Genomic DNA, 144,179 nt, shown 5'->3' on the forward strand with positions numbered 1-144,179 from the left:
TTGTATGAACTGTGGGGAAGCCAGTATAGTTATATAGCATACAGTCATTTTTTAGTATGTATTATTGTTTTTTAAAAAAGGAAATTTTAAAAATAAGATATTTTTTTTTAACATTTATGGTTGTTAAAATATTTATAGGATTGTTTAAGTGACTAATTGACACAAAGGGTGGGAATTTAAGGTATATAAGTGTGTTACAATGAATATTGGTTGTTCTGATGAAATCTATGTATTATGGATGAAAGCGCTCAACAACTTGTTTTACTAGTTAAAATACATAAGTGGTTTTATTTCAAGATTGGATTCTGTCACAGTTTTTTCTTCTTGGAATCAACTTGTGGTTGTAGTCGTTGGGAAAGTTTATGACAGGGTATCCATTAATGAAGTAAATAGGGCATATATAAAAATTGATTGGTCGCTATATGATTCTTTTTGTCAGGATGTTACTTATTCTAGTGAACTGGATTTTTTAACTGTGGAATTTCCATTAATTCCGACAATATTCGGTATTCCTAAAATCCATAAGGACACCAACAATCCTCCATTTAGACCCATTGTAACTGCTAGATATTCAAAGACTGAACCTTTGGCTGGTTATGTGGATGTTTATTGTAAGAAGGCATTAACTAGCAAAGCACACATTCTGAAAGATTATTGGCACTGCCTAGAATTACCTAGGGATACACCCAAAGATGATGATTATATTTTTGTTACTATTGATGTTGTCAATGTATTTACTGTTATTCCACACAAAATTGGATTGGAATTTTTCAGTGAAAGTTTGTTAAATGTGGAAGGCATACATAATGTAAAAATAAGTCTTTTAATTGAGATGATGGAAACAGTATTGAAGAACATTTTTTTGTATTTTAAAGAGGAATATTTTAAGTACAAAGTCAGGAGTAGCTATGGGGGCAAAATGCCACGTTTTATGCTTAGTATTAGCCGAATGGGAAAAGAGGTTTGGTTTCGATTCCCCTTTCAAGAATGACATTATTTTATGGGTACATTTCCTTGATGATGTTTTAATCCTGTGGCGGGGTATTGAAGAAAGAACTGCTGAATTTGTTTCTTATTTAAATAACACCACCAATTTCTTGGAATTTACATATAAAGTGGGGATCCAGGAAATAGAGTTTTTGGACATCCTGCTTTATAAACATTTGCAAACTAAAGAATTGTGCTCTAATATTTTTAGAAAGAAAAATGTTTCTAACATGTTGTTACAGTTTGATAGCTGCCACCTAGCCCACCAGAAGAGAGGGGTTATAAAAGGACAAATGGTTAGCCTATCTAGGTCGGTTAGTGATGATTATACATTTGAAATGGAGATGTCAAATTTAATTGGTTTGTTCCTTAACAGGGGATATCCATTCAGTTTATTGATTAAAATTAGAAATGAGATATGAAACAAATGAAGGGATTTATATACACCTATTTTATTAATAAATACAGGTGCCAAACAAAATCCAACCCCTGCAATGACACAAAATAAAGTATTGGCATTGCCTTTTAATCAACAGATGACAGTACTGAAGGGGGTTATTATGAACTATTGGGACTTAACTATAACAAGTGGGTTGAAAAAGAAACTTGGTAAACATTAGGCCCCAGTGGTCTAATGGATAAGGCATTGGCTTTCTAAACCAGGGGTTGTGGGTTCAAGTCCCATCTGGGGTGATATAATCTTATGCTGGAGGGATAGATTCCTGTCTCAGAGACTTCCCATATTCTGGAACAAACTACCTATCTATATCAAACAAAGCTCCTCATTAGCACTCTTCAAGAAAAATCTTGATGATTGGATGAGAGATTGGAAATTCACCCCGGGGATCACTTCTGTGACTGCTCGACAGGGGCACAGGAAAATAATTTTCTTGGGTGGCGAAAGCCAGGATACCTTTTTGGCTAGGCTTATATAGGCTCTAGGGCCAATAGCCTAGTACCTACCTATGAACCTATGAATGTCCATTAGTGGTCTACAGTAGAGGTGATAATTTAAAGGAAATATTCGAAAAGAACAAGGACCACGATATAAAGCCATATAATTTGTTAATGAGTAAATGTAACATGTGTAACTATTGTAGATACATACACGGAGGTGCATACGTGACTATTCAAGGTTACAACAGGACCATACAATGTCCTGGGCAAACTACTTGTAACACTAAAATGGTGGTATACATTGCCCTATGTGGGAGTTGTCCTGCATTTTATGTAGGGAAACCAAACAAAGGTTACATGTTAGGATGGCAGAACATTTGAGGGATCTTAAAAACAAAAAGACCACTAATGCACTTTTTTTCCACAGTGCCATGTGTGAGGGTTTTAAAAAGTTTTTATTTTTTTTTTTTAGTTCAAGATGGCTGCTGTTCTGTAAGCACTGCTTGTACCTAGCTCTCTGAAATACCCGGGATTTAAACAAACCCAGAAGATAAATCTAAGTCAAAAATGCAAAAATATCGCTAAAAATATATCTCAGATAACAGTCAGCAACTAACAGAAGAAGAAAAAGTGACAGATTCCTTTCTGAAACAACAGAATTAACTATAATTTCTGGAAAACAACTTAAGCCATGTGGTGCTAAGGCCCAGCATCTGAACACAAAAACTGGAAATAAAGTCAAACTGCAAAGATGTCAAAAGAGAAAATATGGAAACCAGCACAACTAAGACTAAATTCTCAGTTCTAGTTTCACCTGAAAAGGATGCAACTCCCAAAAGACAGAAGACAACTAAACAATAAGACAACTCTAAAACTGCAAATAAAAGTAAGTCTGATCAGCCAGCAAATTTGGAAGACATAAAAACTGCATTGCTACCTATCCAGCAAGCAATAAAGGAATTATCCTTACAAATCCAAACCTTTGGAGACTCATTTAGCCAAATAATAACCCGGATGGAAAAATCAGAATCCAAAATAACTGAAAATGAGATAAAAATAGAGTATTTAACTCAAAGAACTGATTCCCAGGACAAAGAAATACAAAGTCTACAAGAAAAACTAACAGACCTTGAAGCAAGATCTCGAAGGAATAATATTATCATCAGAGGAATACCTGAATCTGTGACTCACAATAATCTAATACCTATAATTAGACAAGTAATAAATTCCTTGCTGGATCAGTCTGAAGAAACACAAGAAATGACAATAGAAAGAGCCCATAGAGCTCTGAGGGTAATGCAATCAACACTGAATCCAAGACCTGTGTACATTAAAATACTAAACTATCAAGATGTAAACAAAATCATCCTGGCAGCTAAGAAAAAAGGCATACTTACCTGGAATAATAACAAAATCTCCTTTGCCCAGGATCTTCCCATACAGGTAAGACAAGCAAGGCAACTCCTTTCACCATACTGCAGATTTCTAATAGAGAAAAAAATCAAATTCCAGATGAAATTCCCAAATCTATTACTTTTCTATGTTAAAGAAGTCAAATATATGGTAGCTAACCCCAAAGAGGCAAAAGAGACATTTCTAGCCATTTTCAAGCAGATTCCACCTTCAGAAAATAAATAAAAGTTCAAAATATGATAAACGACCCTCGAGTAAAGAAACAAGCCGATTTGCGAGCATTGTAGATGGGAATCCATTCCAGAAAACTTCCTCTGGCTGCCTAGGCCCTTAACTTCACAAGTAAGCCAAGCCACGAGAAGAACGGGAAAAGGAGGTATAGCCTGTGTAGGAACCAAAAATCAATTGCCGTTTCTGATGCGCACATTTCAGGAAGGAACCACCTTCAGGGACTTTGGCTTGTTAAATTATTCCCCCTACGAACTCAAGGACTCCATTGTGAAGACCAACCTTACTAAAGGGACTGTTAAAAGCTTCTGAAGAGTCTTCAGTGTCAAAAACAGAAATTGACCTGCTCCTTTTTAAAGAGGTAAACCATCACCAAATATGCACAACATTCTGCAAGCAAGACCTTGAAGAATTAAGGTACTGTTACACTGAAACACTAACTAAGACTGTACACCCATCACTGTATGACTGATTGAAGAACTCAGCCTTAAATAATAAATAAGTAATAATCTACTAGAAACCAGTCTAGCTTGCAGACATATTCTAGGAAAAGGACTAATGACTTGCATAAATGCTGAAAAATGTTAAAATCAGAAACTTGCAAAGGTAACCTATAATACTTAAAAACTGAAATGTAACCTGCTAAGCAAACTGTAGATAAGGATCTGCCTGATCTAACTGAGGAATATATATGCATGCAATTTTTTTTTTAATCTCTCTCCTACCCAGGAGTACAGGTGCCAACAACACATTATATTACCCACATAATATGTGTGGAAGGCTATATAGGCACTAATGTTGATTAAATACTGAGTTTATAAAGGGGAGGAAAAGTAGCAGAACAAATGGAAAATGTAAATATGACAAGCTTGATATCTGATTAATAATACTGTGTTACACTACCTGACATAAGCTACTGAGAAATTGTTTATTAACATGCTGTTTTAAAAATACATCATTAGAAAGATGATAAGTGCCAAGTACATATATTATAATCCATACAGATAGATGCAAAAGACTAAATGGGCACCATAAATATACAAAACTCTGAATAAATAAAGGGAAGGTTAAGTAATAAATGGAAGGGAAATGTAAATATGTCAAGGTTGACAATTAAACACTAATACTATGTTATGCAACTGGATATAAACTACTGAGGAAATGTGTATGAATATGATGTCTAAAGGTACATTATTAGACAGGCTGACAACTAAACACTAAAACCATGTTATGCAACTGGATATAAACTACTGAGGAAATGTGTATGAATGTGATGTTTAAAGTTAAATTATTAGACAGGTTATAGGTGCTAAGATTGTATTTCACAACCCACATAAATTTATGTGAAATACCATACAGATACCAAAGGAGTCTGACAAACCTGACATTAATACAATACGATGTTACACAACCTGATATACACTATTGAAAAAATATTTTCAATGGACTGCTTTAAAAACAGTATTAGGAAGAACAAATGACAAGATAAAAATAATACATGCTTCACTCTAACTGCAACGCTACAAATGTATAATAGTTTTGTTGAAAGGGACTAGGGACATTATTAGCAGTGTTTTCTGGGGAATTAGTTTGTTCAGCTTAGTTCGTATTGTATATAGTCACACAGGGGGGTTAATATGTGACAAATCCACATGTAAAAAGAAAACACAACCAAAGATTAGATGTCAAAGTAATCCAGATATTGAACCTTACCTCTCCCCCTGATTATTCCTGGTCTAGGGGTATAGTGGATAGGCACAGAGAAGAGACGGGGATAGATGCTTTACACAACCATTGCACACCAACACATATGAAGACCACAAATCCAAACTAACACACAAATCATATCTAATGAATATATTTAATAACTACACAAAAAATGAGGACATTGTCAAAATATTTGAACAAATATACTCTCAGATATATGGAGAGCAAACATTACAAACATCAAAGGAAGATAGAACACTTTTCCTTCAAAAACTGAAATTCCCCAAACTAGATTTAGACTAACCAAATAAAGTAACTGAACCCATATCCATTAATGAGATAATCACAACAATCAAACACTTAAAAACACACAAGGCTCTGGGACCAGATGGTCTCACCTCAGAATTCTACAAAGCATTTACCCCCTTGATAGCTAAACTACTACATTATATTTTGAACTATATAATAAACAATAAAATAAATGATATTCACTTCAAGACCTCTAAAACCATCTTTATATTAAATGAACATGCTGACCCCAAAACCCTGACAGCTACAGACCCATCTCCCTCTTAAACCTGGATACAAAAATACTTACCTCAATACTTGCGAATAGATTGAAAAACCTGATAGAAAAAATAATTTCTTCAGAACAATCGGGATTTACACCAAATAGAAAGACTAGTGACAACACACTAACATTAGATGCACTAATTTCCTATGCAAATCGGAACAATACTAACATCTATACAATAGTAGTAGATGCTCACAAGGCATTTGATAGGGTCAACATAGAATTCTTACTCCAAACATTACCATACTTTGATATACCTAATAACTTCATACAGATAATTCAAACTCTCTACAGTAATCCCTATACATCCCTATATATTAATAAAATGTGGTCAAATAGAATTCTGATAAAAAATGGGACAAGGCAAGGAAGCCCGTTATCACCCTTTCTCTTTAACCTATACTTAGAACCTCTATACCTACACATTAAACAAAATACGTATCATAACCTCCCATCAGTACACAACTTCAAAATTTATCTCACCGCTTTTGCAGATGATCTGAACATATACTGCATCACACCAAATTCAGATATAAACAAAATAATAACTGCAATTGAACAATTCTCGACCATGTCTAACTATAAATTAAATCTAAATAAAAACAATATTTTCCCCTTAAAAACACCTAAACTCATTCCATTAATACCACTTCTGGACACAATAAAAATGAAAGAAGAAACTAAATATTTGGGAATTAGCTTTTTTCAGAATAAACAAGATTTCTACCAATATAATGTAACTCTCAAATGACAAAACATAATGTAAGACTGTAAAAGGTGGACCAACCTAAATCTGCAATTCATGGCGAAAGTATCAATAATAAAAATGAATATTTTACCTAGACTAATGTACATTTTCATGATATCACAGGTAATAATACAAAATAAACTATTTTACCAAATACACACCTTTCTGGCAAAGTTTATATGGGAACCTAAGAAAAACCAGAATTTCGTATCCAAAATGAACACTGCCTAAGAACAAAGGAGGGCTGAATCTACCGGATTTTAAAACCTATTACTCTATCATTAATACTGACAGAATACTAAGAATAGCTGAACATGATCTGAGAATGAAAAACTGGTTTCCTCCTTGGGTGACAATATACTATAGATATATTGAAGCACTAGTATCAATCCTAAAGCACTCCCATTCTTGAGTCAAAAAGAAATACAAACTTACAGCATTCTAAATCACTTAAAATACTCTATCAACATAACACAAAAACTGTTTCAATCTTTGAACCTTGGACAAACCATAACAATACTATAACCTGTCCATAAAATCCCAAACCTAAAAATAAATAAAAAATGCTAGACTTAGAATGCTTTCCACATCTAAAAGACAAAACAATCCAAGATATATTCCCATATCTTAATTGCACAATACAGGAAATTAGGACTCACTTAAATCTTTCTAAATCGTACATAATAATACTAAGATAAATCAAAGAACTTTGTTCCAGTTACCTCCAAACCACTACTATATCCAATAGTGACATAGAAACTTGCAATTTGCTTTGGAAAAATATTCTTTCAACAAGGAAAACTATTACTAATTCATATAAAATGATAAGCGAGATTAAATTCCAGAAGGAGCTTCACTTTTCCAACTACTGGAGAAAACTAAAACCCTCCATAGATGACCAACAAATAACACAAGCAATTAGCTTAACACTGAAGATCATACCACTTAAAAAAATAGCTTACACGCAGCTAATGATCAATAATAACACTTACTTCACACCTGCAATCCTCCACAAATTCAATACATCAAGGTCACCACTATGCCCACACTGCAAGGACCAGCCAGTCAACCTATTGCATGTATTTTGGAGTTGCAAATGTGTGTACAAATTATGGAGTTCTCTCAAAGTACAGTTACTTAAGATGGGCTACCAAACTTCAACATTAACATGGGAATTTGCCTTATTACACATTCTTCCAACTAACATTCCCAAAAAACAAGCAGCTACACTCTTAATAATTTTTCTACTAATGAAATTATATATAGCTCTCAAATGGCTAGATCCGTTGAATATATCTTGGGTGGGTTTTAAACAAATAGCCATAAAACATCTCTTAGCTCACAAAATAGTAATGGATAAAATAAACCAAAACATGAAGTCCAGAGAAATCTGGGAACAAACCTTTAATATAATATTAGCATAGTCAACCACATAGCAACTTAAGAATACACCTTAATGGAACCTAAAAACTCATACAGGATTTGACAGACTAATCATAGTTTGGGTATTAAGATTGTATGTATTGTTTTGTATAACAATTGAGCTAATGGTGAAAGAATCGGTGTAAATAGTGTAAATAATTGTGTTGTATGACCTACACCTTATGGTATTAACACTAATGTATAACATACTTTTATGGCCATGTTGTAAAGATCAAATTGTTTCTTTTTTGTGTCATATATAATAGTAAAAGAAAAAGAAAAATTATTGAAAAAAAAAGCTTTTATTTTTTATTGTAGATAGAGTAGTGTATAATGGGGGGGTCATTTCAAAACGTTACTGGAATTCAGGGAGACTATGTGGCAGATGAGACTTAATGCCACAGTATCCCCAGGTAGAAATGACAGTTGCTCTGTTACTAGCTTACTGAAATTAAGGTCGATGCAAGTTTGATACACTACATAAGTGATGTATTTTAACAAGTTTTTTTATTGGTTTTACATTATTTAAGCATTTTTAACCATATTTAATATATGCAGCCTGATGCTATACCTTTAAGAAGGAGATTGACACTTGTTTAATTAGCTATGCCAATCAATTAAACAATGCTATATAAGTGAACTAATGGAAATGTGAATTTGACTCTGATGATGCTTAAATGTAAGTAGGGAAAAGTACTAAGTCTTTTGTTTATTCATTTAATAAAGTGTACTTCCGTGGATGTCTGGGCATTGTAGTGACACCTCTGTTTGGAATTTGTGTTTTACTAATCACCTAGTGTGATTTTTGTTGGTACTAATATAATCCTCCTCCTCTCACCCATAGTCCAAAGGAGAAGGGCGTTGAGTATAACTACTCAGGGGATCATCATCAGAATCCAATTTATCCTCAGAAGAATCTTGTTCTCAAGACCTTTTAGAGGAGTAAAGGACCAAGGAGGAACAAGAACAAAAACCCTTTGAGGATGATCTAAGGACATTAAAACAGTAAACAATCTTGATTGAAGGCCTGGAACTCACTTTGTGATCTATAGGAGCAGAAGAAACATGTTTCATTTGTTGTTTATGTTTTAAGGAGACATGCCCACCAAAAAACAGAGAAGGTTCAGACCCAGGATGACAGTCAAGGAGAGTAGTAGGAATTTCTTCCCCAAATAAAAAACTGAGGAACTCCCCTAGGCCCCTTGGGGGAAAAAAAAAACAACTGTGGTTCCTCCAAACATGCAAGAGGGAGACCTGCAAACCTCTTTGTACATACTACCAACTGGATCCTCACTGGCCTCCAACATGGTTGCAGCAGAGAAATCCAACAACACAGCCTGGCAAGCCCCAGGGTTTGTAATGACCTCAGGAGAAATACCTGACAGAGGCTGGACAGCAGAAGATTCTGGTTGTACCTTTTTCACCCTCTTCTTCCCTAATGGCTAGCCCTCATCGTGGGAGATTCCATCCATTGCATTGTTAGCGAGAAGCTTAAGATGCTAGTTATTAAGATACAAGAAAAGTGATAATGTCTACTGTGAAGGGTTTTGTAAGAATATGCTCAACAAAATATTAAGGTTGAAAGTAATTCTGCTAGAAATATGCAACATAAATATGGTATAAAATAAAGCTTGTTCAATTGTAGAAATAGAGTTTAGTAATATGTGATCAGCATCCATACTAAATGATTGTGACTTGAAAAATAAGGAACTTGCTTAATGGACATGTTTTCATACAGAATCAGCAAAAATGTAAAAGCTGACCTCTTATGTATGCATTACATTGTCAGCAAGAGCAAAAATGTAAAACAGGATGTATGTTTACACATTGTCAGAAGAAAGCTAATCTGGCTCCTTAAAGGCTGGACAACGGAAAAACAATCTGCATCATATGACATTGCTAAGTAAGAAAGTTTGAAGTCAGCATTTGCACAAAAACAGATGTTCTCATACAAAGAGCAAAAATGTGACATTGTTAAGCAAGAAAGCTTAAAAATAATATCATCAAGTCAGTATCTGCAACAGGATGAGCAATTCTCCAAAATAGAATAGCAATAGGAAATCTATATGTGTGTGCATGACTAGAACTGTATATAAGATCTGTATTAATTCAGTTATGTTAGAGATATCTGTGTAGGAACACACTCTTGTTCCGAGGTAATATTGTATCTCTCACATCAACCATGTTGTTCAAGACGTAAAGTAGAACAGTACCTGAAGCTGCAACATTAGTATGTGTGGTTTGTTATAAAAAGTTATTTGTTACTGCTCTGAGTTTGGTGCTGCAAAGTATATTCTCTCATCAGTGTATATTCTGCAGGTTTCTGTATGCAAAAGACTGTGAATGCAACTATAACCGGATTTTGATTTCAGCAAAAACCAGCCAGCAAGACTGAGTGTCTTAAGAAGACTTTAAAACCATCACAGTAAGCATCACAGTAACAGCACCCTGGTTTAGCACACCATCATTAATATTTCAGGTTTTCTGGATGAAGGCCTGACAAATAGAGCAAGTTGTACAGTCATGGGAAGCTCCTAGGCAAAAAGACACTTATAGTGGCAGTCTTTATTGGGAATCTGTCTCCCACACTGGCATTTACCCTTCCTGGATGACATAAACCCCAAGGAGCTCAAAAGAAGCAAGTAAAAACAAAATCCCCAACAGGGCACTTAACTGCAACTGCAAAGAACTCACCAAACAGGCATAGATAGTCACTGTAGAATGAAAATGAGTTCAAATGGCAGAAAATGGATGCAGGTAAACAGACCGATGGTATAAGCATACAATCAGATTTGAGGCAAAGAAGTTATGTTTTTGGTAGGCCTAAACATCACCTTTATACCCCACACTACACAAGCAGCATTTGGGTGATATTCGACGTACCTATACACAACATGAAATCCCATATGTTAGAATACTGCATCAGTGAATGTAAGAACATCCATAGGTACACCTCTGTCATACTCCATGTTGGAGTAACTTACTTGGAACGTGCCTCACTGGACTATATGAAGAGAGATATTACTAATCTCTCAGATTATGTGTCCCAGACAGGTATGTTTATAGCTCTAAGCAGTATTCTACCTTCACCCAGGATGATGCCTCAATACAAACAAAAGAATTATCAACTTCAACAATCAGCTTAGCTACTGGTGTCACTTCAGGGGGAATCCAGTATTTGTCAACCTGGGATGATATGTTTAACAAACCACGCTGCTTTGCCAGGGATGGTCTTCATCTGTCACCTCTTGCCTTTTGGTTACTGGGCAAGTTACTTGCCTCACCCACAGTGAATTTTTAGGCAACAAACTTCCTAACATGAAAATACCCCCAAAAGACAAATTCTAGGTTATGCTGCTTAATTCTATGAGTCTAAATTAGAAACTACACTTAATGCAGGCACTTCTTACTTGGAAAACTGTTGATGTTTGTGCAGCCACAGAGACATGGTTTAGGGTCACAGAGAGTACTCTGGCCATGAAAGGATATGATGCCTTCCACACATTCAGGCAGCAAAAGGAATGTAAAGAACCACAGAAGGAGGTGTATACATCTTTATAAAACATAAGTACACCTCAAGAGTGGTTCAGCAGTAAGACTCTCTAGAGTTACTACAAGTACAACTAACTGGAGGAGAACCCCCCCCCCCACCATGTCATTGTTTGTTGCTGGTCTACCAACATGAACCATGAAAACCAAACAGTGCCTTCATGGTCCTACTAGATTCAGTCATAATACAGCCATACACCCTAGCCCTGGGTCACTGTAACTATCCTTCCATCGATTGAGATACATATATATGCTCAAACATGCTCACCCTAAGGATCCTGCACTTTGTAAACACAAAGGCTCTGGAATAATTAGTCTGTACACTCACAAGGGCCTTGGATGCTCTTGACCTAGAACTCAGTAACATGGAAGATCACTGCACCACCCAATTTGTCATACTCTCACTGGTAATGTTTTACCATAAATCAGTCACATTCAATGTATCAATTGTACCTGACCCCCCCCCCCCTTCAGGATCCCATAGCCTCTTAAGCCATGGCATATATAGTTTCAAACCTACTGCTACCACTGACACTAAAGACTCTTATATGGGGGTGTACACAAATGGACTGCATAAACAGCTTGACAAGTATATAGCTTTAGCTGCACCAGAACAGATCAAAACTTGCTCACAGAAAAAAAGCCACCATGGTGGACATCAAGCATAAGTTGATCATACAACATAAGAAAAAAACAGATCTCCAGAAAGAACAGGTAACAGTCTCAGCAGAACAGCCTCCTTAGCTTGAACAAGCAAAGCAGACCTCTTGTAAAGTCCTCTAAAGTTAATTGTGAAATTAAATTAGCATCCCAAGCTAAGGATAATCACAAGGTATTCTTTAGCTATGACTGTAATGTAAAATGGAAGGCCTGGCATTGCACCAAATTCAGAGTGGACAGTACCATTCATATAGGACACAGCCAGCCTGTTAGCACGCAGGTTTGTCAACAACTTCACACCCATGTCTCCACCGATCATACCCCGCAGCATACCTGTCAACAGTTCTCTACCTATTATCTCCAAATAACCAGTCCTAACCACACTTGTCAAACCCAAAAACACAGCCTCTATTGGACTGGATAACATCCCAGGCTGCTTACTAAACAGTGTAAAGCAAGAGTTAGCAGAACCACTGCGTACTCTCTTCAGCCACATTCTAAGTACTGGATTTTTCCTAGCAGAGGGGAAGACAGCAACCATAATACCCTTGCACAGAAGGGGTCCCTCAACCAACTCAGGATACTATACATCCATAAGCCTGACCAGGCTTGTCTGTAAGGGTATGGATATAATCATCTCTGACCTTATCAACAAGAACATTGGTGACCTTCATACTCTTTACCTGGCCCCCTTTGAGTTTGTCAAGGGAAAATCATGCCTGTTATACCTAGTGGAATTCTTCAATAGTGTCACCAAAGCTCTAGAATAAGGCACATCATTGCATACTGTCCATCTCAACCTGCCCAAGGGCTTTGACACAATACCCCACTGAGGTTTTGGAGATCTCACCCACCTGGGCATTACCACATAAATCATTAGATGGGTAGCCAATTGGCTCACCAACAGAATGCATACAGTCATAGTTGGGGATTCCACCTCTACCAGCAGACCTATTACTAGTGGTGTCCCACAAGGTTTTGTGCTGGACCCCGTACTGTTTGGAGTGTATTCCTCAGAAAATCAGGGGAATAAAGATGTCATGTGGCTCAACAAATTTGCTGACAGTGACAAACTGGGGGCAATCACTGAAGTCCTAAACAATGTCAACATACTACAAAATATGTTTACATACATAAATGATTGTTGTCAAAGCCACAGATTTAAAGTTCACCTAAATTAATGCACTATTATCCTTTCTGGTAAAGGAGAATTCCATGCTAATTATGCTATTAATAATACCCCCCTATGTTCTAACCCAATGGTGAGAGATTTAGGAATGCAGGTTGTTGGCAACCTCATTCTTGATCATCAAGTGTCCACAGTGGTAATGAACATCCTTTACATTGCACACCTCATAAGTGAGGGCATAGCATCCAAGACTAAGGATGTTATCACTCCACAGTACTCGTCCCTCATCAAACCAGTCAAAGAGTACTATGCTTCCTTTTGTATGTACATCATCAGACACCTGCAGCAGCTGGGGAAACCTCAGAGGTTTCTCACTAAGTAAATCCAGGGCCTCCAAAACATGACCTACATGGAAAGATTGAAACCCTGTCAATGTAATCTGTATCCTACACTTTGCCGAGAGGCAACTTAAGGAAATATGTCATAAGTTATTATAGATTTATAGATGATTTAATATTCATTTGTGAAGGGGGGTGGGAAGAAGTGAATGCATTTGTGCAAAAAATTCAGATAAATCCCTATAATATCAAGTTTGATGGAATACATACAGGTGTTAAAGTACATTTTCTTGATATAACTTTGCAAGATATTAATGATGGTAGAATACAAATAAGTTTACATAGAAAATTTGAAGGGAGTGGTCATATACTGCACAGGGAAGGCTGTCACCCCCACACTATTAAATCTATCCCCTATGGGGAATTTCTTAGAATAAAAAGAATATGTAGTGATAAAAAAGAGTGTGAGAAGGAAATAGAAAAAACAGCACACATGTTTGCAACTAGAGGTTACAAGGAAACAACGGTGGAAGAAAATAAAAGGAGGGTAGTACAACAAAATAATACTAAAAGCAGGTATAGCATGCAAGGCAGAGTGCATCAACAGGATACACAAAAATTATGTTATGTGACCACATATACAGTGTTTACAGAAGTTTTAATAAATTTGTTAAAATATCATTGGGATATTTTAGAAAAAAATTAATTCCTTAATATATGAGCAAATGAGTATCCCATGTTTTTTTTATTCGAAAGGTAGAAGTATAAGAGATTTCTTGGTGCATGGCAAGTTTCTGCTGACAATAAGTCATAGGAGTTTGGGGGTAGGTGCAACAGGTACTTTCCCTTGTGGAAAGTGCAGTTGTTGCCAGTATGTAGTAAAACGTTTTGATAAAATTAATGAAAAGTATTTTATGTGCAAAGGGAGATTTTCCTGTGACAGTACTGGAATAGTTTATGGTTTGAAATGTCCCTGTGGTAAGGTATACATAGCGGATTGTAAAAAAAGTTTCAAACAAAGGTTGAAGAAACATGTTAGGGATGTTAAGAAGGGCAAAGAAGAAAGTCCTGTTACATTACATTTTAAAGAATGTCACAGTAGAAATAAGCAAAGTTTACAAGCTACATTTTGGGCCAAGTACCACAAATGTATGACTTTAATATTAAAAGACAACTTTGAAAGTTAGAATCTACTTTAATTCTGAAGTTTAACACTTTAATTCCATATGGAATGAATCAAGAATGTCATTGGAAAAGTTTTCTTTAATTAAATTAAGTCTATGATTGGTTAATTGTTTGTAATCATGCTATTTAAAGATAGAATATGTGAAGTACAGATATGCTCTGAAAAGGCTGAAGAGCCAAGGCGCTAGAGGAGTCTGGATTTTATGCTTTGTATTTGTTGGTAACCAGATTTTATTGGATCTAGTATGTGCTTATTTTACCTGATTTTTTTGGGACTGTATTGTGAATCTACTACTGGAATAGACTATAATTTTAATAAAATATAAAGGTAATCACTGGCTTATTTCCTTGTGTAGTCATGAGCCATTCTGTTTCCAGTTTGTGGTGAAGTATACTACAAAATATGTTTACATACATAAATGATTGTTGCCAAAGCCACAGATTTAAAGTTCACCCAAATTAATGCACTATTATCTCTTTTGACAAAGGAAAAATCCAGGCTAATTACACTATTAATAATACCCACCTATGTTCTAACCCAACGGTATGAGATTTGGGAATGCAGGTTGTTGGCAACCTCATCTTTGATCATCAAGTGTTCACAATGGTAATGAACACCCTTTACATTGCACACCTCATAAGTGAGGTCATAGCATCCAAGACTAAGGATGTTATCACTCCACATTTCTCGTCCCTCATCAAACCAGTCAAAGAGTACAATGCTCCCTTTTGCATGTACATCACCAGACACCTGCAGCAGCTGGAGAGACCTCAGAGGTTTTTCACGAAGAAAATCCAGGGCCTCCAAAACATGACCTACATGGAAAGACTGAAACCCTGTCAGTGTAATCTGTATCCTACACGTTGCTGAGAGGCGACTTGTGTCTGGCCTACAAAGCAGTCTCAAATCCTGCCATTAAAAAATCCCGCACCTCCCCAAATCACATGGGACAAAAGTCACTCACTGTAGGGACCTTAACCTAGCCTGTGACATCAGCAGGACATGCTGGAGAGACAGATATGTGTCCCAGAGATAGCCACTCTTATGGAACAAGCTCCCATGTCACAGGAAACTGAGCTCCTCAATGATCCTATTTAATGGTAACTGGGACAACTGCATGAGAAATCATAAATTTACCCTGGGCATAACATTACAGAGAGCCTTTTACCATAGCATGTGGAATGCTGTTGCTACCATATTCTCATCAGACACTGCTGATGTCATCAGCTATAATCAGATGTCTGGATATACAGTCATCACACCAGGGCATGGTCAGACACTGGCCTGGAGGCCAGGCAGATGTCACCTCATCCTATATCAGAAGGATGATGACAGTGACATGGCTTTTAATCTAGCCACATACATCATGGCATGATTTGTAGACCTAGTTTTACCTTCCTTAGAAAAGCCTGTGGTCTCTCCAGCTGCTGCATGTGTCTGTAGAGGTACATGCAAAAGAAAGCATTATACTGTATTACTTTTCTGATGAGATTTGACTATAGTGATGTCATACAATCCTAAGATCAGAATATGATGGCAAGACTTATTATATGCACCATACATTTGTCCTGGAAGATCATTAAAGAGAGAGGTTAGAAAGTAATGATGCATGTTGGAATTTCTGACATCAGCACTCTTACAAGAGCATTCACTATAGCATTGTGAAAAGTCTGATGCTATCAACTGTCTAAGTTTCAAAGGCCAATATAAGTTAAAGGTACAATGACAAGTTCATCAACACAAATGCAGATATACTAAGCAGTGAGTTAGTTATGCACCCTAAGCATCAGACTTATCTTTTGCATCGCTGACTCCAAATATAGAAAACTGGGATACGGCACAGTTATCATCATTTATACATAGTGTTGGAGGGGGTCTATATTATAACATCGAAGTTCATAAACACCGAATGTTATAATATCGAACCCCAAACATCGAAATCTGAAAACATCGAACAGTCAGAATAGCAAATTTTTTCCCAGGGAAAAAAATCACTATTCCGACAAACATACACATAACACAAACACACACAAAAAACAGCAATCCACACACATACACTTAAAATCCTACACTTAAACCTAAACTAAACTTTGCATACACTACTAGCTATCCACTTACCTTAACCCAACCCTAACTCTAAGGTCCGTTACTATCGCACACTCACCTCACCCACACCCTAACCATAACTCACCTAACCCGCCCCCAACCCTAACCTACACACAACCGCACACTTACCTGACCTGCACCCTAACCCTAACTCACCTAACCCACCCCCTAACCTTAATGTCCACACAACCGCAAACTTACCTGACCCGCTTCCTAACCCTAACTCACCTAACCCCCCCTAACCCTAACCTACACACAATCGCACACTTACCTGACCCCAACCCATAATGTTCCAATATATCGAACGCTGAAAACAGTAAAGCCACAGCAACAGCCTACCAAATTCTTTCCCTGGGAAAGAATTCAGTGTCCTGCACCTTCGCTGTTTTCGGCATTCGGCATTATGGGTTCGATATTATAACATTCAATGTTTATAAAATTCGATGTTATAATATAGACCCGGTGGTGGTCAGGAAGCCTAGGCTGACACAGAAGGTCAGTGAGTGTGTTTGAGCAGGAAGGAGAAGAAGGCAGACATTGGAATAAAACAACAAATGGCCAGTGAAACAAACTGAGTAAGTGTTGTGTGTGTGTCTGTAGGGGTCCTCCAGTGAAAATGGTGTGTGATCATCTGCATGAACACAGCCCAGTTCTGTGCTAGCTCTATGCCTTGATTTGTTGGACAGGTGTGAGTTGTGCATGGTAGAGGTGGCAGTTCATTGTTCTCATCCCTGACAACAAGAGCTGGCTCTGTCAGGAGTTGCACTGACATGTCCATGCCCACAGTCATATGCACTGCTTCTTCCTGAAACTTGAATGATGTCTGCTGGATGAGATAGGTTCATAGGTTCATAGGTAGGTACTAGGCTATCTGCCTGAGAGCATTTATAAGCCTAGCCAGAGTGTATCAGCTTTTACTGCCCCATTGATTAATTAACTGATTCTCTGTCAAACAGAGCCAATGAAGTGATCCCAGGGGTGCATTTTCTGTTACCCATCCGCTCGTCAAGGTTTCTCTTGAAGAGTGTTAGTGAGGGTCTCTGCCTGATGTAATTTGGAATTTTGTTCCAAAGCATGGGGAGTCTCTGTGACAGGAATCTATCCCTCCACCATGTTCTATTTATTGTTGTGGCGAGGTTTAGCTCACTAGAGCACATGGCTTGCAATGACTTGGATTTCTTTAGGTGGAGCATGTCCATCGATTCTGAGTTGGACATGGCTTTGTTATTCAGGCAGAGATCACCTCTGAGTAAGCAATATGCCACTGAGTGCAGCCGGAGTTTCTTCAGTTGGTCTGCATAGGACATATGTTTGAGACCAGCAATCCTCTTGGTGAGGTACTTTTGTGGTCTTTCCAGCTGTTGGAAGTGTCTTGTGAGGTACATCCCAAATGGGACATTGCACTCTATGATGGGTCTAATGAGTGACAAGTAGAGGGGCACTATAACCTCTTTATTTTTAGATGTGAACCCTTTAGTAATTAGATGGGCCACATAGAATGATTTCTGAGCTACTTTGGCAATATAATTGTCAAAAGAGAGATTACTATCTACCTGGGTCCCCAGATCTCTTATTACCTCTTCTGTATTAAGGGAGCTGCCACCTATATGGTAATTAGTGGGAGTTTTGTTTTTCACAAACGGGATGACTATGCATTTTTTGGCATTTAGCTTGAGGCCATGACTTTGACACCAGGTGTCCAACTCAGTAAGGCCCATTTGGAGGATGTCCGTGTCAGCCAGAGAGTCAATTATGGCTCCCAGTTTGCAGTCATCGGTGAACTTGATTAGCCATAGTCCTCCTGTGTTTGCCTGTACTTCTGAGAAGTATATGCCGAACAGTAGGGGTCCCAGGACTGAGTCTTGTAGGACACCACTTGTGACTGGAGCCCGCTATTCTTACCGTGTAAGTTCTGTCTGTCAGCCAGTTGGCAACCCATCTTGTGATGTAGGGGTTTATGTTCAGGCTAATGTGTTTTTCTGTAATACCGGAGTGGGGAATGGTGTTGAAAGCCTTGGCGAGGTCAAGGTAGGCTGTGTGAACCACCTTTCCCTCGTCTATGGCCTTGGTGACTGTCTTGAAGAAGTCAACCAGGTTTAGTAGGCATGATCTGCCCTTAACAAAGCCAAACTTGGTCAGGTCAAGTGTTTGGAGGTTCCCATTGTCTTTGTTAATGAGATCCATGATGATGCGCACCGTAGCCTTGCAGACCAGGCTAGTCAGGCTTATGGGGTGATAGTTACCATTGCCAGTTGTGGCCCCTCCTTTGTGGAGAGAAATAACCGTTGCTTGCGCCATTCTATGGGCACGTAGCCTGTGGAGAGGTCCCTACAAAGGAACACCCAGGACCATGACGCCATGTCTGGGTGTGTTCAGCAGATTCATTGATGGAGCAGTGGAATTACTGCCATTATGGCAGCTTGATCAGTCACTGCCAAGTTGTCTGACAGCAGATGATGTAGCTGACCTATAGCCATGAGGATGCTGTTCCCCTCCCAGCAGATGATCCATCACAGGCACTGCTCATTTCATGGCAGTCACCCCTTGGTCTATCACAGACACCCCTTGTTCCAATGTGTCATTCACCCAATGCCATGAATCAGCAACACAGTGGAGGCAGTCAAGCATGTCAGACTGTGCCACATCCAGACCCCTGGGTATTTGTCTGAGGCAGCTATGGAATCATACTTGTGCCTCCATGATGGCCGTAAACATACATTGAGTGGCATGGGAATTGGCACCTGCACCAGGTGAAGGAGGGATAGCAGGCCCTCTCCAAGCACCCCTATTAATCCTCCTGTGTGGCACCTTGCTCAGACTTTGGCTATGGACAGACTCTATGGGCAATGAATCCATAGTTCTCACTTTCATGATCAATGTCCTCGCCCTCCACCTGTCCAATATCTGTGGCAAGTGGACTGAGTTGGTGTAGGCTCTGTTGCCATATTTGCATCCTACGGGCCATATCTTCCCATCCCTTTCCAGGTGAAAAGCAACATGTTGCCAAAACTCATTGACTATAACTGGATTTTCACTATTCTTAAAGTGGGGGAGAGTATCCCTAGATTGACACACCTGAGGGACATACTTGTAGTTGTCCTAAAAAACAACAGACGTATAATACACATAAGTATCACATAACTACAAAAATAACTGTTTCCAGATAAAACAGAAAAGGTAGCCCATCAGTATTACCCACTGGAGAAACATAAAATATTTCAGAGATGTGAAATAGTCACAACGGGCAGGATGCAAAACAAGGAGAGTAACAACAGCAACCTATCCTTATTTGTGCCAGAACAGTAAAGTCACCTTTGCCCTGCCAAAAGAAAAATTCATTTTCTTTGTGCCACAACAGTAAGCTATCCTTACCCCTCAAAAAAAAGAACAAGCAAATGACCCATTTCCATAGGTTCATAGGTGTGTACTAGGCTAATGGCCATGGAGCCTTTACAAGCCTTGCCTATAGAAGTGCCCGGGCATCATGCTGCCCAAAGTTAGTTCCCAGTGCCTCTATCAAGTAGAGCCACTGGAGTGATCTCCAGGGTGAACTTTCTACTTCCCATCCAGTCATCAAGATTTCTCTTGAAGAGGGCCAGTGAGGTGCTCTGCTTGACATGTATGGGAAGTCTATTCCAGAGCATGGGCAGTCTCTGGGTTATGAACCTGTCCCTCCAGCATCTTCTGTTGATTGTGATAATGAGGTTGAGGTGAGTGTGTGATGTGGAGGGGTTGAGATTTCTTTAGATGTGGCATTTCTAACTGGGTCAGACATGGCTTTGTAAGTCAAGCAGAGATCACCTTTTAGTAGACGATATGAGACAGAGAATAGCTGGAGTTTTTTTAGTCTGTCTGTGTAGGACATGTGTTTAAGGCCTAGGATCCTCTTCAAAAGGTACTTTTGTGGCCTTTCCAGCTGTTGCATGTGTCTGGTGACGTACATGCCAAATGGGGCATTATAATCAATGATTGGCCTAATGAGGGAAGAGTAGAGAGAGATGATGACCTCTTTCTTCCCGGATGCAAAACCCTTGCTAATGAGATGTGCCACATAGAAGGACTTTCTGACCACAGTGGCAATGTGGTGGTTGAAGGAGAGGTTGCTATCAACCTGTGTCCCCAGATCTCTTATAACACCTTTAGTGTTCAGTGGGCTCCCATCGATGTGGTAATTAGAGGGAACTGAGCTTTTTCCAAAGGGGATGATGCATTTTTTGGCATTAAACTTAAGACCATGGTTTTGACACTAGTCTTTGGTCTCAGTGAGGCCTTTCTGTAGGATGTCTATATCACTTGGGGAGTTAATAATGCCTCCCAGCTTGCAGTCATCTGCGAACGTAGTCAGCCAGGCTCCCTCTGTGTTGACCTGGACTTCTGATAAGTAGATGCCAAATGGGAGAGGACCCAGAACTGATCCCTGTGGCACTTCACTTATGACTGGTCAGCAGTCTGACTTGGAGTCTGCTACTTTCACACTGTGAATTCTATCTGTGAGTCAATTTGCAACCCACCTAGTGATATAGAGGTTGATGCCTAGTTTGGTGAGTTTATCAATAATTCCTGAGTGGGGAATAGTATAAAAGGCCTTGTCTAGATCGAGGTAGGCTGTATGAACTGCATTGCCCTCATCTACAGCTCTAGTGACTGACTCAAAGAAGTAAATCATGTTGAGCTGGCATGATCTACCTTTCATAAAACCAAATTGTATGGGATCTAGAGTTTAGAGATTCCCTATTTTCTTGTTAATTAGGTCCATGATGATGCACTCCATAGCCTTACATATCAGACTCATCAGGTTAATGGGGCAATAATTTGCAGTGTTTGTAGTCGCTCCCCCTTTATGGAGAGGGATGACTGTAACAGTGCACCATTCAGTAGGGACAAAGCCTGAGGTGAGGCTATGATTGAACAGGGAACACAGATGTGGTGCCAGTTCACTTTGTAGTTAATGTAGAACACATCCAGGGATATTGTCAGGTCCCATGAAAGCTGTATTCTTGGCCTTCAACAATGCAACTTTAACCTGTTTAGCAGTAATGCTGGGTGCCTGGCATTCCTCTGGTATTGTGATTGGTCCTTTGGGGGGGAAGAGGGGTAAAGTTGGCATAGAATTTGTCAGCCAGTATGTTGGCAATATCTGTTGGATCAGTATAGGAGGTACCATTGTGCAGTAACTCAGAGCAAATCTAGGTATTACCATGGAGATTATTGATAGAACTATAGAAGGGTTTGTGGTTGTTTTTAGTGGCTGCCACAATTCTGCCTTCATAGCTGGCTTTAGAGGTTCTGATGAGGAATCTCAACTTTTTGTTGAGGCTAATAAAGGAGTTTTTCCAGTCTTAGGACTTCACCTTTTTGTACAACAGTTTATTCATTCTGTTGTAGAGTTTATTAATGGCAGGAGACCACCAGATTGGCTTACTTTTTTTGGAGGAGAGCATCTTAATTCTGTTGGGTATGGCTAGCTCCATGCATTTATGTACGTGTCCTTGCAGTGCATTGGTGTATGATTCAGCAGTCATGTATCTATTTTCCATTGACATGGGTTCTGTGAAGTTAGCCTCCTCTGTTTTTAGGAGTGCAAAGTCTTCTTTGGAGAAGTTTTTCATGATGGTTACCTTTGCGGGGAGTGTGGATGATATGTGGATTTCCATGGTGTTTAGTTTGTGGGGGGATCTAACAAGGGAAGAATTGACTATTGGTGTAGAGCAATGGTTGCCCATGTTTGTAATAACCAGGTCAAGGATGTTGCCATCTCTAGTGGAGGTAAGAATGAGCTGCTCCAAGGCATTGTAATTGATGAATTCCAGGAAGCACTGGGCCAGTGTATTGGTACATGAGTAGTTTTCCCAGTTGAAGGAGGGGTAGTTGAAGTCACCTAGTATGAGAGTGCTTGGTTGGACCCTAATAGTTTCCATGGTGCTTAGAAACATGGAGTGAGAGTCTTTGGACATGGTTTGGGACCTATAGCAGGCTACAACCTGAATCACCGTCGTACCCAGTGTTGGCTGTATCCGAAGTATCTCAGATGTGTTATGCTTGGCTAACAAAATGTCCTTGAAATGTTAAAACTGCTATCAAAGGACATGTCCCTGACACATTTGTACATATTTATCAAACAGCATTCCATTTTAATGTATTGTCAATCATGTGTACCTCTGAAATAGCTTGACAGACAGGTCCATGACATCAGTACACTTCTAACTATTGCATACAGATAAAATGTGTAAAAGACTTTGCTTCACACTAGTCTTACATACATTCCAGCTGCAAAGGAAAAATATCCTTTAAAAATTATCAATACATGGTAGGTTCAGGTTAAGGCACTTTAATCTTGCAGCAAGGAGACAAAGACATGCTAATACAGAGTTGGTCTGACTAGAATCAGGAAATGCAAGCATTTTTATACATTTTCTAATAAGACATTGCCTACTAAGCTGACGTAGTAAATCACAAGTTTTAACATCATTATGTCGTAGTGCTTGTTTATATTATTTTCTGCTTGTACTATCAATTTTTGTGAGAAACTTCCTAAGAAAAACAACGTGGCCTTGGCTACCACCGGTTAGAAATATGCAATGTTACCATTCAAGGTACTATGGCTAATTCGAGCACAAAGCAAGTATAGATTGCAGTTCATTTCTCCAACAGTCCTTTGTCTATGTTATCTCTAACTTCTGCAGCTGTGCATGTTCTCATACTTCGAACAGAGCTGATTGTTCAAAATAATTACATTACAGAATATAGCATTGTTCATTCATTTCTTCCTGACATAGCAGGTAATCACCTGCTTCTCAAGTACATTTCCAAAAGGCATAAACATGAATATTGCTGTGCTAGCAATTACTCAGTCAGGGGGCATCTTGCAAGTTTCAGAAAGCACACTGCAGTTTCAAAAGCATCTTTTAGTCTCATATAAAACTAAGCTGTATATAAAATAGTGCATATAAAATAGAATGAAAATGTGTTAACTCATTTAGTTTCTAATTAGCATTAAGCACACACATTAATACATATTTTTCTGACATTTCCCCCTTGTTAATACTTTTTAATTCTATTTTCAAAAGAATAAACAGTTTGCTTCTTCTCCTAACCTCTTCCATTCAGGATTTGCAGTTAAGAGAGTCATTCAGTTTAAACTTATGAAAGTGTTTCACATTTCAACAATTCTTCAATTTCAGTACTTTCATACAAAGTCTCAGAAACTGATATATCTATAAATTCTTTGATAAACTTTTTCATGCAGGGAATACCACAACAAATGCATGCTCCTAATATGAGTAATCCTACACAAATGGCAATCAGGATGTTCATTAGGATGGAACCCCACCCCCCAAACAAATTTTGGAAAAAGTCCGTCAGAGGGTTTGGGCCTGGTTTGGTCAAGGTCGAGACTTGCTGGATCACCTCAAGATGGTCGTTTATTTCGTGCTGGTTGTCAGGAATGTATGAACAGCATTCTTCTTTTATTAAAGCACACGTACCACCTCTCACCGCTAGGGTGAAGTCGAGAGCCATGCGGTTCTGAAGCACCACAGTTCTCATAGCATTCAGTTCATCAGTCGCTAATTCGAGAGCAGAAAAAGTTGCATTGCACATAACTTTGAGAAGTTTAGACAGTTTCCTCAGCTCCCAAATCGATTTCACTTCGCCGTATGCAGGGCCTATGCCTGCCCATGATATAATGGTGTCACTCAAGTCCATGTGTGTCAGTTTATCTTTGTTTTTTACGGAGTTATGGTTTGTCCATCCTGTTTGATTCATCCTACTGGATTCTTGGGTCTCTTAATCGGACTTCTAGGTTTGCTGCTGACCTCTCTGATATTTCGAATTTTTCCCTGAGGCAAAGCTGCAGTGTGTCGTATGGCTGGAACCAGGTAACCCAAAAAAACGACTGCCGGACCAATTCTCAGGTAGCTATTTATATGCTTTTTTCCCACAAACAAAATAACAATTCTCTGCTTTTGTATTGATATAAGCTTGCCCTGCATGAAACATTTTCTTATCAATAATAGAAAGCTGTTTTAAAAGAACAGGGTTATGCTGTATCTCATCAACACTCTTATGCATCTTAGCAAAATATGCATCATAGTTTGTATCACAAATAGTTTTAGTCTTACTCGGTTTAATATAACATTTATAAGAAACAGTCACATTGCAATTGCTCCAACCCACCTGAATAGTGTCATTCTTGTAAAAACATACAATTCCTTTTTGTGTAACAGGTAGGTACAATGCTATTTTGTCTTGTGACTTCACAGGTGAAGTATCAAAAATCAAGTTTTCCCAGGTCTCATTGACCCCTAGGGAGACAGCAGTCATTAATAATCCTCCATATGCTGTTGGTATAGCTGTAGAAATCCAGCAGTTCGAAACATTAAAAGTCTCAGCATACACATATTTAATTGCCTGGTAAGTGTTAAAGTTTGGATGCCAGTCTATGAGTAATGCATCACGTTTGATCAGTTCAACTTTTGTGGCTGGGAAAAGGAAAGGCCACAACAAAAAGATCAATGTTATCAGTATGGCTATCAGAATAATCATACAAATGTTCTGAGGTTGTTCTGCATCTCTGTTTACTCTATACCTGGTCATTTTGTTCTCATTGTACAACAGTAACAAGGGTTTTGTCCAGTTCAAAGTTTTTAACCAGTTTACAATGTGTCAAATTAATCCAGGACACTCGCTCTGCGATCTTGACTGCAGTGGGTGTCGACAGTAGTACCTGGTATGGCCCTTCCCACTTCAGAGAACTCCAGTTCTTTTTCTTCATGACCTTCACCCAGACCCATGCGCCTGGGGCTACTGTTGCTTCCGATGGTCTGGTTTGCTCTTTATCTAAAACAGAATTTAACTGCAAAAGTTTGTTATTCAAAAATCGCCTCATATACCCTGCAAGTGAACTTTCAGCCTCCTGCTCTGCAGGCATGAGAGGTTTCCATTGAGGTGTATAATATGCCCTCCCAAACAGAACTTCAAAAGGAGTTAACCCTTTTGCATTTGGAACAGTTCTCATGCTCAACAGTGCCAGAGGTAAACAGTGCACCCAGTTCTTTTGTGTCTCACTAATCAATTTCCTAAGCTTGTTTTTCAAAACCCCATTATGCCTCTCTACTAATCCTGCAGATTGGGGGTGGTATGCGCAATGATTTTTCAGAGAAATCCCGAAATAACGGCTAAGTTGTTGTACAGTTTGATTTACAAAGTGTGTGCCATTGTCGCTATAAATCTTTTCTGGTATGCCAAATCTAGGAATAATTTCTTTAACAAGGACTTTTGCAACAGTAGCTGCATCTGGATTTTAAGTTGGAAAAGCTTCCACCCATTTGGAAAACATATCTATAATGACAAGGCAGTACTTCTTATTTTCGCATTTGTTCAGCTCAATAAAATCCATACAAATAGTATGGAACAGATACGGTGGTGTAGGGAAACTCCCTTGCTTAGATTTCAATGCCCCTTGTGCATGATGCGTGTTACAAACATGGCATGCTGCACAAAAATTTTTTGTGTAGTTTGTAAATCCATACGTCGTAAACACTCGATTCACTAACTGTACCATCCCCCCTGTTGAGACATGGCAATGCCCATGGCTCAACAAAGCTGCATATCTAAACAAGTTAGATGGCAAAATCGGTTTCTTCTCTTTGGAGATGTACAGTCCCTTCTCAAGGATTGCTCCTCGTTTTATCCACTTTTGTTTATCTACATTTGTAGTAAGTGTCTGCATTGTTTTTAATATTTCTAAGTCTAAAATCTCAGATGGTTGTAATTCCTCACTCAAAAGAAATACTTCTGAAGCTGAAGCTGCTTGTTTTGCAGCTGTATCAGCCCTCGCATTACCTTTTGAAATTCTATCCTGTTGCTTGGTATGAGCTACACATTTGCAAATAGCTACTTTCTGAGGTAACTGAATAGAGTCTAAAAAGCCTAAAATAAATTGCGCATGGTTAATTGGTTTACCAGTAGATGTTATCATTCCTCTATTTTTCCACTGCTGCGCAAAAACATGTACAGTAGAAAAAGCATACTGACTGTCAGTAAAAATTTTCACTCTCTTACCTTTTGCTAAGGAACAGGCCCTTGTCAAACCAATCAATTCTGCTGCTTGTGCAGATAAGTTGTGTGGTAAAGATTTTGCTTCAAAAATCTCAGTATCAGAAACTACTGCATACCCCACTAGATTCTGTCCTGTAGGACCCCTCCTGCACGAGCCGTCCACATAGTATGTCACCTCGGCATCATCCAAGGGAACATCTGTAAGATCTTTTCTGTGTAGTGTCTTTTGCTCAATCTCCTGCAGGCAGCAGTGTGGTTTGCCATCTGCAGGGGTTGGGAGCAAGGTTGACAGATTCAAAGTTGTGCATCGTTCAGTTGTCATATGAGGTTGGCTCAACAGTATAGTCATTCAGGAAAGATGTCTAGCAGTAGAAAGATATGCTACTTTTTCTTGCAGTAAAATAATCATGACTGCATGAGGCACTCTCAATGTGAGAGGGTGGAACAACACTACTGAGGCCGAAGCCTGCACTGCCATTGCAGCTGCGACTACTGCTTGTACACAGTGGGGCAAGGATCGCGCCACTGGGTCTAGCTGTGATGAATAATAAGCTATGGGGCATTGTTTGTCCCCATGCTGTTGTGTTAACACTGATGTCATATAACCTTGCTTACAATCTACAGTTTGGAAAAATCGTTTATGATAGTTTGGTAATCCTAAAACTAATGAAGAAGCTATCAGTTGTTTCAGTTTGCAGAAATCTGATTCTGCTTCTGGTGTCCACTGTAATAAATCTTGTGCTGCCATCGGCTTTTTGAATATCAAGTTGGTCAGCGGAGCAGATTCCAAGGCATAGTTTGGAATCTAACTCCGACAAAAGTTAGTAGTACCCAGGAAGGACATCATTTCCTTCTTGGTAGTTGGTTTAGGTGCTTGTAATATTGTTTTTCTGTCTTCATCTAATATTCTGCCTTCTTTGGATATTACATATCCCAGGTATTTAACCTGCTTTTTCCAAAGTTGCAGTTTGTTTTTGTTTACCTTGTGTCCTTGAGTGGCTACAAATTGTAATAATGCTATGGTATCCTCTCTGCATTCTTGCTGGGTGGGGGCTGCCAGCAGAATGTCATCTACATAAAGTAAAATCTGACTGCCTTTCGGTGGGATAAATCCCGCTAGGTTACTTGCCATTTCTTGTGCGAATATTGTTAGACTTTCACAATATCCCTGTGATAGTCTCGTACATGTATACCGTTTCCCCTGGAATGTAAATGCAAACCAATGTTGGCTGTCAGGGTGTATCGGTATCTAAAAAAATGCATTGCTAATATCTACCACAGAAAAATACTTTTGTTGAGGTTTCAAATCATTCAATAAAGTGTGTGGATATGGCAACGTAGGTGCCCTGGGTATAACTGCGTCATTTACAGCTTGTAAATCTTGGACCATATGCCATTCTCCATTTGCTTTCCTAACAGGAAATAAGGGTGTATTACATGGTGAATCAGGAGATTCTATCAAGACTCCTTCCTTAAGTAAGGCTGCTATTATAGGTTTGATTCCTATTTCTGCATCCTTTCTCAAGGTATACTGTCTCTTTTGAGGTCTAAATGCTGATTTTGGCATGATAGTAACTGGTCCTGCTATACGACTAAGTCCTACATCTGATTTTCCTGTTGACCAGAGAGTCTCTGGTATGTCTCGTAAGGCTTTTTCCTCTTCCTCTAGTAAGAGTGCTATTCAGCTATCCTCACTTGCCTGTGAGTGTACAGCTGGGTGTGTCTGCGTTATCCAATTTAATTTCTGCTTTTGTACTCCCTGTTCGGAAAGTTCTAACTCTGTCTGCTTTTCCCACCTTGTGACTTTTTCTCCTACGTCTGCCCACATCAAATTTCTATCTTTAGTTAAACTCACATGTGATAATCGATTAGATTTGTAAAGTGCTAGGAATTCCTGGGGCAATGAACAGCTTACTATACTGTTTCCTTCTGTGTCCCAGTACAGATTTCGTAATACTAATCTGTTAGCATGGTTTCTAAACAGTTCTTGCTCATATTCTTTATCAGGTCCTGGTTTTTTTACAGTAATATAAAGTGCAATGCAACAAATGCTGTTTATCAGTGTTAAGGGAGGGGGATTTACTGATGGCTACGTTCATCAGTTCTTCGGTTACTGCCCCTGGACCAGTCGTAACTAAGTCCTGGCTGTACCAATAAAATGTTTCATCCTCCGGTCGCACTACAAAAGTATCCATTTGTCGCTGTGCTTCCATACCCTGCATAGTTGGAACTACGGCTATGCCAAATATCTGCATTAGGTCTCTGCCCAAGAGATTCACTGGGCATTTTGCAGAAACAACAATTTTGCTTTTCTGGGTCATCCCTGAAACTGGGTCAGTTATTGCTATGTTGTGGGAGAGTGGCTCCCGATACAGCTGTCCATTAGCTGCTTTCACTAATATGTAGTCAAGTGATTCTGAATTTTCTGGTAGTTTGGAAGGATGTATCAGGGTTCGTGAAGCCCCTGAGTCACACAGGAATTTAACTTCCCTCCCCTCTACCAGAAGTGTAACTTCCGGTTTTGTGTCTGCTAAGTAGAGCTCTAGGCTCAATAATGCTAAGTCCAAAATTTCATTTTCTTCATTATCTGTGATTTCATGCACATCCTCTACCTCTTCTATCACATCCTCTACCCCTTCTATCACATTTGCACTTGTCTTTTCTTGTTTATTCTTATCCAGTGATTCTTGACTACCATATAGTCAGTCCTCACCCTCCTTGTCTTCTGTGGTTACCTTTTTATTTTGCCTGCAATCCCTTGCTAAATGTCCCTTTTTCCCACATTTAAAACATTCACCCCTTTTCTTTCTCTCTTTAAAGTCTTCTGATCATTTATCAGATTGTTTGTTTCCCTGGGTATTTTTCTTACCCTTCTTCCCAGTTTGTACTACAAAGACTTCTGATCCATCTTCTACTGCAAATACTTGAGTTTTCTTTTTCTTTTTGCTATTAAAATGCCTTTCGGCATGTCTTGCATATTCAAGTAGTGACTGCAATCTACTTGTACGATGATCTACCATGTGCTTTGTAATAAAGCTGCTAATGGGTGCAATACTGCCTTTTAAAAATGCATTCTTTAACTGTTGCTCATATGGGGAATCATGTGTTTGGTCTTCAGGTACCTGCATTCCACAATGGTTATTAAAACATTCTAACATTCTGGCATAATATCTATCAACAGTTTCACCTTCTTGTTGTATGCATTGATTAATGCAAGTCCAATCAGCCCTAAGCTTCCATTTCTCAGAGATTCGGTCTGTCAGACCTTTCACTCTGTTGTCCAGTTCTGCGTTACTATGTGGGAGTGTTCTAAGCTCTGCGTCACGGGGTTTCCAGTTGCCACTGATCATGTGCCAATCTGGACCTATGATTTGTCTAACTACTTTCTCTACTTCCTCTCCATTCAAATGGTAACTTAACCTCATGCCCTGTAAGTCTTCTAAGAATTTTCTAAAATTAACTTTTGGATGGGGAATTCCCTCTGTGGCTTTCCGGATGTCTTCCGGTGTCCACGGTCTATTTAGTAGAAGAGTTGGGTCCTGTCCTGTCTGTCCTGCCTGTGGATTTGGTACTTCTATGAGTGGACATATCTCTTCTTTACTCATAGCTTGTGAATTTTTATTCATTTCATACAATTCAATATCCCCTCTTAAGTTGCGTGCTCGAGACCTGGTCTCGATAGGATCTCTGACAAATGGTTTTGGTTTTGCAAGAACAGCTGGGTATAGCGGAGGTGGATCATCTTGTCCACTCGCTTCATATTCTGGTAACGGAAGCGGAGGGGGCGGAGGGGCCATTGCTATTACCAAGTTATTGTCTTCTTTATCTAAGAACATTGCTTTTGAATTTTTAATCTTTTGTTCCCTGCAGTTTGCTTCCTCAAGCCACCTGTGTGCCTGAGGGACTCCTAATTGTCATTGCTTTTTTAGCTGACCTTTTGCGTCTGTTTTAAGTTGCCTAGCAAGTTTAATAAGTGAAGGTTTATCTAAATTACCATCAAATTTGTATTTATTAACCCATTTTGTATAATACCTAACATTATCGGCACGCTGTAATTGCATGTATTTTGTGTCTTCGGTTAAGGGTGGGTCTCGGGAACTTTTTGTGCACTGATTTCCCATGTTGCCTTAGCTAAGTTAGAATTTGTTACGTAACCCTTTTTATCACATGGTACCATGATTTACATCTTTTCACAGTTTTATCTAGAATACCTGCCTACCTATTCTGTTTCCCTGATCTAGGACAAGACAGCAATCTTTTTTGTCCCTGATCTGCACATGCAAATCTCCCTGAAAAACACAACAATACTGTAACAAGTCCCTGATCTAAAACAGAAAAAGGTAAATTCCTCCTTACCTGACCCTCCGTGTCTTGATCTCACCGGAACGTTGACTCGTCCTCCAATCCCAGATCAGAAACAGTGGCTGGCCTCTTTCGAATGACAATTCAGTCAGAGGTCTTTCAAAGCAGAAGTGCCAATGTGGCCACTTCTCCGTACGGGTGCTTGCCACCGGGCCCAATTCTGACCTGAGCCAGAGTGAGAGATGTTTTCCGGCTCGAAGGACCAAACTGTCAAAGGAAAAATATACTTTAAAAATGATCAATACATGGTAGGTTCAGGTTAAGGCACTTTAATCTTGCAGCAAGGAGACAAAAACGTGCTAATACAGAGTTTGTCTGACTAAAATCTAGAAATGCAAGCATTTTTATATATTTTCTAATAAGACATTGCCTACCAAGCTGACGTAGTAAATCACAAGTTTTAACATCATTATGTCGTAGTGCTTGTTTATATTATTTTCTGCTTGTACTATCAATTTTTGTGAGAAACTTCCTAAGAAAAACAATGTGGCCTTGGCTACCACTGGTTAGATATATGCAATGTTACCATTCAAGGAACTATGGCCAATTCGAGCACAAATCAAGTATAGACTGCAGTTCATTTCTCCAACAGTCCTTTGTCTATGTTATCTCTAACTTCTGCAGCTGTGCATGTTCTCATACTTCGAACAGAGCTGATTGTTCAAAATCATTACATTACAGAATATAGCATTGTTCATTCATTACTTCCTGACCTAGCAGATAATCACTTGCTTCTCAAGTACATTTCCAAAAGGCATAAACATGAATATTGCTGTGCTAGCAATTATTAGGTCAGAGGGCATCTTGCAAGTTTCAGAAAGCACACTGCAGTTTCAAAAGCATCTTTTAGTCTCATGTAAAACTAAGCTGTATATAAAATAGTGCATATAAAATAGAATGAAAAATGTGTTAACTCATTTAGTTTCTAATTAGCATTAAGCACACACATTAATGCATATTTTTCTGACACCAGCATATGCAGTATGTAGATGATAAAGGGGGTTCTTCGGATGCAGCCAACACTGGGTAAGATGGTGATTCAGGTTGTAGCCTGCTATACATCCCCAATCATGTCCCAAGACTCTCACTCTATGTTCCTAAGCACCCTGGAAACTATTAGAATCCAACCCTACACTCTCACACTTGGTGACTTCAACTACCCCTCCTTCAACTGGGAAAACTACTCATGCACCAATACACTGGCCCAATGCTGCTGAGGTTCTGTATTCCTCTGTACAGGTATATCCTAAAGAAAAAGCATTTTTCCAGTCTTTCAAACATATACAATTTTCCTCACCCTCATTTTGGCTAGCTACATAGTTGTTTCTTTATAATAGTGTAGATTATTAATGGATTGCACCTGTCTTTGCCTGTGTTTCAGAGATGCACATTACAGCATAGGCAGCTGAATTGCATGCTAATCAACCAATCCAACATAGTGGAGCTATTCAACAAGCTATAAAAAAAATCCATGTAGACTCCACGCTAGTTTCTCCTGCAAATGTCAAAACTTTTGGAGCTCAAGCATAGAAAGTCTACACAAACAAAATGTTATGGCCTGCTGCTGCTTTAATCCAGCTGTATGTGCAAGAGGCCAAAGCCAATGCTATTTTTGCTGCCAATAAGCCTAAGCTGATAAGGAGAATAGTTGTCAGGCCATGTTTAACTTATCACAACCTAAATGATGTGGAAATTGTAGAGTGCTACAGGCTGGGCAGGAACATGGTACAGGAATTCTGCAACATCTGGTGCCCTCAACCTGGAGCCAGAGCCAACAGTGGGGAACCCATCCCAGTGGAGACTAAGGTATGTTTAGCCCTTAGAATTAGCTACAGGTACCTTTAAGAGACCAACAGGGGACATGCTGAGGGTGTTACAGGCATCAGCATCTGGAATCCTACACCAGTTTCTGGATGCTCTGCTCCAACATGCCAGTGAGCACATATATTTTTCTCATAGTTCTGAGGAGAGGGCCAGAGAAATGCAACAGTTTTAGCATGTAGCGCACTACCCTGCAGTACTGGGTGCTATAGACTGCACTTATGTAGAAATTAAGCCACAACCTGGGGAACAGGGTAGGCTCTACATTAACAGAAAGGGCTACTACTCTGTGAATTGGCAAGCCGTGTGTAATGCCAAAGCAATTATGTTAAATGTGTGTGCTGGCAACCCTGGCAGTTACTATGACTCACATATCTGGCACACCTCTCAAATGTACCAGATGTTTGCTGGGGGAGATATCCCACAGGTTCATCTACCATGCAGGCTATGCACTGGAACTGTGGCTTATGACACCCATCAGAAATGCACACATGCTCATGGAAGAATCCCATAATGATGCACTTGCTCATATCAGAAATATCATGCAGCTTATGTTTTACCTGCTGAACTACCAGTTCCAGAGGCTAGATACATCTGGGGGAACCCTGCAGTACAATCCAGAGACATGTACAGAAATCTTCATAGTATGTGCCATGCTACACAACATAATCCCGAGAGAACAATGGCAGCAGGTTCAACAAGGGTAGGGGCAAATATCCCACCACCATTGCCAAGGTCACCACAGCCACAGGCAGATGAGGAGTCAGAGGGGGAACCCCCAGCTGTTGTGGGTGTAGGCAGATATAGGCATACTCAGTATGCTCTTGCATGGATTAAGAGACAATGCATAGCACACTCACTCACCATCTAGGGGCAATAAATCTTCCTCCTATTCACATACATATAGTAACATTGATGCCAAGCAACTCATACAACCTTTACCTCCCCGTGTTTTTTCTGTGTACTGCTTGAATCAGACAGAATCAGCCCTGGACTAACACTGTGGCAACTGCTGCATTTACAAAGTCCTGAACCTGGAATGTATTGTTTAGTAATATTATGGCATATCCTTGGATTTCATCAGTTGTTACAGTAAGCAAGTACAAAGTGGAAGATTTGTACAAACATTACTGTAATGTGACAGCAGGACTTATTTGACTTATATGTGCCCATTAGTAAGTAGTAGGCCTCAAGCATCAAAAATTTACATAGTTATACCTTTCAAAATCACTGATGATCACTGCAAGCCCTCAGTTTAGCATCATACATTTGTTCTAGAAAATCATTGGAAGAGAGAAGTTAGAAAATAATGATACACATTGCAGCTTCTGACTTCACAACCCACACATGATCAAACAACAGGAAGGATGCAAAACAAGAAGAGTAACAAGAACAAAATATCATTTTTTTGTTTGTGCCATAACAGCAAATCCCCTTTTCTTGCAGCAAAATAGTCTATGCTTGTATGTGCTGTAATAGTAACTCACCTTTGCCCCCACCCCCAACAACAGCCTACACTTGTTTGTGCCATCCAACCTGGCCTTCAGTTGTTGCCAAATGTGTATCATATAATTGTCAGTTAATATCCTTACACATTTTATGGCCAATGATATAGCATGGCTTCCAGACTGCATCTCTCAGAGTACCGGGCAGATAAATGATGAATGACCAGGAAGAATAGAAAGGTAACACAGAGCTGTAAGTATGCAAGTGATAATCATAACAGACTGTGTGCTCACTTAATGTACTTACTACAAAATACAATAACATGTGAAAATAACAGTTCTATGCTTTGATATTAGTGTACATTTCATTGTAGCTGATTGTGTGAAGAATGATGTCAGTTCTTTAGTGCAAATTTGTCTGTGTGGCAAAGGGGTTAAAGTGCCCATCCTGTTTTCTGAAGATACATTGGTGTGAGAGTAGAAATTCAGACCTATGTAGATATAGCTCTTGTCTACTAACATTTTCTACTGTGTATATGTTATAGATCACTTTTTATCATTTCAGCTATTTCTCCTTTTTTATTTATTTTCTTTTATAATAAATAATACTACAAACCTGTCAGAGAAAACACAGTTCTTGACAAATGAAGAAGAGGTTGGATGTTAATGAAAGCCTATTGTGCACTGCTTCATTGCATTTCCAAACCTGACAGACCTAAATGTAACAATTTGTAAGTCTAACATGACACACCCCCATGATGTAAGCAATCACAATTGTTATCCCTCTAACCTGATACACCCACCTGATGTAAGCATTCACAGTTGCCAACCTTCTAACCTGACACACCAACCTGATGTAAGCACTCATAGTTGCCATCCCTCTAACCTGACATACCCACCTGATGCAACCAATCACAGTTAACATGCCTTTAACCTGCAACATCCACCTGATGTAAACAACCACAGTTGCCATCCCAACAACACAAAACTACACAAACACTGAGGGAGTGCTTACACAATATGAATATCCCTACAGGGTGTCAACATTTAGGGAATCAGCAATTCTCATGAGTTCGGACCTTACTTGCCCCTTCACTGTGTTGAAAGTATGGAAAGTACATAACACTCTACAGGAAAAGACAACCATGTAGCTAGGGAAACTGACAGGGAATTGAATGTTGAACACAGAACGGATATTACATTTGCTGCAAACCTCTGGTTCTATAGATTTTCTAAGTTTGTCAGAGCAGTGATTTAAACAGTTATACTAATTATTCCCCCCATTATTTAAGCCTTTGTCCAGATATCTTGCCCTAAGAGGTTAAGAGGTCTGCTAGATTTACGATGTGTACCATTTACTGGGGGGTGTGGCATCAAAGCTGTTTTCTGCAAAGCCGGTGTCTTCTCAATTTTCTAAGTTTGTAAGATCAATATTTATAAAGTGTCCTAGTTCTGGTCCCTTTCCCCACCCCATTACTGATGGCTTTCTCCAGCTTTTTTAGTCTAAGAGGTTCACTGGTATGCCCTGTAGTGCAATTCCATTCATACCTCTCAATTCTCCAGATATATTTTTGTATCATATTTTTGGACTCTTCCTCTTAAAATTTGTGATTTTCTGGTAAATCACTGAGATGATCTGGGGATCAGAGCCACAAAATAATGACATACATTTGAGTTTCAGACTTTACATCCTTCAGAAACTGCATGTTAACAAAAACCCTGTTCTAGGAGCTTTTAAAATAATATGAGCAATATTTAAATATTCTCCCTGTCTTTGTGCCATATACTACCCTTATTGACAGCCTTTGCCCAGGAGTTATATCATTAGCAAAGTTTAGGGACATGGCTCCATGGCTGGATTTGAAAACTTTTCAAATACAACCGAAATAACAGCACAGAGCCTACATGGTTTCTTCTTAACATGTTGAATTGCTCCAGCCTCTTTCCCACTGCCTACGCAGCCAATTAGCATGCAAAATGTTTAGATGGGGCAGGATTCATGAAGGCTTGCATGGAGTGTAAGAGACGTGTAAGACTCCATGCAAGCCTCGCGATCCAGGAACAGCCCGAAACTCCGTGTAAGAGACCAGCTAAAACGTCTCTTACACGGACTTGGCGTGGATATGCTAAATACCTCACTTGCAGCCGAAAGGCATGCAAATGAGGTAGAGTAGCGATCCACAAAACAGAAAGCAGCCTGTGTAAGAGCCGTTTTAGCTGCAGAAATGTACTCAGTTGACAACTGAGTACGTTTCTGCAAAAATCACAATGGAGCCATGTCAGCTCCAAATAAAGGGTGCATATGTGTCAAGCAACATGCCAATGGCCAAATATGTGGCCATTGGCAAAGTACCCCGATGCAAATATTAAAAAAATATCATTTTTTTTCGACGATCGCCGATGTTTAAACGCAGCGCAGCCCCGCGCAAACGGGCTGCGCTGTATAAAACATAAAAATGAAGGTTATAAACCCACAAATGTGGGTTTTATGCAATACATGGAATTACAATGCAGGGACCAGCAGACCAAAAACAACATGGCCACAAGTTTAGTATTTGATAAGGGGGGAAGCTGAGTCTAAGACATGTAACTAAGCATTAGTAGGCAATCTGATGTAAATGAGGGTTAGGATACTGAATCCCACTGTCACATAGCAAATGAGCACATTCTGAGTAGTGTAAGAGATACATAAGGGGGAGGAATAGAGTAGGAGATAGGTGACATCACAGGGGGGAACGGTAGAAAGAAATGCAGTTCATTGGAGGTCAGTGTTACATGACAGATGACAGACACAGATCATGGAAAGAGGAGTGCCACAAGATAAGCAGGGGAAAATCAAGAAATGGAAGGTGTATACTGTTACTTATACCAAAGTTTCTTGCTGGGCGTGCATGCGCACGTGTGCACACCATGAGGCGTGGGTAGGACAGTGTGTGCACGTGTAAGGCAGACTGAGCATGTGGGAGCGGGTTTGTAGACTTGTAAGACTGTTTGCGCTAGTGTGCGCGCATGTAGGGCAGACTGAGCATGTGGGAGCCTGTTGGCAGATATAACACTGTTTGCACTGGTGTGCGCGTGTTTTAACCCGAATAAGCAGATTCCGAACTGTGTAAGCATGTGTGCGTGAGTGTAAGCCACTGTGAGCGTGTTTATGCTGGTATGCATGTTGCTCCCCCCTGAGGAAACATAAAGGAAAAAGGAAGCAACAGAATTAGTAGGAAGCTAGCAGGGAATACGGCTGGAGCTAGCAGGTGAAAACAATTAGAAGCAGGCAATTACACAGGCAGAATAGTAGCTCAGCCAAGCACTTAAAACTCTGCAAACAGCAGTGCAGGATGTACCTCTCAAGAGACACTGCAAGACAGGAGTAAGCTATTAGAAGTGAAAACTGAAAAAGCTGAATTCAGAGCAGAAATGCTAGGGGCTGCCATAGCTGTCATAATGAGACATAGGCGACTTGCTGAGGGTGGTGACAATGCAGATGGTGCCAGACAACCCACAGTGAGGAGACGGAGAAGAGTGTACAGGCCCAGGGTCACCTACCACGGGTTACATGAGCTGGAGATAGTAGTGCATTATAGAGTGGACAGAGACCTCCTGCAGCAAATTGTCGAGCTGTGCAGGCCACGCCTCACACACAGAACCAACAGAGGGGAACCCATCCCAGTGGAAACCAAGGTATGTGTTGGCCTAAGAATACTAGAAACAGGTACCTTCCAGAGACCAACTGGTGATATGATGGGGATATCACAGGCATCAGCCTCCAGGGTACTGCACCAGTTCCTGGATGCCATGTCAGCACATGTCGGTGATCATGTATATTTCCCCAATGCCCGTGAGGTATTGGCCAGCAATATGCGTCTCTTCCAGCAAATAGCGGAATACCCTGAGGTAGTGGGTGCAATAGACTGCACGCACATACGCACCAAAGCACCAGCTGGTGAGCGGGGTAGGGCCTACATTAACCGCAAGGGCTTCCCCTCCAACAACTGCCAGGTCGTGTGTGATGCCCAGGGCATAATAATGAATGTGTGTGCTGGCTGCCCTGGGAGCTACCATGATTCCCACATCTGACATTTGACGCAGCTGTACCAGACATTAGCCAATGGGGACATCCCACACGGACACCTAGTGGGGGATGCAGGTTATACACTGGAACCGTGGCTGATGACACCCATCAGAAATGCACACACACCTGAACAGGAATGCCATAATGAGGCACATGCACAAACACGTAATGTAATAGAGCGTGTGTTTGGGCTGCTCATGTCATGGTTCCGGTGTCTTGGACACATCTGGTGGAGCCTTGCAGTTCTCACCAACTACATGTACCCAAATTATCATGGAATGTGCTATGCTACATAATATGATCTTGTGAAAACAGCTGCAGCAGGACCAGCATAGGGCCGGGCCAAACAGCCCCCCACCATTGCCAAGGCCATCACAGGCAGAGCGTGACTCAGAGGAGGAACAACCTGAGCCTGCCCCAGTAGGCAGAAGGAGACGTGCCCAGTATGCCCTGGCCTTGGCAAAGAGGCAACGCATAGCACATACACTGGCTCAGTAGGAACCCTGGGAATGATACCCCTCTCTGACTCACTCAAATAATAACATGGATGTGTAAAATGACATGACCTGCTCTCAAACATGTACAGGGAGTGTAATATGTGCATCCAACAGAGGCAGCCCTGCAGCACCACCTGAGGCATGAATGCCATGTGTTAAGTAATGTAACACCATATACTATATGCACACTTGAGGACCCTGACTAACATCCACCCTCACCAAGCATGAAGCCACAATATGACAATGGGATGATGAATTGCAATAATTGGCTGAAGTAATGCAGTTAGTCAAAGGGGAGCCAATGTGTTCCAGCCTGGGTTGACATGCTGAGCATGACATGATGCACCACCTGCTAGGGGTGGTGTGCACCTATCAGTCCAGGCCTCATGGATACTGGCAAAGGCTGTCAGTACCCACAGCGCGCCCTGAATAGGTAAGTCTCAAAACACAAACCCACCTTCATAGGTACCACAAGGGATAAGAACCTAGATGTAATGCTACCCAATGCCAGAAGTCTAAACAGCAAGATGCGTGCAGTGTAAATGCACACAGTATGGACAATGTTGATATCTGTCCTGTAACGGAAAACTGGGTCAAGGCTCACATCAGCACCATAACACTACCAGGTTACACCTCATACTGTGCTGTACAGCCTCAAAACATGGAACACGTTACAAAAGGAGGGTGACTAGCAATAATTGTCAAGGATAACCACACCCCCATGTTGGTACCACAACAAGAAGCAGCATGGACTAGCCATGGTCAAGTACCAGTGGCTAAAACCGCCTCCCAGTATATAGCCTGCTACAGACTACCATCCTAACACCAGGAACTGCACCTGGCCTATGTTGGAATACATGAATATATCAAGCCTCCCAAACCACATTATATTGGTTGACTGAAAATACCCAGGCATACACTGGGAGCATTATACTAGCACCAACACTGTAGGAGACAAGTTCCTAGAATCCATAAACCAAAATGCCCAGGAACAACGTACCACTCCCACAAGAGGGGTAAGCATACTGGATATGATAATCAGCAACATGGGTACTGGATGGCAAGATGAGAAGTGTATCCCTCACTGGTAAGACCAGACCATAGAGTAATCACACCGGATATACACATCCTGACCGCAGTCCCTGGCCAGAAAACCACAGTGAAAAACATGTGTAAAGCATAAGTTGCACCCCTCCAAACTGATGTGGAATCCATTAAAGGCCCTGTGCAGGTGCAAAATATGGGACACACCACAGAACCTGTTATACAGGCATTCCATGAACACAGCCAGGAATGCTTGGATTATGCAATCACAAATAACAACAAGACACAATGTCATATATGCAGGCACCTGGCATGCTGGACTCCAGCCATTACCAAACCATGCAAGAGAATGAGGAAGCTACTACATGATAGAGCAAACATAAAAAATTAAGTAATCACTGATCAGTAGTATGGCAATAAAATATGTCCACACATACAATCCACTAAGGCCAGCTACAACAAGTAGAATCTGTGAATCCTGAGGCAATGTTACACCTGCCCCAAGTACACAGACAACCCTCAACTCCCCCCAATAAATACAAATATATGTGAGTGATGCAACCATTTATCCAAACCGGAGGATGAGCTCCCCCAACTCAGTACTGTCAAAACTAGTCAGGAGGAGAAGGTAACCACACACACCACAAACCCAGTCCCACATAGACCTATCACAACTGTAAACCAAACACATAAACACAGAAAAACATTCCCAGAGGCCCTAATTACAAACACAACACACCAACAGAGGCCTCCAAAGCAGACCCCCAAGCATCCACAACCTCCAAACATAGCACATGCAACACATAGTACACAAAGCTGGTGTGCCAAACAGTCACAGGTCAGAAGGAGAAACAACATGCCTGATACAGTTGTAATAGGTGTCTCTATAGGCAGACATACTGCTGTCCCACTCACCAGACTGAACAAAGGAAAGGGTACAGTAAGCTGCCTGTAGGCTGCTACAATATGCCACATAACACAAGTACGCAGGTCACCCCAAAGCAAGTAGAAATATGATGCAGTCATTGTCCATGCTGGTGTGAATGACCTGAGATGTACCTCCCTGGACTACATGAAAAGAGACATGGATGAGCTCTCTGAGTATGTACTCGAGGCCGGTATGACACTGGCCATTTGCAGCATCCTACCCTCACCAAGAATGATGCCACAGTACAAACACAGAATGATCAGCTTTAACAGGTGGCACAATTACAGCTGTCAGTCCAAGAGGATTTAATGTCTGTCTGCTTGAGATGTCATGCATGACAAGCCATACTGCTGTTCCAGGGATGGCTTGCACCTGTTACTCCTGGGCGTCTGGATATTGGATAAGGCTTTTGCCACCTCCATAGAGCCGTATGTAGGCAAGGCTGAAAAGGCTAACCCACCACCCTAGAAAACATAAGTGGTAAGAAACATAAGGGTAATGCTGACCAATGCCAGATGTGTAAACCACAATATGCATGCTCCTGAGGCCCTTCCCAGTATGGAGAACATCGATGTCTGTGCAGTGACAGAAACCTGCTGCAAGCCTACTGACAGCACACCAGCACTACCAGGTTATACCTCATATCATGCTTTATGGCCCCAAAACCTGGACCAAAACATCAAAGGAGGGGAAGTATCCATATGCAGCACAGACACCCATACGTCCAGGTAACTGACAATGCACGAAGCAGCGGAGACCACCCATGTGCACCTAACTGTAGTCAAACTGCTGTACAGTCTGTAGCATGCTACAGACCACACTCTCACACACAGGAACCTCACCCAGACGTCCTGAAGACACTGGGCAGTATGAATGTCCCACCAAATACCAAACAAGGTACTCACAAATTACCACTTAGGAGGTAAACCATTATGTATGCAAGGAGTAATCAGGGACCTAGGGAGACAATTGGACAGTAACCTGTTATGTGACACTCACATTGCCAATGTGGCTAGGAAGACTGTCTATATTGGACACCGTATCATGAAATGATTCACATCTACATCAACAGAAGTCATTGTGCCCCTGTACTGTTCTCTTATCAGACCCATAATCTAGTACAATGACTCATATGGGATGTACCTTACCTGACACCTGCAACGGTTAGAAAGACCTCAAAGGTACCTCACCAAGAGGATAAAGGGTCTCAAATATATGTCATATGCTGCCTGGCTGTAGCCACCCCAGCTGAATGCAGTCACATACTGCCTACACAGAGGCATTGTATGTCTGTTGTACAAGGCCATGTCCAAAACAGGAGTAATGGACATGCTCCACCCCAGGAAAATCAAAGCCATTGGAGCTGTGAGAGTGACAGATGTCAACCTCAACACATAATGAAATAGGATGTGCTGGAGGGACAGATACATAACCCAGAGGCTCCCCACACCCTGGAACAGGATCCCACTCCATGTTAGGCAGAGCCCCTCACTGACACCCCTCAACAGGAATATTGCCAAGTGGATGGATGATCGTAGATGTACACTGGGGGTCTTCACTGTGTCACGTCCAGACAGAGGCACAGTAAAGTAAATCATAAATGGCCATACTATTTACATAGCAAGTAGCAGCGAAAGACACACACACTCTGCTAGGCTTACAAATGCCCTAGGGTGGATAGCCTAGTATGAACCTATGAACCTATGAAGATACACATTGTACAGGACACTAAGGATAATCACAAGGCTTACTCAACTGATGGTAGGAACCATGTTGGGAATTCACAGATATGCTCCGAATCACACAAATATTACAAAGAGCATACCAAACACACACACATATTGCCAACATACAACCTGACAAGTGCAGTGCAAACCCCCCCCCCAGAATGCAAAATATCTATCCCAGCAGACTGCTGGCCCCCTGACATTGCAGATGCTGAGGTAACAGCCAGCATCTACAAAGCAAAACACACAGCAGCAAAGGTATGAGATGGTGTCCTGGGCTGAGTCCAACATGGACTCCAAGAAGAATGGAATGCCAAATCACACTACTGCTCAATGTCAGCCTTACCACAGGATATGTACCCAAAGAGCAGTGTACAACAACAGTGGTCCTTCTCAACAAAGGTGTTGCCTGAATGGATACTGCAAACTACCACCCCAGGATCCTGACAAGCTTGGTCTGCACAGCTATGGAAAGGATCAGCATGTACCGCAGACATAAAGCTATCCGGGACCTACTGACACCGGACCCTACCCAGTGTGGCTGTCTTAAATGCAGATCCTGCCCCTAAACATGTTTGACCCATTCAAAACAGTCATTAAGGTCATTGATGAGGGCAATGTGGGCCACACAGAGTAGCTGGACCTTGCAAATGCTTCCATACAATACCCTACATGTTCAGTATAGATATTTTCTCCAGCTTAAATATTAACCCCTATGTCAGTAGAGGGGTTGCCAACCAGACCAAGGACAGAACTGACATGGTCAGACATGCTGCAGCCATGTCAGACTGCAACCAGATATAAGTGGCATCCCACAAGGCTTGGTCCTGGGACCTCCCTCATTTCATATATATGTCCCATAGGTACAGGCCAACATGGAAGGACTGTGACTGAACATGTATGCAGAGGAGTACAAACTGCCCACCATATCTGACCCCCAGCTGACACAAGCATCCCACAAAAGGGCCACATAGAAACAGACAACTGGTGCCATAGCCATGTCAGCAAGCTAATTGCAGAAAAGTGTATAGTCAACCACCGTGGATATACAGTAAGTGCCCACCAATTACCACACAGGTCTTAACCCATTACGTACCTAACATGTAATGAGAGACCTGGGGACACAAGGTGATAGATATCCTGCATTGGACAAACATGTGGCTGTAGTGTTCACAGACACATACCATATACCCACCTAATCATGAAGGTTGTCAGATCTAGATAAGGGGTGGTCATTGTGGCTCTGCAGTCATCCTTCATCAGTGTTACAATTGACTACAATAGCCCCTGTGGGATGTACCTCAGCAGACACCTCCATCAACTGTAAAGTCCACAACAGTACCTCACCAGGAGTAGCAAAGAGCTTGAACAGATGCCATGTGTTGCCTGATTAAACAAACTGCAGCTCCACACACTGCCATACTGCCCACCCAGAGGCAAGCTGTGCCTGATGTATAAAGCCATGTCCAAGCTGGAATCAATGAACATGCTGCACCTTGTACAATCTGAATGGCAGTGAGCTATGCACATGAGAGACCTGAACCCCAGCACTGACATACATAGGACAAGCTGTACTGAATGATCCATAACACAGAAGCCACCCCCAATCTTGAGTAAACTCCCAGTACAGGTTAGCCAGAGAGTCACCCATCGACACTCCTCAAGAGGAATCTTGATGAGTGGATGGGAGATGGTAGGTTTACCCTGGGTATCACTGTTATGTCACAGGTAGACGGAGGCACAGTATACTAACCATGACATATGTCATGGCAAACTCCAGTTACAATGTGTGTCGAAGGACAAACACACTCTCTGACTAGAATTAGAAATGGCCAAGGGCACATCGCTAGTGTTTGCCAATGTCCACCTATGTTGTGGAATACACTACCAATGTTGGACAAGCTTGGTTTAGGTAGTCCATATCTGAACATAATGCAACATGGTGATATGTGCACAACTGGCCCCTAAACAGTCTGTTGTGCTCACTATGAAGGTTGAAAGCAGTGATAGGACTAAAGCCCAGGATACTGTCCACCACAGTGAAAGTACTGAACCAGTACACTATACGGTACTACAGTGTTAGGTCAGTATGAAAGGATGTTGACAACTGTATGCAAAGTATCACATGCAAACCCTGCAGGCACAGTATAATCCCTGTTGTGTTCAGACACGAAGCAGTTGGCCAGTAAGTACACAACATGACACCCAACACACAACCATAAACGTGAGATATTGTTGAAGTTCACACTCATCCAAATATGTGGTGGACTGCAGAGTTCAACATATGGAAAGCTCACACTGGGCATGCTCGCACACTTTGATAAATGAGGCATATGTCAGACAACATGCCATGGAAAGGCTGAACTGGGCATGCTCACACCCGTTTAGCAGTTGGCCACACATATCTGGTATTTGTACGTGTCATTCCAGGAACCAACCACATCACAGCAATCTGCCCAGTGCACACAGTAAATGACTACAGAGACATAAGTGATATAGTGTATCCCCCTCATATTCAAACATCTTCCACAGATACACAAGTTGTTCATAGAAACAGGGAATGTTATGGCAATAAAGACCTGCAAACAGTCTATCAGCAACAAATATTGTGCATCTGACAATTAAACATATGGGTGTAGAGGTCAATACTAGGCTGTTTGCCTTAGGGAATGACAGCTTAGCCAGAGTGTGCTTGGCATCTGCATCCCTAGTACAGTAGGCTACTGTGCCACTGTAAAGTAGGTCACATAAGGCATCGTGTGAGGCTAGTGTGCTGTGCCTCTGTCAAGCAGGGACACATTGGAGATCCCAGGGTTTGAATGTGCTAAGCCACATCCATGTTGTTGGTGTGTGCTAGAAGAGGGTTGCTGAGGGCCTCTAACAGTAAGTGGGCGTCAATAACAGACTGAGGGGAGCCCTATCTGCATTGTCTGGACAATTTCACTGTCAACACTGTGTTGTGATGATTATGTGGGATTGAATGTCGTGCCGGTATTGTTCAGTGATGTCCTCCCTCTGTGGGCTACAGCTCTGCAATGTATGAGCTCACTCTATCTGTTGGACAGCTCATATATGGCTGGTGTACAACTGACAGGTGTCCTGTTGTAAAGCAGTCATGGGCGGCACAGTGGTGCAGCGGTTAATGTTGTCGCCTCACAGCAAGAGGTTCTCCGGTTCAATTCTCGGCTGGGGTGCCTTTTGTGTGGAGTTTGCATGTTCTCCTTGTGTTCACGTGGGTTTCCCTCTGGGTACTCCGGTTTCCTCCCACATTCCAAAGACATGCATCTGGAGCATTTCTCCCCGGGTCTCTGCTGAAAACAGGCTCTGTGTAACCTAGTCGGACTTTCCCAGTCAACAAATGATAAATAAATAAAATAAATAAATAAAAATAAATATGTGGGATAGCATGATCAATGTAAACCTTACACATGCTCATAGAATGCAATAGTCAAGGATTATGCAGAATGGCCAGTATAGTCCCCCAGCATGGGTCCTTTGAAGTCTTCCACCTTCCACCCCGGTCTTCACAAGCGTAGAGTCTGCTTGTGCTAAATACAGTTTGTTTTCAGTGACAACCTTGCCTGGGGGTGGGGATGGTATATGGATGTCCAGGGAAAGGTGGGTATGGTCAGATATCAACAATGGTGGTCTACCTCTGGTGTGGAACAGTGAGTACCCATGTTGCAGATGGACAGGTGCTATATGTATTTCCCCCATGTGGCTGTGGTGAGTGGTTCTGCCATAGCACATGGACCCACAAATTGTAGTGGCTGTAGGGTAATGTTGTAGAGGAATGTAGTTCCCACACACAATATGCCGGTACCTGATGTTAACAACTGGAATGGTGTATGTGAACACCTGCATATGCCCGGCACTGTTCCCAGGGAAGCAAAGTGTGTGTCCTGGATGTGGGAGGGGTGTTCTGGACTGGTTGTGTTGTCTGGTACAGGTCCTGTGGTCATGAAGCATGGTATAGAACATAACCTGCCCGTGCGATGTGTATATCTGACCCTGAAGTAGGTGGCTGCAAATGCATATATATGCTATCCCCCACCTGACAGGTAGTACTAGATGTACATACCTCTGTAGAAATAAAGATGTCAGCACCCTATAAATACTGCAGGTGCAGAACAGATGCCCAGTAATTCAGATAGCATGCTCTGCTAATGCATCTCCCTCAAGTGTCATAATATAGTTAGGTAGGAGTTTAAACCATGCAAATGCTCAGTGTGTGTGTGTGTGTGTGTGTGTGTGTGTGTGTGTGTGTGTGTGTGTGTGTGTGTGTGTGTGTGTGTGTGTGAGCGGGGTTGTTGTGTGTGCAAGTCTGTGTGAAGGAAATGTCCCTTTTGGCAACTGGGAAAACACTCTACAGGATGCACATTCCACTTTCTAAACACTGATGATGTCAGCACCCTATAAGTCCAGCAGGAGAAGATAAACCTCCCAGTAATGCACATAGTGTGCTCCACTAATGTGTCTCTCTCAAGTGTTATAACATAGCTACGTAGGAGTTTGAATCCTGCAAGTGTGTGGATAAGGGGAGTGTGTGTGCTGGCAAGTCTGTATGAAAAATATGTGCATTTTGGCAATTAGGAGAACACACTACATGATGAACATTACCCTTTCCAAACACTGATGATGTCAGCACCCTATAAGTACAGCTGGAGAAGGGAAACCTCACAGTAATCTGAATAACGCACTCTGCTAAAGTGTCTCTCACAAATGTCATAACATAGTTAGGTAGGGGTTTGAATCCTGCAAATGGCAAGTATGTGTGTTTGGATGAGGTGAGTTTGTGTGTGTGCAATTCTGTATGAAAGGCATGTGCTTTTTGGCAATCAGGAGAACACACTACATGATGCACATTGCCCTTTCCAAACAATGATGATGTCAGCACCCTATAAGTACAGCTGGAGAAGAGAAGCCTCTCAGTAATCCGAATAGCGCACTCCGCTATTGCGTTTCTGTCAAGTGTCATAACATAGTTAGGTAGGGGTTTAAATCCTGCAAGTGTGTGTTTGGATGAGGGGAGTTTGTGTGTGTGCAATTCTGTATGAAAAACATGTGCTTTTTGGCAATCAGGAGAACACACTACATGATGCACATTACCCTTTCCAAACACTGATGATGTCAGCACCCTATAAGTACAGCTGGAGAAGAGAAACTTCCCAGTAATCCGAATAGCGCACTCTGCTAATGCACCTCTCTCAAGTGTCATAACATAGTTAAATAGGGGTTTGAATCCTGTAAATAGCAAGTGTGTGCGTTTGTATGAGGGGAGTTTGTGTGTGTGCAATTCTGTATGAAAGACATGTGCTTTTTGGCAATCAGGAGAACACACTACATGATGCACATTACCCTTTCCAAACACTGATGATGTCAGCACCCTATAAGTACAGCCGGAGAAGAGGAACCTCCTAGTAATCCGAATAGTGCGCTTCGCTAATGTGTTTCTCTCACGTGTCATGACATAGTTAGGTAGGGGTATGAATCCTGCAAATGGCAAGTGTGTGTGTGTGTGTGTGTAATTGCAAGTGTAAGAGGGGGGTAGTAGGGTGCGTATAATTGCAAGTATAAGAGAACAGTTCCTTTTGTCAATTACTACAATACACCAGATGCTGCATATTCCCCCGGTAAACACAGGTGATGTCACCACACTATCAGTACAGCCAAACAGGGCTAATTGCCCAGTAATGCCAATAGTGCACTCCACTACTGGGTCTATTACCACTGTCAGAGCACAGATAGGTATGTTTTGGAAACCCACAACTGCCACGTGTGGTTGTGTCACACAATATGACCATGTGTGGGTTGTTGTTCATAACAATACATGACATTGCTTAAACCAGCAATGGCAATGCACACATGATGTATGTGTGTGACACATACACATATATACCTGTGACCTTCAGTAGTTACCATGTCTGACACGTGCCTCAAGTGGATAAATGGTATTTGCAATGCATAACATTATGACTGTGTCTTACTGTGCAGGGGCCGCATGCGGTATGTGTATATACAGTGTGAGTTGTATATGGTATAATCCTAACAGCAGGGGATACACATCTGGTCTGGGCCATATAGTCTACATGTAGTCGAGGAACAGGTGCTGCATTTTCCCACCTGTTGTGGGAGTGGTAACATGTTGTTCCACTGCAATTCAGTTACTACATGTGGGAACCTTTCAGCTAGTGTGTTGTAGCTACAGTAATGCTCACACACAATGTTTGGCTGGATGCAGTCCAGCCATATAAAGACATATCTAGAGACTGTCATATTGCCAGTGTTGTTAGGGAGGACAGGTGGGTTTCCTGTGTATGGGAGGGTTGTGTGTGCCAGGCTATGAACCAGAAGGCAGTCCAACACACTGTTAGCTGCTCATGGATAGGCCCTGATGCTTTGTGCTGTGCCAACAACCTGGAGCTGTGTGTATCTGTGGTGCCTTGAGGTACCACCCCCTGTTCATGTGTGTTACATGTGTAGGGGACGACAGGCATGGTATGAGGTATAACCTGGCAGTGATGGGTTGCACCTGTGAGGCGTGAATCAGGAATCTGTTACTGCACAAATATTGCAGTTTACCATGCTGAGGACAGTGTCCAGTGCATGCATCTTGCAGTGTACACTGCTGGTGTTGTGTAACATTACTGTTAGTGTCCTATCCCGTGTGATACCAGTGGAGGTGGCTATGTAATCCATGTCCTGCAGCAAAAGGCACTATGTGTGTACCAAGGGGCTTCGCCAATATACAATGGCTCATGGGTGTCACGTGCAAGCTGCCCCTCGCAAATCATTGTGGCTTCCCTAGCATGTAAGCACACATTGACAGCCATTGGATACCCTATGAATGACATTGGAGATTGAGCAGAATGTAGACATAGAACACCCTTCCTACATATTGTGGTAGCATACCTGGTGAGGGTATGATGGCAACCAAGGTCAGGCTCATACTGGCCCATGCCACATGCTGAGAGAGCCCTTCTATGTTCCCTATCATGTAGTCCAGGGAGGTACATCTCAGGTCATCCATAGTGGCATGGACAATGACTGAGTCATATGTGTCCATGCCTCTGACTGACCTGTATGCATGTGTTTTGTGTTGGACCATAGTGCCCCATGGGCATATCACTGTGACCTTCACCATGTACAGCCTGTTGAGTGGGACCCCACTGCAGTGGCCAAGAGAGGTACCTGACACATCTGTAGCAGGTGTGTTGTGTAGCCCTACAGGCTGTGAGTGTGTGGCACACGGGATGTGTGTGCCATGTGTGGTATGTGCTCTGTTCCAACTTAACGTATGCCTGTGTGCCAGCTGCGGAGATGTGTAATGCTCAGGCAGGATGCTATTCCGAGTTTCCAAGTATGCCCCAGTGTGTTCAGATTGCTGTCAGTGCGGTTCTATGTCAGACTGGTATTGTAGTCACTGTAGTATATCATGCCACCTAAAAGGGTATGGCAGTACTGGGTTCAGAGTGCTCAGTCCCCAGATTGGCTATGTGGTGGCATCTCACACATGTGCTGTATGTTCCTGGCCAGGGGAAAGGGTTGACTGCATACATGTGGCAGCTGTGACATTGCCACATGACTCACATAAACCACAACTGGACCATAGAGGTGATTCACAGGTTACCTTTGCACATGCTACCATAGTAGTGTAATTGCCATGGTGATTACCAACACATAGGGCCAATGGGGAACAACATACTGAAGGTGAGTATGTGTGGGTGTACTGCTACTGATTTCATAGCACTGGCATATATGACTGCACACATGAGTAAATGCCAGGTAAGTCATATGCAATGTGTCACAGGCGATGTACATGTGAACAGGACAAACAGTGATGATCTGTCAGGTGGAAAATTGACATACGTATAGTATGCTATGCAGATGTCACTAGGAATCCACAGAAGCTCTGTAAATCTGCATTGCAGGTGGAATCAGTGTTCCAGGGAACCTCAAGCAAACAGGCATGCAAACAAATCTACAGTAAGCAGGGCTGGAAGTAGTCCATTGTACAACAAAGAAGGGGTAACACTTCCAGTAGGTAACAGTGCAAATATGCAGGCACTATCAACATGTACCCAGGAATGCACAGCTCAGATGTCCATGGTAGAACTGATATTATGTCATATTTAATTGTAATTTGAATTAAACTGGTACTGCACACATATCAACATGCACAAACATCCACATTGCATAGTCGTTGTGGGAAACATGCCACCATTAGTGTACATGTCCATCATTGTGTATCACTACTTGCATTAGCTTCTCCCCTGTGCTACCTATGTATGTGGCTATCTGTTGACATCCTTACCACCGGTATGCAATAATGTGCAGCTGTTACACTATGGTACTTACTATGGGTGTAGATAACAATGCAGGATAGTCATACAGTTACTGCATTAGGCATACTGGGATATACACACAATCATATCAGCACACTGTACTGTTACCAACATGATACTAGAAATACACTTCTATGTAGTCACCCTGTGCATCAGCAACATGTTTACCTGTTCCTGCACTGATGTTGGAGATTGCAGGAGGTGGCACAGTTTCATCATATTCACAGGGTGTGAATTAGGTATGCCTGAGTCTGCCACTGATACCACCAATTGACATGTATGTGTATGTGTGTTGGTGAGGGACAGCAGTACAGGGTGGGGCACTGTTGGTGCAGTGTGTGCATGTATGTGGTAGCCCTAGGTGTTAACATTTTGCATGTGTGTATGCATGCACACAGTTCCACCTCATGGCTGCCATATACTGGAGTTTGTGGACAGCCACAGACTGCACCTGGCAGGTCATACAGATCAGTGTCTGTGGGCATGGACACGGTACCTGTGCCTGGCAGGGGTGCTATGGACCGTATCCGGTACTAAGCCAGACTGGGTATTGTCATCAGAAGCGGGAGTTTGTTGACTGGACACAAGTCCCTGTTGGGACTGTCCAGAGCCACGTGCATGTGGTGTCCTGGGGCGGTCTGATGACACAGCATTGCTGGGGCTGCTGCTGGCACTATGGGGGTGTCCACGGGCCTGTTGTCATCCACGCCGACTGCCAGCTGCTGCTGTTGCTGGCATACGGCCACGTCAACGCCGCAACTGTCCACCATTGCCCTGGCTCATGGACATGTGGTTGTGGAACTGCTGTAATATGTCCCCACATCGTCTGTCTATAACATCAGTGAAATTACGGATAGCATCCGCGATGTCACGCATACTGTCAGTCATGGATGTGCGACATGCGCTCAGCTCCCTCAGACCCTGTCTGGTGTACCTTTCCATACGTGACTGTGCCTGCATGACAGCCCGAAACATAGCTGAGGTTGACAGACCTCTTTGGGCATGTCTGCCAGAGGCAGTACACCCAAGGATGCTCCCACGAGAAGCCATGGGCAACTCTCTGTGTGGTACCATCTCAGGACCCTGCCCATGGCTGCTGTGTGGGGAAGCATGTGCCACAGATACCACATTACCCTGGTCAATGCCCACTGTATCCTGTCCATCACCTAGCGACAATGGTGACATAGGATGTACTGGCAGGATGACTGTGCACAATGATGGGGTTGACAGCTGTGTACTGTCAATTGGCTGACCAATGATGGATCCTGACACACCTTCCTATGCCATTACACAGATATCATCATTATCAGTACCTGTGGCACCAGATTCAGGTTCCCTGCTGCAGAACACCAGAGCAGCACCAGAACCTGTGGGAGGAAGACAGGAAACACAGTTTACAATGTCTACACAATGTTACCAGTGATGCACTAATGCACACATGCACACGTGGACACATGCACACATGCACACATGCACACGTGGACACAGGCACACATGCACACATGCACACATGCACACATGCACACGTGGACACAGGCACACATGTACACGTGCCCACGTGCACACATGCGCACGTGCACACATGGACACATGCACACATGCACAAATGCACACATGCACATGTGGACACAGGCACACATGCACACATGCACACATGCACACGTGGATACAGGCACACATGCACACATGCACACGCACACATGCACATGTGGACACACGCACACATGCACACATGCACACCCTGCAGTATACACACAGAGCACTACTGAGTTACACTATTATTACTAGCACTATCAGGACTATTATAGGTATTGTTAAAACACACTCACCAGCATGGATGGGCTGCCTTGCTGTAACACCGGAGGGACCTGCAGAAATGAGGGGATTAATGTCAGTGGGCACAACTGTGCCATTGATACTGCGTATGATACAGTTCAGTAGTACACCAGTTGCCTTTCACATGTCAGCTGCTGATATTGGCAATATCACACCTGCACAATTACATACTATGTTGACAGCTACATACCAAGGACACACCTTACACATGCATAAATTAACAGTGTACAGAACAGTCAAGTGTACATATGGCATATTACCTGCATGCTCTATGTTGTGTTGCTGTGTGGATCCAGCCTCCATCATAATGCAGGTGTGTTGCTGTTGATGTTCCTGAGCTGGAGCCACAACACTTAGAAGTAGCCCCTCCAGTCTGGTGAGGGGGGGGTGTGTGGCCACCCCACCTCCTGTGGCGACCTGTTGCCTGTGGATATCCGGCGCATGCTGACGGACATTTCTGATTAAATCACTGCAGTGATGTCGTACCTGCTCATATGTCCTATTATGCGTGCCAATTTAATTTACCCTATGGACAAGGTCTTGCCACAGTGCAGCCCTCTCCAGCTGATTCTGGCTGGTGCGGGAAAACAGTATGTCATAATCCCACCCCAGGCTCTGGTGTATCTCTTCATCTTCTGCAGCAGAGTAGGCAGGATTTCGCTGACGCGCTATGTCCCTGAAAGAGAACACAAACAGGATATCAGCAAACTATGTCAGCAATATATGGCACACATACTATACATGATACTCAACTGTAGTGATATGCTACTACTCCCATATGTAGCACGTGTGTGTCTCTTGGTGGATACACATGTACATGGCCAGATATCAGTGCTCAGCCAACACCTGTGCAACAATACCTGCCACATTCCATACAACATAGTACCAATCCCCATCGGTCAGCACACTGAGACAGGTCCAATGCACAACCTCACTCTGGGGGTTCATACCAAGGTACTGTATGTGGAACGCCATCCACTAGTGTGATCTGGACACAAATTAATCGGCCTGGATATACATATCCCACCACCACCACAGTAGACTACTTTGATATATATGTGAATAGACAGATTTTCACTTGTTAGGACTAACATGGTATCCATGCAGCCCACTGGGCCAGTGGAAGCCACAACCCACAATGCTGACCCCTTTGCGAATGCTTCCCACGGACATCCCAAAGAATGCATGGAACATGCACACTCATTTCTAACACAGACCCTATGCACAAAGGTTAAGCATCCTGTCTGGTGGACCCCAGCCAAAGGCAAATTGTATAACGATAGAAGGGGGCTACTGCAGGACAGAGCAGATTCACATAAAGGGAAGGCATCTGTGGTCGGCACTGGTAATAAGTTAAGGTCTCTCATAACAACATCCACGGCCAACACTGTGAGGGAAATGGCCACGGACACTATAGATAACCACAAGGCCTTCTTCAGTTTTGTTAGACATATGGACCAAAAGCCTCAGATATGCTCAGAGTTACTACACACCTACTTAACATTCACTGAACCCACAGATATTGGCAACATTCTGGCAGACAGGTTCCGTGCAAATATCCCCCCTCCCTCTCTCCCAGACTTAGAAATACTTATCACAGCTGAATGTAACCTCCCTATCATCTCAGATGTCCAGGTGAGGGCTGCCCTCAGCAAAGCAGAACACACAGCATCAATGTGACCTGATGATATCCCTGGATGTGTGCTACGTGAACTCCAAGAGGAGATACATCCGCATATAAAACTGATATTTAACCTTGGCCTTACTACGGGATATGTACCTGAACAATGGCATACAGCAACAGTGGTCCCACTCCACTAAGGAGGCACCTCTACTGACCCTGGGAACTACCGCCCCATAAGCTTAACCAGCCTGGTCTGCAAAGCTATGGAATGATTCATTATGGGACTCATATACAGCGATATTGGGTACCTGCAGACACTTGATCCCACCCAGTTTGCCTTTGTGATGTGCTGATCCTGCCTTTTGAACGTGGTTGACCTTTTCAAAACAGTCACTACAGCCATTGATGAGGGCAAAGCAGTCCATACAGCCTACCTGGACTTGCCTAAGGCCTTCAACACAGTACTCCACTCAGGTATAATAGACAAGCTCATCAGCTTACATGTTACTACATATGTCACATGATGGGTTGCACACTGGTTGAACTACAGAATCCATAAAATCAATATTGCAGGAGCCATGTCAGACTCAAAGCCAGTCACATGTGGTATCCCACAGGGCTCTGTCCTAGGACCCCTCTTGTTTAGCATTTACTTCTCAGATGTGAAAGCAAACACGTGCGGGTTGTGGATGACAAAGTTCCCAGATGACTGCGAACTAAGCGCCATAGTCGTTACACCAGCTGACACACACATCCTACAGACAGGCCTCACTGAAATGGACAACTGGTGCCAGAATCATGGCCTAACACTGAATGACATGTAATGTATAGTCATCCCCTTTGGGTGAAACTACGTGCACACAACTTATCACATAGACATACATATAGATACAGACCAATAACACATATGGAGGGTTCACAGTATGTAGACTATTAACTTGTTACTTTACATTACCTGTGTTTGTCGCAGCTGGTTGCGTTACCGTTACTATAGCTTCCTGCTGCTGCTAGCCCAGCTTGATACTGACACTGATGACAGCTTCAACTTAGTTTGTCTTACATGTGTTTTTGTTTGTGTTCTTATTTCCTTTTTTCTTTCTTTTTTTCTTTCTCTCTCTCTCTCTGCCTCCAGACAGTGCAATGAAAGTATTGCATGTGTGGAGTGGGAGTACAGGATGCTTTTGTAGGAATCTGCATAAGTCCATGTGATGGCCTCTGCACCAATTGTAAGCCAGCATTTGCTAATAGCATGCAGCCAGTTGTGTACTGATTTCAGTTCTCACTGTGATTTCAGGACAGTGCTATAAAAGGGTATGTGAGATAGGCGTTGCCCTTTCAGATTGTAAGGGCGGGGACCATGCTGGTATGCTGTGGACACTGTTCTGTGAGTGTAAAGGTTAGTATCTCTCTCATGATTCAGGCTGTGTTATAGATTCACATTTCTCCATTCATCTCTCCTGTTTCCTGTACTAAGTGTGTATGTACACTGACACCTACAACTATATATGTAGATATATATATATATATATATATATATATATATATATATATATATATATATATATATATATATATACATACATTTATATATGTATAATAACTGACATTATTACCTACTAGCTACCAACTAGCATGGCTGTTTCTGTTCACACACTACTATTATAGAAATCCACTAGATCTGACAGTAAATATACATGGCATGCTTTGTGTACTACACATCCTATATTCCCTTTACATTCATTCCTACTATTACATGATATATTTATTGTAGCACAATGTTCTTGTATAACAGTCATGGCTTCGTGGTAAGTCATGCAGATTACTGTTTCCAAGGTCCCTGGTTCGGGACTGACAGTGGGATTTTATTTTGCTTTTGAACTGACTACAGGACCTGTCAATCAGAGTGACTAAGGCACTTTTAAGCAGTTGTAACTGGGTTAGTGCTGGTTTGCGCGGAGCTCCCGCATGCGCACTGGCATTCAGCTCTGCGCACACTCGCTTACAACCGCTTAACAGTGCTTACTCTGGCACACACCCGCGCTATTTTCTTTGAAAGAAATGAAAATGGGGAGATAGGAAAGTGGTGAAAAAGGGGTCACAAAGAGGGTAAGACAGAAGGGAAACAAGCTTGGATTTTGCAGGAGGGATGTAGGTAAGGCCCATAGCTGCCCATTTCTTCATCAGCAACAGCTGTGCATATGTTTGTAATTTGGTGTGACATTTGAAACCTTCCACCCCTGAGAGAGGTGTCAGGACAACAATAATACTTGTTGTACAGCCAATTGTAATTGATAGTTACCATGTCCAGCAGACATGTGTGCGGAATGGGCAGCTATGTATGGGGCGTAATTTTTTTGTGGGTACAGAGTGCCCTTTTTTTTTTTTTCAGGTGAGAGTGGTATGTCAGGTAAAGGAAGTCGGTATAGCTGGGGAGGTAAGTTGGGTAGCTCAACAGACAAGACAAAGAAGACACATACAGGGGCGGTGTATGACACGTGGGGGGTTACACAATTGACGGGGATGGATGTTTGGATATCCAGAGCCCATGAGCCCACAGATGGCAACAGTGGAACTGATATCCCCACCCATGGGCTGTTGCCACTGTTCCTTCACTGCCCAGGATGGGGCTGTGCTGGGGGCTGTGTAGGCCGGGCAACAGGCATGCCCGTAAGTTGTGCCACCTTTGCCTCAAGCTGGCATAGGGGCCCAAGAACAGATTCCCGGATCTCCCTACGCACCACAGTCCGGACGCTATGGAGGGTGGGTGGTGGTTCTCCTCCAGCCACACTTGCAAAGGGGGGATGGGCCCCATCCCCTGCAGTGCTTCAACTCGCAGGTGGCACAGGGCCACCAGAGGATGGTCCAGACTGGGCACTAGTGCCAGGTGCACTCGCCACCTGAGGTGGGAGAGGTGGGTCAGCTGGAACCCGCCTTCCTTGTCATCCTATGTTTTGCATTATGTCATGACAGTTTGTGTTAGTAACATACAATACCATTCACAATTAGTTGTAACAGCATGCATTAGTATTCCCATTAACCAAATACCCAGATATTCACACCATTGAACAGCGAGCATAACACATGCATAATTTGAACAGCAATGCACAGTCCAACAACATGCAGGGTTGATTGATGGCAACAGGCCATCAGGTTTGAATGTATGAACAGGGCAGATGCATCAACGTACATGCAAATATGTATGACCCAACAGGACAAATGTCCAGGGGTGTTAATTGTGATTGGACATACCAATTTCACGTGGAATGGATTATATGTGGTTATAGGGTAGGGTGAAGAAAATATAATTAACACCTTCAAATACCAATACATACGCTGTACATTTCTAATAGCTGCAGATATATACACACTACTGTTCTACCTACAGTTTCCTATGTGATAACTACTTCAAGTTGGTGATAGGACTGTTACTGCTATATCAATATACATTTTATTGTTATTCATACACGTTCATATCTGGCTTTGTTCAGCTACATCATCCTGCTACATTTGCTTTCTATAGCTATAGACAACTGTGGATGTTTGTTATTTCAGACAATCATACTATATGCATATTTCAGACTGAGAGCAACATATCCAGATTTTGGGATACACATTCCAGCTGCAGCAACATTTTAAACACATTTTGCAGTTTGGTTCTGCTTGTCACATTCATTTCATTCTGTACTGACTGCAGTATACTTTATTCAGGGGTTATTACTACTTTATTGGTGGATTCATAACTCTTTCTCACACTCTCTCACTTGTTTTAATTTTACAATTCAGGATCGTACTTACTTCTAGGCTTTATTCACATGTTTTACCTGTAGTTATTACAATCCTTTCCAACAGTCTCACTTCTGTCATGTTTCAGTATTTCAACAGGGATATATTTCACAGATGTGATTTGCTCATCTTCTGCAGCTGTACATTTCAGCCTGCTGCAGGTTGTGTACTATTATATTACAGGTGGGGCATCTTTATTTCAGACTTTATTTCAGACATTTTCATTTTTCTGTTTGGATTACAGACTGCAACACACTTTTGTAATCAAGCAATACTTGCAAACACTCTTACACTGTTACTTGCACATTTTATTACTTAGTGACGACACTGCACTCTTTTGCTAACTGTCATACTTTTGTATTTCTTTACAGTTACTGGGAGAGGATTACTGACCTGCCTGGTGGCGCAACCGCACCAGCCTATCGCCATAGGCTCTGCGGTTCGCAGAATGGACCCCTGAAGCTGTAGTATAAATGAAGTAATATTGGAATACACATCTCCATAATATCAGCTAGTTTAATTTCTTACATACATAATTAAATGTAACTTACTCAGTAGTGGGGCATTGGGCATTTTCTGGGCCTCCTGGATCCAAAGGTTCAATTGGTCCTGCTTATGTCTCTTCAGGTCCGCATGGTGGTGACGGACCTGCTCACCAGTCCTTGGAATCCCTGTGGTACTGGTGAGATCATGAGCCAACCGGTCCCACGCCTCAGCCCTATATGCTCCCCACAGGAACTGGCCCTGCATGAGTTGGGCCTCATGATTGTGGACAAAGAGCCAGACCATATATCTGGACTCCTCAATGCCCCACCTCTGTGTTAGAAAGCAACTACCCTCACCTACTCCTGACATTCTGGCTGCAAGTTAGTTCTACAATCGGTTATGCTGTGTATTCCCGCCTATGGGGCTTATATATGCCATTTTTCCCGCAGTTATCTGTGATTGGCCATTTTGGAATTGTATCAGCTTCACAAAACCTGCTTTGTCATGCTCCACTTTCTATTCATTCCTATATATTTGCTATTACTGCATTTTTGCATACAGCTGTCATGGCTTAGTGGTTCAGTACCTTGACTATGGTGCATGGCATCCTGGGTTCAAACCTGGCCACTGCTTTTTATATTTTATGACTGTCTAGACAGGCTAGGGGGTGTGTCTGTGTAAAGGCAGTTTTGTTACAACTTGCTCAACATTGCCCGTTGGGTTAGCTTGTTGGCGTGGTGCGCAGCTCCGTGCAAATGGGTTGCGCTGGTTTACGCCTCATTTGGCTGTCAGCACGCATATTACGCTCAGCTCAGCTATGGGCACACAGTTTCAGCATGTTAAAACACAGCTCCCCTACAGGCACTCATTTTGCACCTGTTAAACCACTGCTCACCTACGGGCAGATGCACTCAACTTGTTAAACTATAGCTCAGCTATGGGCACATCTGGCATTTGTTATTATTTTGTTATCTCACATTTCTTCACTATAACTGGCCTATTTCATTACATTTTACATAAAATATAATTTTATATGTGTACATATGTGTCAGGGACTTGTTTCGTGCTTATTTCACTAAAAATAAAAATTGATGTTGTGGGGGCTCAAGCCATGACTGCCTGCTCTTCAGCCGACATCTCTACCGCTACGCTATTACTTTTTGGCTTACTTTGCATAGTTAGTTCTTATATACTTTTCCACGTACTGCTAACTGTGGCTGAGCTACGGGCATGCCCGTGCAAACAAGTGCACTCACGGGCAAACATCTTTACAGTTTAAAAAATATATAACACATATTCATTTATATGATTTTATGTTCATAGTCTGTGGGGGCATGTGTTGTGTTTATTCACATTTCCATGTACTCTGTCATGGGGGTTTACTTTGGGCACTTTTACTCTTCTGGGGGCATGTCCGCTTGCAGGGCTTGGCCTACGGACATGCCCCCTACTGTCTTCCACAGACCGTGTTAGCCTCAGGTGTGATTCAGCATGCCCTCATGCATATGCATGACATGCTGACGTCACACCACTTAACTGCAGCCTCCGTGTAAGCCTTGTAACTCTTACACGGAGGCTTCGTGAATCCTGCCCATGGTGTCCAAAGGGTCTCCATGGTTCCTCTGGGGGTGTGCGCCTCTACAAGTAGCTTACTGAATGTAAAACCTCCTACTCCCGCTACAATGTGGACATGGGATAAAAGACCACACAAGTTTATTGAATTACCCTGAGTAACTTTAAAGAAACTCTGGAAACTATGCTAATTTGACTTCTAAATGGAGTAAAATGTTTATTTCTTTTGAATACAGACTACAATTAATAAAAATGGTTTTATTCCCTAAGATATTATATGTTATACAAGCTATAGCTTTATGGTCGGACAGGTTTCACATAAAGAAATCAATAACTTATTATTAACATTTCTCTACTTTACTAGAAAGCCTAGAATAGCTCTGCAACATCATATTAAGCCTTGGAATTCAGGAGGAATTAAATTCATTGAGTTAAATACTTATGTAAAATTAGTAAGTATTAAATGTATTCTCAATTGGATAGACCCAAACTAAAAATCAATTGAAAAAAATTTGCATTTTTTTTTTCATGATAAAAATGAAAATGGATATAACTAACTAGACTATAAAAGATAGGGATTATGTATGTATGTAATTATATACAATATAATGTATCCTTACCTATTGAATCTAATTATATTAATCATTTTTAAAATTAATTTAAAAGCACCATCCTAAGGAATATTGATTTGAAACTTATTTGTGATATAATTATTCCTATAAAAAAACATTTTTGACAAAGCAAATTATAATAGAATTCATATTTGGGAATTAAATAATTTCATATATTGGCAACAGTACTTCAATGAATAAAAAAATAAGGGCATATATTCTCTTACACATGAATATGCCTATGAGTGGATTTATTTATGTAATGTATTAACATATACATAACAGACAAGTCTGGTATTATTTCAATCTCAGTTTAAAAGTAAACCCACTATGGATAACATTCTGTATAATAATCTAAATACTGAAAATACAATCGTATATATATATATATATATATATATATATATATATATATATATGATATTTATAGAATGTTAACATAAACAATAAATTATGGAAACATATTACTATAGGACATAAACCAAATTTAACTTTAGAAGACAAAACATAGTTATTATTTTATTTTTACTTGGACATTTTTAAATGATATTTCTTAACTCCCAAAAGAATAGCTAAATTAAATAATAATATTATCAGTAATAACTGGAGATGCCTAAAAATCTGTAATGCAGATTGGAGTCACATCTTCTTTGAATGTCCTCTTATTAAACCTTTTTGGGGAAAAAGTTGAAGATTTCTTAAGAGCATTGTGGTATGATACCTTTTCATTGTTTAAAACTGTATTTCTTAATATAATTGAACCATATAAAATGCAACCTGAAAGCAAAATAATACTTTGAATTATTTTGATGGTGGCAAGAAAGAATATAACAAAGAATGAGAATAAGTCATGTATAACCTCAATTTGAAGAATGTATATCCTTTTAAAAGGAATTCATCAAGGAACTTAGAATTAAATATATTATAATATTTCTAGGACTATAAACAAAAAACCCATGGAGTAAACTACTTTCTCTTATTGATTCGTATCAAAATATGACTGCCTGTAATTAATTTTAATTGCTACTTTTATCCATTTGCTTTAAATTCCACTTTCTTTTTTGCAAGACAGTTAAGCTAATGCCTTTAGTTTATTTTTCAATTTTTATATATATAAAGATCAACAATCAAAGATATTGCACATATTGTACATAGTTACACATTTTCTTTTTACTAAACTTACATTATATTTACAATGTTAAAAATATTAATTTTATTGTAAGTTTTATGATTTTCAAATAAAAAATGCCAACAGGAAAGAAGAAATGACAATGTAATAGTGTTGAATTTTAGCAATTTTGTCTTTTTTTAATGATTAAGACTTCATCAGTACAACTTCACTGTCAAACAAACCTTCTTAAATAACGTTCTCAAAAGTACTATGATAGTCATTACATGATGACACTTCCTGTTATATGCATACTTCTTTAATGAAAAATGATATAGAATCATATCACAAATAAGACTTAATTTGGTTTTGCAAATCTGCGACTTAAAATCATTCCTTTAATTTTTTTTTAGTTCCCTTCTTTGAATTTTCCAAAAAAACATTTAATTTTAACATAATCATTCAACATTGGCAGCTTATCTGAAGAGAGAAACATTTGCTATTTGGCTTCCTTGTTTTCAAGTACTGCATTTAGCTGTACTAAATATACAAAACAAAAAAAAATATGAACTTTTTTAACTGTGTATACACTGGCATATTTTGCCAAAGTATTTGTTTTCAATAGCTTGTAAGTGCTCATAAATTATTTTCAACAGTTTTCTAATATTTTTCCTATGTAAAAACTAGTGCATGAATCACATGAAGATAAATATACTACTCATTTTGAATAACAAGTAAATCTAGTGCTAAAGAAGGCATGGACCATCTCCAGAAGATAAGTTTATTCCATAATGTTAAAAACTAAGTAAAATTAGTAAATACAAGTTAAATATAATCCATAAAAGATATAAATTAAATTGTTTTGTTTGGTATTACCAATTATCCCAAGATGTCCAGCATATTATATCAGGAAAACCAAATGGAAATTAAAACAAAGTATTTACGATCATGTGCATCATATAAATAAAAGTAAACCTACAAATGCCGTATACAAACATATTTCTACCCATCAGGAACATGTATTTACATTTCCAGCTGTGGAGAAAGTGCAATAAAATACTAGAAGGGGACCCTGGAATATCATTTTGGAGCAACAAGAATTGTGGTGGCAGATCTTTCACTCTGGACTCAGTGACATTAATTTCATTATGAACCTTCTTAAAATGAAGGCTTATGATAAGTAAACTTATTTATCACATTTTATTATAATTTTACATCCTGCAGGATTCAAGTTTGTATTACTAGGTTAGGTTTGATTATAATTTATGTTAGTACTGTGCCTTTTTACATGTATAATTTCAAACAATATTTTAAAAAAAGAATTTCATTAATATTCCTTATATTGAGGGCTGTCAATACATTAGTTGATCAAATACATTACAATTGTTAGTATTTCATGCATGCATTTTATTACAAATTCTTGCTCTTTTTTGGCATTTGGTGTATGTTTGTTTCGGCTGGTATATTAGCAGTAGTGAGGTACAGTTTGTAAAATGTATCTTTACGCTTTTAAAATTGTCATGTGATTATCTTTAGTATAAAAATTTGTCACATGATTCTTTATCTGATGATGTTTGGTAACGCTGAGTGTAAGTACTTATTTTATATCTTTTATGGATTGTATTTAAATGATATTTAACAATTTTACTTGGTTTTTAAAGTTGTGGAATAAACTTATCTTCTGGAGCCGGGAAGTGCCTTCTTTGGTCAGTTTGTTTTGGTCATATTAGTGGAGTGGTAAATCTATTGCTAGACCAAATTTGTCTTTCCAGATACTTAATAATAATGCTGAAACCCTTGTTTATATATCTACAAAATGTACATTCTTGATGTTGAAACATTCTTATAGTTTTGTATAATCTACTGAATCTTTTTAAACATTTTAAACAAGTGATGTAATATTCTATTTTCTTTTAAAAGTGAACAATGTTTTAGCACCAAGAATCTTTGTAAGATTCTTATTTTCAATTTTTGTCTTCCAATTAATAAAAATTATTTTTGATGTCAAATGCATTCATAGAATCAGCAGTGGAAATGCTCTACCAAAACAGCCTTGCTTGACTTCATTTCTATTGGAACTTTGATATCCCTGGGACAAAACTGGTGCAAACATAGTAATTCTGTTAGCTATCATCAGAAATACTGTCATTTAATAATTTCTATTGGTATCCTTTTTTGAAAAAAAATTGAAAAATAGATCCCTTAAGTAAACTGCCTCTAATGCAAACATATCATCTTCAATTGTTGATCTACTTAGTCTAATAAATTGACCTTTGATTATATTTTTTCATGTAGTAATGGTTCTGGTTGTTAAAAACAAATAGTTGTTAACAAAACTGTTTTTATAACTATCTTACCATGAAAATACCACTTTAATAAGTCTATTCGAAGATTTATATCTAAAAATTGAACCACATTTCCAAAACTACCTATAGTGAACCTTAAAAAAAGCTGTGGTAGTGTTTAAAAAATGTAAAATACTTTAAACTCCTATTCACTGCCTTTCCAAATTAAAAAAAATAAATAAATAATCTATGAAATATTTATAAATGCAAAGTTTTTGAAAAAGAGGGTGTTTAAGCAAAAATTCTTATTCCCACCATAACATCACCAAGTTTGCAAAAACTGGAGCCACCCTTGCTTCCATTATGACATATTTTTGGGCAATAATAGTTGTTATCAAATATAAAAAAAGATAATTTCCAGAACTGTCTGTAATAAAAAGCAAATCATGTTAATATAACTATTAGTAAAAGTACTGAACTTTAATAAATATTTTTTTAACAATTTCAATGCCTCCAATTTGAATAATGCTAATGTATAATGAGGTCACATCTAAGGCAAACATCATAGTTTCATTATATTTAAATTTAAATTATAATTGAACAAAATGTCTGACAATATCCATGTTTTTTTTGGATAAAACTTTGATTTTTGTACAATCAGATTTAGTACATCATCTAAAAAAATAGAAGTGGGTTCAGTTATGCAGCTATAGTGCATCTAAAAGGTAGATTATGTATTCCTTTTGAATTTTGGATATATCAAGCATTTTTGTGATTTTAGAAAAATCCACTTTAAAAAAAATTAAATAACAAACTATCAACTTGACCTTGGTCTAGTAAATCAATCAATAACAAATCAATATTCTTAAACTTTTTCATAACAATCAATTTCACTCAACATTAAAGACACAGAGTCAATGCAATCCTTATTGTTCATCAACACAATTACATTTCCCTTCTCTGCTTTCATAATTCTCATGTCATCATTTGTATTCATTACAAATAATGCCTTCTTTTCATTTTTTTAAGTTTTAAAAAATGTTGTTTGGGCGGTTACTTAATAGTTCACTGAATTAATTTTCACAAACATCAGAAAAAGTTGATAAAATGTTATATAAAACTGGGTTAAAGGTGTTTCACTTTCTTAATATATCAGTATCATCACATTTAAAATGTATAACTTCACTGAACACATAACTTAAGTTTATGATTGTATAACTTTAAATCAATAATAACATTAGATAAACATGCTCTGTTTAAAGGAATAAAAGAAAAAACCTTAGCCACTAAAGAAGACAAAAGCACTTAACTTCAACACTATTGCATTGTTGTTTCTTTTTCCTGTGGGAGTTTTTTTTTAAGTTTTGAGTTTTACATCTATCTCTTTGGTGGCCTTTAAAATTGCAGCTGTTTCAAATAAAAATGATTATTTCATGACATTTTATATTTCTTTCATATGTTTCACTGCAAATATCTGTATTTATCTCTCGCTACAACATTTGATTAACATACCATTTGAACAGTTCAGCAAAAAAAAGCATTTGCAAAAAAAGTTTCCATCCCCAACAGGGAGGGACACTTACTAATTTACCCTTATCCTGCTTATATCTCAATCAAGTTTCTTCCCTTGTACCCCTTCATAATTCTCTATTGCAAGAACTTTATTGTACAGAGCATGACAGATTACCAGCAAAGAAAAAAAAAATAAGAGTAACACACCATAAAACTGGTCCTAAATGCACCATAAACAATACTGTTGCTATTTTTCTCTCTGTCTCTCTTTCTTTACCCCTTCTTCTTCAGTAACTTTTCACTGTCTCTTCAATTGTGTGATATAAAGTGTGTGAAGTAGGAGTTCCTTTCTTGTATGATGAGATATTGCTCAGATCTATAGGCACATAGTTTCAAGGGCTGTAATGCAGATATTAGCTAATTGTTTTTGATTGTTTTAGTACACTTTCATGTGTAGTTGCTACCTACATATTGTGTTCAGCCATCATTATCCTGCTTCTGTCAGACACTACTAGATCCCTGTCTCATTCTTGCCCTGTCTATATGTTTTCTCCCTTCTGTGTCCTGAGTTTTTCACCTCTGCATTTATGCAATGTCTGGTGCAGAGCACCACCTGCAACTCACGCTAAATGGCAGTGCACAACGTGTGCCAAAATCTTGTGGGTTTTGCCTTCAATTGCATTACTTTAGTGTCCTTTCTGCTACTGTACTTAGCTATGTATATAGTCAGGCTAATTTTCTGCTGAACAAGCTGAATTGTTGAATGTGCACCATACAGTTTTCATGAAGGTAATAAAGAGTAACACAACACAAATAATTATGAAGGTAATAAAGAGTAATACAACACAAATAATCATAAAGGCAATGAAGAGTAACACAACACAAATGAGTACAGAAAGGATCCTTAACATAATGTCTTAGTATGTCTGTATCTGTATTCCTGCCACCAACTGTCCACCTCTTCCCACCCCTTCTATATCATCAAATAAACTTCTTTGATTCAAACAAATTTTCATAAGCCATATTTCTATCAACAATAACATGCCTGATCCACCATGTGTAGCATGACACAAGACATCTGACAGTGACACAATAGATGTGTGCTATTTATTCATGCAATCATGCCAAAAAGAGCTCTCAAGAATGCTTCATAACTATGGGATGGGTAAGGCAAATCTAACACCAAATGGGATAAGAAAATTCAAGCACCTAAAGAAAAATTAGATAGGCTTAAAATGCCTGCTAGACCAGCTAGCCTAGTCCTTACTATGAACCTATAAAATAAGTTAAGAAAACAGAATATAAACCCAGGTGTATAATCAAAGACCATCTTCTAGGGAGACAAGGCTGAAGAGGGAAAATGAACTGTTTGAAACTGGAAGGACCACAAAGATAAATCAGTGGTGAGAAAATAGCAAAAGGACACTAAGGTAACAGAGGGACAAAGAAAAATAAATCAGTTCTGAAAAAAAATCAGCACATAATAACAATATAAGGAGAGAAAGGTACAAAGTGTAGAAAACTATGGAGATGGGAAATTAAACAAAATACTGTAGACAGATAAAAATATTACTGTCCAACTCCTCATGATAAGAGAAAAGCAGCTAAAAATGAAAAGAAATCCCATTAAAAGAAAAAGGCCAAAAATTATGAAAAACTCTATTGATGTTATAAGGCACATGAAAGCATATATATGGGCAAAATTTAAAGAACTAACTGAAGGTGTTGATCTGCCATGAAAAGCATAAATGAACTTTCTTTCACAGCTTTGTGACTGATAAAAACATCAGAAGAATTGCATTTATCTTAAAAGAAATTCTTACACAAGTTCAACTGTGTTTTAGTGCCCGAAAGTTACAAAGATGAAAGAAAATACAACCCTGAACTATCTATTAGATGAGAGAGACAGAATGGGTGCCTGTTTAAAACCTGCAGGCCATAACTATGACCTATTAAAAAGAGGAACTGCAAATACAAATGTCAAAGAATATATATGGAGTCTAATATTGTAATAGATAAGAATATTGATTTAGTCCTTGTTACAATAATCTAAGAATTACTGTATGTAAGCAGTAGTGGTGTGGTTGGCACATCTCTCCATCTAAGAGTGCAGGAGGTGAATCAGTCAAGAAAAGTATTTAAAAGGTATAACAAGAGAAATACTCAGAATTGGCATTTTTTTTGTTTGACATACAGGTTATCTGTTTTTTTTTTTTTTTTTTTTTTTTTTTTGACGAGTCAGGACTTGCAGTGTGGGGTCTTACATTTCTGATAGAGAACACAGAGAACATGAATGTCAATTTAAGCTCTTGTAATTGTTTATGTATGAAAAACATCCTACATAAATACAATTTCATTTTGATATAAAAAATAAGAAACCTGAGTAAAATAATGGTGAAAAAATATGTTGTGCTATCTTACCATTCATTAGTCCAGTTACTACTCATTGTGACAAGAAGGAGAAGGGTCACTGTCACACTGATACAAGATCTGCAAATGATGAACTGAATATGATAGTTTGCATTACCATGAGCAAGTTAATAAGAGTACTATGATCTTACTGAAACTGAACAAAACTTTCAAAATTTGATATGCTTCTGCAAATGTACCTGGTGCAAACCAGGAATTGATTTTAGCATATGTAAGAAATCCAGAGTCAACAATTTACTGAAGATAAATAAAGGATTTTTTTAAAGATTACCTTTTTGCACAAATATTCATAACTGAACTGTCCCCTAGTCTTTCTATTTTCTAATTCATTTCCAAAGAAGAGGCAATGTTTTCATAGGATTAATAAGACTAATAGAAAAATAATAAAATGAACGGGGTGAAGATGCACCCTTACTTAAAACCATTTTGTCTTTTAGATGCAGTAGATAATACTGGCAGGCATTTAATTATATAAAAAAATCAATATATTGGCAAATATGGCATGATGCTTTATTTTGTAAATGTATTCAGCTGAATGAGTGGAATGTCTTTGTCAAGTTACTATGTAACTTGTATTTAACATACACTTTTTCATGCTTTTTCTCCCATGAGATTCATACTGGTTTCTAGCAGGATTTATTTAATAACAAAAAGACTGATTAGTGGAATGTAGATGAGACAATGCCTTGATAATTTCAACAAACTGACTTTCCTCTGTTCTGGAAGATGCAATGTGTCTTTTTTCCAAAAATGCAGAATAAGCCTGTGGCCTGTAGTTTTGGTTCCTTTCCATACAATTGTCATTTAATATACCATATATTTTTGTAGCTCTTTGGTTCTTACTTTGCAAAATTTCATGTCTTTTTTCTAACAGCAACACTATCAGCAAGAAGTTCTGTTTCTGTGTGATAAAGGCAAATGTGACAGTAAGGTGATTTACGAAGGACCTTATTTGAATGGCTTAATTTTCCTTTAGGTGAATCAGACCATATTTAGACTGATGTGGAGTAGGATCACAACAGACTTTTTTAGACTTTAAGAAGCTTATTAAGATATGCCTGACTTTACACATCTGCACTGAGTTTCTATTGTTACAATGTTTGATATCTATGGTCTCTGGCCTTCTGTCCTGAGCTACTGGTCAGATTCCTTCTTTTGTTACCATGCACTATTATCATAGTATGTACAACTGGCTTTTCATTTCAGGTTTTGTGTTATCTGTTCTACTCTGAATGCAAACGTCCTGATTGACAGTTTCATTTTTAATAAACTGATCCTGCTTATGTTTTTTTCATATAACAGATTAGTCCAGTGCATGCACAATGAATATAAAATGCTTCTTAGAAACTAGATAATGTTGTTTGGAGGTAATATTCATAAAATTTATGTTGAACTAATGGGCTTTTAAGTGACTTGATATGGAACTTAATATGCACTAATTTTTACTTCTGTCAGTATTTCTGTGAAAAGTACTTCCTAATATTTAATGCAAAAACACTTTAGTCAATTTTGGTACCTAATCCATTGTACATTTACTCATGAACAATTTTTGTACAGCTAAGTTAACTTAGCAGTAATGTCCAAGATGGTAGGTGCTATAAGGAAATAACATTCACTTTGGTGGGTACAACAGCACTAAAAATAGCTTTTGTATTTGATTTAGTGGATTGATGTATTTTAGACATTGGGCCAGATTCACGAAGGCTTGCATGGAATCTAAGAGTAGAGTAAGACTCCAGACAGCCAATATGTCTGCCGAGCGATCCAGGAACAGCCGGCAGGGGCGTGCATGAGAGCTCCTAAAACGACTCTTGCACGGACAGTGTTAGGTTATGCAAATTACCTCAATTGCTGCTGAAAGCTATGCAAATGAGGTAAATTTGCGATCCAGGAAACACTAACCTGTCCGAGTAAGAGTAGTGTTATTTGCAGAAATGTACTTGGTTGGCAACTGAGTACCATTCTGCGGTTTACTATTGAAATGTCGATCCCGACATGTGCGACTCATCTTGCACGAACGCGGAACTGCGATCGCCACTACACCGACTCCCAGATGTGCGAACGGCATAACCTCGCCCCTATCCGACCCGTGGTAGCATGGGTGTGGAGGTGTTGCGCGGCCGGTAATGTCGATCGTCGAAGTTTTCACGGTTTTGGTTCGCTAGCGAACAGTTTTCGCAGTTTTGGTTCGCGCAAACACGTTGATGAGGTCACCGTTCGAACGAAGTGCATTCGCACATTCAGTAGTAAACCCCATTCTGCAAATAGCAAAACAGAGCAATGACAGATCCAAATAAAGGATGCATCCAGTTGAGGAAGCATGCCAATGGCCAAATATAAGGCAATTGGTATTTATATGTGTTGCAAAATAATAAAAAAAAATTCCCCCCGATCTCCGATGTTTAAGCGTAGCGTAGCGCAGTGCCGTGCAAATGTGCGGCGCTCTAAAAACCAGAAATAGCCAAAAATAGGCATTTTATTAAAAATATCCATCTGCCATGCAAGTGAATGGCAGACTGAAGACAACATGGCTACTGAGTAGTGGTTGCTAAGGGGGGAAGGAGAGTGTGAGAGATGTAACCAAGCATTAGCAGGTAATCCTGTGCAAATGAGTATAAGGATAGTGAATCCCAATTTTCCCTGCCATGTGAACCATGTCCCTAGCGTGTAAGAGTAGGATTAGGGGAGTAACAGGGTAGAAGATAGGTAACATCATGAGGGGGGGTATGTATTAAAGACTGTAAGCTTATTGGAGCAGAGTGGCATGTGTTTGCCATGAGTTACTCATGGCTGGAAGAGGCGTGTCTACAGTTGTCTGAACTGAAACCCAGAAACCGAAGGCATATGCCGTGGCTACCACCAAAGTTTCTTGCAAAGATGCTTACACTGTGTGCATGCGTGTGTGCATCTGTAAACCCGTCTAAGCCTGTGTGTGAGTGTGTGTACCCGTGTAAGCCTGTGTAAGGCTATCTAAGCCTGTGTGCACGGATGTGTACCCGCCTAAGCCTGTGTAAGCCTGTATAAGGCTGTGTGCGTGTGTGTGCGCTTATGTGTGCATGTTTGCGCTTGTTTGCGCGGTGCCGCCCCCTGTGGAAACAGAAAGGGAAAAGGAAGGAAAAGTAGTAGTAGGAAGTTAACCAAGGAAAACTAGCAGAGCTGCCAGGTAAAATCAATCAGAATCAGCCAATTACACAGGCAGTACACTAGCCCAGCCCAGCCCAGCACTTAAAACTGTGCAAACAACATTCCCCCATTTTTTACTCAGAAACACTGCAACACTGCAGTATACAAAGAGAAGCAAAAACTTAAAAAGCTTAACTGAGACAAAAAATGTTAGGGGCTACCATTGCTATTATAAGGCAACATGTGCAAGATGCTGAGGGTGATGCCATTGTGAATTTTGCTGAGCAACCCACAGTGAGGAGACAGGGGCTACATGAGCTGGAGATAGTGGAGCGCTATAGAGTGGACAGAGAGCTCCTGCAGCAAATTGTTGAGCTGTGCAGGCCTCGCCTCACACACAGAACCAACAGAGGGGAACCCATCCCAGTGGAAATCAAGGTATGTTTTGGCCTAAGAATACTAGCAACAGGTAACTTCCAGAGACCAACTGGTGATATGATGGGGATTTCACAGGCATCAGCATCCAGGGTACTGCACCAGTTCCTGAATGCCATGTCAGCACATGTCGGGGATCATGTATATTTCCCCAATTCCCATGAGGTATTGGCCAGCAATATGCATCTCTTCCAGCAAATAGCAGAATACCCTGAGGTAGTGGGTGCAAATGACTGCACGCACATACACATCAAAGCACGAGCTGGTCTGTGGGATAGGGCCTACATCAACCGCAAGGGCTTCCACTCCATCAACTGCCAGGTCGTGTGTGATGCCCAGGGCATAATACTGAATGTGTGTGCTGGCTGCCCTAGAAGCTACCACAATTCCCATATCTGGTATCTGACACAGCTGTACCAGACATTTGCCATTGGGGACATCCCTGACAGTCACCTAGTGGGGGATGCTGGATACGCACTGGAGCCGTGGCTGATGACACCCATCAGAAATGACACACACCTGAACAAGAACTCCATAATGAGGCGCACGCACAAACACGAAATGTAATCGAGCATGTGTTTGGGATGCTCAAGTCACAGTTCCGGTGCCTGGACACATCTGGTGGAGCCTTGCAGTACTCACCAACTACATGTACCCAAATTGTCATGGTATGTGCCATGCTACACAATATGATCCTGCGAAAACAGCTGCAGCAAGAACAGCTTGGGGCAGGGCCAAACAGCCCCCCACCATTGCCAAGGCCTGCACAAGCACAGCGTGACTTGGAGGAGAAACAACCTGAGCCTGCCCCAGTAGGCAGAAGGAGGTGTGCCCAGTATGCCTTGGCCTTGGCAAAGAGGCAACTCATAGCACATACACTGGCTCAGTTGGAACCCTGGGAATTATACCTCTCTCTGACTCACACATAAGATAAAAGGGATGCCTAACTTGGCACTACCTTTTTCCAAACATGTATAGGGAGTGTAGTATGTGCATCTGACATAGGCAGCCCTGCAGCACCACCGGATGCATGATTGCCATGTTTTAAGCAATATAAAGCAGTGCTAAGCAGCATTTACCAGTATTTAATATATGTAAACAAAATTGCCCCTGCTAACTTGCGCAATGTTGGGCAACGTTGAGCAATGTTGGGTAAGGTCGGGCAAAGTCGTGCAAATTTGAGCAAAGTCAGGTAAACATGCTCATATTTGCTTTACTGTTCCTTAAGCAGTCTGGACTGCCCAGCATGAAAATAAAAAGCAGTGACAGAGCTCAAACCCAGGATACTGGGTGCACTATAGTCACAGTACTGAACCACTAAGCCAATGATAGCATTGCAGTGGCACAGACACAGCAGGATAATTGTACAGTAATGCAAACACAAAGAAATGTTGTATCATGTCCCTAAAGAGGCATATGGGTAACCTCCCCCACAGGCCTAGGCAGATGGAGAACATCAGGCCAGGCGGTGTGATGTGGGTTGTATAAGCTATGAAGTCACACTCTAATATACATGACATTGGATGCTAGGATCTGTAGCACAGTAGTATACCTCAAGCCAGTACAATAGGCAAGAGTACAGACTGAAATGGTATACCGTACATAGCAGTGCAGGCATAGCAAATGTGTATAAGTGTCAGGTGAAACCCTCATCTTATGTACACCCACAGTAACAAACAAGTGTGCCCCTGGGTAGAAATGTACAAAGAATAGCTGTCCCCCCTGTATGTGGAAATGTTGATAAGTCTATGCAAAGTGTCTCATGGAAGCCCTGCAGGCACAGCATGATCCCTGTTGATATATGATACAAAGGTGAGCCCTGCTGTAAAAATACAACTTGATTTTCCATACACATATGGTATAAATGTCTATACTAGGCATGCTCACACACTCCAACAAATGTAGTGGATTTCATTCAGCATCACACTGAAAGGCCATACTGGGCATGCTCACACATGTAAAAAATGAAGCAAATGTCAGGCAACAACATACTGAAAGGTCATACTGGGCATGCTCACACACTTATGCCAAATACGGAGGTGATAATAAGGGATCTATGGACAAATGTGGGTAGACATCTCTACTTCCAGAAACACATTCACAAAGTTGTCAGAAAATCATGCTATGTGTTCACACAAACTGCCAAGGTCTGTGCATGTAGGTCAAAGAAGGTTCCCAGTACTCATCAGTCATCAGAACCATCAGAGAGTAAAACAACACACTTGCGATGAATCTGACTAGGCACGTTCAGCAGCCAGAAAGACCACTGAAGTACCCTAACAAGAGGATTACTGGCCTCAAACAGTTGCCCCATGCAACAAGACTGAATGCAACCCAATCTGTACTCTGTTGCATACTGTCTACTCAGGAGATTTCTGCCCAACAGACAGGTCCATGTCATGGCTACACTCAGATCTGTTCTGAGTTACAGCTCAATGGCACTAAATATACAGACCCAACTGATATTGCCAACATTCTGGCAGGTAGGATCAGTGTTTATTGTACCCCCTTCTCACCCATGAAAGAGCACATCTCTATAATGGAAGACTGCAAAGTTGCTGTCATCACGGCTGCACAGGTAAAAAACACTCTCCAAAGCCAGTATCACAGCAGCCATGGGACCAGATAACTTCACAGGCTGTGTTCTACACAAACCACAGAATGAACAGGCACCACACTGACGTACCATGTGCAGTCATAACCTCACCTCATGCTTTGTGCCTGTTGAATGGTGCACAGTGACAGTTATCCTACTACACAAGGGTGGAGACACCACGAACCCCAGGCACTAGTGCCCCATTAGCCTGACGAGCCCGCTCTTCAAGGCCATGGAATGTATCATCATACAACATATAAACAATTACATTTGTAATCCCCAAACCGTGGACCACAACCATGTTGGGTTTGTAAAATGCAGATCATGTCACCTAAACCTGATATATGATATTGAAGCAGTCAACAGAACCATCGGCAATGGTAAGGTGGTTCACCCAGCCTATGTTGATCCTGCCATGGCTTACAACACCACCCCACACTCTGGAAATATAGATAAACCCACTAAACTAGGTATAAATTGCGATGTCACACGATCACAAGATAGGTTGCCAACAGGCTTACTGACAGAACACACACTGTGAAAATAGCAGACTCCAAGTATGACTTTGGACCAGTGATGAGTGCAGTACCACAAGGTCCAGTCCTGTGTCTTGTCCTGTTTAGCATCTACTTCCCTGAAGTAAACTTTAACATGGAAGGTCTACAGAAGTTTCCAGAGGACTGCAAACTAGGAGCCATAATTGTAAACACTAAAGATGTGGACATCCTACAAAAGGGCCTCACTGAGACAGATGGCTGTTGTCAAAGCCATGGGCTCTAGCTCAATGCCGAAAGGTGCATTGTCATCTCCTTTGTTAAAAACTCTGTAGCCAAGAACTACAACATAGGCGGTAGTATACTCAACGCTGAAAGTGTGACAAGAGACCTTGGGTCACAGGTGTACACTGGATACAACTGTGATAATCACATACCCACAGTAGTCAGGAAACCCTGCTATGTGGCACACCTCATCACAAAATGTGTCTCATGCAGAATAGAAGAGGCCATTGTTCCCCACTACTCATCACTCACTAGAACTATAATAGAGTACAATGACACTTTTGTTATGTACCTCACAAGACAACTACAACAACTGGAAAGCCTGCAGCAATACCTCACAAAGAGCATTAGTGGCCAGAAATACATGCCATACACAGACCATCTCAAAATGCTCCATCTGTACTCCCTTGCATATCGCCTACTCAGATGTGTTCATTGCCTAACATACAAACCTATGTCAAACACAGAGCTGTTGGACATGCTCCACGTAAAACACTCACAATCCCTCTGATCTTCATACCCAAAACCACGAATGAAATACAAAAGGAAGGGGTGTACCCATTTACCTTATGGATACCCACACCTTCAGGTTAGTGGCACAGCATGAGGCCTTGGAGCCCATGCAAGTGCAACTAGCATTGGGCAAAGCTGCTCATCAGATTGTAGCCTGCTTCAGATCACCTACCTTGTCACAGGAATCTCACTCATTATTCCAGAGAACAGTGGAAAATATAAAGGTCCTATCAAACACCATTATATGAGGTGATTACAACTACCCAAACATTGAGTGGGAGAATTACTTGTGTACAACGTCCTTTGCCCAATGTTTCCTAGAGTTTAAAAGCTCCTACACCCTGGAACAGCTGGGCACCATGCCCACTAGAGGTGACACCATACTGGACAAGATCAACACCAACATGGGGTACCAGTGTTCCACAACAGAGATAAATCCCTCACTGGTAATATCAGATCATAAAGTAAACACACTGGACATCCACATCCCCCCCAGTCAATGAAACCACCATGAAGACATTTTCAAAAGCAAACTGCACACGTCCCAAGACAAAAGTGGAAAGTTCCAAAGACCTCTTGCTGTAGGATAATGGTATACAATCTGCCGAATCAGTTACAAGTGAATCCTATTAGCATCTACAGGGATGCATGGATCAAGACATCACAGATAAAACCAAGATGCACTCCTCCAAAAATAAGAAAACAATCTGGTGGTCATAGCCCATAAATAAGCTAGACAACAGAAGGAGGAAACTAACAGCTGATAGAGCCAACTTCACTGAAGGAAAGACATCACTGATCATTATTAGGAAGAAGCAATGATCACTCATAAAATAATTCAAGGACACTTTTAAAAGGCAAATTGCCAAGGACTGTAAGAATGACAACCACAAAGTCTGCAGTAGCTATACCAGACATGTAGGTGTCAACTTCCAAATATGCTGTCAGCTACTGACAAATGGCAAGGAATACACTGAACCAACTTTCATTGCCCACATCCTGGGGGACAAGTTCAGTGCAAACTTCCCCCCATCACCCCCAAAAGGGCCTGTGTCCATCACAGAAGGATGCAGAGCCCCAGACATCATGGGCATGCCGGTAAAGACAGCCCTCTCCAAAGCCAAGAACACAGCATCAATGGGACTGGATAGTGTCCCAGGCTGCGTCTTACACTAGGCCCAAAAGGAACTACACCCTCACCTACATTCACTGCCCAGACTCAATCGTACCACAGGGTATGTACCCAAAGAATGGCATACACTAACCGTCATCCAGCCCCACAAAGGGGGTGCCACAACAGAACCTGGAAACCATTGCCCTATATGTCTACTCAGCCTGGTCTACAAAGCAATTGAGCAAATTGTCATGGAACCCATAAACAGTGACATTGGGGACCTCCAGACACTGGACTCTACACAACCTCACCTTGTTAAAGGCAGATCCTGCCTCCTAAACATAGTTGACTTACTTCAAACAGTTACTGAGGACATAGATGGAGGTGAAAGTAGTCCACACAGCCCACCTGGACCTCACTAAGGACTTTTTACACCACTCCCCACTCTGTCATCATGGACACACTTACCAGCCTGAACATCAATGGCTATGTCACAGGATGTGTGGCCAAGTGGCTCACAGATCAAACACACATGTTCAGAGTTGCGGGTGCCATGTCTGACTCTAAGACAGTCACAAATGGCATCCCGCAGGTCTTGGCCCTGGGACCCCAACTGTTCAGTAGACACTGCTCAAAGGTACAGGCAAGCATGGGAAGAGTATGGCTGAACAGGTTTGCAGATGACTGCTAAGTGTGGTCCATAATCGACTCTATGGCTGACACACACATCCTCCAGAAGGGGCTTACAAAGACAGATACCTTGTGTCAAAACAATGCCCCAAGAAGAATGCCAAAGAATGCATAGTCATCCCCTTTGGCTAAAACAAAGTGCAAACAAATTACCACATAGGTGGTACTCCAGTATGTATGGAGAAAGTCATGAAGGCCCTGGGGACACAGTTAGATAGTAAACTCTCCTTTGATGATCACATGGCCAAAGTGTATAGACATTCCTTCTATGTAGCCTACCTAATGTAACCCACTTTGTCTAGTCTGATGATGTCACCAACCTACAAATATACCTGTGGAAAATAGAGCTCACAGTGATGTGTATAGTGCATCATGTAAATGCATATTCCTATAGTATCATACATGAGTTAGGTAGGGGTTTGAATCGTGCACTTGACAAGTGTCTGTTTGTGTGTGATCTCCTTGGAAAGGTGCAACCTTTTTGGAGAGTACTCAAACACGTTAAAAGTGGTATACTAATCTTTGTCAGGTCTGATGATGTCACTATCCTACAAATATACCTGTGGAAACAAGAGCTCACAGTAATGTGTATAGTGTGTTGTACAAATGCGTACTGCTGTCGTATCATAAACCAGTTAGGTAGGGGGTTGAATCTTGCACTTGACAAGTGTGTGTGCCTGTTTGCGTGTGATCTTCTTGGAGAAGAACAACCATTTTGGAGAGTACTCATACACCTTAAAAGTGGTATACTAATCTTTGTCAGGTCTGATTATGTCACCATCCTACAAATATACCTGTGGAAAAACAAGCTCACAGTAATGTGTATAGCACATCATGTAAATGCATACTCCTGTGGTATTATAAACCAGTTAGGTAGGGGTTTGAATCATGCACTTGACCAGTGTGTGTGTTCTCCTTGGAGAGCGCAACCTTTTTGGAGAGTACTCAAAAACCTTAAAAGTGGTATATTAATCTTTGTCAGGTCTGATGATCTCACCATCCTACAAATATACCTGTTGAAAAGAGTGCTCACAGTAATGTGTATAGCGCGTCATGTTAACTCATATTTCTATAGTATCATGAAGTCGTTAGATGCAGGTTTGAATCCTCCACTTGACACCTGTGTGTAATAATCTTGGAGAAGAGCAACTTTTTTGTAGAGCAGTAGAACACCTTACAAGTGGTATACTTATCTTTGTCAAGTCTGATGATGTCACCATCTTACACATATACCTGTGGAAAAGAAACATCTCAGTAATGTGCATAGCATGCCATGTTAATGCGTACTGATCTAGTGTCATGACCTAGTAAGATAGGGGTTTGAATCCCGCACTCAGTGAGTATGTGTGGCACTGTTGGCCAATGTGTTGTGGGTTTTGCTTTTACTACTGTATGACATATCAGTATCATTGCACATGTGAGGTAGCTGTGTGGCAAATACATATACATACACGTTACCTCAATTATTGCATGTGTGTGAACCCTACTTTCTCCAAGAACACAACTGTCATCTTTGCCAGACTGTGCTGCTGCTTCCCAGACCTTAGGTCACATCTGTATGCTTGTGACAAGGCCAGCCACTGCAGTGATCCCTGGCCTAGGTCATCCGTGTCACACACACTCATTACGGTTTCTATTGAATTATGTGAGTGAGGGTTTATGGCCGAGGTATATGTCAGACCTGTTCTAACGCAGCAAAGTCTGTCAATGATGACTATTCATTATAGGTGTACAAAAACCTTTGTGGATATGCATGCAGACCCTTTATTGCTTATGTGATCCACCGAGGTATTTTAAAATACCTTAGGAAATGTGATTATCAAAGGAGAGACGATGTAACACTTGGTTGCATGTGCACATCGGTACCTGTTCATCATGTTGGTGGCTACTACCTATGTGGTACTGTGGAGATACAATGTTCTGTAAAGGTGGATGATTATGCTTAGTTTGGCTAATAGCTTTGCAGCATGCGTTTGACAACAGGTATCTGTCTGTATGATACCCTTGTGGAGGATGTGTGTGTCATCTGGAGAATGCATTATAAGCCACAGTATGCATTACCAGATGTTGACAGACATATCCCTACTGTGATTGTTTGTACCTAAGAGAGCTATATGCCAAACAGGAGTGGTCTCAGTAATGGGTGCAGGTTTTGTACCTAAGAGAGCTATATGCCAAACAGGAGTTGTCTCAGTAATGGGTGCAGGTGAATACCACTGGTTACTGGCATAGTATAGTACCTGAAGGATCCAAATGTTGCTGTGTGTCCTACAGCTGTGTGTCAGTTGTGAAGACATCATCTAACGATTGGTTATGGTCAGGCTGTTGAAGTTATGTATACTACCAGAATGCAGAACAATGACAGATAATAACAGTATCACCCACAACACAGTGTCAAACCATATCATACACACATGTGTAGTCAGGTTCCAAAATGGGTGTAGTACAATGCATACTGGCCAGCAATAGAAACTATGGAGTGTTACTGTGTAATACAGGGCATGTCACTCTGCCCATGTGTCCACTATGCACATACATGCAGACAGTGCGCCTCCACCATGTTCACAGAAGTACACCTGCAAATCTGTGCTACACACATCCCAGATATACTGTCCACTCTCTAACACATGCTGCCAATACTACACACATCAGGCAAGTGGCACGTGGGTGGATAATACACTGTTTTAAGTAACACTGGTGTAAACAATACTACAATGACAATCATAGCTTTAATGTATCATGCCTGCTCAGCTACATCTTCAAGCATATCATTACACTCTACTGCTGACAACATGGTAACATTGCTATACTGCTATAAAGTCACCCTGTGCATCAGCACCATGGTAGCCTGTTCCTGCATTGATGTTACAGATGACAGGAGGTGGCACAGGTTTTATCATATGCACAGGGTGTGTTGTTGGTTTGCCAGAGGCCTACAGTGAGCCATCCAATCAACATGTATGTGTGTGTGTGTGTGTGTGTGTGTGTGTGTGTGTGTGTGTGTGAGGGGCAAGAGTACTGCTATGGGCCAATGTTGATGTAATGTTTGCGGATATGTGCTAGCCCTAGGTGTCTGGTTCATGTGTGTGTGTGTGTGTGTATGTGTGTGTGTGTGTGTGTGTGTGTGTGTGTGTGTGTGTGTGTCTGCATGTACACAGTTCCACCATGTGGCTGCCATATACAGGTATTTGTGGGACAGCCACTGACTGTACCTGCCAGGCTTTACAGATCACCGTCTCTGGCCATGGATACGGTACCTGTGCCTGGCAGGGGTGCTACTGACACTATCAGGTACTAAGCCAGACTGGGTACTATTCCCAGAGGTAGATGGATGTACACTGGACCCAGGTCCCTACTCGGACTGTCCAAAGCCACGTGCATGTGATCTTCTAGGATGTTCTATGGACAGCCCACCCCAACATTGCTGGGGCTGGTACTGGCACTATGGGAGCGGCTGTGACTTGAGAGACGTTCATGGCGACTGCCAGCTGCTGATGTTGCTGGCATACGTCCATGTCGACGACTCAACCATTGCACACTGTCCTGACACATGGACATGACATTGCTGAGGACATCTAATATCTCTCCCCAATGTCTATCAGTGACCTCAATGTAATGATGGATGGCACCTGCTAGGTCACAGATACTGTCGATTACGGCGGTGTTATGTGCCCTCTGTGCCCTTAGTCCCTGTCTGGTGTACCGTTCCCTACGTGCCTGTACCTCCATGACAGCCTGGAACATACGTGACATTGTAAGACCTGTGGCACATCTGCCAGTGGCATGATGAGCAGCAGTGCTCCGACGAGAACCCCTGGACATCTGCCTATGTGGTACCCTTCCAGACATCTGGGTATGGCTGCTGTGTCGGGATGCATGTTCCATGGATACCACACTGTCCTGGCCAATGCTGACTTTACGCTGTCTCTCAGCTAAGGGCATTGGTGATGGATGTATTGGTGGTATGACTGTGTGCATGGATGGGGTGGACACTTGTGTACTGTCGATTGGTGGCCCAACTCAGACCCTGGCAAACATGCCTGTGCCTCAACACACCTATCATCATCTTCACTATTTTGCTCAGTAATATTAGTTTCTCCGCTGCAGTGAACCAGCCCAAAGTCAGCACCTGTGAGAGGAAGACAGGAAACACACTTTACGGCCTGTACATGATGTTGGCACACGTGAACACATGCACACATGCACACATGAACACATGAACACATGCACACATGCACACACGAACATATGCACACATGCACACAAATGCACTCCTCACTAAAACAGACACACACACACACACACACACACACACACACACACACACACACACACACACACACCACCAGCAATCCAAAACATACTCAATAGCGGATGATGGTGGGGTACAGTATCACAAGACAAACAGTTATATCACACATGTCAGCATGCAGGATGTGTGTTGCTCAACAGCATGCAGTGCAGGTGTAGACAGCCCTTGCTAATAACAGTATACATGATGTTGATGCATGTGTGCTGTTGTTCAGTGATTGGCCTCACCCTGTAACGCAATGTGTACATGGACACCACATTGCTGTGCAAGTATTAAAAGCTCTGCAATGTCCTGTGCACCATCACTCACAGGTATACATACCATGGCTGGATGTGTATCGGTGTGTCACATAGATATCCATTTCTGATTAGAGCATCTGTGTCTTTAGCAGATGATATTGGCCACAGGTTTAGCGCATGCATGCTATGTATACACATAGGATGAGTGGTGCATGTATACCTGATGGAATACCATTGCTCAACATAGCCATTGTACAGTGGTTATGGTGAGTGTAGGATATATTGTGGACATGCCAGTGCAAGCCATGACATGACATGCTACAACACAACTGCAACATTAAGCATCACACATACACAGTGTGTGTCATGTGACCTATATACTCAATAGCATTACAAGACATATATGTATCACTTTGTACAAATGGTAATTGCTATATTGTGTATCGGTGCATATGTTTGCACACACCCAACATTGAGGTGCATAGCAGTTAATGCTATATGTGGTACTGTGGTCACTGTAACTGGATGGGGTATAGTACCATGAGCCATCATCATGCAGCACCATGTGGTCACTCAAGGCTACTAATGTGTGCCAGACCGGCACATACCATGCTGTACTGGAACTGCAGTACCATGGCTACATTCACCATTTCACAGCCAGTTGTTACATGGGTTTGTATGGTGCCCAATAAGGGGCATTGCCTAACATGAATGTGTTATGTGTTGAAGAGTGTCGCACAGCCACATGAGAGGCATCTACCCATCAGGTATATTATGTGTGCTGTGTGGATGACATTTGGGATACTGGAGTGTGACCTTACAGCGGGTGTCCGAATACGCCATGTGTAGCATGTTAACGTGTACTGCGTATGACAAAGTTGTGTATGTTGTGTGCATGTGTATCGACTCTGCCTATCCAATGTCTACTACAGTTTTGCCACAATTGTGTGCGATGCTCTGTGTATTGTATGTGTTTTAGGCAGCTACCCACATTACTGGGATGTGCATAGTCCCACAGCAAACATGCACAGCATGCATTATGTGTAGGTGTGATATGTGTACATGGCCTACACCTCACCTATGACATGCACATACAATTAGCAATTTTAAATGTAGACCACACTCACCAGCATGGGTCTGCTGCCTTGCTGTCACTCCAGAGAGACCTATAAGGATATGAGACAGTTTGTCAGTGGCAACAACTGTGGCATTGCTACTGTGTGTTTGCAATGTTACAGTAGTACAATGGGTGACAGTCACAGGCCTACAGATTATATTCATATTAGTATTTCACAACACTAGGCACCACATCTTCTAACTACACAGTACACATCTCCCATAAGCATGCTCTACCAGTAGAGGTAACAGTAGTCTACAGCTATGCCATGTTACCTGCGCGCTCCGTGTCAACTTGCTGTGTGGCTCCGGTCTCCATGATGATACATGTTACTTGTTGTTGTTGTTGTTGTTGGCCAGGAGCCACCTGGCTCAGGAGCAGCTCCTCCACTCTGGTGAGGGGGGATGGATAGCTACCCCACCACCTGTGGCAAGCTGTCTACAGATATCAGATGCATGCTGCCGGACATGTCTAATTAAATCACTACAGTGATGGTGTACCTGCTCATATGTCCGGTTATGCATGCTTATGTCATTTACCCTACAGACAAGATCTTGCCACAGTGCAGTCCGCTTATGCTGGTCCTGGCTGGTTCTGGAGAACTGCAGGGCATAGTGCTGCATCAGGCTTGTTGTTATCTGTTCCTCCTCTGCTGGGCTATAGCTGGGGTTACGATGGTGGGACATGACCCTGGAAGACAATGAAGCAATATGTGTAAGCAAGTCATGTGGCACACTTAACATTCTAAAGTACAGATATCAATAAACTGCCATATATAGCAACCTATTGGCTGTCAGAGGATACACACTTTCAATACCCCATATCAGTGCTCAGCCCACAACTGCCTGACAGTGCCTGGCACACTCTATATATCAAACCATGTTTTGCACAGCAACAAAGATAAACCAGTATGTAAGACTATAAACAGTACTTGGCACACTGTATGCGACACAATGCACCACCTAACCACAGGAGGTATATATCAAGCTAATGCATCAAGAAATATGTAGTCCATTGCAATGATTGTAAAGTCCAGTTACAGTATTACCAGTATACCACACTAGTCGTTGATGGCAAACCCCTGCCTAACAAATGTGCACATTTGTTAATATAGGTGGCATACTGCTGTACTACACTATACATGTTGCTAGATACGCACCTATATCCTGTAACACACATATGACAGAGGCCATGGTACAGGCATACCCACACACACATCAGACATACATACCAGACACAAAGGTATGGAAACCGAGATGACCTTTACCTGTGTACCATACAGTACTGTGTGTCAGTAGTTATGAAAACTTATGCCTGAGGTATGTAATCTGTGAGGACTAGAGGGAACAGACAAAACAGTGGTTCCAAGAAATGTGGACATACACCATACTGTGCTGTTTAGGCATACAGCTTCAGGTAGTACTACAGTTCATACAGGAGTTGTATTCACCAGCAGTAGCACTCAATAAGCATACATGTACTGCTTTAGCCTACAATGGGACACCCCAGTTGACAACAAGGGACTACGACAGACCGTATGGCATACTGCTTTTTCTGCCTAGCAATTGCATACACATCTTTTGCTGGGATCACAGCTAGGACACATAATACCATGAAAGAAACAGTTTCCCACTAAGCTATCACACATATGCAGAACTCTGACACATTCACCAGCACATTCACCATCACACTCAGTCAACCTCACATAGCAATTATTGCAACAAGTGCATGTGGGTGTGTATGGCTTCATAGGTAGGTAATAGGCTATTGGCCCTAGCGCCTATAGAGGTCTAGCCATACACTACCCTGGCCTTTGACACACAGTTACGTTTCACATGGCCCTGACAAGCATAGCCACAGAGATGATTCCCGGGGTGTATTTCCTATCTCCCATACAATCATCAGGATTATTCATGATGACTGCTAATTAGGAGTTTGTTTGCTATTGATAGGTGGCTTGTTCCAGAGTATGGGATGTCTCTGAGATAGGAATCTATCCCTCAGGCATGTGCTGTTTATTGAGGTCACAAGGTTTAGGTCTCTAGAGCATGTAGCTCATAGAGATTGTGATCTGTTTATGTGGAGCATGTCCAACAGCTCTGGGTTTGACATAGCTTAGTATGCTAGGCAGAGGTCACCTCTGGGTAGGCAATATGCGACACAGTCTAGCTGTGGGTTTGTGAGACGGTCTGCATAGGGCATCTGTTTGAGGCCGGTATTACTCTTTGTGAGGTATATCTGTGTCATTTCCAGTTGCTGTAGATGTCTTGTGAGGTACATACCACATGGGGCATTGTACTCTATAATGGGCTTTATGTGTGATGAGTAGAGGGGAACACTGACCTATATTTCCCTGGATGACACACCTTTTGTGATGACGTGTGCCACAAAGACAAATGACATGACTAGTGTGGCACTGTGATTATCAGAGGGGAAACTACTGTCCACCTGTGTCCCATGGTCTCTTATCACACCTTCGGTGTTTAGTAGACTACCACCTATGTGTTAGTTAATGGGTACAAAGTTTTTGCAAGAAGGGATGCCAATGCAGTGTCAACATTGAGCTTGAGTCCATGGCTTTGTCACCAGGCATCTGTTGCAGTAAATATGTCCCTATCTCTCTCCCTCTCTCTCTCTATATATATATATATATATATATATATATAAACATATATATATATATATATATATATATATATATATATATATATATATATATACACACACACACACACACACACACACACACACACACACACACACACACATAAAAACATCCATTGGTGTACATATAGATATACATATAGGCACATATACAGTCCACCTTTCATGGTGGGGATATCACTTATGTGAATGTTGTGAGGTATACAGTTATGTCATAATATTGCACAGTGTTGTGTGGAATGCATTGAAGATGTTCTCACCCCATGTAGCTTTAGCAGGCCTCACTGGCTGCAACACTGCAAACCTGACAAATAATACCCACAGTGTTTAACCGCCACATATCATATACCTGCACTGTATGCTGTCTTGTTTGCCACATACTATAACCTACACAGAAATATGCACATAACAACCTTCAACAAGATATATATGTCCACCCTTCACAAACAGTTGCAGTATGTCCCTTGCTCTATGCACATGTACAGATGCTAATATATCTGACACAGACAGATCTCTCCATATGTGTGTGCCATACATGCACAAGGTCCACACTGTTGTAAGTTTGTGTACCTCACGGCTGCCCTGTTGGGCCTTGCTGCAACATGAACAGGTGTCACATGTGAGCACACAGTAATATTAGAGGGTGTATATATAGCTGCAAATGCTAGATTAGTATACTAGCCTGGTACAGCTGTTGCCAATGCTAAGCTACACATTAATATGACTATCATGCATTTGTTACTCTGTCACATCCATGTTTATATAACCGTATGTGCTACTCCCCCAAACAGACATTGTACACACTACTGTACAGAACACAGATGACATGGATCAGATGTTTGACATTTAATGCTGAACTATATATGTCACAGTCATATCCCACTGCACACAGCTACACACTGATTTCTCCATGCCAGTAGTTATGCAGGGCATCTGTGCATAGATACGTACTGCTGCCACATATGGAAGATTCAAACTATGTAGAGTACTCTTCATAAACATCTACTACATGCCAGTAAATACATAGCTGTTACATACCTTTCCTTTGTATGTATTCATATTTGACATTTCCGTGTGTCTTGTAATAGATTTATTTATTATATCTCATTTATTTTTTGAGATATATTTATCTTTTTTCAATATAACTTTTTTCAATATATTATTTATTTTTCAATATATTGTTTTTTTTTACAATATATATTTTTTCAATATATTTTTTTCCAATATTATTTCAATATTTTTTTTTCAATATATTATTTATTTTTCAATATATTATTTTTTTTCCAATATACTTTTTCAATATATTTTTTTCTATATTTTTTTTCAATATATTCTTTTATTTTTTCTTTTTTTTCTTTCAATATATAACTTTTTCTTTCGATATATATATATATATATATATATATATATATATATATATATATATATATATATATATATATATATATATATATATATATTTTTTTTTTTTTTTTCTTTTTATCTGCAGCTGTCGTCTGCGCCTGCGTCTGCGTCTGTGTCTCTCTCTCGCTCTCTCTCTCCCTCCGTACCTGCAATGAAATGATTGCATGCATGAGTGGACAGCAAGTACAGCCTGCTTTTATGGGTATCTGTGCATGTGCATGTGATGGCCTCTGTACCAATTGGTGGCCACCATTTTGCAATTGCATGCAGCCTACTGTGTGGTACTTGCAGTACTCACTGTCATAGCAACCCAATGCTATAAATTGCTAAGTCAGGTAGGCGTAGCCCTTTCAGCTTTCCAAAGTGGGGACCATGCTTGTTTACTGTGGATACCGTTGTGTAAGTCAGAAGGTTGGTATACTTCTTATAACTTATGCTAGGGGTGTAGCCAGTGATTTGAATGTTGTACTCAGACCTGAATGTTGCCACTTCCAGTACACAGTTGACAGTGTAGATTTGTACTCACCCCTACAAATGCTAACACAAGATACATGGGAGTATGTAGTTTATTTTCTACTTATACAATTAGCTGCCATACATACATAGTTATTGAGATGTTTTCATTTGGCACATGAACTGTTTGTGAACTGCTATACTGTGGATATTAATGTACTCACTTCTGCACAGTTTGTGTTTTTTTTTGTTGACATTAGCACAGGATGCTCATGAAAACTGGACAATTCCAGTACTGAGTATGCCTACCTACATCCTTGCTGGACCTTGAACACACAGGTATTTTGTACATTTGGGTGGAGATTGTCCTGCTATGATACTGTGTGTGAGTTGTAAAGTGCTGCTGTAACATTATTTACTGCTAAAATGGCTGGTTCTGTTATCACAGTCATGTAATGCTATTCCACAACAACTGCTGGTAAAGTTCCACAGAACAGGTTTTGTGTTATGGCATTCCTATATTACCTTTACATTCACTCATTCTGATGCATGATATATATATTTCAGCAACAGCCTGCTGTATATCTACTGTGGCTTTGTGGTACTTCATGCAGTCTAGTGTGTCCGGGGTTCGAGACTAACATTGGTGTTTTATTTTGCTGCTGAGCAGAACAAGGCCCCTCACATGCAGGGTGACTAAGGCACTTTTAAGCAGTTGTAAGCGAGTTTGCACAATGCTTAGCAATACTTAGCTAAGCGCACGCAGGCGGACACTCTTGCAAACCCGCTAACTACTGTTTAAAAGTGCTTACTCCCACTAATCCCCACACTCATTTCTTTGAAAGAAAAGAAAATGGGGCTATAGGAAAGTGGTGAAAAAGGGGCACAAAGAGGGAAAGACAGTAGGGAAAACAGCTTGGGATGTGCAGGATGGGTGTAGGGAAGGTCCATAGCTGCCCATTTCTTTAACAGCAACAACTGTGCATATACTAGTAATTTGGATGGAAATTTGAAATCTTCCACCCTGAGAGAGGGGTGAGGACAAGGAAGTATGTTGTACTGCCAATTAAATTTCAGTTTATGTGTCCAGTGGACATGTGTGAAAAATGGGCAGCTATGTATGGGGCGTAATTTTTTTGTGGGAGCAGATTACCCATTTTTTTTTTCAGGTGAGAGTGGAATATGGGGTAGGGGAAGTACGTATATTTTGGGAGGTAGGTTGGGGAGGTAAACAGACAAGACAAACCAGATGCATACAGGGGTGGAATATGACACATGGGGTGGGTGAACACCATTGACGGGGAAGGGTGTTTGGAAATCGCAAGCCCATGAGCCCACAGATGGCAACAGTGGAACTGAGATCCCCACGCATGGGCAGTCACCACTGCACCTTCACAGCCCGGTGGGTGGCTGTGCTGGGGGCTGTGTAGGAGGGGCAGGCTCACCCATGAGTTGCGCCACACTTGCCTCAAGCTGGAGTAGATGATCAGTGACTGAACGCTCGATCTCCCTGCGCACCACAGCCCGGACTGTTCGGAGGGTGATAGGTGGCCCTCCTCCGGCTATGCTTGCACGAGGGGGATAAGCCCCATCCCCTGCAGTGCTTCCACCTGAAGGTGGCACAGGACCAATGGAGGAGGAGGTCCTGGGCTGGGCACTGGACCAGCTGGTGCCAGGTGCCATCTCCAGCTGAGGTGGGACAAGTGGGTCCGCTGGGACTAGCCTTCCCATACGTTCTATGTTTAGGAGGATTTAATGACAATATGGGTAAGTAATAGCCAACAGCATTCCAATTTAGTTGTAACAGCATACAGTAGTATTCCCATTAACCCAACACACCAGAGTTCCAACAGTTGAACAACAAGCATAACACATGCATATATAGAACAACAGTGGACATTCCAACAGCTTGCAGGATTGATTGGTGGCAACAGGCCACCAAGATTGTGGTATGTGAACAGGGCACATGCATCAAAGTAAACGCAGATATTTATAAACCAATAGGACATGTGTCCCAACAAATGTTATGAGATTAGACATACCCATTGAGGTGTGTAATTGGATTGTTTATGCACATACAGTAGGGTGTAAAAAGATACCTCCATTAACAACTTATATATACTTATAGTTTACACTACATTCCTATTGACTGCAGTTATATATCCCCTACGTGCATTATTGCACTAGGCAATGTCCGTTAAATTATAAAATGGGTTTTGCTAGTTCTTGATATACCTGACCTCTATCTAACATACAAACTGTCCTGGATGCAGATGTTACTGCTACATATTTATATATTTAATTTATATTTATATATCTACATATCTGGATGTGTTCAGGTGACATTATCAGGTATATGTTGACAGCCCCCTACATTTCTAGCAACACACTGACATTTCTGGGGAACACAATAACAAGCTACTCATGTGCCAGGTTACCTGTACATGCCAGCCATGAACTGACAATCGAGGACTGTATATATGCTTAACAGCTACTGGCACTCCCTTCATCCACTTTACATGGGCCTACCCATGTGTGGGTTGACTGCGCTTAATAGAACAGTACTATTTCTATAATGCAAGGGTACAACAACATATCGAAGAAAGTGACAATGACACACTCCAAGAATTATACCTTTATTAATTACATTACACACTTTTCTAGTGGTTCTCTCATTTATTTGATATATCAGTGCATGCAGAGGTCTTTTATTCAAGACATATTATACCTTTATTAATGGGTTACAACACATTTTCATGCTGTCTCACTTATTTTATATAACAGTACATGCAGATAAGTTATTCAACACTCATTATACCTTTATTAATGGGTTACAACACTCTTTTTCAGGATCTCTCACTTTTTTTATATGACAACACATGCAGAATAATTACTAACCTGCCTGGTGGCACAGCCTTAGCAGCCTATCTGCATAGGCTTGCTGATTCGCAGCACGGACATCTGCAGCTGTGAAGTAAATGAAGGGATATTGAGACATACCTATCCATAACATGGACTACAATAGCAATTCTTACATACTTCATTCCATGGCTACATACTCAGTAGTGGGGCATTTTCCATTTCATAGGCCTCCTGTATCCACTGGTTCAGTTGGTCCTCCTTGCATCTCTTCAGGTTTGAGAAATGGTGTCTGACCTGCTCACCAGTCTGAGGGACACCTGTGGCACTGGTGAGATCATGTGCTAGACGGTTCCAGGCATCCGCTTTGTACTCAGTGCCCTGAAACTGGCCTTGCAGGAGTCTTGCATCATGATGATGGACAAGGAGCCAAACCATTACTTTTGACTCCTCAATGCCCCACCGTTGCACTTGAAAATGAGAGCCCTGTCAAACACTGGCCATACTGTCTGCAGATGGGAGCTACAACCAGTTATGACAATTATTCACGCCTATGGAGCTTAAATATGCCTCATTTCCCGCACTTATTTGAGATTGGCTAGTTTTGAAAAATCTCAGCTAAAAGCAAACCTGCTTAGCAATGGGTAAACTTCCATTGATATATATGAGTATGTTGGAAATGCATCCATATTTAAAGCTGTCATGGCTTAGTGGTTTAGTACTGTGATTATGGTGCACAGTATCCCAGGTTCTGGGCCTGTCATTGCTTTTTATTTTACTAGTGGCCAGACCGGCTAGGAGGTGTGGCTGTGTTTAGCCAACTTTGCCCAACGTTGCTCGACATTGCTCTACATTGCTCTATTCTGCCCGATGTTACCCGACGTTGCACTAGTTAGCTAGGTGTGCAGCTCCACATGAACATGTTTTGTTTGAGCTAGTTGGTGCGATGCGCAGCTCCATGCAAAACTATTGCGCTAGTTGAAGCAGTGCTAAGCTATGAGCAATTGTACTTAACTATGCTTAATACTAGTAAACTTTGCTTAGTAGTGCTTCACATTGCTTAAGATAAGTTACTTTACTTACCATTCCACCTTCATATATATATATATATATATATATATATATATATATATATATATATATATATATATATAGATATAAAATATCATTCACTACAACATAGGCCATTTCAATGCATTTTACTGAAATTTAAAAGGTAAATGTCAGGAATTCTTTTTATGCACACATTTCCTACAGAAAGTAGGTAGGGGAGTGGTGGGACTTGAACCGGGAATGCCTCCTCTTTGTGTGAGGGCTCCATATTATCCTCTTCGATGTCTACACTGCTAACTGTAGCTAAGCAATGGACAAACCCATGCATACACACGCAAATATGGGCAGCTTTATCAGGAATAATAAAAAAAAAAAAAAAAGGAAAGCTTTACATTTTAAACTTGCACAGGGATCTAGAATGTGGGGGAGTGTAGTGTTGGGTATGTGGACATTTGAGCAGACTCGCTCATTTCAATTGACGTTTGCAGTTTAGGCACTTGCAGGAGCATGGATATTTGGACTGCTCGGCAGTCTGACACGCCCCCTGCACTCATGCACGCTCCAGGTTAGCCTTAGAGTTCAGTCAGCACGCCCTCATGAATGTGTATGACGGTTTGACATCATACTCTTAGACTGCAGTTTCCGTGTAAGACTTAGTTAGTCTTACATGGTGGATTAGTGTATCCTGGCTATTATGTTTTTGTTTTTAAAGTTTATTTTTATATATTTTAAGAATTTATTTAAAAAAGTCCTCTACTTTGTTTCTTGGTTTTTATAAAGAATTACTTTAAGAAACACTGAAATCATCACGATTTCTTACATTTTTTATTTTTTTTTCGTAATACAATCTATACGTTCTTTATCATATTAATTACACAACCATCATAACTCCTTTCATTCTTTCTGAAGAGGCATTTTTGCAAGTTGATGCCATATTGATATTCCCAGACAGAAGTGTACAGTGACAGATCCAGTACTTAATGAAAAGGGCACTAATATATTGTAGGTTCAACATTTTGTGAGATAATCTCAGAAATGGTGAAGTCACCTGTTTTGCAACATAAACGTTAATACCAAAATGATGAACATTTAAATACTTTTACTAATAAGTTAAACAAACACCCAAACATTAACCAGTTTTTTATATTGGCACACTACATTTTCAATATGCCACATATTCTTATATGTTGACCCATGGAAATATCAGTCAACACTTATAGAAAATATCATTTTGCAAATCATCTGTTAAACAACCTTTTTCTTGTATTATTTTGCCCAGGGCCTGATGACCATCAAATCTCTATTGCCTATCATTCAAGGAACCATAAGGGTGCTTTGTGTTCCTGTCACCATCTTGGTAATTGCATTATTTGGTAAGAAAATGCTAAAAATGGTGAAGCTATTGGGCATTTATATTAACAGTAAAAAAAAATATTGTGCTTTTCAATATTTGAGTAGTACTATTTTACAGTGGGCAACACTCATAAGTGTGTACCTTCTAAATATTTTCATACTAGGTTTTCAGCGTTCTTTGATTCCCTGCCTCATAAACTTTGTAAAAGTGTCTGTGCTATTCTTTCAAATCATTTTACAAACCAAATGTGAAATGCTAATTTTTGATAGACTTATAGCAGAGTTCCCAGTATATATCACCAAGGCACTCTGTTGGACAAGTTCATGTGCTCGGAGGATATACTTTCTATCCTTATCTTTGAGTCCTGTCTCTAAGACAGTTGGCTATCCAACTAACCATGTGCAGGTCAGTTTGGGGATTCTTCAGCTTGTTTGTTTTATTTGTATGTGGTATGGTATTGAATGTCTTGGTGGGGTCAAAGGACACTGTGTGAACAGCTGGCCTGCAGTCTATGGCCTGATTAACCCTCTCAAAGTAGTTTGTTAGATTCATCAGACAAGATCTACCCATGCCAAAGCCAAATTGCTGGATGGGTTGAGTTTGTTAAGATTTTTGCTATAGTAGTGAATTAGGTCTGTTAGGGCGGCCACGGTGGTGCAGTGGTTAGCATTGCCGCCTCACAGCAAGAGGTTCTCCGGTTCGATCCTCGGCTAGGGTGCCTTCTGTGTGGAGTCTGCATGTCCTCCCTGTGGTTGCGTGGGTTTCCTCCGGGTGCTCCGGTTTCCTCCCACATCCCAAAGACATGCTGCAGGTGGATTGGATACTCTAAATTGTCTCTAGGTGTGCGTGTGAGTGTGCCTTCTGTGGAAGGTTGGGCGCCGGGCTGGCAACTCGACACCGTAAAACTCCACTGCCATTCAATGTGCGGACAAGGTGATCCGCTGTGGCGACCCCTAACCGGGAAAAAGCCGAAAGAAGAAGAAGAAGAAGTGAATTAGGTCTGTTATGATGAGTTCCATGACTTTGCATATAAGGCTCATTAGAATGCTAGATCAATAATTTCTGGGTTCAGTGGTATACCACCATTGTGGAGTGGTGTCACCATAGCTGTGCACCACACATGTTGGGCAAAGTACATTCTAGGTTCAGTTTAAAGAGACTGGGAGTGGGTACGCCAGTACTTGTTTAGTGGTATTTATTAGGCAACTGGATATTTTGTCAAGCCCCATGGATGAAATGTACTTTACTATGCAGAGTACTTTCAGTACATATCCTTTGTGATGGATGGTTTCTTGATTCCATCTGGGGTAATCAGACTTGGTGTAGTTGTCTCTGGGGTGAAATTTGCATTAAATGTATTTAGCAGAATGTTAGCAATATTCACTAGATCAGAGTAGGTAGTACCATTATGAATACACTCCAAATAATAACGAGTGTTGTCTTTTACTTTCCTGATATAAATCAAGAAAGATTTGTAGTTGTCGTTGGCTTATGTAGCTAAAGTGAATTCATGGGATGCCTTTGTTTTTCTGAAGTTCTTTTTAAGTCTCTTAGCTAGCTGCTTAATTTGGTGTTCCTTTGTTTTGTTACACAGGTTAAGGAATTTCCTCCTTTTATTATATAAATTATTAATGCCTGTGGACCACCACATTGTTTTACCTTTAAACATGTCTGTTTCTAGTTGGGACTACCAAGTTAATTCATTTGTACATGGAAGTAGAGTATCTATGCATAACTCTTTGCAGTATCAACATTTTGGGTGATACCATTATACTCAGATTTGGAAACTTCATCAAAGATCTGTAATAGATTTACTTGTTAAAGTCCTTGACTTATGTGATAATTGCATCTGATGGTTTGGAGATTTTGATGGAGAAGGTTACTTGTTTGTGATCTAATATGAGCAGTGAGGGGGATACCTTGAGGATGGTACATACAGAAGCTAAGTTTATTAGGGCAAGTTTGTTTTGTCATCTAGTGAGTTTCTAAAAAAAATGGTCCAGAAGTGTTTTTCTTTTATATATTCAAGAATTTGTTGCTTATCCTACATTAGTGGTACAGGCCCCCAGTTTATCACTGGGTAGTTAAAGTCACCAAGGATAAAAGAGTACTACTCATAGGGAGTTCATCAAGAATATTTAGGACTATTAGATGATTTTCTGGAGACATAGAAAAGGTCCTGTAGCACACTCTGATCTGATATTTTAATCATATTTAGTGTGATTTTCATCTCTATAAGCTCTGATTGTGGGTCTCTAGGTATATGTCTCATGGGAATGTGGTATATAACACAGTTTCCTCTGGTCTATATGAGTGATAAGAACAAAATCCATATGCTAAGGAATTGATCTCTGAGGTCTTGAACCAGATCTCAGTAACAACACATATATGGATGTGGTTCAAATACAGGAGGGTCTCAAGGTCTGGCAGTTTGTTGTTTACATGTCTAGGATTAAATAAAGCAAGACTGATGTCATGCAGTTGTTGCTTTGAGTTAGAAGTTCTGTTGGGATGTCCATTAACTGGACGCTACCAAAAAAGCATAATAGGGGCAACAAAAGCATTCGTAAGTATGTGGAAGCCCTGGAATGAGAAATGCAAACCATCCTTGATGAAGTAATTGTGACTGTCAAGCATCTCATGCTTTGCTGACACATTGGTCCATAAGGTCATAGGGTCATAGGTAAGTACTAGGTAGCTGCCCAGGCCATCCATTTTAAACCTAGCCAGTTTCCCTTTTTGTGCTCAAATTAACCTATCCCTTTTGGTTACAGAGTGGCCTTATCCATCCCATGGTTGATAATTATACACTACCCATACTTAGAAGAACTGGGATAATACCATAGATAATTTAAGGGGACCCATGCAAGGGCCAAAACATTTAGGAGCAGCATCTATCCATTAGTAATAGTACAGGGTCTTGGGTAAATTTTCTGTTTCCTATCCTAAGTTGCACTTGAAAAATGGACAGGGATAAACTTTGTTTCATGTAGATGGGGAGTCTGTTCTACAGCAGCTACAGCATACTGGATCCCCCTAGAATGACATATGGTATTCAAATTAAAGGCCAACCATCTCTTCCATATACTTCAGCACCATTCTTAGTGATGGAAGGATTCCATGATCTTTTCTGCATTTGTGACAGAATTGGAAAGCTCTGTCATGTCTCCCTACATATGGCTAATGGTTTTATGAACCAGGTCATTTACCCCAACATGATCCATCAGCAGCATGTTATAGTCACACTTGTCTGGTTTAAGGGTCCTCAGGCCCAATACAACACTGGGGATCTTGGGTCTTGAAAGACAACTCACAATCACTCTGCTGTTGTCCACTCTCATGAGTACAGAATTAGTGTGCTAGCTGTGGAATCACCAATCACTAATACATTTCTATTTGCTTTTTTTTGTAGATTGGTTTGGTGTAATGGATTTAGGATATGCTGTTTGATGGTGACTTCCAGTCATGTTTTCATTAATCAGTGTTGCAGTGCTTGGTTTATGTTGGTCTTTGTTCCTACTAGACCATTGAGGCTTGGGCAAGGACTTTTTAACTGGTTCAGTATATGATAATTTAGTATGGGCATGTGTGCTTTGTGTTGTTGGTGAGTGATGCTCACCAGATCTGTTTGCTTGTGAGACTGAGGTCTCAAACTTGGATAGGTACTTGCTTCACTCACAAATAGATAGTGATGAGTTAAGTAAATGATCATAATCTGTGAGAATCAGGCGACTTTTTACATTCCTGAGTATACTGAATGCGGCTGGCAACAGATGGAAGACTAGCTTACTGACCTTCCACTGTGGACAAAAGGTGTGAGAGGTGTAAAGAATAAAAGTTAATAGCATTTCAGCTACTAGATTCAAGTATTAGTCCAAAGAAAAATGATAATCGAAGATTAAATTAGGTTTGAGTACTAACAAAATGCAGTCCTTATTCAAGTCTAGATTGGCTATGGGGTCAGTTTAGCAGAAGTTATATGAAAATAAGAGAAGATAATAGTATGTCTGTACCTGGTTAAATGCATTAATTCAGGGTAAGATAGTAAATGTAAATAAATTGGGTTCAAGCACCAAAAAACATTACGCAGTAAACATTTTGATCTTGATCGGCTATGAGGTCAGTTAGTGCTACTGCTTTACTCTGCAGTTTGTACAGCTCTTACTCAAATGTGGAATTAGCTTTGGTTCCTAAGAGACAATATGAAACTGAAAGTGCTTGCATCTGTCTAATACAACACTATGTAGAGCTGCATGGAACACTGCCCGGTACAGTTAAACAGAGACGATACATAAATAAAAAGGAAGGCCTAATTTGCACAAGCCCGATCCGTTAGTTCAGCTGTAGCTATAACAAGTCTACTAAATTGTGTCATGTTAGCTGTAAAGATGAGTACTATAAGCTTTTGATGCAGCATATGACTCATCTTAGTTGCATGAATATTACAGAAACCTGCATTCCTCAAAGTTATTTATTCAAATTTCTGAATTATCAGTAGTTCATTAAAGATATAAGAGGATACTGTAGGAAAACAGAATACTAGATGACAAATTATTTCATGCATTCCCAAGCAGCATAAATTCGGAAACTTGACCAGTAGGGAGAGTTTAGCCATTGATTTTCCATCTAAACCATGCTCATAAAACTTGAGGTGTGTTGAATAAAATAAGCTTCAACATCTGGAGTATTTGATATTTTACTCAATGTCTAATAGTCTATATATTTAGTGCTTGATTCCCACTTTGCATCATGTCTTGCTACACATGCCTGCACGCACGCACACACACACACACACACACACACACACACACACACACACACACACACACACACACACACATATATACCTAAAGCATCATTAGTCTCTTTTTCTTACAATAATTCTGACATTCTGCTAAGCAAACAGCAAACCTCTTCGAACAATTTTTATCATTCTTTCTATTATTCTTTGCTTTTCAGTTAATCAACTTTAGAGTTGTGGGAAACCTGACCCCATCCTAGCACTTACTGTGTAAAATGCAGAGAAGTTAATACTGGAAGGATGCTAACCCAGCTCAGTATGTCTGCATACTCATACAAGGCACACTTATTTATGGGCAGTTGGACAATTGCCTGTTCATCTACAGCATCAGTTTGACATATGAGAGAAAATCAGGGCACTCAGTGAAAACCTACATGGACCTAAGAAAGACACGTAGACTCTGTCGAAAAGGCACATAACCAGGAGCTGAATGGAAGAACCAAGCACTGTGAGAGAGCAATTTAATCCCTGCTCCATTCTACCACACAAAGTTTTTTATTAAATATACATTCATACTTAAGTTTAAAAAAATGTATTTACAGGGTCAGCATCCGCGAAGGCAATCATAGATTTAAAAATATGTACCATGAAGCAGATGCAATCTATTCAAATAATGGCATTTAGCAGGGCGGCACAGCATGGCAAAGCTATTTCAGAGTGGTAAGCGTGCACATATTATTGCAATAATTATGCATATGATGGGAATCATGAATTATTAAAGTGAACAGGAGCACACAGCATAATTAAATGAGGCCATTGACTTGTAATTACATTTTAATTTATATGCCTCCATTCATTTAGCCAGTACCCTTAAAATAGCATACACGTTTCAGTATACATGGGAGAAAACTCAGATTCGTTCACAGCTTCAGATATAATGAAAAAAATGTGCTGGTAGCCAGAGAAAAGTAATGAAATATGAATCCAAGGTTTCAACAAAATAGTGCAAGAAAGCCAAGATCCTGTTTTTATTAGTGTTATAAAGCAGCACACATTTGTGCCCTTATAAAATGTCATTGTTGTGATAAATATATGAACCAATTGCCTCTTGTGTCCTAATGCTAAAGGAGTACAGATCAGGAAAATGTATGCTCATAGAAGGACATACGAGTCTTAAATGCATGCAGTGAAAAAGTTAACTGCACTTGCAACATTGCAATAATGTTAGATTTTTAGGAAGAAGATAAGATTTAAATTTTAAAACACAGTTCTGCTTATCTAGTTTATGAAACAACAGAGGTTTTGAGCTACATGTTTACATTGCTGCTGGTTTATAAAAAATAAAACTAAGCATCAGAAGATGAAACTGCAAGGTTAAGTTTAGCAAATAAAACTATGTGCCTGAAAAAAAGGATCTAAACATATCTTTCAGTCCTTTTACTGCCTAGCTGATGGTTGTTGTATAGAGAAGACAACTTCCCTTTCAGTATATATGGAACTACTTCATTTGTTCAGTGACCTTAATGTTGTAGATAAGCCTGCTCACCATTTCATTAGCTCAAACAGACAGAAAACACAATGCATTCTATAAAGGAGTTACAAGGAAAAATAATTCCATCTGTTTGTCTTTCAAAGTGCACAGCATTTTTTAATTCCCTGGTACATTTGGATGAGCAGAAACTCAGACTTTGGTAAGTAGGATGTTGATAGCTAACAGCAGCAGTTTAAAAATGCTGAGTTCAGTGAATAATAGCTTAGTAATGCAGCCGGTCACTCAGTTCCTAGCCCTGCATCTAGACAGAGTCCTGACAGCAGAAGTAGAAGTCATAATATGTTTGGAAAATTTTGGAAACAAAGCAAACCCAGTCACCCATTCAGCATTAATTGTACTTTTTATTTTGAGAAAGGGTTTGTGTTCTGCAGCAGCACACTCATCCTGGTTTTCCCTGCCTGTCTTGATTTTGAGAATAGTTATTGAGACTATGTAAAAATGTGTATGATTCTGAATAATGCCAAATGCATTGTTTTATGTTTTAGACCAACATGACATAGATTCTTCAGGACATTTCAACTGTGGATTTTAACTTTGCTCATCTTTTCACTGCACTCAGTGCCCAACAGGAGCAGAGCATATTCTCATATGAAGAAAATATGATGAAGGTGGTGGGAACCCATTTCTTAAAGTTTTTAATTTAATAGCTGACTGTTTCAGTTTCACACGAGTCCATTGTGTCAGTATTTCTTGGTATTATGGTCTTTACATCATACACAAATACATTTTATAATCTTTACATCAAACACAGATAAAATTATAACTTCTGCACAGACATTTAAAATATCAAATTCTAAAAAAGGATTCATTTCAAAGCATTTCTCAATAATTATTTTCTTAGATGAGCATAAGATGAGAGTAACATGAGGAAATGTGCCAACACATGATTTAATCCATGTGGTCATTTCTGGAACTCTTTACCTTTATTAATTATATAGCTCATAGACTGCCCTTATGGATTTCAAATCTGTATTTCATATATGTAATTCTGTATACTTTGTTCTCCAGAATAGCCATATACTCTCCATTGTTTTCCTTACAAAGCATCTGTACATTTCTGAAAACATTTTTAATAACTTAAATATTTTTCATGTTGCTCCTTTAGAACAATCCTTTTGAATGAGTAATGTACTTTTTGCTGTGTGAAATCTTATATGTCAAGTATTTATGCAAGTGTACAAACTAGTAATACCTGGAAATTGTATCTATATGTTACAGAAAGTTACTTTTCCAAATTCCTTGAGTTGTATGAGTTATTCATTTCTTGCTACCTTTAACTTATCAATTCACTTCTGTAAATATGTGTTCACTAAACTCATCTACCACTCAAATTTCAATTGATGATCATTTGATCACAGCTTATATCAAGTTCAAATCTTAATTATAATTCAGAAATTGTTCAGAGTAGACATAATACATTTCTAAGTATTTGTATACTGATTTAAATAAACCCAAGGAACTGTGATACCATTCTACCCATTCTCACTTACTCCACTTTCATACTGTTTTGCAGTTTGAAGCCCCTCCAACCTCTTGCCACGATATATCATTCTTCAGTTAATTCAGTTGCCTGTTATTAATATCATTTATTTATTCTACAATACGCAATTTGCCTTTCTTGCTACATTTTTATATACACTGACCCAGTCACTCAACTATTACTGTTAGTTCCATTTCTGTTGTAGTTGCCTACTTTCTAGCCCAAGTGAGTTGAGTTCATTACCATTCCGTTCTTGCTACTTTACCTTGCTGTACATCGGACTACAAACTACTATAGCAATAACCCATGGCTGGGTGTGAGAAATGCTGGATTTGCCCTTGTGACCAAACAAAGGCAAACATAGGTAAATCAGCATTACCCCACACCCAGCCATGGGTTATTGCTATTATAAAATGACATTATTTAAGAAAAAAGTTACCTACATTTCTTAAATAATGTCCTTGTATTATGATGCTGTACTGCCCTTCCACATTTTACCCCAGTATCCTGGAGCTTTCTTGATGCACTGCCCATGCGTATGGGACTTTTGTTCCCACACTTACACAGTATATCAGTGCTGTGTAAAGGAAGTAACAGAGAATGGAAGCTCTCCGTTGTCTTTTTTTCAATTAAGAAAAAATGAAATCAGGAGCCTTTCAAAGTATGGGAGAGATGGTACAGAGAAAATATAAGGATATATATAAGGATAATGTAGTTTTGCATAACATACCTGATTATCCTTGTATTTTTCTTTGTCCCTCTGTCTCATTCTTTTGGAGTCTCTGGTTTTTGAAAGTTTATTTTTTTTTAAATAAAAAAGTAGAGTTTTCATAGCATATATTAATAGAAGAAAGTCCAGGTGACCAGACTTTTTTCCATTAGTATATGCTTGATTTGCAACAGGCACTCTGGTTGGTTTTGGAATGTTAATGACCAGTCATTGGATAATGTGCTATACTTGCACTATTATCCACTATTGCCTGGTTTTCTTTTCTTGTCTAATTCTTTTATCATGATATATTCCATGTCCTTAACACAGCCATTCTTCCACTTATTGAGATGCTCACTTAGTACTTAACATCTTCTTGTCCCCCAATCGTGTCCATTCTCATGATTTAGAGATAGGTATATTTTTAATGACTGCTCTGTGACTAATGTCCTTCACTGGAATGGTTTTCCTTTTCTCTCACAGTTTCATATTGCTGGTCAAGAGTCTTTCTTCATGTTTATCCTTGCCATCTGGTACCTAATATACTATGATCTACTGCCAGAATATATCTTCTCTAGTATAACAGATGGTATTCTTAGTTATAACTTTTACTGCCACTTCCCTGTACTTCTTAGCCTGTGACCATCTTATCATTTTTTTTCCTTCTTATTTAATGCATAATCTAAAACAAGAAAATCATATGGTTTACTCCATGTGACCTATGCTTCTGTTACACCTGCAATTGTATTCCCTCCATATATGAATTAATGACCCAAAACTTCAGCTGACACCTTTCATTTCCAAACCTCCAGACATTGTGAAACCCTGAAATCCACATTCACAGGTTTATAGTTAGGTACTAGACAATCTGCCCCTGCGACATATTTAAGTCTAGCCAGTTTCCCTTGGTGAGAATCAAACTCTGTACCCTTTGTTTGTGAGGTAAACACCTTGTCCATTATGCCAACCCTAAAATATTTTGGTTTTCTACCTCTCCACATTTTCTATTAATCTTATTCATCGACCTCTCCTCATAGCACTAACATTTTTCTCATTCCATCACTATTATGTTTAAAAGAGTCTTTTGTTCTAACATAACCTCTAATCCTTGTTTCAGCAGCTGATTTATGTTACACAGAGGAATGGATGCTACCCATATAAGATCCAATAGCTGTCTGTCTTGTTCTCCATTCTCCAACTCAGTCAGAACATTGGTTCCCACAATACTACTTCCTCTGTATTTCTGTGATTGTAGGATTCTAATTACTTGCCTCATACTTCATGACTGTTTCTTAGTTGCAAGTTGTAAAACCTTCACAGATCGTATCATCTTTCCACACAGATCCCACTCTTTTCTGGTCAGTGTGCAGCTCCACTAATACTTTTCCTATATATGTAACATTGTGGATTGTGTACATGACTGAGATTGTACTGCACATCCACGGGTGTTTTGAAAAGTATGTCCAAAGGGTGAGTGATTTACAAACTTTGGGCATGCAGTAATATTTTACCATGCATGTTCCGCAAGGATCATATTGTTCTTTTAAAACTGTCATATGTATTTTATATACTATAACATTTAAGTTAGCTAGTTTAGGTAACTTAATCATTTATTTGATATTGCATTTTGATATAAAGTATCACACAGTTTTGTGGTAGTAAAAATATTTCTGTATGGATTTTAGGTGTTATGCTGCATTTGCGGTGTTATTTACTGAACTAAATATAGTGTTGGTTTGACAACAAAATACTTGAAATTGATGGAATTGTAAGTCACAGATTAATGGGATTAAATGTGGGGTCTATATTATATTAGTGAAAATCCCTTTAAGCGAACACGAAAACACCGACATGTATTGCGCGAAACGCAAATATGCCGAATGTACTAAACCGCAAAATACAAAAAGTCGAATCCCCATTGTCGGCCAACTCCACCTCCCACTACATATAGCCTACCCAAACAAAATAAATAAGCCACATACATACACTAACCAAAACCCTACTTCTAACCCTAAAGTAAAGCACCAAAACCCTACTTCTAACCCTACAGTAAACCTTACATACATTACTATCTATGCACTTACCTTAACCCGCACCCTAACCCTAACATCCGTAACTATCGCACACTTACCTTGCAGAGTTGTACTGCAGATGGGCCAACCATGCCACTTTGACTACTTCACGGTTTAGTACGTTCAACATAATCGCGGTTCGCGCAATACTTGTCAGTGTTTTCGTGTTCACTTAAAAGGATTTTCGCTATTATAATATAGACCCTTAAATGTGTATATAAAATTTGGCAGCTGTAAAGATTTTTCTCTAAGAATGTTTAGTATACCAATACTATGATACTGTCTGATTAATTATGACACTGTCATTGTACAATTCAGTCACAAAAAAGTAATCTTGCAATTATTGTATGGAGGTATTTCAATTGGTGTTTTAAATTACCCTTCACTATGAAATGATCCAGAGGCAGTACAGCAATTTTGTAAGGTAGTGTTACATGGATAGCATGTTGTTGTGTTTCTGTAGGTATTTAAAATAACTAAAGACACAAAGAAATATACACTCTCTATGGAAATGTCAGTGCAGGCATGCCAAAAAAAAGATCAAAAGCAATGGAGATGAGCAAATCTTGAAGATCGCTCTTCTTCTTAACACTTCTTTTTGCAGGGGGAGCAAGCCCTGTGAACCTCTCATGTGGAGGGGAAGCCACCTACACAGACTATATATATATATATATATATATATATATAGCAACTCTGAGATCAACATACCTCGGAGAAAAGGCAATATTCTGAGAAATGATATCTTGCACTTACTACATGTACGTCCAATCTTTTGGCCATTCCATCTCCATATTTTGGGACTCATTCTAGTGGGTCCTAACACTTCAAACTGTTATCATAAATACATGCAAATTTTCTGGCCAATCTGTAAGTAGAGCAAAATGGGTTAAGGCTATGAACTGGTGACATGCCATAGCATATAGTCAGGGCTTAATTCCTGTAGTGTCCTAGATAGCATGATGCTGATGAAATCACTTTAGCACACAGTGTACCTGGGTATCCCTGAGTCAGGAGATTAATTCCAGTACCCCCCTCTTGTAGATAGCATGATGCTGATGAAATTACTTTAGCAGACAGTGTACCTGGGTGTCCCTGAGTCAGGGAGTTAATTCATGTACTCTCCTCTTGTAGATAGCATGATGCTGATGAAATCACTAGCCTGAGTCAGGGAGTTAATTCATGTACTCTCCTCTTGTAGATAGCATGATGCTGATGAAATCACTTTAGCAGACAGTGTACCTGGGTGTCCCTGAGTCAGGGAGTTAATTCCTGTACTCTCCTCTTGTAGATAGCATGATGCTGATGAAATCACTTTAGCACACAGTGTACCTGGGTATCCCTGAGTCAGGGGGTTAATTCCAGTACCCCCCTCTTGTAGATAGCATGATGCTGATGAGATTACTTTAGCAGACAGTGTACCTGGGTGTCCCTGAGTCAGGGAGTTAATTCATGTACTCTCCTCTTGTAGATAGCATGATGCTGATGAAATCACTTTAGCACACAGTGTACCTGGGTATCCCTGAGTCAGGGGGTTAATTCCAGTACCCCCCTCTTGTAGATAGCATGATGCTGATGAAATCACTTTAGCAGACAGTGTACCTGGGTGTCCCTGAGTCAGGGAGTTAATTCCTGTACTCTCCTCTTGTAGATAGCATGATGCTGATGAAATCACTTTAGCACACAGTGTACCTGGGTATCCCTGAGTCAGGGAGTTAATTCCAGTATCCCCCTCTTGTAGATAGCCTGATGCTGCTGAAATCACTTTAGCAGACAGTGTACCTGGGTGTCCCTGAGTCAGGGAGTTAATTCATGTACTCTCCTCTTGTAGATAGCATGATGCTGATGAAATCACTTTAGCACACAGTGTACCTGGGTATCCCTGAGTCAGGGGGTTAATTCCAGTATCCCCCTCTTGTAGATAGCATGATGCTAATGAAATCACTTTAGCAGACAGTGTACCTGGGTGTCCCTGAGTCAGGGAGTTAATTCATGTACTCTCCTCTTGTAGATAGCATGATGCTGATGAAATCACTTTAGCAGACGGTGTACCTGGGTTGTCCCTGAAAAGGGACACTTGCACTTCACTGAACATCTACAAAACTGGAAATGAAGGCATAATCCTCCTTAAGGTGAAAAAATATTTTAAGGCATTAAAAACCCAATAAAGGTAGCAGCATCATTATTAAATTTACTTTGGATTTTAGATAGTTAAATGAAGTGCTTCTTAAAGCAGATGTTTTCAAAACTATAAACTAAGCTGCCCTTTATTAGCAAACTTTATTTGAAACAACCACACAGGGTTTAGCATATACATGATCTAAAATGTAAAAAGTTTTTGTTTTGTCACCCCAACCCTCCACCCACAAGTTTCCCATGCACTCTGCACAGGTTGTTAAAAAGTATTTTGTCCAGTGTTCAATGTTCAGTGTTCAAAAAAAAATTAAGCTTGTTTCCTAGGAAGGCTCTTGATGTTCTTGGCACCATAAAGACCTGGGTTAAATACCTTCAAACCTAACCATAAGTCCAAATTGGATTTAAACAAACTAATGGATCCTGATTTCTTAATCCATAGTGGAATGTTATTCCACCACAAATAACACATAAACACATGAACAGAGATATTGCAAACAGTAGTTTTACCCAATTCATTATTTGCCAAGTAATTATTATTTTTGGCATCAAGTAAGTGTGTTTTCTTATAAATACTCACAGTATTCCCAAGTCCACAGTCTTTAACACATCTATTAATAATACTAATAAGGTTACCCATAACCAACCCATATGTAACTGTGAAAAGATATGGCTCCTCAGGCCTCACAGAAACCTCATACCCACCATTCTATATACCTTCCTTGTAAATGCCTTTGTATTCTTTCTAATCTGTCTGACTGTACCTTATTACATGCATAAATAAAGCCACAATATGCTATAATGGGTCACCGTCTAACTATAGTCTTGTATATAGGAAGTAAAACTATCTTGTCTTTACTTAAAATACTTCTGAAAATATTATTGATTTTACAGGAACATCTTCTAATTATATCTCATGTACATTAAATTATCCAAGGCATAGGGATAATTAGGATTACCAACCCCAAAGTACATACTTACTTATTCAGAATTTATTGTCATCTGGAACACTGGCCATAAAAATCCAAATAAAACTGGGCTCAAAACGGAGTCCTGTGGAACACCAACCTTAATCTCACTCTTTTGTGACAGACTGACAAATTTTTACTCTACTGCTGCTGCTGTCAGTCAGTGAAACAGAAATTCATTGGATCATAAACCCTTTTATACTATATCCAAATGGTCCTATAATGTGGCATAGTGTCAAAAGTCTTTGACATATCCAAATATGTAATGTCTTCAGCTATTGCTTTATCCAATACTTTCCTTAAATGACTATAAAGAAATGTACCTTTGCACCACAAGACCTACCAGCTACAAAACCATGTTGCATTAAAATTAAACATATTATCCAAAGAACTACTAATATTCTTAGAAACAACTTGTTTGTAATATTTTCCTACAATGCTGGTAAGACTAATTGATCAAAATTTTTCAAACATACAATGATTATTATTATTAGGAACTGGTATAAAGATGGACATTTTACAAACTGCAGGAAAATAACCAGTTTCAAGCATTTTTTGAAGTAAAAAACACAACCATGGATAAATATCTTCAATAATAGCTTATAGAAAACTACCATTAATTTCATCAGGGCATGCAGCTGAGCTACATTTGATCATCCCTGCCGAGTCATCTGAACTTACCAAAAAAATAAGCGATACCTCCACCAAAAAATTCCCATTTTCCAAAATTTTATCATGACCTACAAAATGGCTCACAAAAATATTAGACAACAAACCATCATCAGGAATCAGATTATTTGCAATAGAAATTGCTAAACCCATATATGCATCTTTTTTATCACTTCAAATTGCTAAAAAAAACTTTATATTTTGAACCATATTACTAGCCAGGCATTCCCCATAATTTTCCTACTTGATTTAATTATTTTAAATGTTTTTAATTTATTCCTTACCATTCCAAATTTGATTGCATTTTTTCCCTAAGCTTTTTCTTCAGACTTTCTCACAAATATTTTTTTATCTGATTCACCAACAAAGAAAGCTTGCAGAGTTGGTCACGGAATGGTTGCGACTGTATTACAGATCAGTTTTGCTGGCAACATTGTGTTGTTTCAAAATGTTATACTTAATAACAAATGATTTTTGCAATTGCCTGAGGCTCAATTATACAGCGGCCAGGAAAAAAAAAAAAAACAGAGACAAAACAAGTGTCCTGAAAGGAAAAGTAAACTTGGGAGGAAGCACTTCAACTGCAAATCAACAGCTACAAAGACGGAAAATGTTCTTCATATTTATAAATGCAGCAGTAGCCTACGCTATATGGGTTATATCCTTCATAGTTTATGAGCCAGACAGCTTCCAAATCTTCAAGGCATCTTCCAAGCAACTAAACCATAAGTTAGCATGAACTGTGCAATATAAGACTGGTTTGGGTGCCAAGCCCTTCAGAGCTTTACTGCCACTGTACTCCTCTGCCAGCTTTCAGGGACTGATGGTAGGCTTGTGTTATTCCATTGCTAGTCAGATAAGTTACTTTTGAGAAAAAAAAAACTGTCACATATTATTTTTGACATTTACATTTTTTTCCTGTTTAGAAAAGTATATTTTAAGCAAGGAATATGTTTTTTTATTGACTGTCACATGACTTTACTATACTTTTAAATGAGAGTGCTATTTTGTTTCTGATAGTTTAGAAGTTAATTTAAACATTTTAAAACCTTTTCCCCATGAAGAAACTGTTTAAATTACTTTTGTGAGCTAGTAGAGTGTATTTGAATGATTTTACTAGGAAAATTTACTTTTTCCAATTGTTTAAATACTTGTGTTGCTTAGTTTTCCTGAAAAGAATCAGGCTTGAGCATGGATCCAACTATTGGTTCCATAGTTGCTCCTTCTTCCAGTCACAAAAAGAAGTTAAATATCTGCCACCACAGCAGGTTAGCAATTTGCCCTAGACACTGATGGGTGACTCTGGTTCCTCAGAGCACTCATCTTTTTCCCCCATACCCCTCTGGTGTTGTCCATAAAGACACTATGGATTGATTGTTAGCTGCATCCTTTGGGGGCTGTTGGGTCCACTCAGCAGACAAGGGAGACACACTTTTGTTGTTTTTTTTGGGAGAAGGGGTGGGGAATATGTTCCTGCTTAGCCAGAATGTTGTGACCATCCTAGGAAAAGCTGTTGCTGCCATTGATAATCCTGTTTGCCCCAAAATTTCTGTCAAAAAAGAAACAGAGAACAAAATATGTATCTTCTCTTGCTCCAGTTTCACTGGACAGGATTAATCTATTAAGTCTTGCTTGTGGTCTTGTATAGGTCTATTAACCCCTTTTATCAGGTGGTTTCTGGTAAAAGAGAAAAGGGATTCCTCGTTTCCTGAACAGATTCAAGAAACTGAATCTGAAGAATGGGATGGGACACACATGCATTTCTCCTCAGATTCAGACTCAGAGGGGAGCATGTTATCCAAATCTCCTTGTCAAGGATTCTCTTTCTTAAAGATTATTTCCAGAATGAGTCAGTGTTTTCATTGGGAGAGCACTGAGGTTTCTTAGTCCCTCAGAAAATACTATGAAATGTTAAAATTAGGATTCTGACAACCTACCCCCCCCGTGCTGTCAGCGTTGGAGGATGCGTTTGTCACAGCCTGTGGTTTCCATGACAGCCAACCTGCTGCACATAAGGAACTAGATGGAATGTATAAAGTTACTTATTCCAGACCTGACCCAGCAGCTATAGCTTTAGTTATGTTAACTGCTGCCAAACATTTTGTTAATTCCAATTCTTACCTTTTTGGCAAAAATGATAAAACAGTTGATAATTTTGGGAAAAATGTATGCTTCTGTAACTTTATTTTTTGGAATTTTGAATTGTCAGGCTCATATGTTGAAGTTTATTCTGACTAATTGTTAAAGTATATGAAACATTTTATCTGTAGTTCCCTACTATGAGGAAAAATCTGCTTTGTGTGATTTAGTTTCTTCAATTTCCCTAGTCACTTCTCATTGTTTAAAGTATGTACATGACTCTGTAGATATTACGTCCAGGCCTGTTGCCACTGCTACTGTGTTGAGGAGTTTTGCCTGGATGTATTCTCACAGAAGATGTAAAAATGAGATTTTAAGTTATCCTTTAGATAGAGATTTAGTTTTTGGATCCTCTGCTGAAGAGGTTATCAAAAATGTGATGACAGAGATAAGCTGATTCAGGGAATCTCAGATTTTCAGCCATTCTTCTCCAAATTTTCCAAGGGATTTTTTTCTCCCTCTTCCAGCTTTGACAAGAAACAGAGTAAACAGTCTCAGAAAAATGCTGGTAAGCAAAAGTTTAAATACACAATGGCAACGAGGTTACAAAAATAAATCATGACCCCCCCAAGAATAAAGAGCAGTCAAATAAAGCAGAATGACTGTATAAGGGACATTTTCTCCCATCTCCCACACTGGCAGTCCCTTATCAATTCTAGTAAGTCTAAATCTCCATTTCCCTCCTTGGCAACTGATTGTTTCAGACAAATGGATTCTGAGACCGTTTCATTAGGGGTACAGATGGCAGTGGGAAGAAATTCCTCCCTTTCAGGAAATTATTCCACATCCACTAAATGAACCCCCCTTCCTCATGTCCTGCAGTACATGCTATCTCAGGGGGGGGGGCTAACAAAAGCAGTTACTCCTTCCCAGTTTCTAAAAGTTATTTATTCAAGAATGTTTTTGGTGCCAAAAAATACCAGAACAGTTATGGACCTTTCTTTCCTAGACCAGTATGTAATAGTGCCCATGTTTAAAATGCTTTCACTTTATAACCATTTACCATTTTCCGTCTTTTCAGTTTTTTGGCAGTCTTAGATTTTAAAAGATGCTTATCATGCCATTCGTAAACATCCAGATTTCAGACATGCCTTAACGTTTTATGTCTCTGGATCATGCTGTCTATCTGACCCATTAGGTTAACCACTGCTCCAAGAGTGCTCCCAAAGTGTCTAGCTCCTGTCATAGCCCATTGCTCGATACAGGTTATGCATATTTTTCCATATTTAGATGACTTAATTATCTTTGCAGAGTCTTTTTCACAGTGTCAGAAATCTCTCACTTGGGTGACAGATCTCTTATACAGGCTAGGATTCCAACAGAACATTCAAAGGTCTTTTCTGACTGCATTATACAAGATCATGTTGTTGGAGTGTCTGCAAAACACCTGAGTACAAAGAGCTTTTCTTCCAAAGGAAAAAATAGATCTAAGTTTAAATCTATTTCCCATGTATTCCACTCAGACATTGGTCACTGCAAGGAAATATCTCAGGATTCTAGGTCTCATGGCATCTATGATTTAATGATTCCTCTGGCAAGGCTCCACATGAAAAAAGATACAATAGTATCTGAAGTCTCTTTGCTCCCAGCACCAACAACCATTATCTTTTCAGATTCCAGGTCTGAGATTTGTTAGAAGAGAAATTACTTGGTAGAGATATCAAATAGCCCTGAATTCAGGCTTCCCTTCTCCACTCTTGCTCCAAAGCAGTCAGTCACCAGAGATGCCCTGGACTTTGCTTGGGGAGCAGTTTCAGGGGGGTGAAAGTGCAGCTTGCCATTATTAAGGCACTGAACTCTGTGAATCACCTTTGGACCTCAGGACCACTTCAAGATGTTACAAACCATAACACAGTGACATGGTATATAAACAAGCAGATCTTACACCCTATGCAGACTAGCCCTGTTATCATGGGATATAGCTTTACAGCAGATTCCCACTCTACAGGCATCCTACATTCTGTCAGAAAAAAATGTACAGCAGACAAACTGACCAGTGCAGAGATAGACACTCATGAATAGAAACTAGATCAGGGAGGTCTTCCAAGTTTTGATCCATCTATGGGGAGTTCCACAAGTAAACATCCTCTCTGAACAATCATCTGGCAAAATTCTGCTTCCGAGCTCAATGGCAGAAAGCCTGGAAGACCAATGCCTTTTCTACCCTTTTCACTGATATCCTGGGTGCCTCTGAAGATTCAGAAGGAATCCTCCAAGATCATTGTGGTGACTTCCTTCTGGCCCAGGCAGCAGTGATTCTCCTTTCTTTTGGAGTCGGTCAGGAGCAAGTATCACAAACTTCCTTACAAAATGGATTTTTCACACAAGAACAAGGATGTTTGGTATATCTCGAGTCCAAATAACTTCAACTGACTCTTTGGATGATATGGCCTTAATAACTTTTAGGTACTTGTTTACTGACGATGTGCAGCAGATACTAATGGAGGCAAGAAAGCTTATTGCTAGAAAATCATATATTAGCAAATAGAAAATGTTTTCTAGTTGATGACAACAACATAACCAGCACCCATTCAAAGCCAGAGTTTCTCTTGTTTTAAAATATTAGTGTGAGTTACTTTTTCTATGGCCTATATTAATCCTCTGTCAAGGTTCCTTTGTTGGCCATTCAGCATATCTGACCATGCATCCTCCTCTTTCAAAGCATTCTCATGTCAAAATTATTTTAAAAGGAGTATTGCATAACAGACCTCCAAGAAAACTGGTGTTCGGGAAACTAACAATTATTCCATTTGAACCAGCACATCAGACTGGCTGACATAATGTTCTTAAAATGCAAAACAGTTTTACTGATTGTTCTGACCTTTGCAAGAAGGCTATCTGAATTGCAAGCTGTTATGATGGGTCAACCCTATCTCTTTTCCAGACCAGAGACAGGGAAACTAATACTTCTTTTATGCCTAAACTGGTATCTGAGTTGGCATAAGCCAAACTATTCATCTCCCTGTGTTCCTCCCTGATCCCAAGAATGAGGGAGAAAGGTTATTCTATGCCTTGGATATCCACATACAACTCAGGTACTATCTTGATAGAACAATATTTTTAAGAGCTTCCTATAAGTTGTTTATTTTATTATGAAGGTAAAAAAAGACAATCTGTGTCAAAACAGAATATTTGCAAGTAGTTGTCATGGGCTATTATCTTTTTTTATTCCACAGCAGCAACAAAACTACTCCAGGCAGATTCAAGGCACATTCTTCAAGGATTTTGGCTTCATCTATGGCTCTGTGTAAAGAGCTGAAGTCTCTAGAAACAGAAACATGGTCCATTGTATATATGTTTACAAAACACAATAAGCTAGATTATTTTTCCTAGTCTAGGTCAGACTATGCAAAGACCATTCTTCAGGGGCTCCTGGACCCTTCCACTTCTACCTCCCAGTTGTTGTAAGCTATTTAGTCTAACTATATAGCTTAGGCTATTGCAGGAGTGATCGATATAAAGAACATAGCACAGTTGTATAAGTAAACTTACCACAACAGTAGATGATCAAATGATTACTGCTGCAATGGCCGCTCCTTCCTTCCTTTCCCCTTATTTTTGGTGCATTTTTTATGTTAGAGTGTGGATGTGTTTTTTTTTCTAATAAAATGCTTTTTCTTCCAAGGCTCGTCCATCCTCTCTCAGTTGGGACAAAAGCTCTGAAGGGCCTGGCACCATAACCTGTCTTTTTTGTCAGCTCATCTCGAGCTGACTAATGATTTGGGTGTGTGGAAGATGTCCTGAAGCTGTGGAAGCTGGTCAGCTGTTATGTGCTATGCAGGATATAAGCCATATAGCTTAGGTTAGTGCAGCAGTGATCATTTGGACATCTACAGTTATGGTAAATTTACTTCCACAATTGTACTTTATGCATGGTCTAATTGTTTGTAGCATATTTTTTTTTATAACAGGTGTGGATAATCACAGAAACAAAATATTTTCATAAAGGATTATGATAATATCTCTGACCATTACTTGTTTACTATTTATGTGAGAAATGGAAGTCAAAAAATCATCTTGATAATGAATTTCTTGATCTCTATGTTTGAGCATATAGAATATATAATAATATTTTATATAGCCAGTTATGACAGTCTTTGATCATGGCCCGATTATTATGTGTTTAGAAACTGTGAAGGTAAAATAGAAATATATTATAGTAAATGTCATCAATTTTGTAGTTTAACACATCTAAAATTCATCCCTTTGCATTACAAACTACAAAATGTAACAAAAAATTAAATTTACTATAATATATTTCTGTTTCCCTTTATAAATGAAAGTAAAAAAATCCCCTTGTGAGTGAATTTTTTGACATTCATTTCATAAACACAAAGATCACATGACAATTGGTTATTTTTGATCAGAGACTCAATCATATTTTCTAATACATGGGGAGTTTACGCTGTGATTTATTTTGGTGGTTCTCTAGTCATTTTGTTAAGTCTGTCTCTTTGTGTCCTTAAGGACATTAGCACAACAGGACTATATGTCAACAAGTGCTTCTTCAAAATCTTGCACATTCATATTCATTAGCTGTCTATTTTAACCTGTGCCACCTCACTTCTTATTTTGGCTTCAGTCTTTCCCACCATCAGTGTGCCCCATCTTCACATTATGTGGCAAAAATATTTGAGGTTTATTTTTATATCAGATCTTCCAATATATAGCCTAGTTTTATTTTCCTAAAGATTGATTAATTTAGTGTTAAACCACATTGCAATAAGGCCAATGAATCCAATGTAATCACAAAAATTCCACTCTTTTAATAAAAACTTCAGAATAGCTCCACACAGTAAAAAACAGGTCAGAATCTCTAACGCCTCAGTTTCCATAGCCTTTTTAGAGTACATTCCAATTGCACTAACAAAACTCCTTTTATACAACAAAGACATTCCTACACACATACTTGTTCAATTAAACACTAAAGCATTTAAAGACACATCATAAAAAAATTCCAGTTACACTCTTTGTTCAAGCATACAGGGCACAATGTATTATGTTTTAAAATAAAAATAGATTAATTTCTTCTCAAATTATACTTTACCCCCTCTAATGTTAAATAATTATTCCTATATTGTTCTAATACTGTTGCCTGTAGCCCAATAAGGTCCCCATTATGACAATTAAAAAAATGTTCTGCCACACGCTTAAGTAACATGTTTTTTTTATATCTCTAACATGGTCTTGTGGCAAAGCTTCTTTTACTTTTGTCTATATAACTGCTACAGAAATTAATTTAGACTTTTTAGTACATGGAATTTTCAAAGACTTTCTGCAATACTGCAGTTCCAAAGCCTTGCTTTTCTGGTACACAACTTTATGTATAACTCAAAGCTCGGATCTATATGCTGCTACTTGTACAGCCTCTCCTTTGAATATATGGACCTTTGTTGACAAAGTAATGTCTTTGCTCTTTTAAACCTTATCTAGGTTTTGCCATAACTTCTCTTCCAAGAAGTAAACATCTTTTAGTTTTATCGCTGAGTCACCATCAGCAGATATCTTTGAGTCCAGTAAAATAAAATTTGCCTCTCTCTCCACTTTTCTACCCTCTGTTTGTCAAGAACTGATAAGACAGACTAGCATAATTTTATCTTTCTTTCTATGATGAGCAGTAGCAGCCGTTGCACTGTCTGTTTTCACTTTTATCAACAGGATCTTCAACTCATTTTCAGTTACAGGCAGTAGCTGATAAAACTTCTCATGGCAAATGTAAAACAGCATCTGATTTACCTAACCCACTATTTTGCATGATAGGTCTGTTTCTAGTGTGGGGCTGGTTACGCTATTATGAAGTTTTTGTGTCTTTATTAACTTTCCCTGGTGGGCTAGTGCTGTTTATTTTAGTTTGTAACTTTGTTTGTGTAATATTACGTCCCCCGGTGGTGTAGTGCTGCGCCATTTATAAGTTTTGTAATGTAGTCTAGTGCTGTGCCGTTTATAAGTTTAGTAATATTATGTTTCCCTGGTGGTCTAGTGCTGCTCCGTTTATAAATTTAGTAATATTATGTTTCCCTAGTGGCCTAGTGCTGCGCCATTTATAAATTTAGCAATATTATGTTTTCCCTGGTGATCTAGTGCTGCACTGTTTATAAATTTAGTGATATTATGTTTTCCCTGGTGGTCTAGTGCTGCACCATTTATAAATTTAGTAATATTATGTTTCCCTGGTGGTCTAGTGCTGCGCTGTTAGAGTTTTGTTATTTCACTTTCCCTGTTGGTCTAGTGCTTTGTGGTGCATATATGAGGTTGTGGTAATTTGCAGGTTAGTGTCTGACTTTTAACGGCTGGCTGAGCATGCACAATGGTGCCGGTGTGGTGCCCTATGGATAATTAAAAAAAAAAATAACAATAAAATAAAGAAAATAAATAAATAGAAATAAAGGGATGGTTGATTTTCAAGCAGTAACTTGTGGTCTAGTGTTGGTGTGAGGTGGTAAGTATCATGGCTGTGTTGATTCCGTGGTGGTCTAGTGTGTTTGTGTGGTGTGAGTGAGGATAGAGTGAGAGGGTTGTATGGATGTTATTCGTTCCCTGGTGGTCTAGTGCTGGCTGTATGATGCTTGTGTGGGATGTTGGTTTGGTCGTTTGCTTCCCTGGTGGTCTAGCGGTTTGTTGTGTGGGATGGCTGTTTGAATTTTTTCCCTGGTGATCTAGTGTGGTGATGGCGTAGTCAGGTTCTTGTTTTCGTGGTTTCCTGGTGGTCTAGTGTTGAGGGAGCAGAGCAGAGATGCTCTGCTTTCCCGGGCTTGTCGAGCTGTGCAGCTTTCCACGCATGCGTGGTAGTGCGTTTTTTTTTTTTTTTAGGTTTTCTGTATGTGGGGGAAGGCTGTATATATAGGGTAATATATTTTAAAAAAAAAGGAGAGAGAGGGAGAGAATGTAGATAATTCAGCTTAATGCTTATGCATGCTTATACAGGAGAGGAAGGTGTGGTGGTTTAGATAGGATTAACATTAAGACAAAGGTTTTTTTTTCTCTCTCTCTCTCTCTCTCTCTGGGCTTAAAGGGGGATCTAGGGTGATGGTGACTACAGTGTGTGGCTGGAAGTACGAATGGGTTTGTGGAAGAATAGGTAGTTATTGAGTAACTGTATTGTGCCAAGATTTTATTGTTATTAACTTCTTGTTTCTTTCTAGGTGATTATGGCGGAGGCTTTAAGACAGAGATGGGCCAGTATTGTAGCACAGGCTGAAGATTTCTTCAATGCCTTTCCTGCCAAGGTACCAACAACTATCACGCAGGGTGTGACCACGAGTAAGAAGCAGCAGATGACTACAACCCGAGAATCCAGGTAAGCCAAGCAGATAGCATCGGTGGAGAAGGCTACAGAGGTGATGATGCCCCCTGTATCAGCACCAGGTAATAATTAATCAAGCTTGGGTGGGAGTGAGGAGACTGAAGCAGGTGCGTGGGGGCGAGGTAGGGGGCAGTGAGGGTGTCCATAGATGGCTACTGGATAGCGGTTTGGAGGCTTTAACCGAGTGTGGAGGGGTTTTTGAGGATACCCTGTCCCTGTTAGATCAGGAGTTAGGGCCGGATGTCCATGAGGTAGGGTCTGAATTTGGTTTATGGCCAGTAGATTTGTTGACATCACAGGCCCTGCGACAGGAAGAGGATCCCATTTTATTGACCCCGCACATATCTCTGTTAGTAAAGGAGAAGATTTGGAAAGGGGAGTTCTTCGATATTTTTGAATTGATTGATGCAGATGGGGTTCAGTGGTTGACGGAAGCGGAGACAGCTAATGGGAAGGACCTCTTGGCTGCATTGGCTGTGATAGGTCACAAAAGGGTAGGGAGGTTTCGGGCTAAGACATGGGATAATTGGGTCCTAGGTTTCATTTACTATATGGCAGTGTGTTTGGAAAGGGACACTTTGCTGGCTCTTCCTCTTTTGGCTTATTTTTTAACTATTAGGGAAGTGCAGAGGTCGAAGCCCGGTTATGCATGGTTATGGTATGACCAAAAATTTTACAAGCATAAAGCTTAAAGTAGATAAGTCTATGCATTGGGAGGTCAGACATCTGGACATTTGGCTGTCCACCATGATGGATACCAGTGGAGGGGGTAGCAGATTATCTCAGTCATCTGAGGGAGGTGCAAGGATATGTTGGGCTTTTAATGCCGGTAGGTGCTCCTGGGTAGGTTGTAGAATTGCTCATATTTGCTCAAAGTGTATGGGGGCGCATGCATTTACACAATGTGTGGGGGGGTCAGGATGGGGGTCAGACACCGCATTTTGGCGGTATAAGAGTTTGGAATAGTTCCAGTTCTGCATTGCTAGGCAGGTGTGGTTGGGCTAATTTTCAGGGCCAAAGGAGGGGTCGTTTTGGGGAGGTAGAGAGAGTTTTGGGGAACAATTCACCTATTAAGGTGAAGGTATTCAAGGACTTAATGATGCATTATCATTTGCCGGTAGTAGAGGCAGAGTTGATAGAAGGTTTTTCCAAAGGGCTTTCAATTAAGTCTGCATTGGTTGGGGGGGGGGGTAGGAAGGTGGGGAGAGATTTGAGGTCTGTCAAGGGCAGGGAGGTGATTTTGCAAGAGTTGATTGACAAAAAGTGTTAGGTGTTAGGTCCTTTTTGTTACTCTCCTTTCCCTAACTTTAAGGTGTCACCATTAGGTTTGGTTTCAAAGAAAAAGCAAGGTGAATTTTGCTTAATTCATCATTTATCATACCCTGAGGGTGATTCATTGAATGATTTCATTCCCAGTGATGAGGCTAGAGTAACATATTCATTTTTGGATGATGCGGTTTGGGTCATTAGGAGTTTCAAGGACCCTTGGTTAGTTAAAGTAGATATTGAGTCAGCTTTTCATTTGCTACCTGTGAGGGAGGAGGATTGGTCGTTATTAGGCATGGTGGAAGGGGAAAACTTTTTATTTTGACACTGCCATGCCTATGGGATGTGCGGTGGCATGTGCTACTTTCGAGAAGTTTAGCTCAGCATTGCACTGAATATGGCACAGAGGATGGAGGATCAGCAAGCTGTACATTATTTATGTGATTTTTTTATTGGTGGGGGAACGTAAGCAAGGGGCGCAGGTATCTATGCAAGAGTTTGTGGGGATGTGTGAGGCCTTGGGGGTACCTTTGGCTAAGCATAAGTTGGTGTGACTGGCGAGGGCCTTGGAATTTTTGGGGTTGATGGTAAATGCAGAGCAGGGTTTGTTTTGTTTGCCTCCATGTAAGATGGTTAGGCTGTGGGACAAGATCATTTGGGTGAAGTCTAGGTCTAAAGTTCGGGTGAAGGATGTTATGGAATTGTTGGGTTTGTTGAACTTTGCGTGCAGAGCAATGCATCCTGGGCAGACATTTTGTCGGTCTGTGGCATTTTTGTTGAAAGGACGTAACAGTAAGCACCACAGAGTATGGGTGCAGTAAGTTGGCATGAGAGGATTTAGATTTGTGGATGGAATTGGATGGAATTTTTACAACAGTTTAATGGGATTTCATTTTGGCAGTTAGATTGGGTTACACAAGTAGAACTGCAGTTGTTTTTCAATGAAGCTGGGGGGTCCAGAATGGGTGCTTACTTTGCAGGTCAGTGGTTTGCTGTTCCATGGCTGGAGCATTGGTGAGAGGAGTTGAAATGGGATGTTACCTTTTTGGAGTTGATGCCAATCTGGGTGGCTTTGGTGGTATGGCAGGATCATTTGAAGGGGTGGAGGGTGGTATTCCATTCAGATAATTCTGCAGTGGTTAGAGTGCTACAGTTAAAAATGGCTAAAGATCCTCGCTTGTTATTTATTCTTAGGAAATTGGTGTTGCATAGCTTGCTGATTAACCTTTGTTTGACAGGGTTGCATGTAACAGGGGTTTCGAATGAGATAGCTGATAATTTGTCTCGTTTTTAGTTCTACAGGTTCCATCAGGTGGCTCTGGAAGCAGCCTTGCATCCATCAATTGTCCCACCCAACATTTGGCAGATTTGGCAATAGTGATTGGCAGGCTGGTGCAACAATCATGGGCGGCATCCATGAGACAAGCCTATGGTAGGGCATTGCTTGAATTTGACAAATATTTGCGTCAGTTATCTAATGAGGACTGCGTGTAGTCTGAGAATTTACTATTATGTTATCTAGCCATGTTGTAGGGGCAGGGAAGGGCAGTGCGAATGGTGAGGATGGCCTTAGCAGCCATTGCTGCGTATACTCGGTTAGTTGGATTAGAGGATTTCACTAGGTCATGGGTGGTGAGTAGAGTGTTAAAAGGGTGGGCTAGAGTTGAAAGGAGCAGCTCGAATAGGAGATGGCCAGTTACGAAAAGTATTTTAAGAATGTTGTTAAAGTGTTTGGGTAAAGTGTGTGGTTGTTTGGATGAGTATGTCTTTTGGTGTACAGTTAGTGTTTGGATGTGTTGCGGTGCATTTCGTGTGTCGGAGTTATTGGGTTCATTGAAATTGGAGGATGTGACTGTTGACATTACCTAGGGCGGTGCATATTAGATTGTGTTCTTCGAAGACAGATCAGGTGGGGCTTGAGCAATCCATTGTTTTAGAGGAGGTGGAGGTAGCTTGTAGATGCCCAGTAGTTTGGGGAAGAAAGTTGTGTGGGGTATGGAAGGGTAGAATTCAAAGGCTGGTATTTTCAGCAGTGAGTGGTAAAGCATTGACAGGCGAGCAATTGAATGTGGTTAGGAGAGGGCCACTTTGGAGTGTGGATTTGCAAGGGGATAAGTTGTCTTCACATTCCTTTTGGATGGGTAGGGCATCTGATCTGGCTAAGGAAAGTAGGTCAGTGGAAGTAATCAAACAGGTGGGTCGGTGGACATCCAATGCCTTTTTGAATTATATTAAATAGTTTGTGGAGGCTTTGTTTTAAAAAAATATAGATATATTTTCTTCTCTCACTCTTCTCTTAGATTGGGGATGGATCATCATTTTGGGCCATTCCTTCATATTCTGGGATGCTAGGAGTGCGGAGGTTAGACCCAATGGCATAAATCTGGGTTTGGATCATTTTGGCTTAAAATTATTTGGCATGGTGTTAGAGGGATAAGGTGGAGTCAAATATTGCAAGACTTTAATGGGTTGCAGGTTAAGTGGGGGTTGCCTCAGGTGTTAGTATTTCATTCAGGTGGCAATGATTTAGGCAGGGTACCGAAGAGGCAGTTGGTTTGTCAAGTTCGTGAGGACATTTTAGCATTGCGAAGGATGTATCCGGGGATAGTTGTTGTTTGGTCTAAGATTATTCCTCGGTTAGTATAGAAAGGTGCGAGGAATTTTGCCGCCATGGAGAAGGCTCGCAGATATGTCAACTTTAAGTTGGAAAAATATTTGGGAGAAATTGGGGTACATATGGTCTGGCATGTAGAGTTTGACAGTAAGGATCCAGTGTGGTATAGACAGGATGACGTTCATCTCATTGATTTCGGTTTGGATTTATTTAACCTTAATTTGGGTTTGATGGTGGAGGATCTTGTGAAGAAACGTATTGTTTGAGGGGGAACACCCCTTTAAGGTCTGGTAGGTGGAGAAGAGGGTTAGGCCTGACCCTCTTCTGTTCCCCCTCTACAGGATGGTGGATAAAAATTTGGTATTTCTGAGGAATTAAGGTGAGCGAGGCACTGCCTTTGTTGTTTATCCAAGATGAGCAGGTACGTTGCCTTGTCTTTGGCTATTGTATATATGGGTGAGTGGGGACACTGCTTGTATGTTAATTTGATGTTTGATAACAGTTTTCTGTTTTCTTAGCTAACTGTATTCAAGGGGTGAGCAAGAACACTGCCTTATATTTGTCTTTTATGTTCAATAAAGTTATGTAATGCAATTTATCACAATAAAGGTCATCAAATGTCTTTGGGTATTTGTGTATTTATTAGGACTGTGACAAATACTGTGATGCTTGTCTTTGCTTCAAAGTGATTCCATGAGGACTAAGAATACTTAAAATGCCTATCTATGGCACAGCCCATAAAGAACGTTTGGTTAAATGCTTATAGAACACCATATAATGATTGAGAATCAGCTGTCAGATGAGCTCCTCATGTTACAACAAGTAGCTACTTCTTTGCTATCTCTGAACAACTATGACATATTCTTTGAGGGTGGAGTAAATACCATTTCAGCAATAGAACTAAAACTGCATCTACAGAAAAAGAAAAAAACTTGAATGCGATGTTACAGACTTTGTAAAAGGACAGGTTTACTCTTGGCCGAGAGAACCTTCTAGGTCATGGGAGCACACTACCAATACCAATGAGAGAGTAAATCCTATCCTTCAATCAGCTGCTGAATTGACGGTTTACAGCCAATCATCTGCACCCCCCTATCATGGGAGGTAGAGCCACAGTTGAAGCCAAGGCTTCAGATACCGTCTCTGGGAAAGCCACAACCACTACTAGTTCATGCCATACTTCTCTGAATGTGAATTTAGTTCATACCAATGGGGATATTTGAAGGAAGACACCAGAGAATATTTTAAAGCATGACCAAGCACAGAATTTTCCGGTACTCCCTTTGCCGGTAAAAGAATACCAGATGAGATCCAGAACATACAGCAAGGGAGTGAAGAGGTGGACATCATCAACTGACGATGTGAATGAATGCTTCAAATAGAAGAGATGGACATAGCAGTGCAGAACTTAATTTTTAACATCTCCAGTTAATCTTTGAGTATCTGAGAATAAGGACTTCTCCAGAAAGGTCTGTAATTTATTCCATCACTTAATACTGATATTACAGATGTAATTATTGACATTAAGAAGTCTGTAAGAAATGTAATGTTGAAAAAGATGTTTTTTAAAGGGAATTTACAGGTTAATGGTTTTAGAAAACCTAACACATTCATTCCAGACTTGCATCCACGTCTCAAAGCTTTTGATAGAGCTGTTGAACATGACCTATTATCCTTAACAACTCACAGCAAAAAATAAAATTTGTTTTTTAATCTAACAAATGCAGAAAGGGAAGCTATTAAGACTTTACAGGAAAATGTGGATATTATTATCAGACCCACTGACAAGGGTGGGTCTAGTGTAGTCATGGACTATTGTGCATATGATCTAAAGATGAATAATATGCTTTCTGAATCTGAGACATATGTTATATTAACAGTTAAGGAATTAGATAGTGTAATTAAAGGTGTATGAGCACAATTACCTGATATGCTAATGTGTAGGCAGATAGATGGTGATCTATACAAGTATTTTTTTAGTTGAGAACCTTATTATACTTACCATTAGAGGGTTACCCAAAATACATAAGAATGAAACGGAACCCCCTCTCAGACGTATAGTCTCCAGAAGGGGCTGGCTAACTGAGACGATTTCAATATTTTTGGAGAAACGTTTTAGTCCAGTAGTTAATGATACAGATACTATCCTAAAGGACACCAAACATTTTCTTACATCCCTCTCTAGTTTTGTTTTTTCAGAACAAAACATTACTGAATTTATGTTTGTAACACTTGATGCCACCTCCCTGTTTATTGTCATTCCCAATACTGACGGGATAGAACACATTAGACACTTTCTATCAAGGATGACACATGCTGCTCATGATAAGATTATTTTGTATTGTATGTTACTTCAGTTAGTTTTAAGTAATAATGTAATCTTGTATAGTGATAAATACTTCCTTCAAAGAACAGGAGTGGCCATATATGCCAACTTTGTGATGGATTTTTGGGAATATATTCACATTAAAACCCATGCTGTCTACTCTAAGTCCATCTTATATTATAAGAGATTTGTGGATGACATATTTTTTTTGTGGGGAGATAATGAAACTGAGTTAGTACAATTTACTATATATTTAAATGGTACAACCAATTTCTTAACATTTACAGGGAAATGCTCTAATGCACATATTGACTTTTTGGATGTCCACCTTATGAAACATGGAAACAACATATTTACCGGCATCCACAAAAAAACATGTGAAAGGAATAACCGCTTACACAGAGATAGTATGCATCCACCTCGCATATACAAAAATATTGTTAGGGGACAAGGCCGAAGGGCATCTAGGCTCACTAATGATGATGATGATTGTATAAGAGAACTGCAGAGATTAGAGAATGACTTTAGAGTTAAAGGGTATAAGGATAAGGAATGTAATTTATCCATAGAAGGGGTGAAGATAGACAGGAGAGGGAAGGGTAGACCCTATTTCAGGAACCATCATTTAGATGAGGTACAGGTAAAGAATACACTGAATAATGACCCAGGCATATGTAGAATAGTTATTCCTTTTAGCAGGAACAATCTAGAGGTACGGTATTTGGTCTATAAGAACTGGGGTATACTTATGGCCGATGAATAACGGAAAGGATTACTCAGTGATAAACCCAACTTTGCTTATAGAAATACAAAATCACTTAAACATTTGCTATGCTATGAGAAAACTGCAGAGAGAAAGGTCAAAACAATGACTGAGAGGGTTGGCATATTTGCCTGTAGAAGGTGTAATTTTTCCAATTATATAGATAATATCAATAGGTTTGTCCATCTAACAATGGGAATACTCTATGAGTTTTATAAATATGCAGATTGCAGGACAAGAGACTTAGTCTATTTAGCGTCATGCAGTTTAGTTTGGGAAAACCAACAGAACTTTTGAATGTACCATCAACAAAGGAGATACTAATAATGCCCTTGCAAGACATGGCTGTGAGAAAGGGACCATACATAAGTTCACCTTTATTGCATTAGAGGTAGTCTATAGGAGTCTTAAGTTAGGAAATATTAAAAATATAATGGAAAAAATTGAGACTTAGTGGATTCTTAGACTTCAAGCCAACAAAGGTTTTGGTTTGAATGATAGGATTTCTCTTAAACTGTTCTTGATAGTAAGCCACTTAACAAATAGTAGAAATTTTAGATCAATTTCATAATTTGCCTTAGGTCTTGTTTTATTTTTTATATATGTTTTTGTTGTTCGAGATACTTTTTTTTTATTTAATATGTAAATCTGTGTAAATGTTTTTAATGAGGGAAGTGATATGACTGATTGTTTTGAAATTATATGGGTATTTAGATAATTATGTACTATGTTTTAATTAGGAAGTCTGAAGAAGCATCAAATTAGGCGTGAAAGCACTAACTCTATTTAAGTTTTACACGTTTTGGTTTATTTCTGTCGTGTTTGTGCCTTCCTTAGTTTTATTTTGTGCATATTCAAAAAATGACAAATACACAAACTCTTTTCCTATATTTAAACAAATATATGTTAGACTTTTTTAAACTAAAGAGATGCTGGTATAAAATCCATGTAAACATTCAGTTCATTCAAAATGAGGGGTATCTTATTCCACTGTGGTACTTCCCATTAAAAAGGTAACTGCTTGAAAAAGATGGCACAGCATGAGTTATATAACAGTTTTTAGAAGTTTTGGTGTGCCTAATTCTGATTGACATTGCTTTAAATGTTGAATACATCCTAGCAGGAAGCAGTGGGGGTGTAGATAGATATATAGATAGAGACATAGCTCTAGATATGCATGTAGGCATCTACATATGTGTATTTTCCGGCAGTCATGAAAAACTCCTTTTTTGGTAACATAAGACTGCAGTGAGCTTTGCACTTAGCACAGTTTTTAAATATGCTACTTGGCTTCTATCTTTCAGAGTACTATGCCATAGTCAATCACTCAAAGTACCACAACAATTAATTGAAATTATGGCACTGGAGTGTTTATTTAACTGCTAATTAAACAGGCCATCTTATGCAGTTAATTTGCATATGACCAGTAACACGGAACATTCTGCAAATAGCAGAGGCAACCAACAAAATGGATGCAGGTCTCGTGGCGCACATGCAGTGTGGAAGCATGAGCACTGACTAAATGACCAGAGCGTGGACCAGTCCCCTATTGCCTAGCAAAATAAAAACATTCACCACTGGGAATAAGTTGCCTAGCTATCCACTATAACATGAAGGTATCCAGCAGAGCATGCAGTTATACCTCTCAACTGTCCAGATTTTTGCAGAATGTTCAGATTTTGCCTCATATTTTTGGTCTCTTCCTCATAAAATTAGTGTTTTTTTTTCTAGAAATCACTGAGGATTGAAGTCACTAAACAATGGCATACACGTGAGATTCAGACTTCATATATTTCAGAAAATGCATACTAACACAACTACTGCTGTTCTAGCAACTTTCTAAGTTTATAAGAGCAATATTGAAAAGCTGTCCCTTTTATTGGGCCTTTGTCCCACCCATTATGTTTGGCTGTGTCCAGTTTTTGTGCTCTAAGAGGTCAAGAGCTATGCATGCAGTATGTAGCTCTGCATATTGCAAACTATGTTCTCTGGTTGCATTGTATGGAATGTGATTTGCATTTTCAGTGCTGTATTGAATGTCAGGCGTACAAATTAATGACTCCAATTCCAGTTTGGACTACAGCACACTGTTTTTGGTGTCAGAGTTCTGAACTACAGTGTTACTCTGCTGCCAGTATGGCTTGTTAACTGTTTCAGTAAGGGGCTTGTTCCAATTCAAGCTACAGCATTACTACTCAAGTACTCTGTCCTACATCTTTCATTTTAGCCTAAATATATCTTTCAGATTTCCTATCAAATAGATATCAATAACTTAAAGTGAAAGATGATGTCAGGTAGATGCTGAACCAGGTGCTGTTGCCCACATCTGTTTATTGAAGGGCTTTCTCGTCAAAAGACTTGACAACAAAATTTCCATATGTGTACCTCAGATTAGGCAAGAAAATTCAAATACATAAAACAATTATATGGTTTATATTTAAAAAAAAATCTATGTGGAAAAACTGTAAATAAAAAAGATAATGGAATAGCTTCAAGAGCATACATTCTGTCACATCTAGCTACAAAATGAGGAGTATGTACTTTATGACTTCTTTATTTTTTTAAATTGCAGTGAATGTAAGAAGGATAGATGTCCTCTTTTTTTCACAAATGTACTTGCATTCTTACCACATTTAACAAAGCTATAAAATCTCTGCAAATATAAAACAAGTTGATTAAACAGTGCTGCTTGACAGGTCATTATGAATCAGAAACTTGAAAGAGAATAAGTCTTTCTCAATTCCTTTGACTGATGCTGTTTATACTATATGGTAGAGCAATTCAATACTTAATAAAATTATTTAAAAACATATAGATTTGAAATTGCTTGCACTGCCATTTACAACTGTTTCTTTTATTAATTTTTGTGATGAATGTGTCTGGAAAACATGCTGAACAGCCCAGAAAATAATGAGCAGTTATGGCTGTGTCGAACAACTTCACATGTATTTTAGCAATAACTCAAGTCTGGGCATGAATAAAGCAGTTTGATCACAAGAGTGAAGGCCTCTGAGTCAGCACTGGTAAATATATTGTTGCCGACAACTGGGAGTTAATTATTGGTATTTTAAAATAGTGTTATTTAAAAATAAATGTCTTACATTTTTTTTCAAAATAATGCCTTTGTATGATTGCATTTTCTTACCACAGTCTCGTGTATGAATGATGGTTGCTTCCTAATGTAGTGCACATGCACTGATAATGTGCATATCAGCACTTCCACAACACATTAGGCTAAGTGTATTTGCAGTGAGTATTTTTGGGGGATTCAGAAGTGCACTGTTTATGTTTGGACACTTGCAGTGTAATATTTAGTTATTTTAACATGTTTCTCAAATGTTTTTTTCTACTGGGATACAGTTTGAGTACATGAGAGGGGGGGGGGGTTGTTCTTTGTATGTTTAGATGAATGAGTTTTAGTCTCCACTTAGAAGTGAGGAAGATATGGTGGTTTCACATTTATACTTAGTTGCAACAGCTGCAGTAACTTAGGGTTGCCACCTTTTCAAATGCCCTAAGTGGGACATTTTTTATAGAAACATGAGATTTTGCGGGACAAAACAACCCAAAGTCCAGTAAAAAGTTCAGAACTTCACTTTTTTGCACAAATAAAAGCTCATTCTTATATCACTTATGTTGCTTATGCTATTTCATATAACATTTGTATGTTTCAGAAACAAAATAACTGTTTTATGCAACTATTAAAGAAAACTTAGGAAATTTTTTTTGTCCTAAAATCTCAGGACATTTGCCATTTTTAGGGGGTGGGGGTTGCAAGACACAACTGTCCAAATAGACACTGTCCCTTGCAAGGGCCAAGTGGTAAACCTACTTCTGTCTTAAGTGAACTTTCACATATTGGCAATGCTCATTGATGACACATGGATTGTTTTGTTTAATCAGTGATGCAGGTTTTGGAATACGGTTTTCATAACGTTTTGAGAGTGATCAATGTCTGTCAATCACACGCTGTCACATGCTATGCTGTTTCTACTCAAGACAGCCCATTCTTTCCATTTAGAGACAGTTACTCCACCTATAACTGTGTAAGATCCAATTACATAAGACAATTTACCCAAAAAATACAAGTGCTATTGTCATTGGAGCTTGGCATAATGGTTAAGATGTTTACCTTACAAACATACTGTACAGGGTTTGACTTTCAGGTTTGAAGGGAATTGACTTGGCTTAAAAACGGCATACAAGAGCAGCTAGCCTAGCAGGTGCTGACTTAATGGTTAAATTGTGCTTCACATTTTGAAGGGCAGAACAGGAACTTGTCCCCTGAGAAAAGAAAAGTAAGGTTTAAAATGTGCTGTCTAGAGATGTAGGTACAGAAAATAAAATTTCTGAAAAAGTTGATGAGTAAATCTGGCCATTATGTCTGTGAGAATTTATCTGCTGCATGGATCAGTCACACAGTCTCAGACTAAAAGATAATTTGGCAGTAAAAGTACACTTTTTTATCTATGAATTTAAAAAAAAATGTGTATTGAAATATTCCATTGTGGTTGACTGCATATATCTTCAGACATGTCTCTAGCCTTTTGTCCATTCAGCCTTTCTTCCATGTCTCTGACTGAAAAGCAGGAGGTAAAATAACTGCATGATACAACAAATCACACAGATTGAGAATACATAGAGATAGATCCAGACAAGTAACCCTTACTTCTACCATGACACCAAGTTAATTTATTACAACTACCTTAAAGATGATTTGCCATGCCTTTGGCTTTAAATCCCAGAAACTGGTCCAAGAGAAGAGTTGCACTGTTATGTCTAACAATAGATGGAGCAAAACGCAGAGCTGCATCTTCGGATTATTACTGCAATAATTATTGCCGCCCCTGTAGTGCCTTTTTTAGGCAAGGTTCAAATGACAAATTCACCACCGTAACAGGAACAGGCAAGCAAAAACTGAGGGTGATGCTAATCAATTCTAGAAGTCTAAATCTCAAAATGCAATCACTCAAGGCACTCCTTAAAATGGAGAACATCAATATCTGCGCAGTGACTGAAACCTGGTTCAAGGCTTCAGAGACCACCCCTGCAATACCAGGCTATAACTCATACCACACTTTTCAGCCATGTAACCTGGACCGGAACACCAAAGGTGGAGGTGTGTCCATATTCATTAAGGATATCCACACCTCCAGGCTATTTGCTCAGCATAATGCAGCCGAGGTTATCCAAGTGCAACTAACTCTGGGCAAAGCTGCAATTCAAATTGTAGCTTGCTACAGATCATCCACCATGCCCCAGGATTCCCACTCCTCTTTTCTTGATGTACTGGAAAATATTAGGGTTCAACCAAACACCCTAATAATGGGCGAATTCAACTACCCCACCATTAATTGGGAAAACTACTCATGTACCAACTCATTCACTCAACGCTTTCTGGAATTCATAAACTCCAATGCCCTGGATCAACTTATCCACACCTTCACCAGGAGCAACAATATCCTAGATCTAGTCATTACCAACATGAGTGACCGGTGTTCCACACCTGAAGTCATTGCCTCATTGGTCCCATCCGACCATAAGCTAATTACCCTAGATATCCACATCCTGACCCCACCCTCCATTAAGGAAACCATGGTAAAAAATTTCTCCAAAGCCAACTTCATGCTTCTTAAGACAGAAGTGGTAAACTTCATGACACCCATGCAGATGGACAATACAGTTATGACTCTACAGAATCCTACACAATTGCACTTTATAAGCACTTACATGAGTGCATGGATCGTGCTATCCCAAACAGAACCAAGACGCTATCCTCCAAAAAAAGGAAGCCAATCTGGTGGTCCCCTGCCATAAACAAACTGTACAACAGAAGGAAGAAACTGTTACAAAAGAGAGTAAAATCCCATGAGTGGAGGAGCTCCCTGTTCAGCCTCAGTAAGAAGCTGCGATCCCTGATAAAATCCTCCAAAGCTAGTTACGAAAACAAAATTGCCACTGATTCTAACGACAACCACAAAGTCTTCTGTAGCTATGTCAAGAATCTCAATGGCAACACTTAGATCTGCTCTGAGTTACAGCACAATGGCACTAAATATACAGACCCAAATGATATTGCCAACATCCTGGCAGATAGCTTCTGTACTAACTTTACCCCCCTCTCACCCCCTAAAGAGCCCATCTCTATACCGGAAGAATGCAAGTTCCTGTAATCACGGCTGCACAGGTAAAAACCACACTTTCCAAAGCCAAGAACATAGCATCCATGGGAACAGACAACATCCCAGGCTGCGTTCTACACAAACTACAGAACGAACTGGCACCCCACCTAAGTACCATGTTCAGTCACAGCCTCACCTCAGGCTTTGTGCCTGTTGAATGGCGCACAGCAACAGTTATCCCACTCCACAAGGGGGGAGCCACCGCGGACCCTGGGAACTACTGCCCCATTAGCCATCCAGAAAAAAAAGCGGTCATTGTTCCCCTCTACTCATCACTCATTAGACCCATTATAGAGTACAATGCCCCTTTTGGGATGTACCTCACAAGACATCTGCAACAACTGGAAAGGCTGCAGAAATACCTCACAAAGAGGATTACTGGCCTCAAACAGATACCCTACGCAGACCGTCTCAAAAAACTCCAGCTTTACTCTGTCGCATATCTCCTACTCAGAGGTGATCTCTGCCTAACATACAAAGCTATGTCAAACCCAGAGCTGTTGGACATGCTCCACTTAAAGAAATCCCAATCCATCTGAGCTACACGCTCTAGGGACCTAAATCTTGTCAGCACAATAAACAGAACATGCTGGAGGGATAGATTCCTGTCCCAGAGACTTCCCATACTCTGGAATAAACTACCTATCTATATCAAACAAAGCTCCTCATTAGCACTCTTCAAGAAAAATCTTGATGATTGGATGGGAAATAGGAAATTCACCCCGTGGATCACCTCTGTGGCTCTGCTCAACAGTGGCAGAGGAAAATAATTTTCTTGGGTGGCAAAAGCCAGGGTACCTTTTTGGCTGGGCTTGTATAGGCCCCAGGGCTGATAGCCTAGTACCTACCTATGAACCTATAATATTAACTAGTCAAACACGGGGCGGTGCAGTGGTTAACACTGTCACCTCACAACAAGAGGTTCTCTGGTTCAATTCTTGGCTGGGGTGCCTTCTGTGTGCATGTTCTCCCTGTGTTCATGTGGGTTTGCTTCAGGTACTCCAGTTTCCTCCCACATGCTACTGGAGTATTTCTCCCTGGGCCTCTGCTGAAAACAGGATCTGTGGAACCTAGTCAGACTTTCCCGGTTAGCAAAATGTTAAATAAATAAAACACTGGAATAGTCTATGCAACTACACACTTCTAAAACAATACATTTAATATTTTATCCTCTCCTTGCAGAACATAAATTAACTTGTTGCATGGAGTGCTTAGGTGTGCCTGATATTTTAGCTCTGTGGAAAAGTACTGTGTCTTGTTTAAGACAACCTCAGCTCTACCAAATGATGTGGTCAGGAAGATAGGGTGGACTATAAGAATGGTATACAAGATCTGTGCAGTGATGTGTAAGGTTCTTACTACTGCAGTTCGTAGAGAATGTGCATTTGCCACTGGGGCAGTAGAATACAAAGGTTTATAAGAGAAGCTGTTCCATGAGCTACACAAGATAGCAACATTTAAGAAGCTAGAAATACTCAGAGAATTACAATGTCTTGCTTTACCAGCAGTGTGACATGTTTGTAATAAATAAATGATATCTGCACTGATTCAATAAAGGAAGATAGTAAGAAAAGTAGCTGGATATGTACAGAGGCAACTGGAGAAAAAGTAAAGTGGAGGTCAGCATTTACTAGGAATAAACATGTTCACAGTGGCAAGTTAGATAAAACAAATCTGATGAAGATTTACCATAAAACATATGTCAGTACAAGACTGTTATCAGGCATATATCTCATATGTGATCAAGAAGTTAATGTTAACACAAGGTTAAGTTTGAAAGGATGTCTTTAATCTTAGCAACGATACTGGGAGAACATTTTACTAGTGAGGAACAAGAAAGATAGAAGTGGTGGGAGGGTGTTAAGGTGACGTGGCAGTACATTGATGGAGAGAGCAATGGTGTTATGAAGGTTGAGAAAAGGAGGGTTAAACGTTTATAAAGATAACTAAGTACAGTTCACATATATTACCTTCTGAACCCACAAAAGAGGGATGATAGAGATTCTAGCAGTTAGTGCAGAGGATTAAGGCCATGAGCTGTTAAAGAGGTTTAATTCCCCATGCTTCAATTTGCCTCTGTTCTGGTTCTGGGCAAATCATTTAAATACAGCACTCTGGGCAACTGAGAAAATTGTAGTAGGCTCCTCACTAGACACTAGGATGATGTGCCTAGTAATGACCTGTGAACCTATAAGGATTTATGGGTGTCAGTTTAATATTTATGAAATGTGGTGCTCGAGAAGTAGGACAATGAATGGAGTACAAGAAATGATGTGTGTTATGGCCGTCAACAAAAGGAAAGAAGAACATGGCCTTAGAAAGTGAAGGTAGCCAATATGAGCTGAGACAAAGGGGCAATGAGAAACCTTTCTAAAAATTCATGAGATGCTGTAGAGGACTAGGAAAGAAAGAGATGGAGAGCCTGTCAGAAGGGAACAGGAGGAAAGGGAGTGGAAGGGATGGAAAAGAAGAAGCTATGTGATTGAAGAGTTAGAGAAGCTGCAAAGAGATATTAATCCAGAAGGGGAAAGCATGGAAGGAGTGTTATTTTCAAATGGATTTTTATATAAGACAATTTCTAAGAAGGACGCAGAGGACTTAAAAGATCTTTTTGGTGGAACATTATTGGAGATAGGATGACATGTGTAGGGCACTGTTAACTTGTGCATCCAAAAAGAAAAAAAAAAAAGAATTTGGATCAGCTCAGTAGTTTTTTGTCCGTTATCATTGTTGATTGATTGCTGATGTTAAAACCAGTGTTTGAAAATTAAGAAGGAGGTTGAGTGAAAAGGTATTGTGTCTACTGATTAAAGAAGGGTAGGTAAGAATGTCAGTTTCGTTGTTGGCAATATTATATATAATGCTGTAATATAATGTCTTGCAGGTTATGCCTATTAAAGGTATTAATTCTATCTTTTTACTGTTAATCTTTCTGTTTTTATTTATGAATGTATGTTTTGACTTTTATGCAACAAATTTGTGACTGAAAAGGGTTCATTGTGATTCAGTTCACCCATATAAACTAAATTACACAAAATAAATAGAGATGGCTTTAAATAGACCACTAATGTATGATCATAGATTTATTGGCACAGCCTTTGCTTTTTTGTGATGAGGTAAAATGGGATTCTTGTTTAAGATGAAGGCAATGATAAATTCTGGGTCCAAATTCAGAACAAGGGGTTAACTTGTATAGCAAGCCCTTAAAATTACAGTGACAATAAATGTGGAAGTGTTGGAATGTGTTTATTTGAAAATAAAATATGCAAATGGCTAAGAATTATTTTGCTTAATTCTTTTAACTAGCAAGGGAGGTTCTGCTGGGAGGAACAACAGAATAATTTGTGGAAAAAGGAGGTGGAATCAAAATGAGGGTTTTTTTCTTGATTGCTGATAATTTGAGTAATTTGTTAGAGATGTTTGCAAATATCTACCTTCAGGGATCAATGGGACTGGTGTTTGTTTTTTTTTTTTGGACCTTGGAGCTTATATAGCCACATAATTAAATCATTCCTTAGAATTGTTCAGTAGACATTTGTGACCATTGCGTTTTGTTTTGAGACACGTCATTTTTTTATCTGCATTAAAGTGATACCTCAATAGATTGATTGAAAATGCAAACAAAATGTGAATAAGTAGACTGGGATATGTTAGCATATTTTGTAGAAAAGCTGTAGTATTGATGATTATACTATTTAAGACACTTTACCTTGCTAAGTAATTAGTGCTATATCCTTGCAGACCAGTAAAATATACAACAGAGAAGACCTTTGGTGTGTTTATTAGTGTAGGGATGGGATCTTGACCTTACATTTGTAGTGAAGCAATTATGGTAAAGAGAGAACTTTGGTAGAAGTGAGAAATTCCAGCTATTAGGTAGTACATTGTAGCTTACTGTAACTCAGATAATGAGTACAAATAAACGTGCAGGATCTGAATGAGTGAGTTAGGAGAATGATAGCAGATAGACACAGATTTAAGGATGGATATATAGGGAAAAGTTTAAATAGGAAAGGAAGAACATGATGTCAATGTAAAGAAGCAGGGTTCACAGATGGAGGTTTGAGATGAATAGTTGGAAACAATCAATTTTTGGTTGAGGTACTTTTAAGGAGAGTGCTTACCCTGAAAAAGGGTCAGTAAGGTTTAAAATGTGTTGTCTAAGTATGTAAGTCCAGAGAATAAAATTTCTGAACAATATGAGGAGTGCATCTGGAACTGATAGCATGATGAGGAAGAGCTAAAGAAAGATAAAAGTCACACTACAGATGATGGGAAAGAGATGGAGGCTGCAAGATGCAGTAGAAAGTGATCCACACAGAGGGAAGAACTGTGATAAATTTTAACAGGATTAAATGGGTGTGATGCTTTTTGAATTAGTGGATGTAGTAAGAGGCAGCTCACTGGGGTGATGATTAAACATGGAATGAAACATGCATGATCCATGCAAAACTAAGATTAGTGACTCCATGGAATGGGCAGCAAATAATAATATTGCAAAAACTGTACAAAGCTCCAGCTCGGTTGTTTAAAGGTATGGTGAAATAATTAAAGATCATAGCTTAAAGGAGCAAAATGAACATTTCTTTTCAGACAAAAAGGAGTTTTCATGCATCTTTATGTGTGTGAACAATTTCTGTGTGAAAACAAAAAGTTTTACAGCTTTTAAAAGAAATAAATAGTTATAAAGATTTCTTCCAGATATGGAAGACTAAATGAACAGAGCCATGTTTACAGCATTAATATTAATGGACAGGCAGAGATTCTTATGTCACTTTTGTTTCCAGCTCTAATTATGCTGGATTATCTTAGGTAAGTAATTATGAATTAGCTATGCAGTTGTCAATCTGTTAAAGTAACAGTTTCGCAAAAAATAATTATTAGCTAATCACATGATAGTGTGAGACAAGTTCAAGAAAAATTTGAAGAAAAATTATGTAAGTATACTGAGTGCAATAGGAAACCTTTTTATAGATGCGTAAGAAGTGGAAGGAGTAAAGATACACAAACTGATAAACTGTGTTTAGATTCTAAAAAATATTCTCATGCACAACATATTATAGATATATTTACAAAATCTTATGCAAAAAGTTTGACTCCACAAAGTAGATAATAAGCTGTACAAGTGACATCCAGGTAACCTCATATATTGAAATCAAATTAGATTATATTGAAAATGAAGTATGCAAATTGGATCCAAACAAAGCACAGGGAGGAGACCAAATTAGCAATAATGACCTGAGAACATTTCAACAAGAACTTACAGTAACATTATGCCTATTATTTACTAGGACATATGAATATGGAGAAATTCCTCAAGATTAGACACATGCACTTGGTAAACCTGTCTTTAGGGGAAAAGGGATTAGGACAAACCTAGAGTAATGCAGACCCTTAAGTTTACTTTCATATTATAGAAAAGTAATGGAGAGGGTAATATTGGATAAGTTATTGCCAGAAATGGAAAGACATGCATGTGTTGAAAATAGATCTATTACCACCTGTAACATGATGTTCTATATCAATATAATAACAGCTATGAATGAAAAAGTATGCTGTTATGTCATTTATACAGATTTAACTTCAGCATTTGACAAGGTCATACACAAAACACTGATCAATAAATTAGAACAACTAGGTATGGATGTACACTTGATAAGATGGATAGCTGAATGGCTTACTAAAAGGACATGGCAAGTACCATACAGCAATTAGACAAGTGAAATTCTAGGTTACAGTCAAGGTGTCCCACAGCTCTCTGTCCTAGGCACATACTTGTTTAGATTGTATCTTTCAGGTCTATCTTTTTCATCTGAGGTGTTCTACAGTCTGTATGCCGATGACTTGAAATTGGGTAAATTGATTACATGTGTTACAGATAGGGCATGTCTGCAAAAGAACTTGACTAAATTGACCATTTGGACACAGGAGAATAATATGCTGATAAATACATCAAAAACTAAGTATATGAGATTTGGGAGACATACATTGAAATGTGAATATTTAATACAGCACACAGTGATTGAACTGAAGATTCATGTAAAGACCTGGGTATATGGGTAGATATAGATTTTGAGTTTTTTTTAATCATATTCAACAATTGATTAATGATAGTTATAACTATAGTTTCTATAAAAATACTACAAAATGTGTAGAAAATCAGAACTGATGAAGTCATTGTTTGTTAGTTACATTAGACCCAAACTGTATAGCAAAATGGAACACTTATAATAAAACAAGCATGAGTAAACTGGAAAGAATACAGTAAAAATATACCGAGGGCATCCATGGATGTGAAAATGTAAGTTATTATGCAAGACTAAAATATCTGAACCTGTGCAGTGTCTCATATAAATATTTAAGAAGGGAGCTTATTCAAGTGTATAGTACATTTGGAAGCAACTACCTCTGGGAATGTTTGGGGTTATCAAAAATGCTAGAGAATCATTAGACAACCTATGTAGAAAATTCTATAGGAATGCAAAGTGTAATAAGTGATCCTCTGAGAAAGCAGCTGCATGGAACAGACTACGAAATTACCTTAAAGCAAGTACTAGTTTAGATATTTTTAAAAACAGCCTAGACACTTATTTTGAAATTAACTATTTTGGTATAGGCTAGAAGGACATTAATGTCCATGCTTGAAATATATGTATGTATGTATGTATGTATGTATGTTTGCATGTATGATCAAGGCTTAGGACACAGCCTGGGGCAGGGTGAACTATGAGTGCACATTCCCAACACATTAACAGCTCACAAAGAATGAAATGTTCTTACTCACTCTCAGTGGTGACAGGAAGAGAGTGCTTGTATTCAGTGGTGGATTGGTTGTGGGAGCCAGACTGGTCAGGACTGCCTTTGAGTTTGTCAATGTTAACCTGGTTGTATACTGTGATTTGTTTTCTTTACACTGTATTTTACTTGTATTTTGCTTTTAATTGCATATTAAAACTTGAAAAGTGACCGCAGCTCTGTCTCTTGTAAGTCATACAGAATTTTTCTCACCCTACCACCCTGTTACTGTTGTATTCATAGACACCACTGTCTTTCTAGTTGACTACCCCTTTTGTTAATTTGACCTTATATCTCTTTCTCTCTCTCCTTTCACTGGCTGGTGTAAGTGCAAAATTATCATTTTGTGAAATTGCTCTTCAACTATTTAAATTTATTGGCCATCCCACTGTATTCCACAGTACCAGAATACAAAAGTGACCACCCTTTTTCAATCTATCTTGCTCTTTTAAAATTCTGGCTCTCCACTTAGACAGCTCAAACTTAAGTTACCCACTTTCATATATGACTGCTTAGTGCATACTGCAATGTTTAGGATAAAACATTTTTTTATCTTACCTTTAAACATCTATTGTAAGACCACCAGTTATTGGAGAACCCACATTCTGCCTCTCAGTAGTCATCTTGGGATTAGTCATTCTGTTTTCTCCTGGTGAGAGAACAACTACAGTGACATTATTTCCTGGAGACTGCTGATCTCCAGAAAGCCTAATATCTGCATAATAGGTGACAGCTTGGAATCTGTACTTATATTCTGGTGCTGGTGAGAGAAGGAAAAGAGGGCATTGATTTCTGACCGCTGCCGGTTGGATAATGGGTGTCTCTGTTTAACATTCCTGATTAGTCTGGTTGCTATTCATGGCATCTGCCAGAAAAAGGATACAAGCCTACAGACCCTTACATCATCTGTGATAAGACTGTGGATCACCAAACATGTTGTGGCCTGCTTCTCTTCTTGGGATTGGTGCTAACATTTTGCTTCTATTGAGAGAAGAAGTACAGGAGCATTGTATCCCAATAGAGTGAAGCTGTTTCATCATTCTTGACTAGCTAATACTTTGTTTTCAGTAAGTACTGCTTGATTTGTTTCTAACTTAAAAATATCCGCCTAAATACTTCTTCCTTAAATTTTCAGGGTCTATGTCTTAGTTTCCCCTCAAGTGTTTGGCAGTGCTGTGTACAGACTCAGACACCTTGAGTGACATTTTTCTTTTAAACACACAATTGAAATTTCTCCAGTACCTAGTTGCACGCAGGACAACTAGTTTGCAATACCTTCAGCAGCCACAAATGCACTGTTTCAAAACAACCCACATATGAACACATAGAGCTACATCTCATGGAGCCACTACCTCTAAGCCCATAAAGCAAGCCACCACACAGTCCAACATTTTAGTCATTGGAGACTCCATCGTGAGACAAATTGATGGCCCTCTCACCAGGCTGAGTAAGGAGAAAGTTACCATCAGTTGCTTATCAGGGGCTAGGATCCACCACATTACACATGCACTCAGGTCATTGGACAACAATTACCAATATGACTTAGTCATAGTCCACAAGGGAATAAATAACCTGAGATGTATCTCCCTAGACTATATGAAGAGACACATCATGGATCTTTCGGAATATGTGTCTCAAGCTTTTATGAGCCTAGCACTGAGCAGTATTTTACTTTCTCCAAGGATGATGCCACAATACAAACAAAAGATGATTGACTTCAATAATTGGCTTAGTTTCTGGTGTCATTTTAAGGGGGTGAAATATTTGTCAGCATGGAAGGATATGGTCAACAGACCACACTGCTTTGCCAGGGATGGTCTGCACCTCTCCACTCTAGGCTTTCGAACATTAGCTAAAACATTGTCTTCCCTCATAGTGCCTTTTTTAGTCAATGCCAAACTGAAAGTACTTCCAACATAGTAAATCAAAATCAAGAAAACCTAAAGGTGTTACAACTCAATGGTAGGAGTCTAACCAAAAAAACTCCACTCCCTAGAAGCTCTCTTTACCCTAGAGAGTGCAGTCACTGAGACATGGTTTAAACCCACAGAGAGCCCACCAACAGTGCAAGGCTATAATGCCTTCCACACATTTAGGTCAGCTACTTTACAGGCAGGGACTAAAGGTGGAGATGTCTCTATCTACATCAAAAATAAATATACTTCAAGACTGGTCAAACAGGACAATGTACTTGAGCTGCTCCATGTTCAAATCACCATAGGTAAAATCCAATACCATTTTCTTGCAAGCTATAGATCCCCCTCTATGACCCAGGAAACCCGTACCATGGGCGGCACAGTGGTGCAGTGGTTAACATTGTCACCTCACAGCAAGAGGTTCTCTGGTTCGATTCTCGGCTGGGGTGCCTTCTGTGTGGAGTTTGCATGTTCTCCCTGTGTTCGCGTGGGTTTCCTCCGGGTACTCCGGTTTCCTCCCACATTCCAAGACATGCATCTGGAGCATTTCTCCCCGGGCCTCCGCTGAAAACAGGCTCTGTGGAACCTAGTCGGACATTCCCGGTCAACAAATGTTAAAATAAAATAAAAAATAAAATAAATGTACTTAAACTTATTAGAAACACTAACCATCCAACCCAATACCATATTCATGTGTGACTTTAATTACTCCACTATTAACAAGGAATCCTATATGACACCAAACATGCATGTACAGAGATTCCTGGATTTTGTAAACATAAACTCCCTGGACCAGATAGTCAATAGATCAACCAGGGGTGCAACCATATTGGATCTTATCCTCACTAATATGGGAGAGTGCTGCATACCCACTACTGTAATGCTTTCCCTGATAAAGTCAGAACAACAAAATAGTCTCCTTTGGAGTAAAAATTAAACTTGGAACCCCAACTAAACATGGAATATTCATGAACTGTTCTAAGGCTAACCTCCTGCTATTAAGTGAGAACCTGGCAAAATTTCAAGCCCCCATAAACACTGAGAACACTGCTGCCTATGCATAACTATTCACAGAAACCATGTCCAAGCATGTTAATAGCAGCATAGAGACAGCTGTACCCACCATGATGAAGTACAGAACTAACTCAAAAAATAAGCCATCCTGTTGGAATCATAAAATCGATTAGCTGTATAAAACGAGGAAGAAAATCATGGCACAAATTAGGAGGTGCAGCACCCAATAGGATAAAAGCACTCTCATCAAACTAAACAAACAACTCAGAGGACAAACAAAGTCTACCAAAGCCAAATATAAGGTAAGTCTGGCATTCCAGGCCAATAACAACCACAAAGCATTCTTTAGCTATGTCCGCAACCTCAAAGGCAATACACAATTGTGTCCAGAGCTCATTGTAAATGCAGCCATCTATACTAAGCCAAAAAATATAGCAAACTTCCTGGCTGATAAATTCAGCTCCAACTTTACCCCTTTCTCCCCCTCAACCTTCCCTCAGGAAATATCATAAAATATAACTCCCCCTACTATCATTAGGGAACAGGTCCTTAATGCTCTCTCTAAGACCAAGAACACTCCATCAATGTGCCCAGACAATGTTCCAGCATGCCTTCTAAATAGCATGAAACATGTTCTATCAGGGCTTCTGGAATTACTATTTAACTGTAGCCTCCACACAGGCTTTGTGCCTCATGAATGGAGAAAGGCAACAGTCATCCCTCTGCACAACAGCAGGCCATCTACAGACCTTGGAAACTACAGACCCATCAGTCTCACTAGTCTTATATGTAAAGCCATGGAAATAATTATCTTGGAGATGATCAACAGCGATATAGTAAACCTTCAGACACTGGACCCAACCCAGTTTGATTTCGTCAAGGGCAGATCATGCCTACTCAATCTGTTGGACTTCTTTGAGAAGCTCACCAAAGCAATGGATGAGAGCAAAATCATTCATTCTGCCTACCCTGACCTGGCCAAGGTATTTGACACTATACCCCACTTGAGTATTGTTGACAAACTCAAGAGGTTAGGTACAAACCCATATGTCACCCAATGGATAGCCAACAGGCTCACAAACAGGACTCAGGAAGTTAGAATTGGGGAGTCCACCTCTACAAAGAGGCCAGTCACAAGTAGACTACCTCAGAGATTAGTCCTTGGCCAGTTCCTTTTTGGAGTTAACTTTTCAGAAGTCAAGGCCAATGTCAGTGGTCTCTGTCTGACTAAATTTGCAGATAATTGCAAATTAGGAGCTGTCATTGAATTTCACACTGACACAAATGTTCTCCAGAAGGGGCTGGCACAGGCAAACAACTGGTGTCAGAGCCATGGACTTAAACTCAATGCCAAGAAATGCATAATAGTATCCTTTGGGAAGTCATCCATTCCTGGTAACTATCATATTGACAACACACCCCTTAGAGTTGACACAGTAGTCAGGGACTTAGTGACAAACATAGATAGTAATCTAGCCTTTGACCAGCATGTGTCTACAGTGGAGAAGAAATCATTCTATATTGCACAACTTATAAACAAAGGTATGTCATCTAAGTCCAAGGAAGTCATTGTTCCACTGTATTCAGCATTCATGAGACCTAGCATTGAGTACAATGTCCCTTTGGGTATATACCTAATCAGATATATCCAACAACTGGAATGTCCACAGAGGTTCCGCACTAAAAGACTAAAAGAATACAGGGCGTAAGTAAAATGTCCTATGCAGACCACCTCAAGGCCCTATCATTGTATTCTGTCTCCTACAGATTTTTGAGGGGAGAGCTATCCCTTGCATACAGGACATTGTCAGATCTCACTCTGATGGACCTCCTGCGTATCCACAAAACAGACAGCACCAGAGTTATCCTTTCTAAAGACTTAAACCTTGCCTGTGATATAAATAGGACCTGCTGGAGAGAGAGAGCTGTCTATGGAACAGGCTCCCCAACAATGTGAAGCAGAGTTTCTCCCTAACCCAATTCAAGTGCAACTTGGACAATTGGATGGGAAACCAGAAATTCATCCCTGGTTTGGCACCTATGTCTCTAATGGACACAGGTAACCTATAACTGGTTCATCTCTCAAGCCCATGCTTACACTTATCAAGGGTATCAGACCTTGTCAGAGATATGGGATGCATGGATAGCTTTAAAAAGGCCTTTGTGGTCGTTCGCCTGGTAAATACCTATGAAACTATGAACCTATGAGTAGTGACATATTCCATTCTTAAGTAACATCCCACAGAACATGTACCAGGTAATCTAAGACATGCCAAACTCATTTATGTCATGCAGGGACATCAGGGTGGCAACTGGAAGGTAAAACTGCCCAAGTGTCTGGGGGATGCACTAGGTTGGTAGTGACACATGCAGTTCATTCTGTACAGTTTATTCAGACATAATATACACAATCAGTGCCAATGCAGGTAGAATAAAAGTGGCCCAGTACCTCTGAGCTATGCATGCACATCACAGTGGGGAGGCATCTTGATGTCCAATTGTATGAAGAGGTTTAGATTTTCCATGGCATGAGTTTCATTTTTGGCATCAGTCAGAAAATGTACATGGTTGTGACTGAGGCACAGATGCACACACATCAGACTATGTCAGAGCTGCTCAGTGTACCATGCATGAAAACCATCAACCGTTGTTAGGAATGTGAGCAATGACAGCCTGCATAACAGCCATTAGGACAGCTCTGCAACATTAGGAAAAGGCTGAGGCAATGGACAATTGAGCAGTGAAGGTGTGCACATCTGCATAGCAGAGCTGTATGCCTCTAACTTTGGCTATGCAAGTTTACCTTGACATTACTAACATTCATCCATCTCCACTGTGGCTTCCACTCTAGCTATAGATATATACATGGACATGGGTGATGCTCATCTAGTTCTACTTTGGCCTACATTCCTGCCTACTGAGGATCACCTCCATGTGCATGATGCTGTCTAGCTCCATTGTGGACATACCCCACTAGGCATTCCACTCAGGGTCTTGCAGTTATACAGCAGCCCACTCTCCTGTAGGTTACCATGATTAACATGTATCTATACCTAACTATGGTATAATGGATGTTGTCCATCTGCTAAAAACACACAGCAGGGGCTACAGTGACATTCCCACTTGTGCAGTCAGCATGCTATGCCATCCCTGGATTAGATTTCTATGGACCTTGCACTCGAGGCCAAAAGGTATACACAGTCAACATTCCATCCCTTGAAGGTCCACCCTGTCACTGGTAGGCATGATCTTTGACATCCAATAGCCAATGTCCATGTACATGCTTACTGCAGGCAGCACCCACTATACTTCCACCTATGATCGCATAGCAGTCCCATACCACTGGGCTCAAATTATGCAAATTATGATCACTGTTTCATGCTCAACCCTCTGTCTAATGTGAGTATTCTAAATGTTATATATACAGCATAGCTTGTCAATGTTCTGAAATGAATAGCCTGGGTGTGTCAGTGCTTGCATCAGTTTTGCTCTATGTTTGCTTTTTCATGGTCCATAGATATGGACCACATGCTGCCTCTTTGACAATGCCATAGCATATTACATCTGTCTCTGCAGGGCCATCTCCTGGTGCATCCTTTTACAACTCTTCATCTGGCTGTATTTCTGCTGTTGACACAGGTATGTCAGCCAGAGCTATGGTCTCCTCTTGCTGGAACAGATTTCATAACGATATTGCACATCTCCAGAGCATACTGCAGTGTACCACCAACTATATATCAAGACAGCAAAAATGGGGTTTCAGCATTTTCAACACATATTCAATGATGTTCTGTGTCTGCACCAATGTGGTGCTGTATGCTGTCTCTGCCATTGTCAGGGAACTGTGGAAAGGAGTCATCTGCCATGGCTCTAAGGCATATTCAGCATCACCTGCAACATAATACCAAATAATATTCTGAATGGTCTGTTACCTATGTTCATAGGACTGGACCTTTGTGGCCTCTATGGTTGACAATATGTACACCTAATAACTAGGTAACCCTGTGAAAACTCCTGCAGCACAAAATACTGGTATAGGTTGCCTGTGTACAAAATGTGGGAATCATAAGAATTCTTTGTATGGCATGCATTCAAATTGTATATATTGCCCACATAACTTTGCTATTGATAGAAAGGAAAGCCATTCTGATTGATACACAAAATGCCATGTGGAGCTGGTGGTGCTTTTACAGAAACTCAGGCACAGTCAATGGTCACCAGAAAGTCAGGGAGAGTGGACTATTTCAAACAATGCATGCAGTAGTAGTCATTCACTCTTTGCTATTTATCCCTATACCTGCATTAACATCACATCCCAGAGCTGGTGTAGGTTTCATGACATCAAGG

This window comes from Protopterus annectens, chromosome 1.part1 (assembly GCF_019279795.1).
Source record: "Protopterus annectens isolate FY-2018-M chromosome 1.part1, PAN1.0, whole genome shotgun sequence".
Classification (NCBI taxonomy): Eukaryota; Metazoa; Chordata; order Ceratodontiformes; family Protopteridae; genus Protopterus; species Protopterus annectens.